The sequence below is a fragment of the Lepisosteus oculatus genome, chromosome 16 (genome assembly GCF_040954835.1).
Source record: "Lepisosteus oculatus isolate fLepOcu1 chromosome 16, fLepOcu1.hap2, whole genome shotgun sequence".
Taxonomy (NCBI): Eukaryota; Metazoa; Chordata; class Actinopteri; order Semionotiformes; family Lepisosteidae; genus Lepisosteus; species Lepisosteus oculatus.
Window position 1 is genome coordinate 14,863,199 of NC_090711.1, and position 144,179 is coordinate 15,007,377.

At 39.8% G+C, this 144,179-nt stretch overlaps 1 protein-coding gene across 1 annotated transcript; it reads right to left on the reverse strand.

Annotated features, from left to right (window-relative positions):
* Window positions 1-1,349: 1,349 nt before the first annotated feature.
* Window positions 1,350-70,768, reverse strand: ctnnbl1 (catenin, beta like 1). The gene is made up of 16 exons (XM_069179356.1): window positions 70,592-70,768; window positions 56,884-57,072; window positions 55,982-56,088; window positions 53,994-54,135; window positions 53,439-53,534; window positions 51,269-51,362; window positions 48,737-48,828; window positions 47,317-47,389; window positions 46,106-46,164; window positions 42,648-42,796; window positions 37,030-37,211; window positions 23,788-23,885; window positions 20,560-20,640; window positions 11,444-11,581; window positions 10,507-10,579; window positions 1,350-1,741 (listed from the first exon to the last, which is right to left on the reverse strand). Exons 1-16 carry the CDS (start codon window positions 70,619-70,621, stop codon window positions 1,653-1,655), a joined length of 1,692 nt encoding a protein of 563 aa, XP_069035457.1. The 5' UTR covers window positions 70,622-70,768; the 3' UTR covers window positions 1,350-1,652.
* Window positions 70,769-144,179: the final 73,411 nt, after the last annotated feature.

Consider the following 144,179-nt stretch of genomic DNA (forward strand, 5'->3'; position numbering starts at 1 on the left):
CTTGTTAGCAAGGAACTTGATCATTTCTACTCAGAGACTCGGTTAATGGGAAAGCTGAAACCAGTGCTTCAGTAAGCATTTGATATGAAGAGGCAAACCTGTGATAAGACTTAAAAGCAAGGCAGCGCAGTAAGTCATTTGTTGCATTTTAACTTCTCTAAGGCTCCCCGCCTGTTTAGGACATGCAGGAAAATCTAAATTTAGCAAGCCATTTTTACCTAGATTTAATATATAACATTTAATAAAAGTGTTTCCAACTGGCTGTTTTATTGCTAGTTATGATTTGGGACATAATGCACTAAAATCATACAAAGAACTAATACCTTAAGGCTATTTCTAGAGTTATTCCACTGTGCACAATCCATGCAAGAAACAGAGGACTTTTCATTTACAAGTTCAAAATGATCACTCTGTGAATAAAATAGTCTTTTTGCCATTGCAAATGCCATTACAAGAAGAAATTACTGATGAATACTGCTACAATTACAGTTAAGACAGAACCACATGAAGAAAGAAACACCTCAATTAAAAGGACTAGCAGGCAGTTATGCACAATTATAGCCTTAGTGTTCCACTGAAAAACACTGCTCTAAATGGAATGTAAGGAGACCAAACTGACTCATGTCTGCACTAACAGTTCCCAGAAACTGTCAAGGGTAGAAGAAAGGTCATGAATCTGAACCAAGGTGCACTTCCTTCTAACTTCATAGCTTTCAAATATGAGATGTACTGTAGTACATTCAGCTGTGAAAATGCCATTCATAAATACCATTAAATAAAATAAAACATTTCTTGGCATTTTAACATTGTTCCTATTTCTAGCTTGTTTTGCACACTGTCATTGCATTGATAATTTTTTTAAAAGATAAAAGCATGCAGGATACCCCACATTCTGCGAAGGTTTGTTTGTGAATTTAAAGGTAAACCCCCATGGGACAGGAACTCTGAACTGGGTTTTTGGTAGCATTTTTAAGTCTCTAAATCTGTTTAAGAATTCTTGGTGCCCAGACTGGCTGTTATGAACCTGGTCTTGTGCCGATTCCAGGGGTGCATCACTCCCTGCAGAACAAACAATGCTTTAAAGTTCATGCCGCTTCAGGAACTGCAAGAATGAAACTGCAAATTCTAAGACCTGAGCTTTGTGATTTGTGGTTTTATCAATTGATTGTCCAAAACACAAATATTCCATTATAAAAAATACTTGCTCTCTAAAAAAAAAAACATGAATGAGATTGACTCTTATCTTGCTACATATTCAGAGCTAGACCCACACTGAGATAAAAAAAAATACAACCGCTGATACAGTGGTTAAAGACAAGGACTAGTGGGAAGAACAACAACAAAAAAAGCGATTTTAAACATTTTTAATTTCACACATCACTGCTTTTTACCTGTACAGTGGAATAGTCTCCTGTCTGCTTATAAACATTTTTATTTAAAAAAATCATTTACATTCTAGGAAAAAAGTTCACTAAGTTTTTTAGAAGATGGGTTGCATTAAAAAAATGGCTGCCTGAAACAATTACACAAATTCCATTCTGAAATTCCTGGTTCAGCACTGTCCCTTGTCATGGTTTCAAATCATCACGGATCTGGTGACTCAGAGGGTGGAGAAGTCACGTGTGCTCCTGCAACAGATCAGTGGTGTGGGATCAAAAGTCTTCAAGAAGGTCGAGAATCCTCTTCTGTTCGTTCTCTTTAAATTCTGCACTTTTTCCATCTCCAAGGTTTTCCACATACTCTGCAAAACACAAGTTCTCTAGATTAGGGACTGAATGCCATGGCATCATTACCACTTTCATCTTAAGCACAGCCTGAATCTTTCTTTTATCCTGTAGTCAGAGGGACACAGCTCGCTACAAGCTTCCTCCTGAATTAAAATCCATTTCGAGCACTTCCGTCTCAATCCTTAGTTCCTTCTTTATGTGTAAAACATACCACGCCCTGGGGGAGAGGGGACAGGACTACATAATGACAAGCATGTTAGGAGAAATACACTGTCCTGTCTCTCACCTATCTTAACAACTAGCAGCTGAACAGGTATATGAACTTTTTCACATTCGCACTCTGCCTGTGGAGATTCTAATGAACAACCAAATGACAACAGGATGTGTTAAATCTCTGCTTTCTTTCTCACAAATTCACCGTCTTGGTCACCAGAGAGTTGTATCATATCACATGTGTGACCTGAAAAAAGAAATGCTATAAAAAGCAACTTCCTATTTAAAAAAATGTATAGTGTAGATTGTAGAAGCATTGTCTACTACCTTACTGGCTTTGTGTAATACAGTTTGCTGTGAATTTGGTAACATTAGATACAAAGGATCAAACAAGTTTGAAAACAGCTCTTTTACATTTTCAAGTTGATGTTTATTGTCCTGAAGAGTAAGCTATTCCCCAAGACAGCCAAGGCAGAACAAAAAGCAGAATACAGAATGCAGAACATATTATTTTTATTTCTTCAGTGATATTGTCTTCATAACCTGATTTACCATGTTGTAGTTAAAAGATTGGGAGATGTGTAAACGTGCTATAAGAAAAATACATGACTGCTTTGAAATGACAAATCTGAAAGCTTACTATGCAATTACACAACTGAGAGTCCTTAGCAATATAACAGTTTTAAAATAAAACATCCTGTTTAGGTAAATCTTGTTATCTTTAACCCGAAAATCATAATAAAATCCCTATGTGTAACAATTGTGTTTATAGATTTAATTGTTTTTTATTTATTTATGGAATAACAGAAGCATATACAAAGCAAAGTGCTTCCTCAAAATACCCCTGTCTATGTTAGAAAATCTAAGTATTATTCAGGCTCTTTAATACACCTTTTTCCACAGCTGCACTGTAGAACTGCATCCAATTAAACCTACAGGAACCTGCCTGCTACTCTGGGTGCTCATAAATATTAAAACCATAATGCTCCAAGCCTCAGAAAATGAAGCAACATGAGCTTTGCCTGTATGAGAAAAAAGCTCATCTATCTGAAAGCCTTGTGTTTATACAGTTCCAGTTCTGATGCATTTTTAAAGCCGTCATCAGTGGCCCCATACAGAAGGCTTTAATTTCAAACTTTCCCCCTCAGTGGCATCAGTCGTTTTGACTATGTAAACCACAGAGGTTTTAAGCCTGAAAGCTCGGGGGATTTGTGAAACACATGCAGGAAGGGCACTGCAGCTATGCCAAGGTAACAATCTCGAAGGATTACTCTTAACACCTTACACTCCAGCCTCCTCCACCTCACTGCTAGAAATAAAATGGCAAAAAAGTAAAGGAAGAAAAATAATTTGAAAAGAGCTGAAGTCTCTTCTATTCCTTAGAGCATCTAATTGCCTCATGTTTAGTACAGTAGCAGAGAGGTGGGACCTTGAGGAATTCAAATGAGAAAGCTATTTTTTAAAGCTACCGGAAGCTATTTTTCATGCGTCTTGGAATAAGACTGAGATAATCTCTCTGGAGTAATCCAAGAACAGAACTCTGTCATTCTTCCTTTGGCCTAAATCACTCAGCTAGTTGAAGTCTGAACCATCTTAAACCCTTCCTTGTCTTTGACGTTTTAGCAGCTCCACAAAACCTGTGGAAACAGAACCTTGCAGACGAGTGAACTAGAGCTCACTTGAGACTGACCAGGCTTCCCCTTTAACATCCAGCAGCCATATGACCCTGCAACTCACAACTGGCAACCCACTGAAGCTAAGCAGGTGTGAGCCTGGTCAGTACCTGGACGGAAGACCTCCTGGGAAAAACTAAGGTTGCTGCTGGAAGAGGCGTTAGTGGGGCCAGCAGGGGGCGCTAACCCTGCGGCTCATGTGGGTCCTAATGCCCCAGTGAAGTGACGGGGACACTATACTGTAAACAGGCGCCGTCCTTCGGATGAGATGTAAAACCGAGGTCCTGACTCTCTGTGGTCGTTAAAAATCCCAGGGTGTTTCTCGAAAAGAGTAGGGGTGTACCCCGGCGTCCTGGCCAAATTTCCCATTGGCCTTTATCAATCATGGCCTCCTAACAACCCCCCTTTATAAATTGGCTTAATTACTCTGCCCTCCTTCCTACTGATAGCTGATGTGTGGTGAGCGTTCTGGTGCACTATGGCTGCCGTCGCATCATCCAGGTGGATGCTGCACATTGGTGGTGGTGGAGGTGATCCCCATTACCTGTAAAGTGCTTTGAGTGGAGTGTCCAGAAAAGTGCTATATAAATGTAAGCAACTATTATTATTAACACAATGAAAATTATCTTTGTGACAAAGCACTATAATACTCTATGGGAGAAGCACAGGCTATTGTAACTTCTGAGGATATTTTGGCAAAAATACTTAAAAAGTTAATATATATAAAGGATCTGATCTTGGAAAAGTAGGTTGGTAACATGCTCTTTTTCACCTGGGAGGGACACCACACACATATTGATCACTGCCAACAACAAAATACAGCTCTGCTTACAGCACTAGTTTAAGACAATATTAGCAATGTTTTGTGTGAAGCATTTTCTAGGAGGGTTGTTGATAGAAAAGTGTTTCTTTCCAGCAATGGGCACTGCACTAGCTGTGTGGCAAGAAGTCTTACCAGGACCTCCTTCAGAAATGGCTAAATATCGGTATTCTCCTAATGTGTTTAATTCTCAGAGCAGCATGGCTAAACACAATCTTCTTTCCTAGAAGGAGAGATGCTCACTCTGTCACCTGCCTGACAGCTTCTAAGTAAATAATTACTAAAATGCAGTATGTCTGATGTCAATTCTGGATATGTATTTCTGTTTAATCTGTTTTTGAGAATATAGTAATAAATTAGGATTATCATCCCTTTTGGTCTGGAAACCACAGCACAGGTTTAAGGGAAATTATATCACCATCACTGTCAGGTCTTCACTCCTATATTAACTGAGAGGTCTGAAACTAAGAAGGTTTTCAGCTATGCTGAAATATGTTCCACCTATTTCTGAGTCGCCCCTAGGTGAAACATGTGTTGATATAAAGATGGGTACATTTTAATTTGCACTAGCACTGACATAAGAGTGCAAGACACTGGCATTTCACTACAGTTGACATGCACGTCTATGTTCCTCTAATTGGAATAATTAGACATTTTATTTTTGTTTTAAATTGAGGCCTTTCATATTTTTTATATTTAATTTGTCTAAACTGGCGTTTCTCCGTTTGTTATTAAAAGTGTCCCTGGCAAGAAATGACGTCAAGAGATTCAGGACAATGCCTTTCTCTGCGGATTATATTGGCTCCATGTCCTAGCATGGGGTGGATGACATGGTAACAAAAAATACTGAGCTACATTAGCATGAAAATCAGGACTTTATGTGCCCAGCATCGACTCAGCACTCACATCTTGAGCAATTTATTCTCCTCCCAGCAAGATTTCTGGATGGTGCTGTAGTGGGCAGGGGGTGATAAGAAAGCAAGCAGTGCTTAAAAAAGACAACTGTGTGAGCCCATTAATGCTGCTGGGACAGTACAATCTCCTTATGGATCTGCTGTTTGTTATTTAGCATTCTGGTATTGGCTTTAGCAGTGCACTGCTAATGGTGGTCAAAGAAAAGAGGTTTTTAATTTGCCATCTACTTTGTTAGTATGTTTCGTCTACCCTGCCCCGCCTGGCTGTTCACTTCTCAATGTACCATCTGTTGGGAGACGTGGCACTGAAACAATTAGCAGCCTCCCAAGCCACTTGCTCTCCACACTGCCTGCTATCTGTTTCAGAATGAAAAGATCTCAGAACACAAGAGGCTTTCTTGGCAAGCACACTTCCAGGTCTTTTTCTTTTTAAATACACCCCTAAATAACCTCTCCCCCCCGCCCCACTGTATGTGTTTCTATCTCACAGTGCAATACTAATTGAAGCCCAATTAAAACTTTTTTGGGGGACTGGAGGGAATTCTTTAATTGCAATTCAGAAAGCACTGAACACCCCAGTTAAATAAATAAATGATCAATATTGCAGTAATTATATTTCAAGCGTTAGATGTGCTAAACTAAGTGCAAGAGGCAAGCAAATCCTCTTTTTTTTTCTTGAGGCTTCGAGGCCAAGAGCTGCCAAACTACTGCATTCCTTCCGAGTTTTAATTTGCATCATGCCTGTTCTGTGGTCCTGCAGAACATTAAGGAAGCATAGCTACATTGAAGAGAAAATGATAATGATAGCAATTATGAAATTACAATGTGAATTGTTCTATGCAAATACACATACAAAGGTTTACAGAAGACAGCTCCTTGTTATGAATCCTTTGTAATTTAAGTATCGTTTGTTTTCAAAATTTAAAGGGCAAGATTTTAAAGGGCAAAATATTATTTATTCTTTATAATTTACAATTTGAGTTCCATCTATACTATATTCTTCTTTGGTTGAGGTTATTTCATCTGGTATGGTCAGCTAATGCCACAATTTAGAGAACTAACATACTGTGTGTCAGTCAGTCCCTGACATTATCAGGTCAAGGAAATGTTTGTAGTACCTATAAAAATATCTATCAACTATCTGTGTCACAGTAAAAAAAATAGGACTGTGGTAGAACTGGGGGGAAAAGCTTTATTGCTGATAACTGGAGGACAGCAATAAGAAACTAAACTCCTTAAGTATATAGTTGCACAAGCCAGGCACCTAATTCAAAGCATAGTATCAATAGTACAGAGAAAACATAATACATTATTGTTTATTTCTCTGTCTTGAACCAGCTGTTTTTGATTGATTGCTGAAGCATGGGCTGTAAGGTGAATTTGAAATAAAGATTGAACAAATGTTTCCTCCAGTGTAACACACAGAGAATTCCATATTGTATGTCTGCAGTCAGAGTACTGAAAGCAAACAGCTACCATGGTTGAGCTGGGGGGAGGACACATGTGGTTTGATTGTGGGGATTGGAATTGTATCCCATTTAAACTAGCTCAGCCATTATACCAGCAGTACACTGGGTGGCTCTTCTCCTGTTGGTCTCTCCAGAACTGATCAGCTCTAACCTGCACAGAACCTCTTCAGATAGCAGTAAATTCTACTGTGACAAAAAGCCGGTCTTCACAGGCAATCAGACAGTACTGCAATGCACATATACTGAGCGTCATAAAAACACTTGAATATTCAACATTCTCAAAGCTATAATTACCAAAATGAGAATCTTCTTCATCACAAGTGAACTGACATTTTATTGAATAGACATGACAGGTAAATTAATTATTCTGATTACCAACATTATCAACAGGCTGACTGATAACAAATATCATCAGACATTTAACAACAGGGTTGATCAATCAGGAGTCTGCTGTGATAGTCACAGTTAGCATCGTGTCTGGCCATCATTGGAGGCAATATGCACACACATGTTGAACCAGGCTGCAGTTTTACAAACAGCTGCCTGAGGACATGGATGGTCCTGTATAAATGCTCTTACATCAGGCTGGAAATAGTGATTCTGGGACCCTAGGATAAAAGTCAAGGATAAAGCCCCCACATCCTCTTTATTCCTACTTATCACAGTCTCAACAATGGGAAGGTTCCAGGTTCAAATTCCAGACGAAACACTGCTGATGTACCCTTGAGCAAGATACTTCACTTGAATTGCTCCAATAAAATGCCCAACTTCATGTGAGCCAAATAAATAAACGTCAATTTCATCTCATATTTTTATTTTTTCAAATTTTTTGGACCCATTTTATTTCATTGCTTCTGGCTATCTTTGCTAAGGAAGGCTATAACAAAACGTCAGGTAGATTGAGGATGTGTGTGCGTCATTGTTGGAAAGAGAATAATTGTAACCCAAAAATATTCCCTGTTCAAATGGGAGTCATTACAATAATACCACCTACGAGCATACAACAGGAAACAATCATTGGAATTTTCTTCTGGGGAGAAATTAGTATTTGCATCAATTTATATTTGTATAAAATTGACCATTGAAAAGGATGAAAACACGTATCAGTTATCACTTTATCATTCTTTACACTGGTTGATGTAATTGAGGAATACTTCAATAGGTCATATACTGTAGGATCACTGTTTCAGCCGCTCAGTGTGGGGCCCAGGGCATTACCCAGGCTGCCCCATAAGTAAGGCCACCCCTGCTGATACTGCATCTGGATGGGCACACAGGAAGGGCAGCAAGTAAGGTCCAAAATCCCCATTTTGCAAGAAAGCCTTTGTTAATTTCAGCAGCATGAGGCTGTGTGTTGTTCTGCAGCAATGTGGTCACAGAGTGAGCAGCACATGAATTCCTAGGATTGTGCAGTCAGGTTGGCATTGATCACTGCAAATGTACTTCTGTAGTGGTCCTGCACAGGTCATCACAATTGGACTCCCCCTCACTAACTGGTCTGCTTCACACAACCACTTACATTTTGTTCTACATGCTAATGTCACACCAGCCATGATGGTATTCAGAGTGGTCTATACAAACCCTCAATTCATTGCTTACAAGGAACTGCATTCTCTGCTAGCAGGTCCACCTGAGGTGACTAAGTCTAGCCTCCAACATACAGACGAAACAATTCACTTTTTATTTTCTTGATTTACACCAGGCTTGACATTAAATAGATTAAATCACCTTATCGCCTCCATCAAATCAGCTCTCACTAATGAGGTGATTTCGACCTTGTGCAACAGTCTGACACAGCTGCATTGCAGTTAGTCATGAATGATCAATTAAACAAAATCAATTAATCAAAATGGAAAGCAAAAATGTAATCAATATCTGAAATCCTTAAGCAAACTATAGAACATGTAGAGTCACAGATTATTCTTATGCTCAGCACAAATAAACAGACCATGCCACAAGGATTTTTACATTCCAAGAGACTACTTATAACAGAATTGGCTTTATAGAACTGGTAGACTTTGAACTTATACATAGTGCCCATTGCAGATTTAAAGTTGATTTTGGAAATGAAAATAATTCTACTCAGTCTTTGATCTGTCCCCTGCAACACAACACTCTGGCAAGACATAGTTTAGCAAGACCTATTGGTGTTTCCACAGAGAAGTAAAAATTATAGCGCGTATGTCTGATGGTCGACTGGGCAGGACTCATTCCACAGTGCTACCAAGGGCAGGTCTGTAGGCTGACAGTGAAGCTTCATGCAGCTGTTTTGAAACCGACTATAATACAATAAACAAAGTAAGCACAATAAAATAGGTTGTCGTATTTGTTTCAAAGTAGTTGAAATTAAAAGTATGTGCCTTTTAATTGTCTGAATATTTGATTTGGATCACTGCTCACTGTGGCTGCAGTGTAGCACCCTTGACAGGCTTCACATCAAACTGCCTCTGTAAGGCCACAAGAAAAATTCTGCCTGCTGTTTTGTGATCTGATACAGATCTGGTCAAGGCAGAAGAATGAATGAGAGTGTCTGTGGAGTCCCAAGTATTTGCTCTTGAATAATAGCAATAACACCATGTTTCTGTGAAGCAAAGTAAAATTTGGTGGCTCTTTCCACGGTCAAATTTTTCAGTGCACGTGCGGTCAGCATTGAGGTGCTGCAAGATAGTTTCTGACCACCAAAGAATACTGTTTCCCTTTATGAAAAATAATTAAGTAGAAAATTAAAAAAGGATAGTGTGTTATTGTCAGCCAACAAATATGCAACAGCTAAGTTGGCTATGCTTCAGTCTTTCAGCAGATGGGTTTTTATTACACTGTTTCATGTTCAACAGTGCCAACTCGCAGAATGAACTGGCACAGATCTGCTAGTTATATTAATGTGCCTTTTGAAAAACAAGTGGCTGGGTGAGATGCCAGGCTGTAAAACATTATCACACAGGCTGAGTGGGCGTGTGGGCATAGTCCTGCCTTCCAAAAGAAAAAAAATCAACAACCTAAAAAAAAAGAGATCACAAATGCTGAATTGTTATAGACTTATAACATTTCAAGATACTTTACAGCTTTATGATTTGAAAAAGAACAGAAGAGTCACACCTATGGTCCCCTACTTTGGATCATACATAACAAATGAATCCTCCTGTGCAACAGAGACAGTTTTACAAAGGACTGATAAAGCCGCCAGTCACAGAGCCTCAACTTCATTTCTTCCCACATTTCAAAAACTGAAAACGAACTCATGTAGCAGCAGGGCTGTGGTCCGGTCTAAAATTACTCTCACGCTTTGGAAACAAATCCAGGACCTGATCAACATCTCTAAACGTAGATGTTCTGGTATTGCAACACCCAAACAGGGCCACCATAATTAGATCCATCCTAACATTCACAAATCTGAGCCTCTCAATTCAAAGGTCCAAGAGGAAGACACATCTGGACTTGCCCCCTGACTAGATGTCAGCCATCACGAATCCTCTGCCAGGGCTGGAGTAATGTCACATGGGTTTGCCACTACACCTGGCGATGTCATAACCAAACACCATCAGCGGCACTGCAACTTAAAAACTGTTGCACCACACTGTGGGGTGCTCTCTGATATCCTGGCAGCTTGACAGCAAACACCACTTTCCATTCAAGCTGCTCCTATGAGGTCTGCGCTCCTCCAGGCAGCCTGAGGGGAGCATGAGGACTCACCTCTCATGATGTGGCGGACCACCTTGACAGAGCCTCCCCGCAGGTTCAGAATCTGATGGACCCTTTGTTGCAGCTGAAAGACAAAAACACCAGCTTTAGACATTTCAGAAGTACTAGATATAACTTTGGCTGTGGGCCTGTGCTGTAAGTGGTTTCACATGACATTAAGAACATAGAGGGACAATTCAGAATATCCAATCAAACACGGTACGCTTCAGTCTGTGGGCTGGTGAGGTGAAGAAAATCAGAGCATCTGAGAAAAACCCACACAATTCCCACACAGAGAGAAGCTCAAATTGAACCCACAACCCTGAAGCTGTGAAGCACAAGTACTAAACACCATACCACCGTGCCACCCCTTGAACAATTATGCAAAAAAATACAAGCAGTCAGTTAATCCATCATGAAGTTTGTTCAAGTTAGTTCACTGGGGACTCCAAACGTCTTCTCCAGGAGCAATGGGTCAGTCTGAGAAACGTATACTCACCGTGATAAACCCACCTACCTGCCTTAGGCCATTTACCACTGTGACACAATAAAACAATATGCAGAAGAGAATCCATTCAAAAGCCAAGGGAATCTTATCCCGGCAAAAATGCAATGTGTCAAATTCTATACTGTGTGACCTTACAGCAACCATGTTTTATAACCATACTAAAACAACATATTGTTCTTGCATTTTCTGCCTATCATTTTTCAATCAGTGTCAAACTGTTCTTGCTAGGACATTCTTCTGCATAGAATTCCGGGATGAAAAGCTCAATGCACCTGGTGTCACCTGTCTGTGACCAAGCTTAATGAAAACTAAGTAGCTGGTCCATAGCTTATTAATCACTATTGCTGTGTGCAGGGGAGTGACAGAGTGAGTGAGAAACGTGCACAGTTAGAACAGGCTCTCCAGACCCCCTGGGAGCGCCTGGCTGCTTTCTCTAATTACCTGGGGGATGCCAGCACTGCTAATCTCCACCATGATGTAGCAGAGCAACTGAAGGACAAAGAGCCCAGCATCCAAGCGACGCAAATAGAATTCATCTTCCATGGTGTCGTCGATAATCTCCCCGCGTCGCACCATGTCCTAGGAAAAGGACAGAAACCCAAGCGGTTAATTCTTGTTCTGCATCTTGTCAACCAATCTAGTTACCCAGCCATCCGTCGGGAGGACAATTTTTCTATTGATCCATCTATGAATCAATATTTTTACACGATTTAGTCATGCAGAGAGATCAACATCTGTATATTCTGTACATGCATCCCTCAAGCTTGAATATAGTATGTCCTTGACTGTCTAAATCCATGATCATTGCTAATCCATACATATATTGTACATATACCCGTTTATATAGATGGTTTTCAATGTTTTGTTTTAGATGCATTGTGTTCAAGTTTGAGGCTTAATACAGGTAAGTGTATATGAGGCTGTTTTAATGGCATGGCTTATAAACAATCCTTTATGGCTCCTCCACATCAGCTGCAACTTTTCCTCACGATGAGTTCAGTAAGCTTGATGCTGTGCATCAGCCCTTTTGTTCATCATAAATGTCAGATGTCACAGTGTTTCCAGTGATACTGCCAGCTTTTGGATCAATCTATGCAAATAATTTTTTAATAGCTTCTGCAAAGAAATGGTTACAAAACATGCATTAAATTTAATACTGGAGAAGAGCTGAAGGCTGATATTGACAGCAGCATGCATTTTCCTTTGAAAAAGGCTTATTAACTAAGTGTAAGTTAATTTATGTTTATTTCTTATCTGCCAAATTTCCAAAAGATGGGAAAATTTGGCTTAAGTGTCTAATGTCTTAGATTTTAGATATATTTGCGCATCTGTCCACATTCCCATTAATGTGAATGTCTTTTCAATCAGAGGAATCCTCATTTTCACAGGTAAACTTCCAGACCTATGGGAGTCCAGCTCTCAGCTGCAGGCTGATTCCCAGCTGCAGAACCTGGTTTTATGACACCTTGTCACTATCCAGTTATATTTTCCTTATTGCCTGATTTCACGGAGTGGGACAGCTCCTTTTAACGTCAAGCTGTCCCAGAAAGTACGTGACAGTTGACATTTTTGCAAGAAATAATTGATCCTGTAGAAACAGGTTTTTCCCCTTTGGGTTACAGCTTTCTGGCAGAAACTGGCAAGTCCATCAGACGAATGGATTTCTAGAAAATGCATCACTGACACGTCCAAACTGAGCTATAAAATACAGAGCCTGAAGACCATAAGAAAAAGGCAATTATAAAAAAACAGCCTTAATCTTAGCATTGTAAAAATAAACTAACAATATGTACAATATTGTGTTTGGTATTAATATTTTGTTTTCCTCAATTGTATCTGTCATTAGATTTAGGTTTAAGAATCGGTTTTGATTGGTACAGCCAAAATCACACTTCTACATAGAACCTGGAATCAGATAAATTATACTCTTCTTTTCCTTTTCATTTCACTTCAAAAGATTTTTCAGAAGCAGAATTTGTTTACAAAGCATCCATTAATAGTAGTCAATGTGTACAATCTGGTTAAAGTTTAAAAAAATGCTACACAAGAGTCATTCAGAGCTACACACAAGGCTGAAGTGACCAAGATCCTTTGGCTCCAGCAGTAAAGGCAACTGCTGAGCGAAGGTTGAGCTCTATGACTCAGCTGCCACCAGTCATGTTGCCAGATCAACCTGACCAGGATTCCCAAAGTGACACATCTGGCTGAGTGCTAACAGGGGTATTGCTAGGATTAGCCAGGCAGGGCAGCCTTTACTCCTGGCACAACAATGATATCTATGACTCTCCAGTTCTGTGGAGGATTAAGCTCTTCTGCACATAGCCTGCAATGTGTCTAAAGATGGACGATTCAGTGGAACAGGTGGGTCAAAGGAGCCTGTCTATACTTCCACATTGTTGCCGTTTGCACTCCAGGACTGTTGCTGTGAGCCGAGGCAAAGACAACTGATGCTTCCAATTGGCTGAGTTGATAAAGAATCATCAATTATTAATTTATATAAAAATGACTACACTTTCAAACTTCTTGCACTTTATGTACTTTTTTGTAGCCTGGCAGTCGTTGAAAGCTCAAAAAGTTTTCTAACCCCGTAACAACAAAATTTTTGTTTGAAGAGTTCTTTGTGAGTTTCTCTGGAGGAAACACGACCACAAGGACAAAAAACTAAATAAGAGTATAATGAATCCCTGAGTTGGAGATTTACATAATAAAAACAAGATGTAGGCTTGCTTACAGCCTCATCACAGTAAAGCAAAATCATTTCCACAGAGAATTATGCAACATGGTATTTTCTGCAGACTGGGGAAACAACTAGCTCTTTAAAAAATTCTGAAAAAAAAAGTCCCTTTAATTAGTAACTGTATCTAACCACCTCAGTAAGGACAAAACTGGTTATGCACTCTTGATTGGATTATGCCACGGAGACCAAGGAACTGCAGAGCTATCAGATGTGCTATCCTCATTAAACTCCAAATGCATGCAAACAAACATTTTCGAAGGAAATTCATGACAGAACAGAAGCATTTAATGCATATCAGCCCAATTAAGACACGTAAGGTAGCAATATTCAATATTGGAGAATGATGCCAGGGACCAATTTTAAGGCTCTTTACAACTTCATAGAAGCTCAGCAATGTGTATTAAATGGCTAGAAGCATAAGAATATGAGGCTGCGGGGTGTTTTCCTCTAGAGCGATGAAAGCTAGCTACATTCCTCTGACTGACTTTAGCAGAACCTTCTCCTGTGCTTAGCACTGTGTGTTTACAAGGCCTGTCACATCTGTTTATTTGTGAGGCTTCTGCATTTCCAGGAGATAAAAAAGGAAAAAATGTATTAAACCACAGCAGAAGACGTTTCTTCAGGTGCTATGAAACTGCTGAGATAGGCAGAGACTTTCATTTGTGTGGTTATGATTGGAACTATTAGCTGATTTATGAACACTGAACTGTGAGTAGAAAACATGAGGTTAATTCAAGGAATTTAAAACAGGCTGACTGATCTGACTGATCTGAATTTAAAAAAAAAAAACAGCATTACACCCCTTTTCTACTTTAATAACCACTATGAACTACAGACATTTTGCAAGACTGTGGAAAAAAAAGTGAAACAATGCAAATACAAATAAAAATTTTAAACATTTTCTACAAGCACTGGCAATTACTTTTTTATATACCCACCCGATACACCCAATTTGGAATGAGCAATTCCAATCCCATTTTCTTGTCCTGACTCACAGCGACGATTCCCGCTTCCACACACAAGCACAACGAGAAAGTGCAGGCAGACCCCTCCCTCCAGTCTTTGAATCACCTGGATATGTGATGAGTTACAGGCTACTCAGCTACACACAGGAGGGTCAGCGCTGACTGGAAGGGGGGCACGCCCCTCACTAGCAGCATCACAAGTACCTGGATTCACAGTTTTACTGGGAGCCAAAGGAGCCCTGGCTCACAGATCCCAGATGTCCCCTAAGCAGCACTTAGCCAGCTGTGCACCACTGCTTGGAGAATCCTGACAGAAGCTCGAACCCTCGACATCTGGATCATAGAGCTCAGCCTGCACTTGAGCAAGGTCCTTTTGCAGTTGAGTGACTTAGGACCCACCTAGCGCTCCCAACAATTCAAGAAAACAATCTTCCAACGCCCCCCTAAACTAATACATAGTGTTTTTTTTTTATTAAATTGCAGTGCAATCAATAAGGCAAATATTAAGTTACACCATGTCAGTCTTCCGTGGTTGGTAAACAAAAGTAGCTGGCTTCAATCCCCCTGTACACAAAGAGAAATGCTCAACTACACAGGAATTGTGATGATCAAGTTCCCAGTCACATCACAGAGTTAGTCATCAAGCTGCACCAAAAGCCATGGTGTCAGCTCAGTCCAATCTCAACCACACAGCTAATTAAACCCACAATTAGCACCACTACCCATAACAAAGGGCATGAGAGAATGACAAAGCTACGAAAAATGTAGTATTGTGATTTAGTGATTTTGATTTCAGGTTAAGTTTTTTAAGGGATGAACGTGAAATTAAGGGATAAACATGATGCATGTTTAACATTGCCTTAAAGGCAGTTCTGAAGAAATCATAGGTTTGTGGAATATTCATTTAAATGATAATGCACCAAAAAGAGATTTGCACAAAAATGCTTTCTTCAGTCTGCTCTAATTTCTGTTTGAATATCGACACCAAGTTTTCACATTTTAAAAAGCAATTTACACCCTTTTTTTTACTGCTGTGCCATAAAACCCCTGAGTTATAGATACCACTCTCAATGTTTGCATTCAAAATGTGCCAATACCCATAAAAATGCCAGAGCTATGACAACACTATTAGGAGTACAGATGTTCAAACTGCTGGTGGTACTTACTCAGAGCCCGCGGCCCTGCAGAAATCCTTATTAACTTGACAGTGCTGCGGCAGTAATTACTCGCCATTGGTGCTAATCAATTTCACACAACCTCAGCACTGTCCTTTTGCAGATATTGTCTGTGTTGTGAGACTCACTCAGTGATAGCTTCCATGTGGCTACAGCTCACACCACTGTGTAAGCACAAGGTTTGTGATGGCCCTAGGTTCAACCACTCTTTACAATACATACTGTAACACCTACAAACAGGAACAAGACTGCATAATGTGCAGACACATGCTGCTGTGCAAGTCTTAACATTTTGGTTTGTTGTACTGCTTCCACTAAGGGTTTTTCTTGCTTGCATAAATAATTCTATAGTGATCTGCTACTGGAACTGTTGCCTTTTTCTTTAAGGTACCAGCTAACCTGATTAAAAGAATACAGAATGTAGCACGTAGAACATAGAATGAGTTCCTTAGATTTAACTGGTAAATTAGATGGATTAAGAATAACTATATATGGATAAGAATAACTATAGCTGGGACAGGAGTGCAGTATAGGCGTTCCTGAATCTTCTCAGTCAAGCCAGGATTGTTGCTTCTGTGTGGAGAAAGGAACAGTGGACAGTGCAGGTGATGTGTGAGGGCATTTCTGGGACCAATTTTGTGTCTGTCCGGCTGACACAAGTGACTGGTACTCTTAAACCACTGGGTGTTTAATGGCAGCAGTGCCCGGCAATAAAGTCCAGATTCACAATGGAGATTCCTAGGCTACAAAGACTGCCTAGATCAGAAGATCAATTTCTTATTATCATCATACATCCAACTTGACAACCCCACTACTCTTCTAGAGGTCATCCAAGGTCACCTTTTGATCTACATGACTTATTTCACTTGCCCAGCACTTCCTTTGTTGAAAGTTTTGATTTTAATGAGATCAAAACCTTCTTGGAAATGATCTCTTTAACATTATATCTGAAAGCCGCTTTTATTATTTTCTGCTTTGATAGAAGCACCCTTCAATATTCTTAAGCTAACCAACTACTTACAAAATAAAATGTAAATATAAAGCTGAATAATAAAACATCACAACATTAAAAAAATTACTTAGAAAGTTTGATGTGTACCTGTGTACTCAGCATTAATTTTACACTAGTAAATCTTATTACTCATATTCTTTTCTTCATCTGGAATACAGAAATGTCTTCGAGAGATATGTGACTCTGTAAAAGGAATGCTCTTTAATTATTCATGTTAAGAGATGAGCCATGTGTCTTAAATATGAGTTTTCAAAATAGGCTGCCAGCATAACTGGCTTTTCATTTTAAGAAATACAGCTCTCCATCTCACCTCACACTGAAAGCTAGCTATTTACAAATCCTCATGAGCACTGAAATAACCTTAGTTTTAAGGAAATGGTTTTGAGAAAACATGAAAATGTAGAGGTCTATGTAAATGACAAAAAAGATGATGATTTCAATGGTCAAAGCTTGACTGTCCAAAACTGAGACAAGTAATCAATTTATGATATAGACTTCTAGTTATAAGCAGCCTTTCTTTCGAGCTACCACATCAGTAATGTTGTGAACTCATGAACACACACTCAAATGCTCAGAGCTGCTTCCATGTATAGACTTGTCATACATGTGCATTTAATGTCTCCACACACAATGGGTTAAGAAATAGGAGTTCAGATACAACTAATATAAAAAATAACAGTATGACAAAACATTATCACGTCTAATGTTAAGACTGCAGCCTGACACTGGAGTTACATGCTAAACTGATAAACTACCTTTAAAAAGCTTTTTTTAATACTAAAACAGCAATAGACTCATTACAGCTTTTTTATATTAATATCAAATATTATCATTCCTGTTATTATACTATCTTCAGAAAATGTCTAACTGTAGAGTGAAAAGTTGTTCTTGCTCACAGCCCTCTTAACCAGCTCCTAATGACTTTAAAAAAAAATGATAATGCTACACTCTGGCAGCTTGTGTTCTGTTATGCTTTCGATGACCTGCAGTTTCTCAAAATAAACAGCAGTAAGTGATGCAGTTTTGCCCCCATTAAACACCTGTTTGAATTAACATTCAGGAAAGTTTTTAGTTTTTCTCTTCGGATAAAATAGGAATACTTAATTAATACAACCTTCTCTTTTCCCTTGGCCAAGAAAAATACAATTGTATTTTTGTATTGTATATTTGTATTTGTATATGGCAGAACACAGAGCAAGGTAGCAAGATACATACACTTGCACCAGTCTCTGTCACAGGTCTCTGTGCAAAGTTCAGCGTTACAGCATCTTCCTAATGTAGTTTTAGCTTCAAATAAGACTTCTGACCCAGCAACGCTACCTCAGAAAACATGACCTGGTGAGATTCCTTCAAAAATGAATCTCATATCATTTAATGATCTTTTAAGCTACATGCCTCAACCAACTCTATTACCTTCTCCTTCTTTTTCTGCTGTGTAGACCCTTATCTCTATCCTTCCATCTGTCTGACTGTGCACTATCTGCACACCTATATTCAGGGCTTAAGACATTCTCGGCTACTACAGGCCACAATAAGCTCTTTAAATCCTCGTTTGCCTGGAAGCAATTTAATTACATGATTATTCTTTTTTGGCAGCGGGCAGGGGTTTCAAATCTTTTTGAAGAGTCTTCTGCAACAACTTGGCTACTGTCTAATAACAATTCTGAAGGTCAACAGACAGCTACATAAAAAGTCTTAAAACACCTCTGTGGCTGTAGAGCCTCTCGGAAAGAAAACAGCTTCCAGCAAAATCACCGCCTGAGGTTCGCTTCTAATTACTCCCATCAGCACGGAGCAACCCAGCTTCCCACAACCTGGTTTGACTTGGCCTTGAACTTGCCTGCCCAAAATACAATCCCTTTTTTCTACGTTTGTAGTCCTTTTTCTATGGTGTGCTTGCAACCTCTCTAATTTAATCTAAACGACAGTGTGGATGCAGACAGGCACAGAATTTGAAGAGACCATTAATTCAGAGATTGTGCCACAATGATTAATACCAGCTAAGCAAATAAATCAAACAGGGAAGAGTGAAACACACACTGTGCTTTTGTCGTGCTTCATTTTAGATGCCTACTTGTGGTTTCACAGTTCATCATTTATCACCACATTTTACTCAGCAAACTGAGGTATAAATATAAAACATTATAAGGGCTATAGGTATAAAAGTATGTCATCTTTTACCTTTTCTACATATAGTGGAAAACCTCATTTACTCAGCGAAAAACAGTTCTACTTACAATTATATATAAACAGTTCCTGTATAAAATCGTACAAGCCTTTTAGTTTGCCCAGGAATATCCACATAAAATACTGCAAATACGCAATAAAGAAGAACTACAGTATATATAAACATCATTTCAAAATAAGCTAATTTCAAATAAAAAAAACTTGTCAAATACTAGTTTAGCTACATGTTTCTTGGTTTGAAACACTGTGCATAACAGATCTTCATGGTTTAACTCAAAACGTAATACTCAAAACTTTCATACATAATTACCATATTTCCCAACTGTGAATTTCAGTATAAAACAGCATTCTGGGCTGACAAGGCAGGGGTGAGTAGGGAAGCTCGTCCGCCGATGCTGACCAAAGTAAGGCAGCCTTTTGATTAAACACCTTGGCTCGCAGAGACTGTGCATGCATGCTGTGCTTGCCAGCATCATTAAAGGGTCATGCATTTCATTTTTCAGGTCACCTTGATATAGGCCGCAGTCAGAGGACAAACCTGGACTAATGATTCTTCGATGTTTCTACAAGGCTTTTATGGATATCAGTAGGGCTGGGACAATAGCAGCTTCTAAACCATCCATGCACCATGTCTTATAGGTAACTTAAAGTTTGCATACATAATCTATGATCTATACATTGTTTTATGATGTAAGAAAGACAATGGACACGTCAATTAGGATTAGATCAACTCTTAATCTTAGCATTTTTCTAAATCAATCGTCTTAGGTCATATTTTTCATTAAGTATTAAATATAAACATTGTTTAACTAGTGTCTCGACAGCAGAATTTGGCAAAAGAATTATGCATATTATTATCATATATTATAATATTCTTCATCGGAACAGTGGAAAACACTGTCACATTAACAAATAAGATTCTCTTTATAATGAGTAAAATGATAAAATGAAGACATGGGTTGCAGTCCGAACTGAACACTTGAAGTGTTATTGTTGGCAGTTATTCTCAGTTTTCATCTTAATACCTAGCAAACTCAAAACGGGTAGGAAATGTTTTTGTTGAATATAACCAAATTCTGTGGGAGAGCGGTGCATATCAACTTTTATTTGACTGATTTAGAGTCACTAACTCTTTTTTTTAACTTCTCAGCTTCCCTACAACTGCACGCAAAGAGAGGAAGGGTAGGCATACAAGTCTAACCTGCCCACCCTCAAATCACATCACAGGCGTGTTGCACCAACTAGAGGAGAAGCTTATTTCTCTCTGAGAGAACCACATGCCCTCCTTTACCAATTGAGCCACTAGGGAGGCCCATGAGAACCTAGTTTGTGAAAAGAGCAAAATAGGTGTCCTGTTGATCCTAGACATAAAGACTGGGACTTTTAAAACCTATAGCTGTCTGAAATCAACCCGCTTAGTGACGAGGGGCTGGGTGCTGAAGGCTGAGCTCCAGCCTCCTGTAAGGGAGCCCAGATCTTACGTGCTTCTCTCCTTCGATCTTCTTGTCTGCCAACTGCACCGCTTCCAGGTACTTGAAATGCAGCTCCATGAGCCTGTCGACCTGTGAGTGAGAGAGAGTCGGGCACAGACATCAGAGACACACCACTGACGGGAGGCTTACAAGGACCCACTGCTGTTGAAACAGCAGGGGCAAAGACAGCCGTCCACAGCCCACGGCTCTTCACAGAGCAGAGGCTGGGGACGACAGGACAGGCTCACAACACAAGCACCTTTCTCACAGGGCAGAGGCTGCTGCAACTTTCACCAGGTTAAGTAAAGCAGCAGCCGCCGCAGGGTCCAGCGCTATCCACGGCTCCTCTTATTACTGCATACACGACAAATGAAGGATTGTTTAAGTTAAACACAAAAAAATATCTTTTTAATTATTCACATTCCCTGTGTGTATTAATTTATAAAGTCAACAGCAAAGCTGTAAAGTATCATCAATACTAATCAATCCTTCTCAGTAGTGATAATCTCCAATTCCTCATGTCTCCCTGAAGCCCACTTCTCATCCACTCTGGTCATCTTTTGTGAGGTGCTTATCTAGCCTCTTGAGCTACACCTTCTCCAATCAAAGGAGTTCCCTTTACTTCTCTGTCTTAGATTGCAGTGCATTTGCTTCAGCTAATGCACACTGTACATCCACAGAGTTTTTGAATAGTTTCTATATCTTAGTCTGGTTATTACATCAGGCTAAATTAAAAGATTTCTTTCTATTTCAATACACATTATGCATTTTACTCTTTATGTTTTTAGTTCACTGATTGTTTTGAATTTAGATTGTTTTCAATAGTGTAGTCAATAATCTAAACAATAATAATCTAATAATCTAAAACTATGATGTGTAAGTGTGCTTGCTCATTCAAACTTTCTGGTGCACTATGGGTGCCGCTGCATCATCCAGGTGAGGCTGCACACTGGTGGTGGTGGAGGATGCTTTGATAGGAGTGTCCAGAAAAGCACAATATAACTATAAGGAATTATCCTGAGCAGAGAAAGTTGTAAGGAATGTGTTTTAGGATTCTACACTGTTCTTGGCAAATGCAAGGGCTCTGGGAATCTGGGTAAACTACAGAGTCAAGTAGTTGAAGCCAAAACCCTGGTTTCATTGAAGAAACCGCTGGATGTGATCCCTGGATCAATTAGCTGCTAACTACTAAGCAGGCTATATGGGGCAAAAGGCCTATTCCCGTTTGTAACTTTTCTGATAATCTTATGTCCATATAGTCAAATAGAGTTGCACACTTCATTCTAAAAATGATGATGTAAGAAGCCCCTTTAAACCAGTGCAGAACAGCAGTGAGTCTTTCTGGCCATACGTCAACCACAGAGGAATTCCTCTCAGTGTTGCAAACAAGACTTACTCAAGGGATCAATGAGAAAGCTGTTATTCCTAACTGATCGCTGGACAATCAATACCTGCAGCACTTCACACTTCTGTCTGCTGTGCAGAGATTTCAATGCGCCCAGTCTGCACTAGGGAGCTTCAGGGGAACTCTACACAATAACCTGTCTGGACTTCACAGGCAGCCTGCAGAGACTGCAGACACAGCAGCTTCTAATCCACTCTTCTTGGGATTAAGATATGTTTCAGGACTCCACTTCCCTGAATTGCCTTTTTAAACCACACCTGTCAAAATGTCACTACAGGATGGACAAAAGCTTCCTCAGTTAATGAAACAATAATACAGATTAACCTGAAATTAGAAGGTTATTTAGACCATCCAAAATGGGATAGAAAGCACTTAGGTTTTAATCAACTAATTGATACGATACTGTAAAATGTTTTAATGAATGTCAGCTTTCTCAACATAAGAAAAAATGTGTATGAATTCCTTTTTTCAGACCTAAAAAAAGCACAGAAAAAAACAATGGCCTTGAATGGTAATCAAACAGGCTGCAGTAATTACCATTAAACAATGGAACTGCTGCTGCAATCCATTTTACTGGAGACCACTGATTTATTTTTCTTGAAGTTTCTTGAAGTTTTACTTTCTTATGTTTGAAAAGGGTGAACTGGCAGGGCCACACACAATATCCCCATTTAGGATGGGGGCGGAGTGGTGGCACTGTGACTAAGGAGCTGCGCCTGTGGCTGGAAGGTTGCTGGTTCAAATCCCCCAGCTGGCAGAGGAATCCTACTCTGTTGGGCTCCTGAGCAAGGCCCTTAACCCCAACTGCTCCAGGGGCGCTGTACAATGGCTGACTTTGCGCTCTGACCCCAAGCTTCTCTCCCTGTCTGTGTGTTTCATGGAGAGCAAGCTGGGGTATGTGAAAAGACAACTTCCTAATACAAGAAATTGTATATGGTTAATAAAGTGATCTTATCTTATCTTAGAATACAGCCACTTTAATGTTTTCCCCCAAAGTCTAGAATGAACAGTATATCTGTATGCTAAGGAGAAAGTGTCATGACCATAGGTTTGTTTTTTATTCAATTTTCTTAAATTTTATACATTGTTGTGAACCTGATAAATGTTACGTCCTCCTGTTCTTCTATAAATGTAAATGTGACCTGTGGCACACAGCATCTAATTCATCTGCAGACTTGGGCGGCACTGGAATTAAGAGAGCTGACATTCTCAGCATTGTAACCCTGCAGTATTGTGCTTTAAAGCTGCTGCCACTTTTAAATGAGAAAACACTTCAGCAAAATTAGCAAAAACAAAACATTTACATTTATAAATGATATGGTATGCAGAGGACATTATAATTTATGACAGAAAATATGAAGAGCTCCTTTCATTTTCTAAAAGAGGTTGCTAAACCAGTGGAGTAGTGCTTTTTATCAAACCCTCCATAGGGAGCCTCAACTTAAAAATTAAATCAATATGCAGTACAGGTTAGTCTACGCAATGCAACTCTTCATTATTTGTTATTTAAACAGAACATCTGGTTAGCAGTTTCACTAAGTGCTATGTACGCAGATCCCCTGTGTAAGAGGGAGATACTATATAATACTAATCTGAGGTGAAACATTTTCCTGTGTTTATCAGGAGCTCTCGAAAAACACTCAACCTTGGTTGTGAGCCACAATTCTCGATTACATTAAGGATCGGAAGTCAGGCCAAGATATCACCACTATGTCATTGAAACATTTAGTTTTAAGTTTGACGCGGGGTCCTTGACAAATATTCAGTCACAAAAAATAAGTGAAGGGCCAGGTTATAGGTGGTTAGCGGAGAGTCCGGCACTGAGTCCTTACCTTCTCACAGTCGTTCTCTGTGAATTTGCTGAGGAGCCGAGTTCGCTGCTGGCCCTTCAGGTTTCTTAGCATAGAGGCAATAATGGAGCACACATGCTCTGCAGAAAGTAACACATGACAGATGTTAGTGATGTAAACTGCAGAGTTTTACAATACAGGAAGTCAATTACCAGATCAACTATCAATTTTATGCAGATTTCACCTTTTCAACATATTGTCAGCTTGAAGTAGGAAAGGCCACCATCACTACTATAACTAATATGCTTTTCGTCTTGAAAAAAATAGTTGGGAAGGGAATTAAAGAGGCCAGCTTCATAAAATCATTTTAAAATCTTAATAGGCAGTTTACATTTCTTAAGAACAATGTTTGCTCTAATCAAGCCATAACAAAAAAAAAAATCAAAATCTTTAGCTTATCTTCAGTGTATCCAAGGTGCAGGTCTAGTCCCACATATCTTTTAGTCACGGCACAGCACAGCCATGATGAGCTACAACTCAATGCCATGAGTTGCCACTACAATGCCAGCACAAAGCACTACATGCCAGCACAAAGCACTACAGACTGCAAAAAAACTGTTATATTTTATAGAAAATTGGAGGAACAGGTATGACTGGTTGACATTAACAGAATTTCAGGTATTCCTTTTGCTCCTAAATTTAACATTTGCTAATACAATTTCACAAACCTTAGTAAATTGAAAGGACAACGATATTTAAGTCTAGAAGGACTTACACAGTTTTTGGGGAAAAAACACAAAAAATGTTTAGACCTTTAAACACCTGCTTTCAAATACAGAAAGACAATTTCCTTTGTCCAGGTTTTAACAGCATTGTGAGACCACAGTCATTACTCCAGACACTTACTTTATTAGGATTGGTGGCATACTGTATGACAAGCGAGAAACAAAAGCCATGTCAGTTTTCAATAAACCAAGGTGGTTAAAGTCAGCATTTATCTCTATCAGTTTGTCTTTGAATTATATCCTTCACAGTAGTAAAATGACACTTTATAGATGTGAACATGAAAATGAGAGCCAGTCTGTGGTAATGGATAATATTTGCGGCAACAATGAGCAGTAGATGAGTTTGCAATTATTTACCTAATGAATTAATTTCCTCACAGTGTGAAATTTAAACACACTTAATATAGCATGCCACTACACTTCCAGAAAATGGCTGGATTTACAAAGGAAAATGGAAGAATTTGTACATTTTGAGTTGATAAAATACAATATTCTGGCTCACAAAGGCTTATTCTCCACACATCAGGCTGCACATTTGACTCCAGAATTCAAGTAAATGGAAAATACAAAGGACTAGGATATGTGGATTGTTCTAATTCTATCCTTATCACCTTAAATCTCAAAATTACACTTCAAACAACTAGAAAGGACTGGACTGGAAAGAACTAAAGTTATAATTTTCTGACTTTTTTTTTAGGAATTTCATTTCACAAAAAGCACAAAATGCAGTTCTTGACCTTCCTCTGCATTCATTGCATGAACACTTAAAAAAACAGACTGGTAAACTGCCTCTCCCACGAAAACATTTTAGACTTCTTCTCACAAAGACAGTTTGCTAGTCAACACAACAGAAAAGCAACAGTCTACGGCACGTATGACACATGAGTGACGTGCACTCTGCAAGTGTAGGCAGCAAAGAAACAGAAAGAAAAACCATAAATTATGCTTGACTGCTCTGTCAATCTCTAAATCATGCTACCCTTTGTAAGCACTTTGGCATAGAAAGAAAAACAATTTAATTAGTTTATTTACTGCGTAACGTTTTGTGGTGCCATCTTGATTCACAGGAAGGCATAGGATGAATACCACTGAATATATTTTTACACAAGCAGAAAGTCATGATGGATGAAATGGCGGTTGCTAAGAAAGCAAAGTTAAATGATTACTCGTTTCAGCCCTCTTGGAGAGACAAAAACACTCCCCCCCCCCCCCCCCCAACATGAAAACCATGCTGTTCATGCTCTGTATTGAGGGTATTTTTGGTCATACATCAAGCAAAGACATTTGCAGACAAAGATGGAGAAACAACTTAAGGATGAGACAGACTGAGTCAATCAAATGGACCACAGTGAGGTAAAGAAAGCAAAGCAGTGACTTCACTCAAACAACTTAATTGCATCTGCTAGATCAGTGGAGTGACGCCTAATAGCACAAAACTTTAACAGGCACTAGACTGTGGTGTTAAATGGTGCAGTGGTATTTACTGATGTGTTTGAGGAGTGTATGAATCTAAATGATGTACTGAGGTTAGCAGTTCTTGCAAGATACTGTGACTTCGAAAAAATGTGAAGAGAGTTATGCTGTTTAAAACCCATGCATGGTAGAACAACAGGAGAAGACACAGCAAATATGTTTCTTAATCATTTTTAGTAAAGAGGGGTCACCGAAAATAATGATCCTATATGACATCATACATCTAAATGAACTCAACCCCCACCTTGGGTTAGGATGCTGTCAAAACTGTTATGCATCTTTTTGAAACATGGAGGGCATGTTGGAAACAGTGCCCAGTTATTGGTGGAATATCGACTCCTTAATTTCCAGAATCTTGAAAAATTATTAACCATCAGTGTTGCAAAGTTCATGCTTCAAATACTTGCTTCAGAACTTTGCTAGATTTCAGGAATTTCAACAATCTGGCCCAATGTTTTCTTTTCTGATCAAACCTGATACCTTTGATACCACCAACCTAGATTTGACAGCGTTTCAGTTGATGGATGTTGAGGATTTTGAAATGCAGCTCAACAAATTATAATTCTCAGACTTATGGGTCTCAGTGTGTTGGGAGGAAAAAGCAAGGGAACACAAGGGCAAGGAACACACTATACAGTTAGATCTGCACCTTAATCGACGAATTTATACATGTTCATATTACAATCTTTTAGTTACCAAGGAAGACTATTATTGATGATAAAATGCACCAAAGGCATGCAGAACTGCAAACAGAAAAGAATGCATTAACTCTTGGCACACCCTTCCAGAAAGGTTACTGGCTCCTGCAACAGCATGATTCTGACAACACTTCCTGTCCGCCAAGAAAGGCAATATCTAGAAAGACCATTAAAAAAATCAGATACTAAAGGGTAGCTTGTAAGAGGTGGTTTAAAAATATTAATTTATATATGCAGAGTCCCTACACGACTCCTTTTAGGGCTCAAAGCAGCTTAAAGCAGGGAACCATACAGCAGGTTCATTACGACAAAGGAACTGTGTCTCTGTATTCCAGGGGCTTTTCCGCATACTGACTGCCAGCCAGACAGGTTTGGAAACGAGGAGTCTATGCGTCTAAATTTAATCCACTGACACTTAATAGAAAGTCAGGGCAATGGAAACCTTTGCACCGATTTTTCTTCATTAGAACTAATAACTGGCACTGAGCTGCAAATAAGTTTCTTTACATGTGCTTGTACTGAATGGGCTGTGGACATTTTCTCTGGCTCTAGTCAATCAAGTGTGAGTCGGCATATACTGAATTCACAGCCGTTAGGGTGAAATGACTGTACAAGTTGTTTTATTGCACCAGAATAACTATGAAGGCACCAGAATTGCTATGTTGTTGGATGTTTTCCTTGACACGTGGGGTTATTCAGCCAGGGCTGTCTTGGTAAAACACAGTTACACCTGTAGGCCCATGAGGGACACCTCTTCCCCAGTCAGCACCTTGGGCTGTATAGGACTATCGGAGCTATCTGTACTATCTACAAAGCCATGTGCCTCAAAGGTGTGTGTGCCAGAACGGTCAGACAACACTTCCTCATTCTCCCCCTGAATAAGATCCCAGGGTTCGTAACCACGAGCCCACACGGAAAAACACAGAACCGGCAATCTGATATTGGGTGGGCATAGCAAAATATAATTGGTGAAAATAAACTTTTTAATAACAAAAAAATCTCTTACAAATCTTCACCTAATTTAGATGTGAAAAATCATGAAATTATACCTTACATGCTTAAGTATATTACATTGCATTTGCAGATGTATTCAAACCTTTTACAATATATCATGTTGCATTGGACAACTTTCTATACTAAGTAAAGGCAATGTTTTTACCGTCATGAGTGAGGTTTTTAAATGTAAAGTGAATATTTAAATAACTAAATATAATCAAACTTATTCTAAGTTCAAAATCTACACTTCTACAATAAACGTATGCATGACCAAAGAAAAAATTACATATTTACACATGAATGGTATCTTTAACGTTTACACATGACTTTCTGTGTATAAATATGTAGAGTACTTTATATAGCCATGGAAAAACACTTTTCTGCACTTCACTTCTGCCTCTTCTGTGTTGCAGTGAGAGTAAGAGTTAATGACAGAAAGGGCAAGCGGTCCATGCTGGCTTTTATCAGCACTTTGCAGTTAGTGAGTAACTGTGATCTCTGCCATACACAGATTGCTCCCTTCAGTGTCTCTAACTTGCTGTTAATCCATTCAGGCATGTTGCCTTCTTGGACATGACATTTACAGTGACAATTCTGTTTTTTATTTTTAATGTGATTTATGGAAAACATGACTCTTTCATTGCATAAAAAATCAATTTGGACAATTCTGCAAAGATTTAAAAAGGTGATGCTTCAAATCAAGAAGCTGTTCATATTGCACCTTGGAAATGTTGCTCTCTCTCTAAAGTTAAGTACAATTCAGTTATAAGAATCTTTATCAGATTTCCCAAGGCTTACCTTCAATAAATAAAAAGGGGAAGGCAAGCGATTACATTTAAAGACAGCAGCCTTCGACTTCCATATATAATCACTACTCCAAGTTCCAGAAAACATCTCTCAGCTCTGCTAGTATGTGCTTCACCTCTAGCAAGGTGCTAGAGCACACAGCAGAGCTGTACTGTACTAGGTGTAGGTCGTGAGTCTACTACTACCGCCCAGCTGCCATTTCTCTGCAGCAAACAACAATTAATCAATGCTCCACTGCAGATATTATCTGAACTTTACTTTTTATTACAAAATTAATTATATTAATTAAAATAATATTATTAAAGTAATAAAACAATGGAACATTTCCACTGACAAAAACATCCCTAGCACATGTATTAAGTGTTATGCAATAAAAGTCACATCTCTGCTCTGTATTTTAATTCTAGTTAGATGTGTGGCAGAAGTCTAAGCAAAGTCTCTTTGAAGATTTGCCTCATCAACTGACGCAGCTGCTGTTTTAGCGAGCTTGAAGTGGATGCAGCAATACAGACAAATATTTAAACTACAGATTAACTGTAATGTTACTTTCGTATTCATCCTTTGCAGCTTTTCTGGTTGGGATTGTAGATCTGCCATAGGAATAAATGTAAAGTTTGCATGTAGATCACTTGCCAACAAGGAGGTTTCTGAACAAAATGAAGTAGAGATACCATCCAAACTAATTCAGCACCTAAAAAAATTCAATGCAGCAGTGAAAGAAAGAAATGCAGGTTTTTGAAAGAAAGCATTTAAACTAGAAGGAATAACCACTAATTTGCTGTTACTGAATATTATAGGCTTGTTCTGAAAAGCATTCTGTTCATGCATTCTGAAAGCTGACATTGCACATACATTCATTATGAGTTATCAACTAACCTAAACAAATATTAGTGAAAAGTATTTTGGCTGTAATTAACTATAAAAGTAAATATTTATAAAAGTAATTTGTAAGGAATACTAAAGAAACTGGTCCACATCATACTGAGATTGAAATGAGAGTCCTTAAATGGAAAGTGATTTTCCAACAGTTAATGCACCACTGCTTGAATAATTATTCAAGCAGTGATGCATTAAAAATGAAATGTATTCTAAAAATATATTAAGTGATCATGCAACAAACTCTAACCATGTGTATACAGATATTTGTACAGTATCTTCGGGAGACACTGAATAACCTTTGTCCATTCTATAAATTACATAGACAAATATGTGTTTTAAGTAATTACATCTGGCAGAAGCAGATCATTAGTGTAATTATTGAATTCAGAATTTAAGAAGATTTTACTTTCCCAGCTTTAAATTCCAATTCCCTTGCTCATTTCTTGTTAAAGGACAAGATGAGAAGCAATCACTGTCCCCAGATTTTAAAAGGTGAGCCCTTTCTGTTTCAACGGGGCGCTGACAGATGTCACTAATTGCTCTTCGGAAACTCAAACCTTCCTCCTCCCCTCTAAGCTAATATGCATCTGGACAAACTTGACAAAAAAAGATCAATGTGGGCAAAGAGCTTCTGCTGATTTTCTTTCCAATTATGTTGAAGGAGGACTTCCTTCCCAGCTATGCAATCCATTTCATGAAATCTCATTTAATTTTGTGTAATGTCATCTGTATTTAAAATGGTATTATCTGTACTCTAAAAATTAAAAAAAAGAAATCAAATTTTTCTGTTGACCTAACACCTCTCTTGCAAAAGCTATTCAGGTTTTAAAGGTTGTCAAAAAAAAAGCTGTGTTGTATAAAAAAATGTTTAAAACATTTCAACAAGTGAATTATAAGTTGTATTTATTGGTATATGTTGACCCACGGTGGTGCAGTGATGGGGTTCTGTGTTCAATTCCAGACCTGGGGTACTATCTGTATGGAGTCCGTGTGTTCTCCCCATGTTCACGGGGGCATCCTCCTGGTGCTGCTGCTTCCTCCCACAGTCCAGAGACATGCTGGTGTGAGTGTGTGTGTCTGTGTTTGTGTGTCCCCCCGCAATGAACGGGCACCCTGTCCAGGGTGTACTCTGCCTTGCACCCGCTGATGCCAGGATAAGCTCCAGCTCCCCCGTAACTTTTTATTGGATAAAGTGGTCGGAAAATAGAAGGATGGATAAGAAACTCAATATCCACAATCTTTGCCAAAAAGTAGTTCATTCATAACTTCCACTTGCCAAGATACATTTGTATGCAATAAACCTGGAAGAATTATGATTATTAAAGATGTACAGTTAAACGCTCATGATATCTGATAAGCACATATTGTTTGAAAAGGAGATGAAGAGTGTTAACAGTGACTTCTAACTAATTATACTGAGGCAAAATAAGACTTCATAGTTCATCCTCACAAATATTACTGGTTCTCTTAATAAGATTTCATCATACTCCAGGGTTTCAATTTATATTTTGAGACCACCTCCACCAGGCTATTCATCTTGTCAGTCACTAAACAAACAGAAGGGGGGGGTGGGGGAAGCTTCTTTGTATTAGAAGCCCATGTCATCACTGCAGGATCTCACAGATAAATTAGAAACGAGTGCCTTCATTAGCTCTTGAATAAATGTGGTCTCTGATGCAGGACTTTGTCTCTGAGCATCTATCACACGCACAAGGACCAGTGCAGATAAGTGCATTATCTCTCAGCCTGACCTGTGTTGCTGCTCTGTCATCCCAGCCCCAGTAAGCCTGGTGAAATGACTAACTAATGCACCTGTCATCAGAGACCGCTCCAATGAAATAATGGGACCCATTAGATGGGACAACACTTATGATGTGACCTTCAAACACACAGTGATTCTCAAACATTGATAAAAGGAAGTAGATAGAGGAGAAAAATTGTCCAATCATTGTCCAAATCAATGATTTTTTTGTGTTTGTTTTATTATAATTAATGTCATATTTTCCAATAATATTTATATACAGGGATTTTATTTTTTCAATTTTATTGCGAATATACTGGCTGTCAGATCTTATGGTTTAATTGAATAAGTTCCTGTCTGATAAAGCATATCTTTAAAAAAAGCTTTTGGGGCTTCAGTTCCGGCTTTTTTATTCTCCTTTAAGTATGAATTACAAGACGGGGAATTCACAGATCTTGAACAACCCTAACAAGAGGAATAAGCTGCATAGTATTTATTTTAAATGCCTTGCATTAAAGCAGTTAGCCGGCTGCACGTGAACACCTTTACAGAACCCTCATTAAGGGATAGATAATTTATTGGATGACTGAAGTCACCATGTGTTGTAATACACCATGAAGAGGACAATTAAAATAAAGGAACTGAACAGCAGAAACTACTGTTAATAAATTATACACACCGCCTCTTCAGTATCTGCTTATTAAAAAAAGCAATGCTCTATTGTTCCGCTTCATCTCAATCATCAGTGCCCCCGATGGAAAAGAACTGTTTTTATGTAAATCTCAACTTAATGCAAACTCAGATTTAATTACAACTCTGTGCCCCGGGACAGAGTGCTGGTCTGAAATACAGTGTACCATTACACCCATTTATAGACTAAAATAATTTCATCTGACTAAACCACACAACACTTTCTTTCTATTTTACGTTATAGGGCCACAATGATATTGAATTCAGGAGCAGTAAAATGATCACACCTGAAACCCCTGCACAGTAGTGGATCTTGAAGAGCCTCATATATAAAGACATGTTTATAAATGTTATGAATACATTTGAAAAATTGGCAACTAAACAATTTGTTCTGTTCCAAAGTGCTACAACAAGGTATCTGGTTGACTGAAAACAGAAATGACATGCATAAAATAGAAAATTTCATTAAAAGTAAAGAGATTTGAAAAATGCATTTCATTTATCAACCTTCCAACAAGAAAAAAATAAGTTGAAGTAAAACTAAGTAAAATTTTAAAAAAATACAGAAGAATCAAACATTAAACCAGTGATTTAATAAAATAAAAACTGGTGGCTGGAAAGACGTTTTCCATGGAATGGACATTATGATTACTTTTCATTTATGTTGACTAGATAAACTTTTAACAAACCAATACTTTTACACACTGGTTAAATGGCTTATCAATTTCTCACATCTGGTTCAAAATTGGTGCCATAAATAGCCTGCATTCCTCACTTTCACTAATTAGCTAAATAGATTTATGTAGATTAATCAGAATTAATTTGTTCCAAATGCACTGCTTCGCTGTTTTCCCCGAGTTTACACAAAAAAAATTCTATGGCAGGTTTTCACAAGAGATGAATGAGGACAGATATAGAACAATGTGCTTAATGAGTGTAAATGACTCCATTATATTCCCGTTGCTGTTATTTTCCAGTCCTGTGGGAGATGAGCAGCAAACTGACACCCAAAACCACGAGCTTTCTAAAAATAAGTCTTTCACTGGGAAAAATAAAAACTCCTGAGCGAAAAAAGAAAGAAAAAAATCACTACACTGTGCAAGTCTGTTTGCTGTGGCTTAAATAATGCACATGATTTGGAAACATTTAACTCTGAAGGAAAAACTCTGCCCTGTGCTGTCTGTGGTTCTGCACCCTGATGAAAATGTCACCAACCACTGCCAGCACTTCAAAGGAAGCCATCTACCACCGATGTGTCTTATAGATATTTTATGTTCCTTATAATTAAGACAGAGCTCCACCATGCCATCTGATCAATACAGAGAGGCTTGAAAAAGAGTTTCAAAGAGTTTTTTACTTTTCTCCTGAATTGCAAGTGACAGGGATGCATGTGTAGTGTGTTTACGTGTGTATCTCTCTACAATCCAGCAGGAAACTAAGGACAAATTCTTTTGTAATTAGTACTGACGGACAGGCCTTCAAACAGGTCTCCACTCCAAGTTTAAGCCTCCTTAAAATAATAATTTCTTACACTTTTCAGGACATTCCACTCAAAAAGGTAATGGGGACTCCACTCCACCACCACCAGTGTGCAGCCCCACCTGGATGATGTGATGGCAGCCATAGTGCACCAGTACACTCCCCACACACTAGCTATCAGTGGGGAAGAAAACAGAGTGATAAAGCCAGTTCATAAATGGGGATTATTAGGAGGCCATTATTGTCAAAGGCCACCCAAGGTGAACAGACTGGCTTATATTAACAGCAAACACTGCCTGTGAGTTACTCCTCTTCTGTACATCCATTGATCGATTTTTTATACCCTTCTTCCAATACAGGGTCAAAGGGCAAGCAGATCCTATCCCGGAAAAAGAGGCACAAGGATGCAAGGCAAGAATTAACATTGGACGGGACGCCAGCTCATCACAGGGCCAAGAAGAAACGGGCATCTTTAGATTTACAATTATAACTTTCCCAGAAGCCAATTTACCTGCCTGCACCCAAAAGAAACCCAAGTGAACATGGGTTAACAGACAAACTCAACACAAACAAACACGCAGATAGCACCCCAGATCTGGAAATGAACCCAGAGTCCCAGCACTTCAGGGCAGCAATGCTGACCACCCTGTCCCCACTTTATTTATAATTATAGTGACTTACAGCAGCTTTTAACTGCTTTTTAAAAAATATTTTGTGTTGCATTTTGAAAATCATAATTAATGCTCATACGGGGGAAAAAATCGAGACTGGACACATTAAAAAGTTTGTAACTCACTGGAAAAATACAAAAAAACGGTTATCAAAGCTGCTTAAGAAGATACTGCACAGGTCCATAAATACTTTCAATTAAAGCAAAACTTTGTAAATCAATCAAAACTCAGTTTAACAATAAATAAATGTCTGACACTTTTATCAAAAGCAACACTTACATATGCACCCATTTTTACAACTGGGTATGTTACCGTGGGTGAATTACTCTTGTTAATGGCAAGATCTTTTAGCACTGGCAAAGTATCTTACTCAAAGGTACGGCAGCAGTGTCTTATCTGCTGTCTTATCTAATCTGGGATTAGAACCTGAAACCTTCCAGATATGAGCTCAGAACCTTAACCAGTCCTCCACAGCTGCATTACTAACAGTTTTCACAATTCAACACCACTCTAAACTGTTGAAATGCATACAAATGCAAATTGTTCCGCCTCGTAACAGAGTGCAGAGATCTCTGCTTTTCTTCAGATATCGCAAGAATAAAAGAGAAAGCACTGGACAGTTAATGATGAGGTAAGTCTTTTGTTCAGATAATTAAAAACCAGAATCCTCTGTCCACCCCAAGGGGGCTATTAGAAAGTAACACTACACACACAGCACTCATCAGAGGCACTTCCTTTAGACCTCAGCATCTTTAATGTCCTCATGCAAATTATCTCAAGGACTGCCTCTAAAGCAGCAAAGCAATTATCTTTTATAGTGTTGTGAAGTGCAGGGTGGCAGGGTCCTGACAGGTCTCCTCCAGAGAAGAAATTGAACAAGTGCCCTTCCAGCCCTAAGGGAAGCAGTCAAAACCCACCCAAAGGCAGCACACAGGAGGACGTGCAAATGGCAGTGGACAAAACTGCCAAATCCCATCCTGGAAAAGAGACTTGCACAGCAGCCCAATTTGATGATCCACGTCACAGTGTTCAGAGGGACTGAACCACAGCCACAGTGCCAGGCTTCATCTTGTATTCAGAGGAGAATTTCTCCCAGAACCCAATTAACCCTCTGCCTCTTGGAAGCCTTCAGAAAAAAGCAAGGAGGCTTTCTATGTTATAATGAAACCTTCTTGTACTACTGTTACGCATCGGCAAGTCAAGGCTTTCATTCCCCATCATCTGTATATATAGCATGTGTGGCATTAAACTCAATTTACCTCCTATTGAATTTAGAAGGACCTGAAAAATCTATGACCTTCTGGTCATGTAATGAAAGCTAGCACTCTATCTTATTTCTGATTCTATTTTTTTATCCAGACTGTAAGCATTTAACATATTTGAGAAAGGCATGCAGCAATCTCAGATACTGCACACATGATGTTATTAATAAGACATATAATGTTTTTTAATAACTTCACACTTTTGGTTTTATGACTCCACTTCCCCAGCTAATGCAGGGGATACGTTTACATGCATGCTGCATTTTTAATAAAACCTGGCTTAATTGGTTCATTTTGTATGCAAATGTAGTTTGACTATTCCCAGTCATTCCATTCTCTAAATTTCAGAAGGGATTTGGTGGAAATCAAACTCATTGTTTATAATCTATGAGAGTGGTTTGTTTCCTAATTATTTTAATACTCATTTGCAGCTGCTGATAATTAATTAATCCGTATGAGTACAATGTGTTTTCATAAGTACCACTTTTTCTCCCTTTTCAATTAATAGAGCACAGACAAAACAATGTACAGTAATATTTTTAAGCTGCATCTTCAGGAAATCTGTGCCAGAAATTAAGCCGGCCATTCATTTTTGTTCAAGAAATCACCCCTTGAACAATATAAGGTTCCCCATCAGGCTTTGGCATGATTTTAATTTGAAGGTAGTAAATGGCTTGCTGTATCCTTTTTTGACCTTCAGTAGATTCCCACAATTTTCACATTCAGGTCAAACCCCAACTGTGCCCTTTGCCAGTGGCAACTCCTGCCCGCCGGCAGCCACGCCCCTCAGTGCATCAATGGAAAACCACGGCATGGTGCTTTGAGGCCGCCAGCGTCGCGTCCAGTTCTGCTGTTTCTGCAGGTCTGAGGTTAATTAATTTTGTTGAAGAGATGAGAAGAGAGACAACAGGAGCCAATCTGTTCACCTTGGGTGGGCAAGAACATACAAAAACCATTAAGGTGGTGGACAGGAGGGAGGGGAGGGATATTTCTTCCTGACTTTAGTCTGCTGAGACAGGCAGTCTCACTTAACAGTCTTTTGAACTTATTATTGGAAAAGACGTTCATTGCAAAATAGTCTCTGCAGCTTTTCAAGAGCAAGGATAATACAGAAGAATAACTGTGACGGTCTGACAAAGCAGCATATAACCCGATCATATTTCCTTTATGAAATCGGATTTCCCTGTGGAGACGCATTTTAACGCATTTAGACACATAAGAATTCAGATTTGTGAAACCACACGTTGTGCAGAATACTAAAACCCCCTTTGCAATTACACTACATATTTAATTTAATATGTGTCAGATTTAGATGATAACCCCGTCTTCTTTAAAGCTAACAGAGAACGTAAAGAGACACTAGTGCTTCCAGAACCACAGGCACATTACAAACCTGCCTGCCTTCCAATTCTGAAAGAATATATTTCTTATGAACTGGAATCATCAGTACTTTAAGACTGAACTGATGTTTACAACCCTTGTACTGCACACCAAAAATGAAGACCTTACTGGCCCTCTTACCTGTAAAGCTTTGCTACTTTGACATGCTGCATTACAGGAGAGTTAGTGCTTAATGGAGGGGCAGTCCGCCTCCCACTGAGCTTACTGCACACTTGGAGCTAGGTGTTGTTGTTTCACCAAAAGCCAAGAGATTTCTAGCAAACTAATGCAGCACATTGCCATCTGCACGCCTACGCAATCCCAGTTACAGTCAGCTACTACCATTATGCAGGCTCCACCCTGTGAAAAATGTACATTGAAGAATCAAAGCCACAGCTGTGAAGTTCCCATAGCCTCGCTCACCTTCGTGCTCCTTGTCCGACAGACCAGCCTTCTTCATTCTCTTTGGGGTTTTCATGAACAAGGGAAAGATGGTCCTGAGCCCCAGGATGTCCACAAACTTGTGGCAGTTGTCAGAGCCCTCTGGGCCAATGACGGCGTGGTTGAGTACCTTCAGAGCACTCATCCGAGACATCTTCTTCTCCCTGTGTGGGGGAAACGGACCAGGAATGCAATGAAGTGCGGTCGGCTGGGCAGCTACTTCACCGGACACAGAAAGAGGGGCTGCAAAATTATCAAACCATGTAAACGATTCTTTAATGACAAGATCCCTTAGCACTGACAAAGAATCGGAACATTTTCCAAGTGCTTACAAAAACTATGGCAGATGAAAAAAGGAAAAGTGTGCTACTAATTCACAGAAAAACGACTATTCAATTATTACAGAAATGTATTTGGAAAATAAATATTAAATTCTTGTTGAATCCACTTTCACGAAAAACTGTAATCTAAGGCTTTCTTTTGATAATTAGAAAAATGCAAAATGAACACCTGGCATTATTAGATATTGCCCTGCACAGCTGTCAGGTCACATACAAGATAATTAGAGTAATGTAACTTCAAAGGTTACACCTGCTGGTGTTAAGGGAGGAAAAGCATTCAGTTGTGAAGAGTCAGATTTCATACAATCACCTATCTTACCTGATCACAAAATTACAGGGCAACATCCAGGATAAAAGAATATTTTAATTACAGGAGTAAAAGTACTTTCCAAATAGAAAAACTGGACTTTAAAGTTACAAATGTTTAAATGCTGTAATAACAATTTATTTTAAACAGATCACCCATGCAAGTTTAGATTCCCTGAATCTTAAAATTCCAGCAATCTCTTCAATGTCTAGGAGGACAAAATAACACATGCAAACCTTCTGCTCAAGGGACTTGTAATAAAGTGAATGAAAAAAAAAAACAGGTTAAAGGTCATCGCCCACATAAAAATAAAGAAGGACAACTACAAGGGAGCACTACAGAGACACAGGAGGTGTCATGCATATACAAGACAAACTATAAACTATGCATCTCAACTGCATGGAAATTATCTCAAAGTGTGACTAAGATTACATTGTAATTACCTTAATTACTGCAACACCAAACAGGTTTTAGTATAAATTAAAATCTGCTACTTGTGTGCTAACTAAAACTGCTCTACAGCCTTATGTAACTCCTATCCTATGCAGACTGTATTTTAAATAACACTGGCAACCTATCACATTTAGAGTGGAGTTTAAGGTTCGCCTGCCCACGTTAGGCTCTGGCTGTTCTTTCTCTAGAAACCTTAACAACTGAATGCACAGGTATAGTCCATCTTTTAATCTTTAACTATTCAGGTATTTTACACAACCAATGATAGAGCCTTTCCTAAATTTGTGCTACTAACTGCCCAAAATCATTAGAAACTATGACTATCTATATAGACTGTATATATTTTTATAACTTGCTTAAAGACCTTTTTGCCTTAAATGTATAATTTAGTCTTACCCTTAAAGGTGTGACAGTTTGAGCTGTACAGAAGACCATTATAAAAGAGACCAAAGAAAAGAGAAGGCCCTGCAGGTTACAGCTATCTCTTCGAAAAGAGAAAATGAAAGTAAAACTAGCCACCTACAGAAGGAGATACAAAATCCGTGCATGGCTAAGCAGCTTTTAAAATCAAACTGAAATACTGTCACAGAGCCAACACTTAAAAAGATGGAAATTCTGTCACAGCAACAGCATCTAAAAAGATGACATCCAGCCTTGTGGTTGAGAGGAGCAAGTGATGACTGTAAGAAATAAATGCTAGAATGAAACTTTAATTGTAAAAGAGACTCTTTTAATATAATATTCTTTTTTCCAAATGGAATGTCCTCATAGTACTAATTATAATGTTACACGTACACACAAAAATATACTACAGCTTATGCAGTTGTTCAAATAAAATAATTGCATTAGCTATTTTACATACCAAAAGACCATTAAGGCCATTTATTGGTACAGATTTTGTTGCAGAGAATGTTTCAAATCTACTACTAATTTATATATTAGTTTAATTAGGTAATCATAATACATACAATGCATTTCTGCCAATAATTTGGTTTTAGTTTAAGTTTGATGATTTAGTTTCTCAACGTTTTAAAATATTCATAAATTATAGTAGCACTATGCTCCTCTGAATTTAAATGAATTTATAAAAATGCATGTGTGAAATTAAGTAGCAATTCTCTTGTTATGGTTCTACACAGTAGTACATATGGCTGTACAAAACAACAAAAATACAACACTTTCAGATTTGTAAATCTTGTATTAAAAATAAAACGTATCTTCCGATTGGAACAGACAAAACAAATACCACAATAGTTTAAAAACTGCAACAAAGCTTTAGAACATGAAAAGCACATTTTAAAGGTCTTGGTTGCTACCTGCTCTTTTTTTCAAGGTTTTCACAATTGAAAATTGGTTTCCTTCTCATGCCCATTCAGTCTGGCATTGCTACCTGTTAAGCCAAACCCAATACTTATCCCAGTGCAAACCAGGATTCAACGCACTGCCTCAGACATTTCCCACATCACAAGCCAGACAACATGTAGGCAGGAGAAATAAATCGAGAAGTGCAGCTAAACTGTACCTACTAGACCTGTCAGTTCACCAGATCTTCACTGTCTGTCAAAAACCATGTGCCAAACATGATGATCTTTTACATGTGCAAAGACAGTAATCGCAGATACACTGTCAGATGTTTTGATTTTGTTTTTGTGCAAATCAGCTGAATGCAGTACATCTTTTCTCAGCTAGCTGGATGTAGGAATTGCCTAACACTTTTTACGTCTGTTGAAAAATGCACATATCTTGGGATGGATGAGTTTTCCTAGTGGAATATTAGCGCAGATCAATAACTGTCAAATCCTAAATAACAGCATACTAGCTAGCTTTCTTTTTCCTACTTTTTTTTATAGGACACTCCTAATTAATAGTGTCTGCTTCTGTATTTTGTGCACTTCAGAGATTTTCAAGATCAGTTTATTGTCATTTTTGAGTGTATGGATTATAAATTTCAGGTTTTGCAAAACCAAATTACATTCATTGTTGCACCATACTTATTCACTCCATGAATGTATTCTCAATGTTGCAGGATCAACATATGAATTAAGGAGCTGCTCTTGTCAAAATTAAGGACTGTAGTACACTGGAAGGGCCACAAATTGAGTAGCCCAGCAACAAAGAGCAAAGGTTACTAGCTTGCACTGTCAAGTGTTATTGTGCATGCTAAGGAAACCCTGAAAGTATGGAGATTTCTCAGAATTTCACAACTGCATTCAGTTGTACATTTGTTATTTCTGTATAAACGTTTTTACCCCACCCACTACATCATCCAGGTGCTGGCAAACAACTGCTGTAACAATCTAGTTTTTCTGCCTTCTTTAATTTGCTATGAATGAATGCCAAAATCCCCACACCGAAGAGATGAGGGCTAAAAACAAACTGTAGGACATAAACAGAACAGGATCTAGCTACGATAATGCCACTGCAGTCATTCTCCATGGAATAAGAAATCCCAAGTTATGCATTTGGCTTGGCATGATTTAATCCAACAAAAACTCACTTGACACATTAGGTCCTCCTCCTTTTCCTCATACAATTGTTTTAAAATACATTTGTATCCGAGGTACTGACAGTACAGAGCAGAGATGAAATGTGATTCAAACTGAGGAATCCTTGGTTGGCAATTAGGCGGGGGGACTCTGCTTATACAGAGGATTTAAAGAATGTTTAGCATTACTATAATTGTGTATTGATTTTAAGGTCCGGAGGCTTGCGTGGACTAAAATATTTAATAAAGAACATTTCAAAATATATAATAAGCACTATGGATTGATTCAACTGCAAGGAGGCTTCTTTAGTCTGTTTTTTACCCTGTTGTAAGGCCAAGTAACTGATTTCTGTCAGCCTCTACTTGATTAAACTGCCAGTTCTGTAATCCCTGTCTGAAAGCAGAGCTCTGTCCTTTGAATCAGGAAAAGAATTGGTTCTACAGAAAGTTCACCTCTCTTGGCTGCTACAGTGTAGGTACATAGGCTTTCTTATCATGAAGAGATTTCACTTTATTTTAACTATCATGTCAATGCATGATGAATACCACGGCCTGTCTCTCAACACTACAAATACATATTCTGATGCAAAATGAAAACATTGCTTTTACAAATGTATGAAAAACTCAAAGCAGGCACAAAATCCAAAGTCACACGATCAGAAACAGTAATTTCCACTGCCACTTATATTGCAGTGCGGTGTGTTTTAAAGCCCACAAGAAAAAGCCATGATTTTCAGTCATACAAAAATGAGGACAAGATGCCTCATTCGAGTGACAATGATTAATTGATTATTCCTGGCACAATAAAAAAGTCTCTTGTCTTTGCAAGAAGAAACTAACAGAGTAGGATGAGTGGCAACAACAATCTGCAAATTTGTTCAGAGAGCACAAGAAACGGGCTCTGCCCGAGACAAGCCTTGTTCAGGAAGGCAGAGTGTGACCACCTCTGACCAAGATCTAAATAACTCACATAAGTGTTAGAAATTCTCAGAAGAAACAATCTGAGAACCGGCAGAGCGATAGCGATTTGTCATCTATGCAAAACTTAATGTCATTCTTAGAGAGCATTTCAGGCCTTATGGATTACTTTATTCATGAATGAGTGTCATATTTTGCCCTTGTCAACATATTGGAAGACCTCATGTCTGCTGGTGTAATGGCAAGAGTCACCAGCTGTGTCCAAGCAAACTGTTTGGGTGATGAAAGCATAAAGTGTGGAGGTACCTTACTTCAAAGCCCTGCTACTTCTGGAAGCAACTGAGAACAGTCATAAAAGACCCGGTATATTGCTGTTTGTTTTCATACTGACAGCAAGTATACTTCCTGAGGGAATTACGGTGAATCAACCTGATAAAATTAAAAATGTCTAGTATTGCACTGCAATACATCAGTACATGAAACCAAGGAGAAACTGCTTCAGTAATTTGCATGACAGCTTCTGACAAGGACTGTATTACAGGGTTCTGGCCTTTTAATAAACAGACTTTGACTTTACACACACAAAAAGTAATTGATTAAAAAAGACTGGAATGTGCAGCAACAATTTGGTTTCCTTGCATGTTCCATTCTATACTTTTTGGAGATTATGCTGCAGCTAATGAGTAAAATATTCTGATATGCTGTGGTTTCTGACAAGGATGTATATTTCCACCTACCAAGCTACGTCCAGACTATCTTGTAAAGGTTGTACTCTGTGTGTGCTGTAATTAAATATGCACAATGCATTAAATATGTGGCGTCAATATGAACTTCTTACAATTATGGAGTGGATTGCTGATATGTGGCAACCAGTCTGGCAGCCAGTTCTGTAATCCCTGTCTGAAAGCAGAGCTCCGTCCTTTGAATCAGGAGAATCAATCAAGAATTGCTTCTACAGAAAGTTCACCTCTTACAATGTAAGTATACGGTATATGCTTTTTTATCATGGAGAGATTTCACCTTATTTTACCATCTCGTCAATGCACGGTGAACGGACACCACTGAAAGAAACTCGGCGCTCCACACGGACTCTGACCTTAGCATGAGGTTCATCAGCTGCAGCCCCTCCCCCTTGAGGAAGCGGTCCCGATTGGCTGCCAACATGAGGCAGGAGCACAGCGAGTCGAACAGATTCTCCATCATCTCCTGCTCCTCCGCAGTGCTGGGGTTGTGTCGCTTGAACACCTGCCAGACACAACAGTCAGGATTTACTGGAGTGTCCAGGGACCAGCTCTGTCCACAATGAGATCACCAACATATGGTTAAGTTAAAATGTTAAGACTAGTAGAGTAGTCAGTAGGAAGGCCAATTGTTCAATCATTTGTTAAAACAATGCAAAGCGCATTCCAAATATAATCCACTATTTTTATAAATCAGTAAACATTTGCAACATTTTTGCCAATGCAGAACCTACGAGTTGGATCAAAAGTAACACCCAAATAAGTAAACAGTAACTTAATCCAAACAGGATATCCTAACCACAGTAACTCTCAGCACAGATTGTTTTCACAGTGCACTAAACATTGTCAATGTAGCCCTTGCAATCACAGTTAAGACCAGCAATTCCCTTTTACTGATCATTTACTCAGCATCAAGCTCTTAGGAGTATTTCAATCAGCCCCCAAGCAAGATATAACATGATCATAACAATTTGAGATGGCTCATTATAGCTGAGAATACAATATTTAAGAAAAAGCGAAACTCTGAGGCTCTGAGATAGATCCTTATGCTCCAAGACATCCTTGGCATATTTAGCAATAAGCATTAGCTAAAAAAATAGCTATTGAAGACCTTACTAGATTCAAACAAAAATCCACTTTATCTTGTTTAAAGCTGACTCACTAATTTAATGTATTTGAATTTAATTTAAATTTCTGCTTTTACAAATGTTGCTTTTACTGCCAAAAAATTGGTATCTCTTGGCTGAACAGATCTTTTTCCTAACTAATGCTACTATATACATTTCTGACTGTTTCGAACTGACAAAATTGGGTTATCCCTTAATACAATTCATGTAATGCCACTATAACAAGACAAACATAAAAATAACATCAATACTATTTAAACCACAGCTATATGTACAATTAAATTTATAACAGTTTTGAAAAATGCATTAAATTTAGCAAAGAAAATACAAACAATAATGAAATACAAACTTCAGGCTTATAGTGCTAATGGGAGGTGTTTATTCCTTTAAACTATATTTAAACCTTTTAAAGATCTGCTTAGAACTTGCTCTATGTGATCAGAGATTAAGGAGCTGCACTATGCCATAAACAATATCATAACAATGGATTCTAAATAGTACAGAGTAAACAAAGGAAAAATAAGATAAGAGATACAGATCTGTCAGTACTTCTAATGCTCAAGCATTCAAACTTATTTTCACTGTGGGTGTTATAACGTCCCACTTATACACACAAGATTAAGATAATGATTTGGATCTCATCCCAGATATTCTTAAATATCTGCATTTAATATTTTAATTGAAATTACTGCTGAGTGCCTTTACATTTTTAACACATTCTAGAAATTGTAAGACTATTTAAAATAACTATTTTTGTAACTATATCGGGATCTTCCTTATCTCTTCCGGGTTTACTCCCAGTTGGTTTCTTTCTTCAAGCCGTGATCATTTAAGTAATTGAATCAATTGAATTGCCTTAATTAGTCAACATTAACTTGATCTTTAGCTACTGATTGAAATTGCCTATTAAATCTTGAAAGATCAGTTATCTGGACCGGTGTTTGTCTATTCACATGCCCACAACAAACCCAAAGAAGCAACAAACCCACTAGAGGCAAACAGCATTGGACCACTGCAAATGGCTGGATAAAGATCCTTCATGGCTGCTTACAAGAAAAGCTTCCACTGGAGAGCAACAAGATGGGGAAGTCTGTGCTCCAGCAACAGGAACACTGATTATGCAACTTTGTTCAAGGACTAGCAGAAGGTTCTCAGCTGGGTTTTATTACAGATTTTCACAGCATCAGTTTACCTGGATTCCACCTGCTTCTTTTAAAAAGCATCACAGAGATTAAAGCACAGGTTTGAAATATAATCCATTGGGATTAAAATGCACTAATATATACCAGATGTGGATTAAAGGTCCATCAGTATTGTGAAGGATAGTGGGATGCAGACAGATTGCATTAGTCCCTTAAGGAGAGATTAATATAATAATTCCTCTATTGAATAGGCCAAGGCAGAGCTGACCTGAAAGCGGTACAAAGATGTGATAAAATGTGTACGTATTTTATATCATAATGCACAATAATTCAAAATATGAAAAAATGAACAAACATAATAAAGGTAAAAGCTAACATCACTAAAAACCTGGTAGGTGGATTAATAAAAAAGCGACTCTGAGAAATGTGATCAAATACCAATGGAGTTCTCTACAGGAACCCTTGAGCCCTATCCAGTCTTCTAGACTGACAGACGTTTGCAGAGATGTTGCAGAAGCACACATGACCCCATGGCCCTGTCAGATCAGAATTCATGATCAGCAATCCCTTATCAACTGTGCTGGAGCTGCGGCACTTAATTTCCTTTTTTCTCTTTATTACACAGCACTTCCTTGCAGTGTTGGATCCTAGCAGGCCTCAAAGGGGCTTAAAATGGTGTTTGAAGCCTTATCCTTATTTCAGACTGGACAGCAAGGCAGAAGTAACATGCATAAAGGAAGCAATACACTTTAATTGAACTGGAAAGATGAGGTTCTGCATCTCATTTTAATTCAATTCCATTTATTTTTATATAGCACCTTTCACAACAAGGTTGCCCCCTGGCACTTAACAACGCAAGTGTCCGTACAGTTGTGAATACAGGTGCAATTTTAATTTCAATTGCATTTTGATTCTTGCCATCTTTCTCAGTACTTTAATCAAGCACACCAGTTCAATTTCAGCACTCTTGTGCTATATGCAAACTGTGAACCATTCACTCACAAAAACACATGGGATATTGCCAACTAATTCTACAGAAGATCAGAAATGCCAATGAAATATATCTGCATTAACACTTCATAGTAATTCATTGCAATCCTTCCAGGAAAGGCCTGAGGAGATTCAAGGATGACCAAAAAACAAATAAGCAAGATGAATCCCTACTCACTCACAAGAATATCGGTCTTTGAAGATGTTGAAAATAATCACAATAACCTGATTAAACCTAATTTAAAAAATCAAAGCTCTGTTTTTATTTTATTTGAATTCCAAATCGATCAATTGAGACATTTCTGAGAAAGACTTGTTTTTTACCATAATGCCATATAGGTTATAGTCTGTGAATAGCGCTCAGCTGGGGACAAAAAGACAATTATCATACAACCAAATCCTCACTGGTTTTGGTCCTGTTCTGACTAAAGAGAATCAAATTCAGCTTGTTGAGCGCACTTGAGAGCAGCGTGCTGAAAAGAGGCTAAAGGGTCAGACAATTATCAGAGAAAAAGATTAGTAATGGCAGAATGTGAGTAATCAAGAGGTTCTTACAGAGAGCTGCTGCAGTAACACATCGATCCCATCCAGCTCTCCCAGGAGCTCTCTGGTACCTGGAAAAAGAGAGATGGGGTGAGCACAGGTCCGTTGAATCAGCACACAAACTTCAACTCAAACACTGAACCCTCATGGCATCCACAACCATTTCTATATTAGCTCTTTGCAGGGAGATAAACAGCTGTTGTGTGACATTTCAGAATAATTAAACAGTGGGGATAGCTGTTGTTAAAAATACCATTCTGCGAAAATGTTTGTGTAGGTTCTAATGCATATGGATTATCACTCCTAAAAAACCATTCATGATAACATGAGTAACCGGGGCTGTACGTAGATTATAAAAACCCTCTGAGAATGGTTCAATGCAGAGTATTACACTTTGTGTGTGTGTTTCTGTGTGTTTTCTGGAAAATGGCATTTTTTGTAACAAATTAAAATTAATTTTAAACCTTCACTGAAGTATACTGTGATGTTTTGCATTCCCTACACAGTACTGGCAGCCCCTCTGGCTGATCAGTGTCCCCGGTTTGGAGAAGAAATCGAATGGAAAGCAGACAGAACATCAACACTGCACTATTGAAGCTTCAGGAAAAAACAAAGCACAGTGCCCGTACCTCCAAAACACATCTCAGACTGAGATAATTTCCTCCATCTGAGAATGTGTGTATTACCTACGGCTCTCCATCTGTAAACCTCTCCTTGGCAAGAACATTTTAAATTGGAAAAAGGTACTTGGATAGTCACTCTGACAATATTTATATTTGAAGGACATGTGTAAAGAAAGGTAGTTATTGAAATGAATAGCAGCCCAGGGACATTATTTAACCAACCGCAGCAGCAACTGTTTGATGAGAACATTAAACACAAAGACCAGGGCTCCAGCAGTATCCAGTAAGGTTGTTGTTCCTGATTAAAACCCTGGTCTGCATTTAATATCTTTAAAACAGGTATCTGTTGAGAATTTCAAGTCAACATCTTTATCATAAGAATGTTATGATAAAACTACCACATGAGGCCTGAGGTAAAGAAAAAACAGGCATGTTGTCTAACACTTGTTTAGTTAAGCACTTTATTCTTAACACAAAGAGTAAAGTACATTCCTACTCATTTAGAAAACTGAGTAAGTTCCTCTACGGTTTTGTTTTCAGTTAAACAACTTTAATTTATGTAGCATTTAAGATCTAGAAAAATGTCTCCCATCAACTTACTGTCATTGTTCTGGAGTAAGATGGCCAGAATTTCACTGCAGTACAACTTGTTGGCATCAAATGGCATCTTTGCCTATACAAAAGAAATAATCACAATTTTCATGGAAGGCAAAACTTGAAAAGAGTTAAAGGTACAATTTCATGAGAACTGCATGACTAGTTCTAGCAAATGACCCCTGTTGATTAAACAAAAAATAACAGGACCAAGTTAAAGAAAATAATTGATGATGAACTGCAACCGCAGGTTTAAAAGGATATTAGACCAAGAGAGACAAAGGAATATTGTTTTAGAACAATAAAGAACAAATAAGTTCTTTTAGTACTACAACAGTAAAAGAATCAATAAGAATGAAGCAAAATGTATCCAAGAAAACAAAGGTAAATTTCTAGATGATGAAAGGGAAATGGCAGACGTTCTAAAAAAGAATTTCACTGAGGCATTCACTAAGGATGAAACAGGCAACATGCCTCAGGCAGCAGAAGAAAGTCCTTTATTTAAAACAGTATTAGCCTTATAGGGGCGGAAGTGTTTCCGGGTACTGGAATGACTAAAGATCAATCTCCAGGGTATGGGTATGGTATTTTACCAATTGTACTGTAGGAAACAAGAAAAGCCATTCAGAAGCCATTGAGCTAAAACAACATGCCTAGGTAGCTTCTCCCATACTTCCAAACCCTTTGTGTAAAACAAGAGTCACTTGTGTTCCCTGGTTTGGGTTTCATTGTTTACTCTAAAGAACCCCATTAGGTTGAATGGTCAATGCTTTTGAGGATTTTTAATGCCAGAATCAGATACTTCAGATTGTCAGTGAATGACATTCCTGTAAGCCCCATATATATATGGTTGCTCTTCTCTGCACTGATTACAGTTATTATAACTGATAATAGGAAATATTTTCTTTTTCTTATATATTCTGTATGTATATCAATTGCTTAAAAACCTACACTTTCAAAATCTATGTTGACTATTCCCAAGAATATTTCCAGATAGCTGATGCTCTGGTTTAGTACTAATAATTGTTACCATTATCTTACATGTAACAGAAGCCAGACTTATTGGTCTTCAATTATTATTCTCTCACTGTATAAGCTAACCTAGTGGTGTGTGGTGTGTCAATAGTGTTGGTCAGATAAATTCTCAACAAAACCTCGAGTCACAACTGGACCTACAACCTTGAAGGCACAGGGTTTGTTTGTTTTTTAAGCTGTACTTCAGACATCACAGGAGTTTTCTATAATATATGGATTTGGAGAACAATACGAAATGTAAAAATAAAAAAGATCAATCCCACATTTAAAAAAAAAACAAGTAAGTGAGATGTCAAGTCCTACACTCAAGATGACAGATTACAACTGACCAAACAGACTTCTGTCAGGACTGGGTCATCTGTCAGAGTCACGTGAAACACCGACAGCGCACCTTTATTCTTTTCAGCAGCCACTGCATCAGCCCCTGCTGCGCGGCCTCTGTGCACAGCCCGGGCCTGAACTCTGCCATGTTCTCAGTTATTGCTGAAAAACAGACATCACAAATGAGAGAGATTTAATGTATCTAAAAGCGCAAGTGATGGTTTGTTTACAGAATACTGGGCTGTGAAAATAACTTAATGACTGACGAACTAACGTCCAAAATGCAGTCTACAGTTATCCTAAAGCTGCCCTTCAGTCCCTAGCCAGCCCAGTACAGTGGTCCAGAAAATGCCTGATCAGATATTCTGACCTCTTCATTGCAAAACAAATGTTACAATTTAGATTGTTGTGCATGAGATAAAATACAGAAGATTATGCTCACTCAGAAATACAGGTTTCAGGTATTAGTGGGTTTTGGCAGTGCTTTCAATATTAAATATCCATGAACAGGTACCAATTGGATCACACTGTACTGGCAATAAAGCATGAGGGAGAACTGATGACACTGTTGCACACAATAAACACTTCCCCATCAGCCACGGGTATTTTCCCACAGCCATTCCTCAAACAATGGAGCCCGCACGTTAAAACCTAATCCGTCACGCAGCGGGCCTGAGGCACCACTCAATCCAAACACAGGGTCGAGGCAAATATGAAACCCAAGTCAAGGCAATATGCAGCTGCAAAAACATTAAATAAAGTTTAATCAACCCTGGAGAGTGACCTCAATAAAGAACAAAACAGGTCGACAACAGTCTTTATTGGTTTTTAAAGCCTTGCTTCCCATAGCAAGCAGGATATTTTAAGTGCAGTGGAGGGCCAACAGCTACAGCTAAATCAGGCAAGCCTGCTGCTGCTTATACAATCGAGTCAGGCACATGAAGCTGTCAGCAACCTCCACTGTAGCTGTAGCCATGCGACAGCTCTGACAAAAAACATCACTCATGCAATATCTTTACAGAATATATTGTTCATTTTGGCTGTGCTTCACCAGGACTCCAGCTCAAAGGTTCGGAGAAGGACTGTCATTTAAATACTAAATTCAATCCTAAAGGATGGGCATTGTTTGCTGCATTTCCAATCAAGGGAAAAAGCCCAATTGAGTTAAATTAGAAACATACTGTACAAGCACAAAAGTAGAATGAGTGAGAGAGTGAGATGTGAAAGTACCTGTTTTGGTGAAGCAAGAGAAAGAAAAGCAGATACCAGGGTTTCAGTCACAGCTTTCTCGTCATTATCATTACAAAGCTGTCCCTGCCACTTGATATCTCAATCAGACAGAGGACATGAGGTAAGAGCCCTGAGGAGAGGCCTGCGAGCTGCCACACAGAAGAGTGAGCTTTTATCATTGACTGTAGCCGAGCAGAGACAGTCCTTCAGGGCTGCAGGTTCAAACAGCACAGGGAATATATCCATCCAGTCATCACTGGTCTTTTTGTGTACGGAAGGGTTCATGACTATCGGCATCATCATTACACACATGACAGAATGATTTGCAATGCAAAAATAACATTAAAAGTATAAAACCCATCACTTAGCACTTTGAAAGAATTATTTTATTTTTCAAGCATTTTTCCAGTTTTTAAAAGGAATACACATTCTAGGATGTCACTTTTTCCCTCAAGATACACATCAATCCACTGCAAATATTATTTAAATTGAGAACTGTGAATGCTTTTAGGAAGATTTGTTTTTCTGACCGATGGAAATCAGAGCCAGAACAACATCGCTTGAACTTCAGATAAAACTAAATCCCAAAGACACTCCCTCTCAATACCATGATTCCCAGACTGCTCCCCAGGAGCTGCTCAATTAATCCAAGTGTTCCCAAAGGAGATGACTGTAGGAGCAAATTTAAATTTTGTTGGTTTTTGGGGACTTTGAATAGCACAAGAGCACACTAAAGCCTTCATTGTTGCTCTAGATTGGGCTACAGCCATCCATCCTTATCTGTTATGTCCAGATTTAAACCTTTAATTCTTTAAGAATGTGGTCATGGTTTGAAGCCCGATTTGATTTATTCATGGCAAAATATGCCTTCAGTAGCTGTACCAGCCCTTAGCAATTGACTTCTACAACAAATTAAAAAGAAGACAGATGCCTTAAATTACAGTAAAAGCTTATGGTGATATGATGATATCAAAAAGCACCATAAGCCTGTGTATTTTCATAATAAAGTTATTCTTAACTGTAGAGATGCTGTTCCTACACTTCAGTATTGCTTGATTATGTTAGCCCGAGGCAAGTGCACTGTATCTACCACTCCCACTCCTCACTGATCTCCTGTGAATGAGGATCAAATAAAATCCTTGCTTTTGTGCATCAATGATTTCTTAAAGCAGAGAAGTCTAACGTTCATTCGGGCCTCATTTATCCAAGGATACTTAAGCATTTAAACTCTGAAACAAATCAGGAACTGTAACATAAGATTATAGCAGAAGAGTTTTTTTCTGGGCAAAAGAAAACAACAAAACTAGAACACTTTAACGCTGTCTTCAGAAGTTCAGATTTGCTCCATCTTCTGCCACTGTTTCTTCCTTACCAAGTGTGTTGTAGACTCCGTCTGCTTCTTCTTTCACCTGCTCATCCAGGCGCTCCATGTTCTGCACCAGCAGAGCTACCACTTGTCCCTCCAGCTAAAGCACAGAAACATAAAGCATTACAGTGCCCAGTGTCTAGCCCCGGCTGTGTTGTGCCACTGTCCAGAGTACTGACAGATTTACAGCTATCTGTGCTACAGGACAAATATGGAAGCATCTTTCAACTACTAATACAGCTGCTCTTAACTCGGACTGGCCGGAATCTTTCTTATATAATCAATAAACACTTTATATGGTTATTTTCCTAAGAAATTTCAATTTGTATTGTAGGGAAGATATAGCATCATCTTAATTGTTTTTAACTTGGTCTAAAACTATCCTTTTTAACCTATTTTAGATCAATAGATGTATTTGTAATTGGCTTGGCTTTACAGAATGGAAATACAGAAGAATAACCTGACGTGACCTGGAGAGAATTCTGAACTAAATTTTGCAAAGTGACAATACTTGAACATCTTTCAGATTCCAGACTATCTGACCAGTATTGCCTACAGCACTTTGGGTCAGCATAATTTATATTTCAAAACCAAGAACAGACACAAAGAAAAAAGACTTTAAAAAATAAATCCGCATTCCAGCACATGGGATAGAAAATATTTGCAATTTGCAACTGAGCAGTAGGAATAGCTGGAGCACAGAAAGAGTCATGACTGCAGACTCACACAAAATATAGAACATTGCAGGGGGTGGTGAATACTTTTGTAAGGCACTGCATATGTGCGTGTTCAGATTCAACATTTTTATATTTTTTTCTATGCTTCAAAATGTATTTGCCTCATAAATAAAACAACATATTTAATGTTCATAGGTCTTGAGACCAAATTAACCTTAACAGAAAAAACTAACTAAAATATCTGACCTTCATTAGCTACAAATACACATTCATTTTGATAAGGAACAAGCAAAGGTTAATTCCAGACTAAAAAGCATAAGAAGAAAGTGCGCTGTATTGCAGCTCTGGAGCCTCCTTCAGGTGTGTTAATTTTGATAAGCTACCTCAAATCATGGTGGTTTAAACCTTGCCATCTGTAGCTTTTTCTAAATGTCATCTGAATCAAAAAGCATTTACACTGAAGTCATTTTTTTCTTCCAATGAGTAGCGTCTTGTGCTGAGCGCGATGGCAGACGAAAGTCAGCCACAGAGGAGGAAAAAGTTCTGAAGCGTCTGAAAATAAAATGTTAAGGGCAATGCAGCTCCTGATGGCTTGAGAGCATCTGAACAGCAGCTCCATGCGATTCAAGCAAATTAAAATGCTGAGATCACTGAAGCGTCTGAAAAAGAAAATAGACCCTATATGCCGAGGTACGGGGAGAGGAAGGCTCCCAAAAGCAAAGACTAAGACAGCAGATGGATCCAAATATCAAAAAGAGAACTGGATAGAGCCATCTAACCCCACTGTCATGTGGCTGCCCACTGTGGGACAATTAAATATAACACTGATGCAGATTTAAAAAAAAATTCCACTGCTTAAGAAAGGGCATCTTAACTTACTGATTATTCTCTTAGTAACATAAAGAAAGCCTTTCCTTTTCTTATTTATACCATAAAAAATCAGTCTGCAGTGTCATGTGTGTCACTGCATATGATACAGAAATGCTTAAAAGCAGCAGTGATCTCCCATTCAGCGTGAGCAGCATGCAAATGTCCAATTCTACACGGGGACTCCAGATCACAGAGCGGAGAATCATTTGGAAAACAGATTTTCTGAATTCTGAACACTAAGCATTCATCTTTGTGGTGTTACAGTAGAGAAGAGGGCTGTTGTCTCTTGTGAAATTAAAAACAAGTACACGCATGATGAGATATACTTCCACGTATATTCATACCATATTTCTTCTTGTGTTCTCTATAAAGACAACAGAGCTCAGTTGCTACAATACAATATTCCAAAAGGGCACAGATACAACTGGTTTCTCTTTTTTTATTTAACAGCTTCTGAATGTACAGTCCTGCAGTATTTAAAGTCACTGGAGAAATCTACTGACATGCGTGTCTTGTCGGCAGCATTGCTTTATGTTTATGCAGCATCGCCAACTTGAAAATACTCTCAGTAATCAATCAGCAATAGTCTGATCTGCGCAGCGCAGATAAAAGATGGCAACAGAACTCACCAGGGCATCTATAAGCACTTCTGCACCTTCCTCGCTCTCATGAAGCGTGTCAATGTCTGTCAGCTCCTGTAACAGATCCACCACTGCTATGGCTACATTTACAACAGGCTAAGGAAAACCTGGAAGTGAAAGTGGGTGAATAAAGAAGACTACAGCGCCAGAATTTCAAAACGTTTCTAACTCACCTCTTATTTCATGCCTTGAAGCTGTATAGTTCAACTGTACAGACCATTCAATGATTTTATTGCATTATAGCAGCATTTCCTAAATAATCTTGCCCCCACTGATAATGCATTAACAATCGATTACAAATATTTAATTTGTTATTGACTGTCTCTAAACTCAAAGTTTAAAAATCCATTGAGATGTCCAATAAAATCTATTACAAGCTGCTCCCAAGTTCACATAAAATATAAACAGATGCCATAGTTGCATAAGATGACATATCCATGTGAAAAGCAGCTAACACCCTTTTATAATTATAGCATGTACTTGACCTCCCTGCAGCTTTTTATGTGGAAACTGTAAAAGCAGTTTTCAGATGACAGAAAGGATATCAGTGTTTTCATGGCTAAGCAGCCCAAGCAAGGAATGCACAGCATTCAGCTCCACGAGTAAGTGATAGAGGTCAGGCATGGTGGCTATTACATGCATCTCCTGAATAATGTCATTCAGGTCAAGCTCAGACTCCATGAATCTGAAAAGGAATAATAGAAACAATTATTGGAATAATAAATATTTACTGTGCAAGACAAGAAAGAACCACAGGTTTCAAAACCATGAACAAAACGTACACGTTTTAAAATATATCCTGAAAATCATCCTACTAACTTTACAAATAAGGAAGGATATAAAGAAAGACGCTATAAAGGCAGAGGCCGTTGGGAAATGGTCCCATGCCTAAACACCACTCAACCACTCGCCCAACAGTTGCGCTTCTAGTCCCCACATTACAATATTGAAACACATGTAAGGACTCACACACTTCCCTTATCAATCACATTCAAGAAGCAATTATCACTTACTCATTTTCAGCAAATCAACCTTAATTAACTCCAGAACAGATAAGGAAAGTTAAAACTTTTTTGCATTTCTCTTTCCAAGCTATTGGAGTCCACTGAACGCACCAAAGAATTAAACCATAGCGGTGCCATGCTGAGCGCTGAGGGTGTGCTCCAGAAAAAGGAGTGCTGTGGGATTCAGTAATAACAGAGGCAATTATAGTCTGGGTTCAGTGGGGATGCTATCCCAGAAGTGCTATTTCTTAGATACAAACAACTCATGAGGGCTTCATCGAGGTATTGGTAATGGCTCATCGAGTGATCACAAGTGGCTCTGGCTGTAGCACAAACACATGCATCATGCCACACTCTTTCACTGCCTGAGAGCTTGTGCAGATGGTTTTGATTACATAGTCGACGAATTCGTTTAGCTGCAGTCAGTTACAGACTTGGCATGAAACTGCTGGAAAAGCTAGTTGGGGATTCACTGTCATTACTTTTTTAACTTTGCATACCTTAGCAGATGGTCTGGAATAAATCTGAACACTTAATAATCCAGTATTACTGATTAAATACTGTTTAATTGAAAAATCCTACTTATTATTAGGGTCAAATCACAACATTGTAAGAAAAGAGGAAGAGGGATGCAGTTTCATCTACCATACAAAAAAGGTACTGTAACTGAAATCTGACACACATTTAGCCCAGAATATACCAGAAATCGGGAGATACAGATCTGAAATGCTCCAGATTCAGAGGGAAGTCTGGAAAAAAACAAGCTACACTGCAAATCTCAGCACATGATAGCCGTGAAATAAACAAGACATTGTCATTGTAATGTACAGAGCAACAAACTGTTGTAGAAGTCTAATATTGCAGGATCCACCTATTCTGCAATGTTATATTGTATTGCAATTTTTATAAGGTCCTAATAAGAGGTAGACTGCACCAGGTGCAATCAACTAGTAGCTTGAGAGAGCTTTTGAGCAAATATTCTAGCACTTCCAAAAATAAAACTTTTACACCCACTCTTTCTACCAACAAGCAAATGTACAGTGAAGTACGAAGAAAGACAAACCTGAATTCCTTGAAGATTTTGTTTACCATGGGTCTTTGGTTTTAACCAATTATAAACTCACAAACCCTCAGACTGCACAATTGCTAAATGCCTCTGCAAATCAAAATTTTACAGCCTTGTAGAAATGCTGTTGTTTTATTCACAAAGATCAATTGCAGTACTCACTGTTTTTTCATGAAAAGGTGTTCTAATACAATTTAAATAATGGGGAATTGGTACTGCACACAGATAACGGAAGACAAATCAGGCTAATAATTCAGATGCGACAATCGTGATTGTGAGACTTATTTTTTTGCTGTAAATCAAATTTCTAAATGGTTACTTATTTACTGATACATTCTCTAAAAAAAGGATGAACATTTTTGAAAAACTACCAACAATTACACATTAAACACAAATTTCCTACAGGTTGTTAAAAATGGAGAGGAGGGAGAAAACTCAAATCAGATGCCCCTTTCACTTACTTTTCAGGACTGTCAGGGAACTTAATCCGTAGCTCTTGATTTTTATAAGATCTTTTTTCAAACGTCAGGATCATCTTCTTCACTGAGCTCTCATCGAGAGGTTCGGCCTTTTAACATGTAAAAGCGACAATTGTTTTAGTGTATTTGCAATTACAGGCACTTTATTATAACACAAACACCTTTCTAAATGAACATTATACAGTGGCCTTGCCAAAAAAAAATCCATCAAAAACAACAATAGACAGGAAATTTACCAGCATGTGCTTTGAGTAGTTTTTATACTGCCTGATCATGCCCTGCACTGAATGGACAGCCCACTGCCGCAATTAAAATGAAAAGCAACTGATTTAATATTGTGTTGTTGGTGCTGCTCCCAATATCAGCTGCACAAAATCCCAAACAATGAAGAACGCTTATGTGATGAAGTGCTTCAATAATAACTGCTCCGCAAAAAACTGAAAAAAAACCATTAAGTATAACGCTTACCAAGAATCTCAAATCAAAGCTAAACCAGCTGTGATAATGTGAAATCAGTGGTTAGGTCTCTGAGCTTCCTGGTGTATTCTTTTGTGAGCAAAATAATGTTATTAGTATTTGTTTTTCAGAAAAAGAACAAAAACAGCCCCTCCTCTCCAACCACAATCTGTACTCTCGTTAACACTTGTAAAATCACAAATATGATATTAATGATGACAGCAAAACTCCTTTAATTCATAAGGAATTAGACAAAATGACACCTTATCAAAAACGAATTGCCGCTCTCCAAAAAACAGCGACGTTTCACATCCATCCTCACAATGCTACAAGGTAACGAAATTTGACAACATCATCCGTTAACGTATCCTGAGCCCCGAGCTGTGCTTCTCCGGTATTTCATCACAGAACTTATTTCTATTACCCACCTCCTGATCCTCCTGATCTTCATTCTCCATGAGCTCCTGGAGCTTCTTCTTGTCGTGAACCAGGTCCTCGCTTTTCGGGTCATCTGCCTCTGGGAATCGTCCGGCATCTCTGCCCACCTGCAGCCTCTGGCGCCCCCTGTGCTCCTCCTCTGGGTCATCGTCTCGCAGCCGCTTGGCGCCCTTGTCCGGCTAGGGAACCAGAGCCAGAGCTCGTTACCACCCCGCGAGATGAACAGGGGGATCTGCACTCTCACAAAGTAGCTTACTCTTCAGTGTGGGTTCTATACAGCATTACAAAACTGTACAGATATTTTACTGCTCAAACACTCACCCCCCCCACCAAAATCACAATTTGATCAATTACAAGCCACGCATTTTTTTTCAAACGAACTTGGTGAGTTGCATTTTAAACCACAACAAAAGTAACCTGTAAACCTCCAATTCACATCACAAATAGACAAAGTTTTTTAGATATGAACAGCGCCATCTTCTGCAATTCGGAATAAGGCAACAAAACTGTCGGTGAGGTGAACTAACCTTATTACATCCAGGTGGGGCTGCACATTGGTGGTGGTGGAGAGGAGTCCCCATTACCTGTAAAGCGCTTTGAGTGGAGTGTCTAGAAAAGCGCTATATAAGTGTAAGCAACTAACTAACTAAACAGAAACATTGACTTTGACTTTGTTTTGCCAACAAATACTACTAACTCTGCACACAGATCACATTGGAAACTTTCTGTGGTAAATATCTGGTGCACAACCTGTACTTGATTCGCTCTGCATCTCATTACATTAGTTATTACAGTGTCTAGCAAGCAGGAAAGGCCGCATCACATCACAATTTGTGGTGAGACTGTCCAGTACTTTCACAAAGTTCACAATTTTGTGCTTAAATCAGAATTTATCAAATTTTGCGACACCAATTAATTTGTTACCAAGATTCAGTCTGAGGAACTGAACTATTATGTGTGAAGGAGGCTGACTGTTGGCAAAACATACAAAGAACAAAGTGACATTTACCAACGACATATGCATGCAGTCCTATAGGTCACTGCTTGGTAGAAACACCGCTGACAGCAATTACTGCTGTCAGTGTTTTTGGACAAGTCTCTACCAGCTTTGCACAGTGGGACGGTGTCATTTTTTCCATTCTCCCTGGCAAAATTGCTCTTGTTCTGATAAGCTCATTGGGGATAGTTGTCAAGACTTACTGTAAAATTACAGTCAGGTTCAAGTCAGGAATTTGTATTAGAATTGTTTTTTCAACTGGGCTACTCCAAGACATTCACTCTCTTCTTATCAAACCACTTCACTGTGGATTTGTGATTCCGGTCACTGTCCACTGAAATGTGAATTTTTGACCAGGTTTCAGGTTCTTGGATAACTGAAGCAGGTTTTCATCTAGAATTCACCTGTACTTTGATTCATCAATTTTTTCTTCAGCCCAGGAAGCTTCTCATTAGTCCCTGCTAATTAGAAACTGCTCCAAACACAATGCTTGAAAGCTGGAATAGAGCTGACTGGCTTATGTGCTATGTTGAGTTTGTTTGCAGTAGTATATCTCACATGACATTTAAGACTAGCTCTTTTCAGTAAAATGTCTTTTTTACCTCTCACCCATATAGGCCAGCTTTCTGTAATAATAATTAACGCCTTACACTTATATAGCACTTTTCTAGACACGCCACTCAAAGCGCTGTACAGGTAATGGGGACTCCCCTCCACCATCACCAATCTGCAGCCCCACCTGGATGATGTGAAGGCAGCCATAGTGTGCCAGAACACTCACCACACACCAGGTCTCAGTGGGAAGGAAAACAGAGTGATAAAGCCATTGCATAGATGGGGATTATTAAGAGGCCATGATTGGTAAAGGCCAATGGGAAATTTGTCCAGGATGCCAGGGTAACACACCTACTCTTTTTAAGAAATGCCCTGGGATTTTTAATGACCACAGAGTCAGGACCTCGGTTTTACGTCTCATCTGAAGGACAGCGCCTTTTTACAGTATAGTGTCCCTCTACTGGGGCATTAGTACCCATACAGACCACAGGGTGAGCACCCCCTACTGGTCCCACTAACACCTCTTCCAGCATCAGTTTTAGCTTTCCCAGGAGATCTCCCATCCAGGTACTAACCAGGCTGACTTCAGTGGGATGCCAGTTGTGAGTTGTAGGGTGATATGATTGCTGGCAACAAATCTGATCTGTAGGGACCAGGATATTGTTGAATCAACAGTGATTTTGATCTGTGACATATAACATTGCTAATCTTTCAAAGTTACTGTTGGGTTCACAGTGGCATCTCTAACCTGTCTCCTGCTTACCCAGCTGCTTCCAGCTGTGAATGGGTGGCCTTTTCTAAGTTGTCAATGGACTTTACTATATTCAAAGGGACATGTAACCTTCTGCTGATCTGAGCCTCTCTAATACTTAATCCCTGACTTGTTTTAAAATCTCCTTGGTGTTCAATGTTGATTTGCCATATTTGTATATGGGTTGTGGCTTGAAATTCAATATCTATCTGGGGAAACAGAATGAGACAGGTGCATTTACTCTAAAGTAGAATCACTTTGATGACACATTTGATTACACTAGCATTGTGACTGTTTAAACTATTCTTTTGCACTTAAACTGATTTATAGTGTAGAAAAGTGATTGAACGCTTAAGCAAATGAGAATAGTTAAGTTTCTTTAAAAAACTATTTGCATACTAGTTGCCAGTATTTGACAATGTGTTTGGAGTAGATTTGTTTGGTGTAAATATAAAGTCCTATTTGAAATTGGTAAGATTGCACGTTCAAACAGCAACAAAAGAAACTGCAGGGGGTGAATAATTTTGCAAGGCACTTTAGTAGTTACTATTTAATATACTAGAATTATTCTGTAGCTTATCATGAAAATGTGCTTCACCAGCTAGTTTTGCTTCAAGTTAATAACAATGCGAATGTAAATTGAAATTATAACTACATTAAAATGAAACTGAACATCAAGAAGACAGAGTACCTGGAATGGGGTGATCAAACCGAAGGCACAATAAAAGCTGGTGGGGTCCAACTGAACGACCCAGTTCAAGTACATGGGGTCATGTGTCAACTCCGACTGCACTACCCTCCAAGACGCCAAGACGCGAGTCAGCGCCGCTTGGATGAAATGGTGGTAGGTCACTGGAGTACTGTGCGACAAGAAGATCCCTTTGCACCTAAAATCCAAAGTCTACCGCCCAGTGGTCGGACCAGTGGCCCTATATGGAACTGAATGCTGGCCAACGACAAAGAAACATGAACAGGCAGGTTTTGTCAAGCGATGGACCCTCGACTTGACAAGACTAGACCATGTCATGAATGAAGAGGTGCGAAAAACACTCAAAGTCGCCCCAATCACTGAGAAAATGAGGGAATCGCGCCTGCGATGGTATGGACACGTGCTCCGCAGCAATGACACATCAATGGCAAAGACCGTCCTCGAATTGAAGGTGGAAGGCCACCAGCCCCATGGACGACCATTTACGCGCTGGCTGGATCGGCTGAAAGACGACATGCGCCTCGCAAAAGTCACCTGCTGAGAGGATGCAGACTGTACCAAGTGGAAAAATCGGTGCAAACAAGCAGACCTCACATAAGTGGGAAAATTCGAAGAAGAAGAAAAGAAGAAATGCCATAAGGTGGCACTCTGCAGTGGTAAGCATTTGATGCCTCTGGGGCAATTCTGGAGCTGGGGTGGAATCTGCATGGATATCTGTGTGGAGTCTGTATGTTCTCCCAGTGCTTGTGTGGGTTTTCTCTGGGAGCTCTGGTTTCCTCCCACAGTCTATAGACATGCAGGTAAGTAAATTGCCTTCTGGGAAAACTGGCCCTGGTGTGAGTGTGTGACTGGTGCCCCTTCCAGGGTGTGCCCTGGGTTACACCCACTGCTTGTCAGGATAGGCTCCTGCTCCCTCATGACCCTGAACTGGAAATAACAGTTGAAACATGAATGGATGGATTAAATGCAATAACTACTTCACATGTCCAAAAAAAGCCTGACTTTAGCTTTTTTTCTGCATCTTAGGTTTAACTACCAGAGATTATGCACGACCTCCACAGGATAATTGGAAATTCTGGCAGTAAATTCAGTGATTTGGTAACCATTTACTGTTTGATTTGGCACAAAGATTACTTTGTAAATCCAAATTTTAAAGCCCTCTCACACACGGAGTGTTGAATTTCAAGCACTTTTCTACATTGCATGCAGCTGGAAATACAGAGGAAATCAGCACAAAGACAGTTGAGAAGGGCACGCTGTGCTGCCGACCATCGCACTGTTGTCTCTCAGAAAGCAACGATGCCCAATGAATGCCTTGCACAACACTAAGCAAATGCCAAACTCTTATCACAAAAAGAGAAAGCACAAGCAAAATAGGAAGCAAGCTTAAGTCACAAAGTTAGGAAGCAAGCAGCCAACTCATTAGAAAGCAATTTTACATTCAATTTTCATTTTAATATGTCTGCAAACAGTGCAATCAAGGTTTCATTTCCAAATGGTATTGCAGCTCAGACAAAGCCTGGAGGCCCAAGATAGCACACTCATGACTGCCGACATTATTTAGGAACCATTAATAACATGGTTACATTTGAAAGAAAATGGACTTTTAGAACAATATGTTCCAGTGAAGAATACAAATTTAAAACAGATGAAAAAAAGTAAATACTGCACATCTATAGACACTGCAGCCATTCTTAGTTCATACTTAATTTGCATATTTAAGAAATGTCACTTTATTGACTCTTTGTGTTTGAGGACTTTATTATAGAAAATGCCATTGTACAGTAGCTGTCCCCTTCCCTTATGTCCCCCACGTTTTTCATAAGTAGAGATGGACCGATGAGCGTTTTGTGAGGCCCATACCGATCGTCACTTTCTGTCAGGTGGTTGGTGTGTTACTATCCAGCCAAAGACACAAAAGATGGTAGAAACTTACATTGTTTTACTAACAAGTAAGACAATGATTGTTACAACCACCCACATGAAGTAACAAGCTGCAGTCTAACAGTTCTTTTATCCAATTAAGGCAAAAGGCCATAATCTGAAAAGTATTTCCAACCTAGATAGTATGGCTCTAGGTGAGATATCAAGCAGTAGAATCCTACATCTTCAATAACCGAAAATGGCTGGTTATCTAGCGCAATAAATTCCATTATTTTGGTCGTGATTCCTTTTGCTTTCGGGCCATTGCTGTTATACTTTTGCTGTTATCTCTCAAGTGTCGCCTGCACTGACGGTTGTCTTAACGTCGGTGTAGCTTTATCCGTTTTTGCTAGCTATGCTAGTTTCTGATACTCACTGTACTTGGGCAGGTGATGTGCTCTCAAGTGTTGTGTCAGGTTAGTTGTATTAAAATTCTTTGTGTTGCCCCTGCCACGAGAAAGGTTAGTTTTACAAACATATTGGCTTGACCTGGAATGAAAACTGCCAGACGGATGATATGTTTTCATTCCAAGGCACACGCCGGTCACATATTTAGAATGGAAATCTGCCGATTCCGATCTATAGCTAATCGATCCTTCGACCCCTGTTCATAAGCTTCCAAGATCTTTTATTTTAAGGCCTTAAACAAGTATAGTTTAGAACTATCAATGCTAACTTGATAAAACAGTCCATTAGCAATTATCAAACCACTTCACTGTGGATTTGTGATTCCGGTCACTGTCCACTGAAATGTGAATTTTTGACCAGGTTTCAGGTTCTTGGATAACTGAAGCAGGTTTTCATCTAGAATTCACCTGTACTTTGATTCATCAATTTTTTCTTCAGCCCAGGAAGCTTCTCATTAGTCCCTGCTAATTAGAAACTGCTCCAAACACAATGCTTGAAAGCTGGAATAGAGCTGACTGGCTTATGTGCTATGTTGAGTTTGTTTGCAGTAGTATATCTCACATGACATTTAAGACTAGCTCTTTTCAGTAAAATGTCTTTTTTACCTCTCACCCATATAGGCCAGCTTTCTGTAATAATAATTAACGCCTTACACTTATATAGCACTTTTCTAGACACGCCACTCAAAGCGCTGTACAGGTAATGGGGACTCCCCTCCACCATCACCAATCTGCAGCCCCACCTGGATGATGTGAAGGCAGCCATAGTGTGCCAGAACACTCACCACACACCAGGTCTCAGTGGGAAGGAAAACAGAGTGATAAAGCCATTGCATAGATGGGGATTATTAAGAGGCCATGATTGGTAAAGGCCAATGGGAAATTTGTCCAGGATGCCAGGGTAACACACCTACTCTTTTTAAGAAATGCCCTGGGATTTTTAATGACCACAGAGTCAGGACCTCGGTTTTACGTCTCATCTGAAGGACAGCGCCTTTTTACAGTATAGTGTCCCTCTACTGGGGCATTAGTACCCATACAGACCACAGGGTGAGCACCCCCTACTGGTCCCACTAACACCTCTTCCAGCATCAGTTTTAGCTTTCCCAGGAGATCTCCCATCCAGGTACTAACCAGGCTGACTTCAGTGGGATGCCAGTTGTGAGTTGTAGGGTGATATGATTGCTGGCAACAAATCTGATCTGTAGGGACCAGGATATTGTTGAATCAACAGTGATTTTGATCTGTGACATATAACATTGCTAATCTTTCAAAGTTACTGTTGGGTTCACAGTGGCATCTCTAACCTGTCTCCTGCTTACCCAGCTGCTTCCAGCTGTGAATGGGTGGCCTTTTCTAAGTTGTCAATGGACTTTACTATATTCAAAGGGACATGTAACCTTCTGCTGATCTGAGCCTCTCTAATACTTAATCCCTGACTTGTTTTAAAATCTCCTTGGTGTTCAATGTTGATTTGCCATATTTGTATATGGGTTGTGGCTTGAAATTCAATATCTATCTGGGGAAACAGAATGAGACAGGTGCATTTACTCTAAAGTAGAATCACTTTGATGACACATTTGATTACACTAGCATTGTGACTGTTTAAACTATTCTTTTGCACTTAAACTGATTTATAGTGTAGAAAAGTGATTGAACGCTTAAGCAAATGAGAATAGTTAAGTTTCTTTAAAAAACTATTTGCATACTAGTTGCCAGTATTTGACAATGTGTTTGGAGTAGATTTGTTTGGTGTAAATATAAAGTCCTATTTGAAATTGGTAAGATTGCACGTTCAAACAGCAACAAAAGAAACTGCAGGGGGTGAATAATTTTGCAAGGCACTTTAGTAGTTACTATTTAATATACTAGAATTATTCTGTAGCTTATCATGAAAATGTGCTTCACCAGCTAGTTTTGCTTCAAGTTAATAACAATGCGAATGTAAATTGAAATTATAACTACATTAAAATGAAACTGAACATCAAGAAGACAGAGTACCTGGAATGGGGTGATCAAACCGAAGGCACAATAAAAGCTGGTGGGGTCCAACTGAACGACCCAGTTCAAGTACATGGGGTCATGTGTCAACTCCGACTGCACTACCCTCCAAGACGCCAAGACGCGAGTCAGCGCCGCTTGGATGAAATGGTGGTAGGTCACTGGAGTACTGTGCGACAAGAAGATCCCTTTGCACCTAAAATCCAAAGTCTACCGCCCAGTGGTCGGACCAGTGGCCCTATATGGAACTGAATGCTGGCCAACGACAAAGAAACATGAACAGGCAGGTTTTGTCAAGCGATGGACCCTCGACTTGACAAGACTAGACCATGTCATGAATGAAGAGGTGCGAAAAACACTCAAAGTCGCCCCAATCACTGAGAAAATGAGGGAATCGCGCCTGCGATGGTATGGACACGTGCTCCGCAGCAATGACACATCAATGGCAAAGACCGTCCTCGAATTGAAGGTGGAAGGCCACCAGCCCCATGGACGACCATTTACGCGCTGGCTGGATCGGCTGAAAGACGACATGCGCCTCGCAAAAGTCACCTGCTGAGAGGATGCAGACTGTACCAAGTGGAAAAATCGGTGCAAACAAGCAGACCTCACATAAGTGGGAAAATTCGAAGAAGAAGAAAAGAAGAAATGCCATAAGGTGGCACTCTGCAGTGGTAAGCATTTGATGCCTCTGGGGCAATTCTGGAGCTGGGGTGGAATCTGCATGGATATCTGTGTGGAGTCTGTATGTTCTCCCAGTGCTTGTGTGGGTTTTCTCTGGGAGCTCTGGTTTCCTCCCACAGTCTATAGACATGCAGGTAAGTAAATTGCCTTCTGGGAAAACTGGCCCTGGTGTGAGTGTGTGACTGGTGCCCCTTCCAGGGTGTGCCCTGGGTTACACCCACTGCTTGTCAGGATAGGCTCCTGCTCCCTCATGACCCTGAACTGGAAATAACAGTTGAAACATGAATGGATGGATTAAATGCAATAACTACTTCACATGTCCAAAAAAAGCCTGACTTTAGCTTTTTTTCTGCATCTTAGGTTTAACTACCAGAGATTATGCACGACCTCCACAGGATAATTGGAAATTCTGGCAGTAAATTCAGTGATTTGGTAACCATTTACTGTTTGATTTGGCACAAAGATTACTTTGTAAATCCAAATTTTAAAGCCCTCTCACACACGGAGTGTTGAATTTCAAGCACTTTTCTACATTGCATGCAGCTGGAAATACAGAGGAAATCAGCACAAAGACAGTTGAGAAGGGCACGCTGTGCTGCCGACCATCGCACTGTTGTCTCTCAGAAAGCAACGATGCCCAATGAATGCCTTGCACAACACTAAGCAAATGCCAAACTCTTATCACAAAAAGAGAAAGCACAAGCAAAATAGGAAGCAAGCTTAAGTCACAAAGTTAGGAAGCAAGCAGCCAACTCATTAGAAAGCAATTTTACATTCAATTTTCATTTTAATATGTCTGCAAACAGTGCAATCAAGGTTTCATTTCCAAATGGTATTGCAGCTCAGACAAAGCCTGGAGGCCCAAGATAGCACACTCATGACTGCCGACATTATTTAGGAACCATTAATAACATGGTTACATTTGAAAGAAAATGGACTTTTAGAACAATATGTTCCAGTGAAGAATACAAATTTAAAACAGATGAAAAAAAGTAAATACTGCACATCTATAGACACTGCAGCCATTCTTAGTTCATACTTAATTTGCATATTTAAGAAATGTCACTTTATTGACTCTTTGTGTTTGAGGACTTTATTATAGAAAATGCCATTGTACAGTAGCTGTCCCCTTCCCTTATGTCCCCCACGTTTTTCATAAGTAGAGATGGACCGATGAGCGTTTTGTGAGGCCCATACCGATCGTCACTTTCTGTCAGGTGGTTGGTGTGTTACTATCCAGCCAAAGACACAAAAGATGGTAGAAACTTACATTGTTTTACTAACAAGTAAGACAATGATTGTTACAACCACCCACATGAAGTAACAAGCTGCAGTCTAACAGTTCTTTTATCCAATTAAGGCAAAAGGCCATAATCTGAAAAGTATTTCCAACCTAGATAGTATGGCTCTAGGTGAGATATCAAGCAGTAGAATCCTACATCTTCAATAACCGAAAATGGCTGGTTATCTAGCGCAATAAATTCCATTATTTTGGTCGTGATTCCTTTTGCTTTCGGGCCATTGCTGTTATACTTTTGCTGTTATCTCTCAAGTGTCGCCTGCACTGACGGTTGTCTTAACGTCGGTGTAGCTTTATCCGTTTTTGCTAGCTATGCTAGTTTCTGATACTCACTGTACTTGGGCAGGTGATGTGCTCTCAAGTGTTGTGTCAGGTTAGTTGTATTAAAATTCTTTGTGTTGCCCCTGCCACGAGAAAGGTTAGTTTTACAAACATATTGGCTTGACCTGGAATGAAAACTGCCAGACGGATGATATGTTTTCATTCCAAGGCACACGCCGGTCACATATTTAGAATGGAAATCTGCCGATTCCGATCTATAGCTAATCGATCCTTCGACCCCTGTTCATAAGCTTCCAAGATCTTTTATTTTAAGGCCTTAAACAAGTATAGTTTAGAACTATCAATGCTAACTTGATAAAACAGTCCATTAGCAATTAGGAACCTGAAATGAAAGTCTACAGAAAGAAAACCACTATTGTGCAACAATCAGTTAAAATACTTTGGTGAACGCATATAGAGATTACACAGAAAACCTAATCTTTCTTTTTGTTCAGTCTATCTATAGCCCAAATGATCCCAAAGCCTTATCAAGTATTTTATTGACAAATTCTAATGAGGCAACATGCACACAATACAACAGCAAATTCCAGCAGCCACAGCTCTTTGTAAATAGATTCATACTATATATTCTGAATCTAATCTAATTTCCACTCATTCCTCGGCTTTAGCAATGAGATTCATGTTTGGTGTCACTTTATCAAGTATTCAGAATATCATATCTTACTAATATTTTTCAGCACATGCTAAGATGACTGTAACTCTCTTCATCTTACCTTCTATTTCGATTACTTTTAATTTCAAGTATTTGTCTCTAGACCAGTGTATCTCAAACCATAGTCCGTGGATGCCAAACATCCTTGAGGCTACAAGGCTTCAAGTGGGGTCTACAAAATAAAGACAAAGTATAAAGAATCCCACCTTGTCAGAGTGGCCTAACAAAAGTGACTAAGCTGCTATTTCTGTTTACATGGTGGTGTAGATGGTCCGTAGTCCCCAACCATCAACATAATAAAATCTTACTGCTTTGTGGCACGAAACGAGCACTGAACTCGGATTTTGGCAGGGGAATACTGAAGAATTTTTTTACAGAAAGTGAGTCAATGGCATACAAAACGAACAGGTTTTTAAAACATCCCCAAACTAATGCATAAGCACAGAGCATAGAGTCTTCCCATGCACAGGACATCAATCCAGAACGTAGTCAACGAGAAAAAACAAAGACCACAATTCCAGAAAACGCTCTGAAAGCATCTATGAAAGCAAGTTCTCTGGGCTGCTAAAAGTTAAAAAAAAAATCCCACACCATTGGAGAAAAATACTCTTCCAGCTGCTGTGAAAATGTGTGAAGTAGTGGTAAGCAAAGTAAACTGAGGCTATAGCACTTTCTAACGACAGTAGGTAAGCAAACTGTCTGAGGAGCTGTCAAATGATGCAGAATGCCAGCTCACTAAAAGACAAACGTGAACAGTTTATACTTCAGTCTGATGAGGCAACGGATGGTGGTGATGCAGTGAAATGACTAGCTTATATTTGACTGGGGGGTAAAAAAGAAAATCCTCCAAGACTGTCAGATGTTACCAGAACAGACTGCTGAGGAAATGCTGAAATTGCTGGATGATGTTGTGAAAGCTGAATCACTGAAAGGGAGACATGCTGCTGTTTACACTGACAGTGCCACTGCTGTAACAAGTAATATATAGGAGTGGAGTTACAGGAGGAACAGCAGCCATCAGCCACTGGTGATGTAACTGTGTGAACACCTCCAGTCTCTTGCATGAAAGGAAAACATGTCCCAAATGACATGACATGACACATGAAAAGCTGCTGTCCATCTGGGACTCTCGGGGGTTCCTCTGGGGTAAAGTCGCCTGGCTAGCTTTTATCTGAAACCCACGATTTTGTCATGATCACTTTTGTAACCCTCATCCTCAGGTGATCAAGTCTCCTCCTTCTTCTCTTTCAGAAATTGACTCACGTTTTTAAAAAAATGGGCAATTTAAAATGCATCATGAAGACCCTATATTTAAAATCCTAATTGTAAAGCAACTCTTCACACTACCCATGAAACTGTTAAAATACAGCTAAGGTGGCTGCCATCAAATTTGGTCTGTCTGACACTGGGAGGGGTTGTTTTCTCATTTATTCTTCATTACACACATTTTACAAATATGTTCAATATCTATTAATGTGATCTACTACTTCACATTTATCGAAAGTTCCAGACTCTCTGCCACCATTATGTGTTCCTGTAATGCACCGATTCCTGCACTGATATGCAAAACAAGCTTATTTTCTTTTTGGTGCAGAACTGGAAATAGGTTACAAGCCAAATATGTCTCCAACATAAATCTTAAAATAACTATTGGAATTCAGCTTATCCTCATAACACATCTATGCACTATAATGGGTCTTTCGGCTCTTTATTAGACCTTCTCTAATGCTTCCTGATCTCCTTCCTAAAGTGGTGAACAGGACTGTATGCAGTAAAACAATGGGGACCTCACTAATGCATTGCAGAGTTTCTACATAACTGCTTTTGACTTGCTAGGTAGCCAAGCATTCTGTTTGCCTTTTGTTAAGAGCTTATGTGAAAAGATTAGACACAATAATTTTACAAATTTATGAGGTGTTTTTCTAATTCTGCACCTCTCATGGTAGAATGAAGTCATATACTCTTCTTACGTATACACAACACTCTATGCTGACTAATAATGAATTTAATTCTTTATTTTATTATCTGATGAGACATCTGCCTTCATCTGATTTTACACAGCGCTTCTTATTATCTCCTGATCATCTTTGTGAATGATATCATTGATTTCTAAGAACCCTTGGGTTTACACGATCTGGATTCATTCCATTATGATTTTTTACTAATACTTCAATTTCTAATACTTCCAATTTATATTATAAAGTTATGAATGTGTATATTGTGTTTTGTGATAATGATCATAACTGCAAAACCTTCTGAGCAAGGCCCTTAACCCAAATTACTGCAGGGGCTCTGACCCCAAGCTTCTCTCTCCCTGTCTGTGTCTGTATCTCATGGAGAGCTGGGGTATGTGAAAAGACAAATTCCTAATGCAAGAAATTGTATAGGACTAATAAAGTGATGTTATGTTAAACATTTCTTTTACTACTAACAACAGACCAAAAAAGCGTTTGGGTTTTGTTTTTGCTTGGATGAACTCATCCTTTCAAGTTGGCCATTCAGGTTCCTTTTTTTCAAGGCAGATGGCATTTTACAATATTTCTTTATTTATAATCTCCAAGCTGTTATTAATCACATTTAACAGATATGTCATTCATGTTGGGGATGCTTCAGTGATTTTGTTTATCTTTGAAATATTCTCTTACCACGTTATTATTAATAATAATTATTTTAAATCTGTCTTAATTGTCAAAGTAATTGGTATGTCCAATTTATGTCCTGAAGACCCTGTTTTATTTGGTCTTGGGTGTTCGATGGTTGTGGACAAATCATACCATTGAAGCACAAAGCAACTCTTCTTTACTTTATATCCTTACACTTTTACTCTCCCTCACTCCTGAAGGCTCCTCAATAACTGAAATGAGATTTCAAAGACTTCGACTGATTATAATTGATCATCTCTGACAATTCTTATAATGTATGTATACTACCAGAAGTAACTACCGGGGACGGTCAAGACCACGTACACCCAGTGTCAGTAAAAGAGAAATCAGGTAACACTCTCTCTGTGCTACCGTTCAGCCACATCAACATATTTTCCTTTGCTCAAGAGAAGAGAGACGGAAAAAAACAGTTAATTGAGAAAATATGCTAGACAGTGTCTGGAGCAAAGCACTTAAACGCAAACAAAACAGAACTAGTTTAAGCACCACATATAGCAATCACAATACCTTAATCTAAAAACAAAGACGCTGCACTTTTTTTCTAAACACACTGGAAATTGAACTTTTCTCAAAATACGTAAATACACACAAATTGTTCTTCCACAATGTATTTATTTACACTCAAGAAACGGTTCTACTCAGATACAAACCACGGCCTAGCGCTGTAAGTTCATTTCCGAACACGCGTAAACAAGTTATATATTATATATTTACCTGATAACTCAAAAGTTCACCTACATCCATGGTGAATACTTAAAAAACAACGAATAAGTCAACGTTCTTCTAAATAAACAAGTTTTAAATCCCACCGGCGAACTGAATCATCGATGCTCCAAGAAATTTTAAAAAGTACCACGCTGCCGTAAATCAAATTATCCCACTGACGCAAAATGCGTTTGTTGTGCGACAGACAGCGTTTGTGCCGTGAGTCAAAATGTACTGTACATTAGTTTTACTTGTACCGGTGAAAGGTTGATTTTTAACCTTTTATTTCCTAACGTTCTTGCGAAATTTTGGATTCTTATTTTTTGAAGAAAATTTCGGTAGTTTTTCGTACTTGTGCTCACTTAATAAATGCTTACACTATTAGCAATTTATAGGCAAATTAGGGTCCAGATTCACTAATCCTTTTGTACGCAGCAAATTGGCATCGTTATCATTTTTTCTTAATTGGTGCGATCTTATACCCAATTTAAACCTATTAGAGTAGCGATACGATCATTTTAAAAACATACAAAATGCCTTGATAAAAAGTGAGGGCATTAACATTTCTTCCTAAATTTGCTTAACCTGCTTTCGGACAATTAAATTATATGTCCTGCTCCAAAATACAATAATAAAAATGGAAGTAAAGCTGTCTTTTAATGCTGAAAAATAATTTATATTTTACAGCTACAAATGGGGTTCTATAAGTGATCATGCAATTTCTCACTCCGAATGAAACATTTCCCTTCATAATCATCTTGTATAACAGTCGGGTATACGCATCGGTACTCTGCCTGTCTTTCATGGATTTCATGGAGAAAAACATTACTAACATTAGTAACAGAACATTACTAACATGTCTAATCGTTCTCCATCCAGAAGGAGGTTTAAGTAAAAAAAAAATAGATGATTGTTTTAACTTTGTTTCCGTTTGAACTGGTTCTGAAAGACACCACGCAATCCTCCTGCTTATTTCTCTCTGCCTCACATTACCTAAATCTCATTTGTACTGCACCTTTTAAAGATGGTTCCAAAATCAGCACAATCTCTGGAAAGGGTGGATACAGAAGAAGCCGACATGATGTCCTCCCATCCAAAATAAACCACAGCACCCTTATACAGTAACTCATGCAGTAAAAATGAACAAGCTATTAGGACAAATGTTTTGGCCTGGGTGTCAGATCTATAGCAAGCAAATTCTATAGGTTTGTCCTCTAGTTTATTCTCTGTTTGTGGAATGTGCACTTTCTGCACATATTTCTGGTCATAGCAAATTCATGCCCTCATTTGAATGCGAAGTATTTTTATAAAAACCTTCAATTTTGTGAATAATACACAAAATAGATAGAACTTGAATGGAGAACTGTAAATATCACAGTGACTAACAACACTTGTATAAAACTCCTGAAACCCAGTAATACAGTATGTGCTTCAGACCAATATCTAAACTTAGTTTAATCCTCCATCTCATTTATATAATGAAGATATTCACAGGACTTAAAATGCAAGGAGCCTGGCTGTGCACTATGGAAACAAACTAGTTTTTTGTTTTCGATTCTTGTATCTCCTGCCTGTTGTCAGTGTAAGAACACTGTGCCAACACCGTGGCCTTACAGAAAGCACGAGAGGAAGGACGCGTCCTCTGGGGAACACAGATTCAAGGACACTCAGCAGTATGCTGTGAATTACAATAGCAATCTACTGGCTTATCACCTCGCGCAATTAAATTGTTTCTAGTTTTTTTCTCCTTTTTGTTTTTCTTTGAAAAGGGCTCTCCATTCACCACTCAATCCTGGACCCATGAAATGTATAGTCTCGCTCGGCGTTTCGAAAACACAGGCACATTGTTGACATGATGACTTTGAGATCTATAGAAATGCATAATGTGTATGAAAAAACTCCTCCATCAGCTTCCTTTCAGATGCCCCTTTCTGAAATATTGTTGTCGCATATTGTCAAGGACAGTGTATATTGATATTGGATTTCAATAGGTGTATTATTACAAATAATGTGTGATTGCACCCCACTAAAACTCATACATTCTCATAAATTCTGGTTTACAATATATCCAAGGGTATCAGTGAAGCTAATGACTAATCTCCCACTCAACCAAAACTAATATTACATTTTTGGTCATCATATTATATGAAAATGCCTGCTCCCTGGAAAACGTTTAAAGAAGGGAGACCACAAGTCTTGAATAAAGAAGATAGTATGGTGGATTGGACTCAGATATTTAAAATTAAGTAAAGGCTTTGATAAAATGTTAGTGACAATTGCTCTATGTCACAATCAAAACTGAAATGATAATGAGGGCTCAGTGTAAATTGATGACAGACAGACACATTTTTAACATGAAAGAGCAGAAGTGATCTACAGAAAACTATCACACTGACATGTTTTGTAACCAGCACTCAGAGAACTAGATAGCAATCATGCTATCTAGGCAAAGTACCCTATGCTTTTTAAATGCTTTATTTATGAGTAACAAAAAACATACAACAATAAGAAACATTAAATTAAATAAAGCATGCATACATGATACGAATTGACAGGGATAACCAATTACTTTCTAAAACTAATTTCACATAACTTTGGTTAACTTACTTATTTTAAATGTTCTGAATGGTTTTAATGTAAAATTCCATTTCTATTTTAAACAGATTAAAATTTGGAAAAGACTTTGTCAATTGCATTTTATGGCTATTGTATCCCCCCATAATCAGCATTAGCTTTCTTATTAATATACAATTTTGATCCATATGTGTGAGGGTAAAATAAAGCAGAGTGTAAGATTTTCTTTGTTTCTTTATTCATGTTAAAAAATAAATATTGATAATCTAATTTGAGTTTAAATATTGGATAATATTTGTTCAACAGGATAAATTCTAAGAATAATTTTAGATGACACTTCTTTAATTTCATTGGTAAGACAATACATACTTTCTGCTATTTTATATTATAATTTGAGATCCAATTAGTCTTTGCAGGTGGAATGTAATTGGTAAACATGTGTTCCTTATATAATTATTGTTACATTTCTTTTCTAAAATGTTAACACTACCCAACAAAACGCTAGGTGTTAATTTATTGGTTTAGTAATTATAGGTTCTGCAGTAGCCCCTAAAGAGAGTAATGATCCCCCTAAGGCTAGCATCAAATACTATTGTAAATTCTTTTGGCATAACTGAAATTTTAAAGATCCCCTGGCCATTTATCCATAAAAGTAATAATAATAATTGCTTACACTTATAAACCACTTTTCTGGACACACCACTCAAAGCCCTTTACAGATTATGGAGACTCCCCTCTACCACGACCAATGTGCAGCCCCACCTGGATATATACAGTGCCTTGCGAAAGTATTCGGCCCCCTTGAACTTTTCAACCTTTTGCCACATTTCAGGCTTCAAACATAAAGATATACATTTTTTATTTTATGTGAAGAATCACCAACAAGTGGGACACAATTGTGAAGTGGAACGAAATCTATTGGATTTTTGAAACTTTTTTAACTAATAAAAAAATGAAAAGTGGGGCGTGCAAAATTATTCGGCCCCTTTACTTTCAGTGCAGCAAACTCACTCCAGAAGTTCAGCGAGGATCTCTGAATGATCCAATGTTGTCCTAAATGACTGATGGTGATAAATAGAATCCACCTGTGTGTAATCAAGTCTCTGTATAAATGCACCTGCTCTGTGATAGTCTCAAGGTTCTGTTGAAAGCGCAGAGAGCATCATGAAGACCAAGGAACACACCAGGCAGGTCCGTAATACTGTTGTGGAGAAGTTTAAAGCCGGATTTGGATACAAAAAGATTTCCCAAGCTTCAAACATCCCAAGGAGCACTGTGCAAGCGATCATCTTGAAATGGAAGGAGTATCAGACCACTGCAAATCTACCAAGACCTGGCCGTCCCTCTAAACTTTCAGCTCAGACAAGGAGAAGACTGATCAGAGATGCAGCCAAGAGGCCCATGATCACTCTGGATGAACTGCAGAGAACTACAGCTGAGGTGGGAGAGTCTGTCCATAGGACAACAATCAGTCTTACACTGCACAAATCTGGCCTTTATGGAAGAGTGGCAAGAAGAAAGCCATTTCTCAAAGATATCCATTAAAAAGTCTCGTCTAAAGTTTGCCACAAGCCACCTGGGAGACACCCCAAACATGTGGAAGAAGGTGCTCTGGTCAGATGAAACCAAAATCGAACTTTTTGGCCACAATGCAAAACGATATGTTTGGCGTAAAAGCAACACAGCTCATCACCCTCAACACACCATCCCCACTGTCAAACATGGTGGTGGCAGCATCATGGTTTGGGCCTGCTTTTCTTCAGCAGGGACAGGGAAGATGGTTAAAATTGAGGGGAAGATGGATGCAGCCAAATACAGGACCATTCTGGATGAAAACCTGTTGGAGTCTGCAAAAGACCTGAAACTGGGACGGAGATTTATCTTCCAACAAGACAATGATCCCAAACATACAGCAAAATCTACAAAGGAATGGTTCACAAATAAACGTTTCCAGGTGTTTGAATGGCCAAGTCAAAGTCCAGACATGAATCCAATCGAGAATCTGTGGAAAGAGCTGAAAACTGCTGTTCACAAACGCTCTCCATCCAACCTCACTGAGCTCGAGCTGTTTTGCAAGGAAGAATGGGCAAGAATTTCAGTCTCTCGACGTGCAAAACTGATAGAGACATACCCCAAGCGACTTGCAGCTGTAATCGCAGCAAAAGGTGGCTCTACAAAGTATTAACGCAAGGGGGCTGAATAATTTTGCACGCCCCACTTTTCATTTTTTTTATTAGTTAAAGTTTCAAAAATCCAATAGATTTCGTTCCACTTCACAATTGTGTCCCACTTGTTGGTGATTCTTCACATAAAATAAAAAATGTATATCTTTATGTTTGAAGCCTGAAATGTGGCAAAAGGTTGAAAAGTTCAAGGGGGCCGAATACTTTCGCAAGGCACTGTAAGCCATATTGCACCAGTACACTCACCACACATCAGCTATCAGTGGGGAGAAGAGCAGAGTAATGAAGCCAATTCATAGATGGGGATTATAGGAGGCCATGACTGGTAAGGGCCAATGGAAAATTTGGCCAGGACACCGGGGTTACACCCCTACTCTTTTCAAGAAATGCCCTGGGATTTTTAATGACCACAGACCTCAGGATCTTGGTTTTACGTCTCATCCGAAGGACAGCGCCTGTTTACAGTATAGTGTCCTCGTCACTAAACTGGGGCATTAGGGCCCACACAGACCGTAGTGTGAGCGCCCCCTGCTGGCCCCAATAACACCTCTTCCAGCAGCAACCTTTCCCAGGAGGTCTTCCATCCAGGTACTGACCAGGCTTACACCTGCTGGGTCGCCAGTTGTGAGTTGCAGGGTGATGTAGCTGTTGGCATAGGGTAGAGTAGTAAGAGTAGGGAGCTATCCTGGTGTCCGGGCCAAATTCCCCCCCCCCTCCTTTTACCGTGGCCTCCAAATTGTCCCCATGTATGATTGGCTTGCTCTTGCCCTGTGATGGGCTGGCGTCCCATCCAGGGTGTACCCTGCCTTGCGCTCATTGCTTAGAGGGTAAGGCTCCGGCTTCCCACACCACCCTGTGGAATAAAGCGGTTTGGTAAATGACATGACATTGTCAAGGGGCCCGGGTCAGACTCCCATGGAGTCCCTATGCAGGACGGTATAATCCAGAAGGGTCTGGAGAAGGACATCAGGGAAAGATACAGCAGGGTTAGGACGGGTTTACAGACAGGGCGGAGGAGACCAAGTCCAGACAGGTCCAAAAAGGGGTTATCAGGGCGCCGTCCGTAATCCAAGGACCGGGAGATCCATCCAAGTTGAAGACACTTAAAATCCCTGGGAAGGGGAACCAAGACTGGGAACATAGAGACCTAAAAGCATAATGGGACCAGGCACTCTGAGCCCCGGACTCAGAAGGTCAAGGACATGGACTTGCATGCTTGCGAGACACACCAGAAAAATAATAGAACCTAATCATAACGGGAAAGGGTAGGAGCGCCCTCTAGGGGAGAGATGTGGAACGTAACGGAGATGACGACATGAAAAATTCTCATTTAGTAATTGTCCCACCAATATAATACAATTGTCATATCATCTTTGAAAAAAGATTTATTTTTAAAACATATATCCTTTTTATTCCAAATGCTAAATGTGTTTGGGGAGAAATTGTGCTCATAAGCCGATGTCCAAGATAAAAGTACTTGTTTATGATAATTTGATAACTTAATAGGGATCTTGTTAGCCTCAAAATTGCACTTTAACCCAAGTCTACCCACATTCTGAAATACAAATTTGGGGATTTCATTCCAAACACTGTCTGTATTTTTAGTTTTTTTTATCAGCAATTAAGTTTCCAATTGAGTTTAGAAATTATATGTGATGTTTTACAATCAAAAAATGTAGGTCTCCTTAATCCTGTTTATTATTAGGAATTGGTTTTAAATAATATATTTATTATATCAAATAACAATGTTTATTTTTCCAGATAAAATTATATAGGAGCTTATCAAGGTTATTTTTTACAAATGAGAGTATCTCTAATGCAATGCACTCTGTAGTAATCAAGATATTCCGTCTGCTTTTGAGAGAAGCACATGTCCTGTTAATGCTAGGCCATTAACCAAGCATGTTTTTTTTTATTTTCTTCCATATTGGGAGTAAAATGAATGTACTTATTTCTGTCTGATATTTACATATTTTAATTCCTAAATAAGTTACTATCTGCTTCACCGGAATGTCCCATACTGTTTCAAAATAACATTCTTTTAAAGGAAAAAGTTCACATTTATCAGTATTCAGAGCTAAACCTGATACAGACAAAAATATTAATACTTTCAATAGCTTTTTTAACCTCTTTCTAATTTCTGATGATTCTATCATCAGCTAATTGACAAATTTTAATTCCTGTTCCCAATAGATTTATACCTTGGGCATGGTCTGTACTGATACAAAGGGACATTATTTACATTACCAATAGAAATAATAGGGGTGTAACAGACAGCCTTTCCTAATACCTATTAATTTAAAATCTTAGTGATGTACCACTAGAGAGTTTGATTGAACTATTGTATCCGTTGTATAGCATCTGAACAATCCATTATGGCCAACAGCCATATCACACTGTAACTCACAACTGGCAACCCAATGAAGCCCAGCAGGTGTGATCTTGGCCAGTACCTGCATGGGAGACCTCCTGGGAAAAACTAAGGTTGCTGCTGGAAGAGGTGTTAGTGGGGCCAGCAGGGGGTGCTCACCCTGCAGTCTGTGTGGCTCCTAATGCCCCAGTATAGTGACGAGGACACTATACTGTAAAAAGGTGCTGTCCTTCGGATGAGACGTAAAACCGAGGTCCTGACTTTCTGTGTTTATTAAAAATCACAGGGCATTTCTCAAAAAGAGTAGGGGTGTAACCCAGTGTCCTGGCCAAATTTCCCATTGGCCCTTACCAATCATGGCCTCCTAATAATCCCCATCACTCTGTTCTCCTCTCTGGTAATAGCTGATGTGTGGTGAGCATACTGGTGCACTATTGCTGCAGTCGCATCATCCAGGTGGGGCTGCACACTGGTGGTGGTGGAGGGGAGTCTCCATTATCTGAAAAGTGTCCAGAAAAGCTATCTAAGTGTAAGGAATTATTATTATTAACAACATTCTGAAAGAGTCGACCAAAACCAAAAACTCGTAGTGCTTTACAGAGAAAGTTGTGTTCCAACTTTAAAAAAGCTTTCTAAACATTTTAAAATAATATCAAGCTGTCATCTTTAACAAAGTCATTGTAATATATCAGATCCAAATGAAAAAGAATATTATTACAAATATGTCTACCTTTCAATAAATCTGACTGTGATTCATTAATGATCTAAATGCCCTTTAAGTCTGTTAGCAAATATTATGGCAGGTACTTTTACATCATTATTAAATAAAGTTATGGTCCTTCAGTTTTTTCTAATACCAGAGTCCATATTAGGTTTGGGTATAAGTGATATTAGTCCTTGTTTCATTGAATGGGGCAATTATTTTGCTTCTACAGCTTCATTAAACAGAAGTAATAGAAATTTATCTCATCTTGAGAATATATATAGAATTCACTGTTCATCATTTTCAACGCATTTGTTGTCAGTTTATTAATCAGTTTTGACATCTGTTCTTGTTATTAAAAGTATCCCATGGTCTCTTCTTCTCTAAAGCTTCATGTAATTAAAACAGCAGCTACTCCATATGAGCAAGCCACACAACACCAGGATATTGTAATTGCTGATAATTACCTCTTTAGCCAAGGTACAACTTCAAAACGCATACAAAGAGCACTTATCTTTATCACCATGCAGAGCATGACGGTGCATATTTACCTCACAATTGTTGGTTTATAGAGTCTCCTGCTTTCCACTGAAGCTTTCCACTGAATGGGAGACCTCCTGGGAAAAACTAAGGCTGCTGCTGCTGAAAGAGGTGGCAGGGGACAGCAGGGGGCGCTCACCCTGCGGTCTGTGTGGGTCCTAATGTCCCAGTATAGTGATGGGGACACTATACTGTAAAAGGTGCCGTCCTTCGGATGAAACATAAAACTAAGGTCCTGACTCTCTGTGGTCATTAAAAATCCCTGGGCGTTTCTCGAAAAGAGTAGGGTTGTAATCCCAGTGTCCTGGCCAAATTTCCAGTTGGCCACCAGTCATGGTCTCCTAATAATCCCCATCTATAAAACTGGCTTCATCCCTCTGTTCTCCACCCCACTGATAGCTGATGTGTGGTGAGCATTCTGGTGCACTATGTCTGCCGTCGCATCATCCAGATGGGGCTGCACACTGGCGGTGGTGGACGGGAGTCTCCATTATCTGTAAAGCGCTTGGAGTGGAGTGTCCAGAAATGCGCTATATAAGTGTAAGCAATTATTATTCTTAATGAGTTTCCCGGACGCAATTTTCCTTAAACGCCATATTTGTTTTAGAAATAGTATTGTTAATATAGGTGCCATCGTGCCTTAGCATTACTTAGCATTATAGCCTCACCGTTCTTGGACCCTGAGTTCCATTCCTAGGGTGCACTCTTTGAGGAGTTTGTATGTTTTCTTGGTTATTTAATGTGGGTGAGTTGGTTATAATGTTTACTGTTTCTTCCTAGAAAAGGTAAAAATTAGTTTAGCGTACTGTATCATACTTGTACTTTATTATCCACCCTTTCATGTTTCTCATCAGGAAATAAAGGGGACTTGGTTAAAATGGTTAAAATATTGTAACGCTTACGGCCGACAAGCACCGTGTGTAAGAGCCGGCGTACCAGAGCGGGTGACGTCACCGCCCTTCCCTGTGATAGCAGGACCACAGCTACTGGGCTGTGGAGAGATCTCTCTTTAGCTCACGGGGCTAGGTCGCTGCAGAGAGACGCAGAAGTCCCGGGTGCGAGCCTCCAGTCGGGATGGGGCCGACCAGTTGCGGCAAGGGCGCCCGCCTGAGCCACCGTTGCGTTATAATATGTTTTGTCTGTTTTTTTTTTTATTTTTACATGTCGCCAATAGAATGTGGTTCATATTAACCAAACCTCAGCTAAACGACGGAGAATTAACACGCATAGTAAAAAAAGTGGTAACGGCAGTTTTTACTATTTTCATTCTTTAAACATGCAATGAAAATTCTTAGCACACTAAAAAACTAATAATAAATGAAATTATATTTTCTAACCGCTTTTTTCAAATTCAGTTCTTGTGGGATACGAAACCTATCGCGGCAAGCAACACTGAACTTTGATCGGGACGTCTGGGAGTTTACAATGAGTTACACAGGAGAAGCGATAGATCATCTTTAAAACCGCCTGTGGTCGTGCAGGGTGTGTCTAGCAGTAAAGAAGACAACAAATCACCCGTGTTCACATGTGCAATGTACACAGTTTCTTAGATACTACCTACTGTATCATTACTCCCTCTTTCAAAGTGAAAACCACCAGCCTCTGTACACTCCGGCTTCTTCTTAGAATCGTTCAGCAATGTCGCTGCAATGAAGGAGCCATCTGAAAGCATTCCGTAAAACAGAAAGCCATATGGAGATGTGAAAAAGTGACCGAAACGGGAAAGATGAGAGATGAAAGGAGAGGGAGCAAAGAAGTGATCTCTCCAACTGTTTCAGTGGCTTTGAAATACCAGCCCTAACGCGGGGCACAGGTGGCGTTTTCGTTTTTTAAAATAGACTTTAAAAATCTGACTTTTTACTCAAAGTCGGTCTCTTGTTTTTTTCCGAAATAAAAAAAAATAGTCGCATCGCCATAATTGAAATAACTAAAATTCAAATATTGTAAATTTAACATTCTATGGGTGCTGCAAATGGAGATTTGTGAATATTCTACATACTGTAGCAAACCAAAAACCCAGAGTGTTAATGGTTGGTTTGTTATTTACGAAACTATTAAATATTAATTCCATAGATTAGCTATTTCTCTTTTTTTTCTCAGACACACCTTGCTTCATCCTTTACTCTCCTCTGCTGTTGTACTACTGAACAATGGCCCAACAGCCATAACAATCCTAAACTTCACGTCTTAAATCCTCCTCCACTTACACCCCTCTCTTTTTGCACTGAAATACTGAAAATACTGCCAAGCTCATTTTGTGCACATTTTGTGCACATAGCTGCTACCCTGCTATCTAAATGCTGCTACCCTGTACTTGTCTCCAAGAATTGTGATGTCATTTGTCATATCATATTCTATGTTAATGTTAAGTCATCTTTTATGACTTTTGTTATGTCATTTATCATGTGATGAAAACATCTCATTGTACAGTACATATGACAATAAATTTGATCTGTGATATAGCACTGATTGGAATAGTCATTTCTCTCTCTTTTTGGTCTTTCTTACATTCCCCTTTCACTACTACTTGCAACATATTTGTTTCAGGCAAATACTGCAGTGGTTTGCTAAAAACAATTCAGAAACAAAATATTGCTTAATTCCCCATTCAGTACATTAGAAGAGCATCTTACGTTTGCCTCATTTGACACAGGCTTGTCTTCCTTCTTTGCGATGCATGAAATCCAAATAAGTTCATGTTCAAATTTCAGACCTCAGACATAGATAAATCATGTTAATAAAACATTTGTGAGCAACTATAATAAAATAAGACAATGTAAATCAGTGATTTATATTGACATTATTGACATTATGTCAATCATCTATTAATGATGCAGGGTCCTGCAGTTTGTAAAAATTATTTCAGAAATTGTTCTTTTCTAACTTTAAGCCACCAGAAGATCCCAGAAGATGCATACAGAAGCGTGGTTATTACTCAGAAGGGGGGGCAGAACAAAGAAAGAAACTGAGAAAAATGAGGATTCTGTGAGAAGAAAAAGATTGACAGTCCTAAAGAAAACAGAGCCCTTTCACAGTCAGCTGGGATCAGGGACAGAGCAGCGCTGGAACCTGAGATTGAGTGTAATGATTGTAAAGAGAGGCAAGCGAATGCATTATTAATGAGGATAAAGAGAAGGGACTTGAAAAGATCCACAGTTCCAATATGAGCCTGTTTCAGCCCGCAGTGGTAGGGGAGGAGAGAGAAAGAAACCTTTCCACACAGTGTGCCACAGATAATAAGCTTCAGGAAAGGTCAGAGAGCAAGCTCAGACATCTGCTTCAAAGACTGTTAAGTATAAATGGATCCTACTCCATTTTGTCATTTTCAATTACCAATTCAGAGGCACAGTGCAGAGATCAGAAATTTGAATGACATCTTTAATTTTTAAACATTTGATGAGAGTGGCTGAGATGATAGTCCAAATAAAATTATCCAAGGAGCAACAATATATGATACATAGCTCATAAACTAGTTTTTATTTAAAATATTATTACATATTGTGAGGGGATGGCAGGTTCAAACATGATGGAAGCTCTGGTCTGGCCTACATTCAGCTGGGACAAGACATTCAGCCAGGTGATAATTTAAATAACTAGGAAGCTGAGGCTTCTATTTCATTACAAGTTTGGAACAGATGTCTACTCAGTAGCTCAAAGAGTAGCTTAAGTTTATGTATTGTTGTGGCTTTTCTTATCACTATAATTATCGAGCACTGCATTTATATCTAATGGCTGTGCTTGGATGTCTTTTTATCTACAACTGCCTATTAAAAGATTGCTTCTATAGCACATCACCCTGGGAGTGTCATAACGTGGAGGTTGTGGTCAAAGATTGTACTCTTGGGAGCTCTGTGGCCATTTAATGGAAGTGAGTCTTTTTAGTTTTTAGAAGTTATTTTTTCTGGGAAGGAAAAAGCACTACAACAAAATGATAGATTTAGAATGGATGAAGCATCCCAGAACTCCATTATTGTCACATCCTCCACATCTAGAGGGCGCTCCTGCTCTGTCCTGTTCCTAGTTTCCCTGTGCTTTACTTGTTCTTCCGGTGTGTCTTGTTGTTTGGGGCTTTTTTATTTCCGGGTCTCCCTATCCTCCTCGCTCAGCATTGGGATCAGTTGTCGAGAGGCTCGCCTCACCAGGTCGCCCCATGTCTTCTACCAGAGGGCTTATGTCTCATTCCGACTCCTCCCGATACCTTGAGCCTGGACCGAACCCTCTTGTTTTCTCTGTTCCTACCACTACACATAGGGTCCTCCCATCTCGCCGGTCTCTCTCCACGGCTAGCCCCCGGCTTCTGTGACAATTATGGCTGAAGATGGAAGCACTTTTTTTCTGCCTGGATCATGTTAAGATGATCCTGGAGCTTTTGGAGGCAGATAAGAGTTTTCAGAGGGAACCTGTACAGTGACAGTCTCTGTACTTCGTGAAAGCCTTCAATGCGATGACAGATATAGTATGCACACAAAGACCCAGGAGAAAGGACAGATACCGCTTCCACTAGAGTGTGCTCCACTGTGTTTGCATTGTAATGAGTATGGCCACTGTGCTCCCAACTGCTCTCTTAAAGAAGAAAAGAAGAAAGTCAAGGAGATACTAGATGAGGCCCCAAAAGGTGCGAAATGGGGAAGATGAAATGCCCTCAGGCAGGAAGCCTGAGGAGAAGGAAAAGATTTGCCAGGAACAGGAGAGCTGCAGCACATGAACATGAAACAGGTAGTGATGCCTGAGGCTCTTGAATCCTTTGCCAAACTGAAAAGGGAAAATAAGTCATACAGCACCAAAGTCTGAAGAGGAAAAGAATTTCCCCTCTGGTTTACTGTGCGAGTGGGGAGGAGAAAACAAATCCCTTTCCCATCAAACTGTGAAAGAGGGGAAAAGGGAGATCCTCCCCAGACCTACCAGAATGGGAGGAGCAGAAGACCTGCTGTACTCCAAGCTGGCGCTGCTAGAGGGGAGAGGTTGAGGAGGTCTGCTGGTAATTGATTGGGATACCAGCCAGAGTGAGAGCAAGCAGAATGCTGATTCGAAGAAACTGCTTCAGGAGTGCACTAATTGGCCTAATGTGCTTAAGGAGAAGAGTAAGTTTCTGCTGACTGAACAGCTGCAACAGAAAAGCCTGGAAACTAAGATGTCCAGCTGACTATGTAAAGCACAGAATAGCCAGTCTAAGAGTGAATGAACACTACAAATGAGCAAAACAAATGAAGTTAGTGAAGAGCTAAATAAGTCCCTGACCAATCATGGCTGCCTCCGGACTGAGCTGGAAAAGGCCAAGCAAGAGATGATGTCCTGTGTTGAGCTCTAGTGCAGAGTGCCCTGTACAGGAGCGCACAGGTGGCAAGTCTGCTTAGCCGGGACTTGGTGAGAATAAACAATAAACAACAGCAGGACAGGATTTTCTCTGTAGATGCCATGCTGGAGGCCAGCCTGAAGGCCAGGGAAGGAAAAAAGTGGCAACCAGATTGTAACACTGGAGAAAGAGATTATCCAACTAAAAGTAGATTTTGAACAACAAAAGGCTGAAAAATTTTTTGTGTGAAAAACTGGAACGCTCTTGAAGAACTGGGGTCTACTAAAGAAATGCGCAAAGAGAAATTGAGTTCAACTCAAATGTCTAAGGAAGCTGCAAAGCAGCAGCTAAGATGGTGGCAGACAGAGATGAGGGAGACTTCAAATACGTTTCCCACACATCCCCATAGATACAGAACAAAACAAATGATTGCAGAAATTCAAGCTTAAAGTAAAGCAGACACATTAAACCTAACAGTGAAACTAAAAGGGAACTACGGGAACTATATAACAGATCTAGCCGAATAAAAAGAAATGGTTAAGGGCCCTCAGACAAGTGTGAAGCTAATATGGAAAGCCAGAACAGCTGTCTGAAAAAGAGGCAAACCTAAACCTTTGCTCAGGCACCAGCTGATCAAAGCAAAGGAGACACAGGATACATAAGGATGTATAAGCAGCTGAGACTTGGAGAGGGACACAGTTCAACCAGTTACAGTATCAGCTGAATTAAAACTGTAAAAGACCTGAAGGACAGGAGGAGCCGGTCACAGGGAAGGAAATAGGCAAGGAGCTGCAGAAGCAGTTCCAGAAAATAAATAAAACATAGTCAAGAACAATCTTTTTTGAAATGATGCAGGTCAAAAGAGAAAGTGGGAGATGCTAAAGCTGCTTGCAGACCAAAAATTCCCAGAGGTGAGGAAGGTGTTGTTACCTATGGATTTGAGGAAGAAGAAACACCAGAGGCAGATAACAACATGCTCTGACCTGACCGTCTGAACACTATGGTTGGCCATTGCTGCCTAGGCCTGGACCTTCAGCAGGGGAGGAGGATGAATTCCCTGTGCTGTCATGGCCTGAGCATGAGGAAGAAGTCCTCAGACCAGAGAAGGGGTCCCTGGGGACTAGGGGAGAAGGAGGACTAGATAGTCTAGTTACAGGGAAACTCGGGGAGAGTGAACTACCACCATGGCCCAAAATTGAGAAAGATGGCTATGTATCTAAAGAGGATGGAGGAAAGGAAAGTGATCACTACCAGCTTGGATAGAGCCTGGACTCTGCATGCAAGTTAAGAAAGGAAAGGTGGACATACCACATCTTCCTAAAACAGACAAAAGTGAGAATAAGGGTGAAGCCATAGCTTCTGGTAAGATCTGGAAATACAATGGCTGCATGATGCGGAGGGGAATATATTTGGTAGTTTTGTCCCACTTACCCCTGTCCCTGTTTTCTGTTAACAAATCCAGAAGGAAAGGTAACCATCGAATTGACAGTCTTTGGTCGGCCGATGGCTCCTTGAGGAAGGTAGGATGTGTGAGGGGACAGCAAGTTGAGACAGGAAACCTTGGTCTGAACTACATTCCATAGTAAACTATAGGAAGTGCCCCAGTGTCCTCAGTCACCTGACCAGATTGGAGAAGACAGTTGGTTAGGAGACAAAAAACAGGAAGCTGAGAATTCTACATTGTTCTACATCGGCCTCGTGGAGCCAGAGGACACCTGTAACATGCTGCATCATAGCATCTGGAAAAGACAAAAAGACAAGTAAATGACCAGTGGGAAGGAACCCAGTGAAGTGTGAGGTTTGAGTTATGAGTTTTTGGGAGAGTCTGAGATACTGCAGTTTATCTGCCCAGTCTGTGTAGTGAGATTACAGAGGACGTATCTCAAAGAAGAGCTTAGGTTGTTGTTTTGTTGCTACTTTTTGTATCTGTTTATCTAGACCACCTATTAAGAATTCTTGCTACAGCTCACCACTCTTGGGTGTGTCAGCTTTAATTTTAGGAGTTTCTCAAGAGTCAGATTGTTTTACCCAAATACAACAGATGTCTCACAATGAAAACATGGTGCTAAAGTGCACATGAAATGAAGTAAGTTAATCTACAGAAGGTCATTTATCAAGAGGTCCTCAAGAGATACTATTTTCAGTGTAAGGCAACATGAAATTGCCTATATGACTGTTAAGAACTGGCACTTATTATCCATATACAGAATACAGAAGGAGAAGAGAAGATTCCATTAACAATCAGATTTCTTTTATTTTTGTAATATTCTAGCCTCTTCTCTCACAAGAATTCAAACACCTGCTTGTCTTTGCGTATTCTGCTATAAAAGGCCTTTACTGACAGGAAAACTGAGCTGTATCATCTCTAGGGAGGGCTTTTCTTATTTTTATGCCTTTTTTTAACAGAAATACCGTTTCAAAGCTCCAAGCCAGTAGCTAGAAATATTCAGGAAGAATGTGCCTGGCAGTTTAATTATGTGTCGATGAAAACTCCTCCACTGAGGAGATATAACTGACAAAGCACTGATGTATTAATCCGAGACAGCCCCTTCCCCTTATACACAGATCTACAGAGTATAACAGAGTACTATTACAGAGTTTGAATGTTCAGTTAATAGGGAACTGTGGTCATCATACTGTGTGTTTTGTACCACACAGAGACAGACAGAGTTTGACAGAGTGTGTACACTTTCAGGAAAGCAGACTTTGAAGTAATGATAACTTAAGAGTTAGTAGAATGGGAAGAATAGGTATGGAAATAATGAAGAATGGTTGACAACAATTTAAAAAGAGTCAGCTTGTAGAGCAGAGCAAATTTATTCCAGGAACAAGGAAATCAGAGAAATCAGTGACACAAATGGTTTAATAAATTAATTGGGAAAATACATAGAGAAAATGATTTTATTATAAAGGTTTACAAATAACAGAATATAATTATATTAAAGGAGTATTAATTGCAAGCTCAAGTAAAAATAGAAATGATAGAGAGTCTCATAGAGATTGAAAAGGAATATTGCTGTGCAAGCTTAAATTAATACTTAAAGCTTCCTTCTGTGTTAGAACAGTAAAAAAGATATAAAATATATCCAGTATGATAAAAGGAAATTTTCTAGGCCATGAAAAGGAAATTGCAGATGTATTAAATGAAAATTACAGTCAGATGTTCACAAAGGAAAGATTCGACAACATGCCTCAGGCTGTAGAAGGACTAACTTAATCATTAGTTTTATCATGGAATAGAAATGTGGTACTAGGAGCAGTTAGCATGAACAAATCACCAGGCCCTGATCATACTCTACCACTTTTACTTAGGAAAATAAGACATAATAAAGACCAAATAAGACAGTTTGATAACACATCTCTTCCAACAATTGCTCAAGACAGAGGTAATACCCATTAACTAAAATATGACTAATGTAATAACCTTTTATAAAATTAATGGTACTGTATAACTGATAATATGGACATTACTGTAGACCAATAAGACTTACTATTACATATACAGTAAGCTTATGGAAGCAAAAATTAAGTTAAAAGCAAATGTCATTATGTCAGCAATTTTGGTCTTGGGCTAACATCATTAGAATTAAACTAGAGGATCATCGGTATGGAAACAAGATCCTAAGGGATAGGAAATAAGATCCTGGGATTTCAGAAGATATTGGTCTTGCTTAACTAATGCTTAGTGGCAGTCTGGGTTTTTTTGGGCAACCAGAATGTTAGGCCCCTGAAATGCCTTGTTTGTAAATACTGTACATGCTGTGTATTGTATGTTTTGTTGTGTGTAGTGTAGGTTGTGTCTTGTCATTGTAATAAACATAATAAACAAAGCTGTGGCAGAGAACAAAGAATTTTTATGCATTTAATTATACCAACTACTAGGGTATATTCTGGAAAGGTCATTTACAAGTTGGGTAAATGACAAGTTTCAAAATTTCCATAACCCCCATTTGTAACTCTTTATTCCCCAGGCTTAAATGAATGTCTCACACTGACTAAAAGACTGTTTATGTCTTGAGCAGGAAAGATTACAAGGCTACCTGATTCAAGTATTATAATTCATCAAAGGCACTTAAACAGTTAATCCTGTGATTTTACTCAGAATTTGCAGTGAAACACAGAACACAAGTGGAAACTACTTGTGCATTTAAACTTTGAACAAAAGCACTACCTTACATAAGAACGTAAAAATGGTTAAAAATGAGAGGAGGACATTTGGCCCATCTCGGCTGTTTACGTTTTAGTGCTTAATTGTTCAGAAGATAAAAGCCATTGTGTCAGTTTCAACAATATTGCTGGGTTTCATATATGTCTGATATCATGGTTCAGCCGGGTTTGACAAAGTACATCCTTTGATCTACACATCTTCACATTTTGTGGTAGTGGGTGTCATTTCACAGTACTTGAAAGACTCAACCTTCATCTACCTTCTTCACACAGCAAGAGCTCATGAATATGCATACCCCACACTTATAGACCCCCATGCTCTTACAAAGATAACACAACCCTGAAAATTGTTCCTATTTAGTTCATTATACTGAAAGCTGATCCATACTTTTTAGATCAATTGCCTGGGGCAATCATCATTTCCCTGGACCCAAAAACAGATCTAAATAAGACACATGATATAGCATCAAGACATTATAGTTAATGAAATTAGTTAATTAATAGGTTAACTTTATTTTGCTATTTACATTATTATTTTTGAAAATATCAATGTTACTTTCTTTCAAGAAGTCTTATTTTACAAATACTGTATAATAAAGCCATGCCTGACGAATGACATTGTCTCAATATCTCTCATGCCAGCTCCCATAATTATTGCTATGTGTCACAATGCAATTGAAGTTTCCCATTAGCCACAGTTATTATTGTTCAGCGTCTCGGCCACTAATGGTGAACAATGCTGTAATTTCACATGCTGTTAACAAGGCTTAGTACCATTAGTGGAAATGTAAGGCTTAAAAGTGAACTGAGAATGGAAAATGGGTAATTCTTCCTTAACGATTTTATTAAGAGCAAATATTGCAGTTTTAATCCTTATGGCTATTATTTTTGATTTGGCCATGATCAGGGTATTGAGCACAAGAGACAGACGAAGATAGATCCTTGATTTAAAAAAAGCATAATAGGAACATGCAATGCATAAGAATACAAGGAGAGTTTCTGTACAAAGAGGGGAGACTATTAGGCTTATCTGGCTGACTAGGTTGCTAACAGTGTATTGATCCAGGGATCTCACTCACATGCTTTTGAAAGAATGCTGGATACTAGCATCAAAATCATGGATAGGTAGCTTTTTCCAGACTCCCTCCACCATCTGTGTGAAGAAGTGCCTTAACTGCACTTCCCCTGAGTTTCCACTTGTGTCCTTCGGTTCATTTCACTGTTGATCTCCTCTAAGGCTTGGAGTTGTATGGTCCTCCATTTCCATGCTGTCTAGCGGGGAATTGTACCAGTAGTTCTCTGACAAGACTCCTGTGTGAATGTATATTAAACAGCCTCCAGCCTGCCATGTCAGACAAGCAGAAAATCTGTTTTAAACTGTATCGTTTTGAATTTATGAGCTTTGTCATCGAGCTGCAGTGGTCCTGTCACAGTCTGCGAAGCCATCACTGTGCAACAACGCTGCAGCCCATAACATCCAAACAGGATGCTATTGTAAAGCAGTCAGGCTTGAAGCCACTCGAGTATGAGGCTATAGAGAAAAAAGGAGAAAACTCAAAAGCCAGGATGTAAAAAAGAAATAAATCAGTCATGATACAGATAAACCAGAGCAATTTCAGGCAGCAAAGGCAAACAAGGCTGAATATAGGAAGCTGTTGAACACGGAGAGCTCCGCAGCACAATTGCCAGATTGGATGCGATGAAGTCAAAAGGTGAAACAACACGAGATCCATTCCCCTTGATGTAAATGACCTTCCCTGAGGTGAGCTCACTGCTATAGACAGAGGATCCACACAAGATGCAGGAGGTGAAGGGCAAATTAAATTACATCATCTAAATATTATTTGTACTTGGATGTATCAGGGCTTAACATTAGCAGAGGAAGAAAACCAGAATGGAACATTCTAGTGCAATCAACAGAAATAACACTCTATCTTGTATACCAGTATTTAAGTATGCTTTTATATTGTAGCTATTATATTGTTTCACTGTTATACTTTGTATACCACTATTAGTCTCCTCACAGAAACACTGTTTTACTGCAGATTTGGAGTGAGTTAAACATTCCCATATACTACGCAAAATAACACCTCATTTCAAATGGATGAGATTCAGATATGTCTAGGAAGACATTTGTCACTCTCTGGCTAGATGAATTGGCAGATAGATTGAAAGATCAAAAGGTTAGGTCATAAAAATTTGATCTTCTTAGGTTGTCATACAGCAAGACCTAATATTCTTACCCATAATTCATAGTGATTCTGTGCTCTTAAAACAACTACCATAATCCATAAATAAAGCACAGGGAGTTGCTTAAAAGATAGAAAGATGTACAAAAAGAGTTTTAGTTACTGTGCCAGAACAAACTGGAAATAGGGGAGAAGAATATGTAGAAATTAAAGGGGAAAATTGTGAATCAACTGAGAATGTCTAAGATTCTCATTTTCTTCATAATTTACAAATAATAATTTATAATTTAAAGTCCTGATGCCACCTTTCAAAAGTCATGTTCTGCACCTTCTATATCACCTATATATGAAGCTATATAGTTTCGTGAGAACAGCAGCCACTGGGTTTCAGAAATTAAAAAGTAAAATCTAACCTGTCACCTGGAAATGTAGGAAAATTAATAGAAATATAAACATGTATACAAAGTAGGAAAGTAGCTTCAGATGTTATAGAATTATTTTTAAACTTCAGATCAGTCGCAGTTTGGGCGTTCTAAATCCATGATGAATGTGTGCAAAAATTATACTCTTCTAAACAGCATTATTTAATCATTATATATTAGATTAATCCAGATCATTTTTGGCATGGAGTAAGGTACCAGAAATTACAGCATACCATTTTCACTTTACATTACCGAACTGTCAGTGATAAAGATTTCTGCCTTTCTAGATTAGATTTGGCTTTACTGCTAGAAATTTAGAGAGTGGTTGGTACAATAGACAATAAATGACCCATAAATGACATATTATCAAGGGCTGTGTTTACCCTTTGAAGGAGAATATGAATGACTAAATCACTTTAAGTGAAAAACAATTTACAGTTCAGTTCTGCAAAGAAGAGTTATAACTTAGGCTTGTCAGATTGCTGCAGTACACAGGGGATTCTGTATTCCATGAAGCTCCATGAAAGTGAGCAGTTTTACTTCAACATTAATTAGCACGCCTGTGAAAACCCAAAACATTCTACATAAATTCTGTTAGATGTGCAAGTCATATAAATTAGATAAATTAGAATAAATTTGAACAAAAACCCAGAATACATGCAGATGTTTGGTGTCATCTGATCAAGCTGAGACTGAAGTGGAAACACCTATTGCACCAGAGGGCTGCTGTGATACCAAAATCAAGTGAAAGCAAAACATATCTGTATAATTATGAAAGTGAGATACAGCTGTGCTTGAAACTCTAACCTGTTTGAATAATGCATCACTTGCCAGTAACCAAAATCATCCACAAGCTGTTCATGAAGTACACTTGAAATATTCTACCATAATATTATGGCAACAAGGCTTGTGCAGTAAATAAAACTGCAACCAACTCAAATATGTTATTTCAAGTGTGTACACAACAACAAGCCCTGTTATTGTTTTTTTATTTTAAACGGTATTGTGACGCCACTGGGGTAGTGTCTGCCCTTCTCCTGCCTGCTGGGGAACTTTTTAGCTTTTATTTTCTCATGACACGCACTCTCCTCTAAGAGTGGTGATGTGTGTGGCCCCCTCATTGGGGCAACCTCTCCAGCCCGCTCACACCAGTCTGCTGTAGTTCTTCGCTTGCAGTTACCCGAGCTCAATGAGCTTCACTGGATGACACTCGTAGGCTAGAAGCCCTCCACTCCCTAGCCCTGCTCTGGAGCCTCCTGCTCTCCAATGATGCACACATAATCATCAGACTTTCAAGGTCATTGATGTCCTAATCAGAGGCCACCAGGCTGGGCTTCACACTCCCTACACACTCGTCTCTATATAGCACTCCACCTCATGCTGAGACTCAACCCATTTTCCCTGATTCGAATCCATAGACATACAACCTCTCTGGTGCCTCACTCATGTCCCTGTGTCCAGTCACCACTATGTCATTATTCATGCTCACCACCAGATGTCTGCAACCAGACTGACCCCACTCTCTCCCCAATTCCCTTTATCACCTGGGGGAGGGTTCCTCTGCTGTCTCTCACACTCTCGCACACACTAACACACTAGACTAACTCTGATTAACTATAACTCTCACATTCATGTAGCGGACTCACTGTACTAATATCAAAACAGACTGCTGTCCCTTTAAATCTCTAATTTCTACTAAGGTTCCAACTGTACAATCCCCTCCGAGATCATTTCTCTTCCAAGGCCATTCCAAGTTCCACTATACCCATCTTTTCCCACAGCCTCCACTGAGGCTGTTGCTCTCAATTCACCCTCTTTTGGGGGGTCAGTTGCAGCTGCTAGTCTGCTTTCTTCCTCCTAAGGCAGACGCTCACCTAAAGCGCTCATCAGCAGGGCTGTCGTGCTTCAGCCCCACTCTCTTGCTGCCGTGCCTCCGCACGTGGGAGATCTCATCTTGCTTCTTCATTTGTCTGTAGCTAGCACGCGACGGAGATTGTGGCTTGGTCTCCGCTTGGGGAAGAATTCGGCCTGCTCTTAAGGCCCTCCCATTGCTGAGGGTCATTAGCGCTCGCTCCTCTCAGCTTCGGTTGCCAAGGCAACGCCTCGCTCTCTAGACAGAGCTCCACCTCCTGCGTAATACCACGATATCTTTAAAAAGTCTGAAATTCACATCCACCTTGACTTTGTCAGTGCTTTTCAGGGGTAAGAGCACCTGAATCTAGTCTCCCCCTTGTCTTCTTCATTTGAAAATAAAGAGATTCAGTTCTCTTAAACTGTCAGTGAAGGATAAAAGTAAGCGTTGTAACTGGTCGCTTTCCTTTGGAGCTTTTCCATGGTAGCCATATCTTTTTGCAGAAAGTGCCGTCATGTGCCTGTTGCACTACTGCTTTGCAGTAACATCACAGAACAGCAATGCACTCAGTGTCATAGGGGACACATGCAGTACAGGAGCATAGATCCAATAAATAGTTCAATAGTGAGCAAACGTGAGTTTTAAGCCCCATTCTGAGTGGATCACATTTTAGGAGGAACTAGAAAGTAAGAAACTTCAGTGCATTCTCTTTCCTGAGCAACAGTGTTACATTTTAAAAGTCTTGTTGACTTCATCAAACTACCGCTTCCACAAATTACATCAAACACACCATTACATGCGCACCTCACTGGGGTTCAGTTGCAATGAACAGAGAAAAGAACAAAGAAAAGCGGGAAGAAGGAACACCAGCTCTTGCCCTAACTCATCAAGTCAGAATAGCCACACTGAAATGTGAAGAAACTACACCCACTTGCTCTCATTCAAATGGACTAAGCTCCAAAATGGATTGACACCCACCAGCTGCAGTGTGGGCAGAGAGCCGGGTGATCATACATTAATGGCACAAAAAAAATGGGACCAGCAATGAGGCACAACACACTGCCGCTTCATTAAAGCACATCTTCCAGAGAATCACCCTTAACACTAAAACGACCTGGCAGTCGCTGGCCAGTTGCTGCCAACTTGGCATGTGATTCTGAGCTTCTGTTCACCTGCCAAATTCGAAAATTAGATTTTTTCTCTCTCCGAACAAACGCTCCATCTCTCAGCAGCAGCGCAATAATGGGGATATGTTAATTTATTGCACACAATTATGCAAATGGGAAATGCTAAAAAAACATGAAGAAAACAAGAAAGTATAACTTCATACGTGTTTTGCTGAACTTTAATAGAAACTCATTGTATGAATATCGTGTGGACTAATGAGAGGACTGGTCCTAATGAGATTTTTTCTTTTTTTCCTAGAACAAAAAACTAATTAATATGCATGATAAATGAGGTTTCTGGCATTTTTTATTATGAACACCAAAGAAGCAGTCCACCTCTTTGTGAAACTTTGTGGCTACATTTTCTGATTTTTAAGTGAATGTCTGAGGAATATTGTAAAATTGGGACAGTTCTCTCCTACCTCTGGTACATCTTTTTTTCACAGACATCTCTCCTGAAAGGAAAACAGCCCTTAACATGGAACTATTGTAAGCGTAGAATCATCACAGCTGAAAAGTATCATCTTAATGCTTTTGAAAGGGTACAGCTACAAAAAGGATGATGTCAGAGGTCAGAAGGGATTCAGACAAAACTAAGCCATACAGCACCACTCACTGTAAGGTGAGTTCTGAAAAGAATTTGCTAGACAACAACATGTAAAATAATGTAAATGTGAATATTAATAATCAACAATGACAATAATAGGTTTCTGTTCCTATTATGCTCACAATAAAAGAAAACATGCAACCAGCATAGTCTTACATTTCCAGCTTGAGATTTACATGAAATCAACACTGAAACCACAGATGGAACCTGCTGTCCTTCACTGTAAGAGATGTTGCTTGTTCTGGACTTGGTCATAAAGTCTGTAAGAATTAAACTGGGTTAGATATCAGCGATAACCTCCTCCAACACAGACAAACACACTTAGAGTGGGAAGCACAGTGGATGTTTCAGTTTATTCATTGTGGTGCTGCAGGACTCTGCATAAATATGACCAGGTTTTCTTCTTGTCACCTGCTGTTTCTGCAATCCCAAATGGGTTGTTACCATAGCAGCATATTAAAAATAACATATGGGGATATTGTAGATCAGAATACAACTTGGAAATCTAAATAGTAGGTCACTTATTTTCTCTTTGTCTTTCTGAATCTGAAAATTGAGCAGTAACATACCTACTGTTTCAATTTATTTAGACATTCAGGATCCATAAGTAAAAAAATTGATTACAATGAAACAGCCCAGATTACTTCACCGTATTCCAGTGCAAAAAAATCAACCACACATCATCTGTGCTATCCAAGAAATGAACGCCTTGCAAGTCAGTAGAGCATTCAGTATCTTGGGATTATGTTGTAAAAGAGCAAGATATTATTTTTGGTTCTTTGGGGCTTTTGAGGAACAGATGCGCTGGAATGGGAAAGAGCACAAGAAAACATTCATCCTTCATTCAATAATGTTGAAAACAGCATACAATGAAAAATCAAAGTCTGTCACTCCTCTCATGCAAAGAATATACTGGAACAGAAGAAACCTAAGAATGCATGGACACACTGTGTAAACTACTGTAAATCAAATTGCAGAGAGTCAAATTCAGCATGGTGTGGCCTGTGAAAGATTATGACTGTGCAAAACTAGAAAGAATTGTTTTGAAACTTGTATAGGACTACCTTAGTCCTTACCACTGATAGACAATCTCAGTATAATGGCAGGTTTCCCACTTCAGCACAGAATATGTTGGTAACACAACAAAGGCAGGTGTCTTGCTGAAACTTCTGTGCTGTAATCCTCTCTATTGTACTCATTAAATAATTATTTTGATATAAGAAGCTTCTTTTAATGAATTTCACTTTATTAAACATCCTGAGTAAAATAGGTTTCTTGTCAGTTTTAGAAGACATTTAGAGTACACTACAAGACAGTGTTGGTTGTAGCATTCAAGCATTCTGATTTTAAAAGTACTTCTACCTGCAACACAAAACCACTCAGTACACTATGATAAGGAAAACGTTTTTACATGACTTTACTGCAAAGTGAAAAATTACACTGTAGCACCTAGGTATTTATTCTCACCTTCCACAGGGGAGCACGTTACAAGGTTTTTGCTACTAATCGAAATTTGCAACCCGTTTCCCAGAAAGTGACCATGAAACTCGATGCCACAGGAGACAATTTAAGATAAACTGACGATCGTGCTTAGGGATTGTTAGGGATTGCAAAAGCACTAGCCAGTGTTTCTTTGCCTGAGCACTCTTCCTTCTCCCCAGTGAAATCTTGCCACCTGGTGGTGGGCTTGGAACAGAATTTGATTAGCAGTGGGATTTCCACTTCTTTGTACCTTGAATCATACACATGGAAAATTAGGTAGGATGTATTGAGAGCTGGACAACATGGTGTCAGTTTTGCCTGGTAGAGAAAAACTTTGCTAGTCAAGTCTTTCTAGCATAGCCAGAATGTTAAACACTATTAAACTAAAATGTTGCACTAACGTAACACCCATTGTTATCAGCTATCACTATACAGCTGTACGTGTATTGGTTCTGTTGATTTTTCCATCTGGATTTTAACTTCCCTTTTTTCCCATGTAAATCTGTGGAGAGACACTAAAGAAGCGTCCTGAACAGTAAGGATTTGGAAACCAAGTGCTCTACATATCTTTCCATGGAAAAAAACAGGACATATGGAGTTATCTGGGCCTTGAGGGGAGTTTTGATGGCTATTTGTATTCTTCACAATGGGGGTATGTTCAGCAAGTACATCAAGAATCAAGATGAAAGTCTGGAATGCAGCATAACTCTACTGGGTGTGCTTGATTTTGCAGTGGGGGTAATTTTTCAAAATAACCTCACTACCCCAAGTGATTAACTGCAACACTGATTGAACCAAAATGAAATTAGATGGAAGATTTTTCTATTAGCCTTTAGTCCATATGAATATGAATGAGCATGAATGTAAATAGCATCTCCTGGGTGCTCAGTTTTAGAGCTGTACGCAAAGGAGACTACTCTGCTTAATGAATCGACACAACAACACAGGGCTAATCTGCATCACCCCTGCTTTCCCTACAAAGGGGCTTTAAACAACTGCTTTTCAAAACAGAATTACACAGACTAACACAGCACCACAGTACTCCTGGAAATGACCACACTGACCCCATCAGTCTATCTGCAAATATTAGTCTGTCTGATTAGTAAATAATTGATCACTTCAGAGTCTTTATCAACGAAGTGGAAATTACAGTAAGTATTTTAGAAAATGTTTTGGCTGTATTGTAATTTAATGTTGATGAAAGAGCAGGGCAGCTCAATGTCTTATCTTTAGAATCCCAAACATATATATCCATCAATCCATTTTTTTAATAGCTTAATCCAATCCAGGGTCACGGTGGAGCTGGAAACTATCCTGGAAAGCAGGATACACATTGGATGGGACACCAGTCCATCGCAGGGCACAGACGCAGACACATACACTCAAACCAGGGCTAGTTTACACTGAAACCAATTAATCTGCCAGTATGTCTTTGGGCTGTAGGGGGAAACTAAAGCACCTAGAGGAAACCCATGTGAACACAGGGAAAACATACAAACTCCACACAGACAGCAGCCTAGGTCCGTCTGAAAATGGGGCCCCAGCTCTGTGGGGATGCAATGTTAACCACTGCACCATCCTGCCACCCCAAACATTTTCATTGATTTGAAAAAGTAATCTCCGCTTTCAGATGATGTCTTATTTTATTGAATTGGAATTGACGTATACACATTTATTTTAAAATGCAACAAACCAAACTGAATTAACAGCAGGAGCACAGAATTGCTTTGAGATGATACACAGTTAGTTGAATGGCCTCGGGTCTGTGTTCATGTGATTGCAGAATAAATACACCTGTGCCCGTAAGGTCCCTCCTTAAGGTAGTGAAGTTTAATCACAAATTCAACCTTGAAGACCAAGGCAGCTACAGAAAAGCTCAGGAATAAACTTTCAACGACAATATCCCTTTGAGCAAGGTGAAGTCCATCATTAAGAAGTGGAAGGGGGATTGCACCACACAGACATGACCTAGATTAGTCTGTTCCTCCAAATAGAGCATCTGGGTGAGAAACAAAATCACCATGTCTTGAGAAACCCCCATGAGACCAATGGTAGCTTTGAAAGATAGAGTTTGATGACCGAGAAGAGGCAGAATATACCTGTTCTACAATATAGTGACCACTTCACAAAGCTGGCTTGTATGTCAGAGTGAAAAAAACATCTCAAATCCCACATGGAGTTTGTCCTTGAGAAACCCAGTCAAAGTCCTGACTTCATTCTGATAGAAAACCTGCAGTAATACCTGAAAGTTGTTATCTGTCAATCCCCTTCAAACCTGACAGATCCTGAGCAAGATTGCAAAGAAGTATGGGCAAACTGAATCTCCTTGGTCTGCAGTTTTGGTAGTGTCTTTTACAAAAAGGCTTGCAGCTGTAATTTCATCAAAGTTTGAGTGTGGAGGGTGAATATCAAAACACAACATTATGTTTTCATTGCAGTTTTGGTGCCAATATTTAACATATTTTACCCATACAAGTGTTTGGTCTGAACACACAAGTTTTATTTCAAAATATTCACTTAAAAGTAACATGCATTCAATGAAATGGGACATCTCTGGAAGGGCGAATACTTCTTTAAGGCATCGTATATAACACCCTGTTTTCAGTATTACAAAACAGTGTATATAGTGGATGTTTGTTGCTCTTTCCCACTAAGTGCTTGCAGAGTATTTTAAAAAATAAAAACAGCTGTTACAGTTCGTTAGTAGAGAAAATGTATTAAGAGGGAAATAAGGAGAAATGCAGAGATGCAGAAAACTGGGTTTCAGTATCAGACAAGAATCAAAGCAACAGAGATAAACTTTATATGAAACATTCTGTCTCTGTTCTTCATTCAAGCTGACATTTAATTACACAGGCCAGTCTAAACCTTATTTCCATATACATTTTATTTATTTTCTAAACTTGATCCCACTTTTTTTAAAGTGCACTTTACCCCAAATCTCCTCAAACCCAGTCCCCCTCCCTTTAAAGTTTAGACTTCCTCATTATTTCTGTTATACACACCTAGAGTGGAATCAACATTTGTGCATTTTTCAGGTCTTGGCTCTCTGCGACAAACTTTGCAACCACAGATGGTAGATATAGGAGGAGTGTACTTCTCATTTTGACATCTTGGGCAGTTCAGTAGCGATTGTGGGGTATGTTTAAAGCAGTTAGTTTTTGGAACTATTTTATTAAAGTTATAAAAAGCCTTCTGCAAAACAATGGTAGGACACCCTGACAGAAGGGTGTCATAAAAGATAGCATAAGCTGCTTTTTGAGCTGCCAACGGACATTTTCATAGTCTTTAACCATCGCTGCTGTTTACTTAAGCTGCTTACCAGCCTCAGAACATAACCAGGGCTTTCTATAAGACTCTCACATTCCTCAGTTCCCTTTACTTGGTCAGTCAGTGGCTTTTCTCCCTTGCCCCTTGCCCCTTGCACTTTGCCCTCTCAACCCGTCAACCCTTTGCCCCTGTACCCAGATAGTGATAGCCAATTTGAGCCTCAGCTTCTTGCTTTTTCAATTATCACCTGACCAATTGTTATGTGCCCACCAGTCATGTAACTGAGGACAGCTGCTAATTCCCCACAGCATTCTAGGGAATGTGGTCTAGACTAGAATATCCATTTTGTCTGGTGTCTTTCCAGACACCACTAATGGAAATAGCTTAATGAAGCTGAAGCATGCTACTTCAGTGCAGATTCAGTATAAAGCTTCAGATTTGACAGGTCTGTCCAATATCCCATTATCTATTCTTGCTCACAATGCAGTGCTTGGTAATTCATTTTAATAGATGTATTTTACAAGGTTTTTCAATTGTAGGAAGGCAAGTAATTATTAACCAATTAGCAAATGACAGAACTCCCTTTTTAAAGGAAAACCACAAGAGCCCGTAGCTTTTAGAGATTCTTTTGGAGACTTCTAGCTTTAAATCTTAGAAATTGTGAACCATTACCAATAAAAGACTAATGATTTTGAAATGATTACTCAATTTGTAATACCACACCCCTTTTAAACAACACTGAAGTGTCTTCATTTGTATTTAATAATGCAATTGAGGCATTATTGAGGCAACAAATGTTTGGGTTGCAGGCTGAGAGAGTTGTTGGCTATTCACAAACTGCATTAAGTACTCTGTATTGAACACTATCAGTTCCTATCCCAGGGATGACAATACCACTTTGAATTGATCTACCCTGAAGATGACTCAAGGGCATGCTTGAACTTCTTTGCACTAAGCACACAGATTTTTAAAGGCTTGCTGAATTTTGCCATTCTACTTTACCCAAGATCTCCAAGGGAGATTGTTTTGTGGGCCATTAAAAGTTAATGGCTTGCAAATGTCAACTATAAGCAACTTCTTGTTTCCCCAAACAGAAAAGAAAGTAAATGTTGTCAAGGTTGACCCTGCCTCCCCATAAATCTCTCTGTTTAACAGAATTATTAACTTGTACAGCAATCCCTAAAGGTGATTATACTAGCAAAGCCTATTTTTATTTAATGACATCCTTTCCCCAATTGTATTTGGCTGCGTGCAAAATCATTTTAATTTAATTCTGCAGCTTTCCTTTCAAATGGAACAATATAATTTCACACGAGCCCAGAGAGCTGATTACACTAATCCACAAAGGCCGCCAGTGATTAGATCAAACTGGAGCGCAGTGATGTCTGCACCAGGCTACAGCGCTCTGCATCTCTGTCTGCAGCACTTTATTACACATTTCAGGAGAATGACAGCAGACTGAGGCGCAGTGTGTTTATGGAAAGTGTCCTGAAAGCCCAGGAGTCACGTTAGCTACTAGCCCACTGCTCTCTTTGAACTGGTAAGGTATGCCACAACTAAATACACACAGACATCTTCTATGAAAATTATGCTTGTAAAAATGTGTGGCCTTACTCTTCCATTTTAAAAGTTTCTGTTCATTGCTGAACATGATAACTGCCTCAAATGGAAAATTATAGCAATCAAATGCTTCAACACCTTTTACAGTGTGTGATCTGTGAATAATGTTGCTTATGGCACCTAGCATGTAGAATGCCCTCCTCTGAAAATTTTCAATACCACAGTATTGTGTGACCGTGTGTAAATTTCTCCCTTTTATGCAAATGCCTTTCCACTCATCACTACGAAGAGAACACACATCCTTATTTTCTACCTTGGGCTATCTTTCCAATCCACAATAAAATCAGTTTGAGAGGCAGTGTGCCCATAGCGGAATACAGAAAACATGCATCATGTTAACCAATTCTGGAGCTACTATACAGTGTAGGTGATGGTGATGATAATAATGACCAGAAATGCTCTCCATAGGGTTGTCACGATTGTAATCCCTCCCCCTTAAGGGCACTCTGGCTCATTCACTTTTTAGTTGATTTTGTGCACCTGCTCCCTATTCCAGCCCACCATTAATAGCCAGACGCTCACTCTGTTTGAGGCTCTGCATTGAAACACGAATGCCCGGAAGCTTGCCTACCACCGAGTCACCCTTTGTCCGCGGCTTGGGTGGCATTTGTCTCCTAGGTGTCCTGAACCAGCTGAACCCGGGACCTAGAGTGCCTGGTTCCGTTTCCCCTTTTTCCCCCCGACCCTTCGCCGGATCCCGCTCCAGTTTTTAACTTTGTCATGTCTGTCGACAACCTCTTGCCGGATTCCACTCTGGCTTTTAACTTTGTTTTGTTCGTCTTGGATTGATCACCCGGCTCTGGACCTTTGCCTGCACTGGACTTCCCTTTGGACTCCCTTTTGTACTGTTCGCCTGGACCACGCCCTCCGGACCACCTTCGTCACGCCCCCCCCGGTTCCTCTACCAGCCCAGTTCCTCGTCTCCTCCCTGTGTGTGCCCATTCCCTTCGATTCTGTCGTCTGCATAGGGCACTGAAAGACACTTAACAAGGGTGACCATATACAGGAACATCATAGCAGCACCAGGCTCCTTAAGCTGCCAGTAAGTTGCCCCTCTAAAAAGAAATAATTGTATCCTGTAAAGACATGCTCGTGAGATGGCTTGAGAATGGGTACTCAGGGTGATTCGTTCACAAAATGACCCTGCACTTTTGATAATGGCCCTTTCTTTATAATAATAAAAGAAAAATGCTTCTGAAATCTGTCCAGCTGTACACTTTTGTTAATATTAAAAACATTGCAGAAAAATCAATTCAGCTCATAATGTGCTGTCATTATGTGTCGCCATATGGCTCTAATGCATACAAATGAACCATCATAAGTCATGTTCTTGTATCAGTAGTAAAAAGGAGAAGCACCAGAACTTTCAGCACAGAGGCAGCTGTTAGTGAACAATCACTGTGCCAGTGAGTTCCATTATTTCTCACTGAATGAGAAGGAACAACCAGGGATCGCAGAAATATATATATGGATCGAAATGTAGAACTTCACCCTTGACGCCTTGCGGGTTTGTGTTCCTAATGGCTTGTGTCTTTCTGATGTGTCTTCATTACTCTCATTGCGACCCCGCGCAGCTTTTTAACTGCAGGGTTTCCGTGTTTAACAAAACCGAGGAGCATGGGGAGGGGGTGTGGGGGTTGAGAGAGCGAGAGAGAAAGTGTGCCTGAGAGCTGGAGCCGAGGAATGCTAATGACTTTGACTCGCATTATGTTTCTTGTCTCTGCGGCAGCAGCTGGGGGGTGAGGCTTGCTCGATGGCTGCAGCAGCAGGTGCAGGGCTAGCGGCAGTCCCGGGCGACACCCTGCAGGTCGGGGGGACGGGCCTGCTGTTGGTGAATTTCCACAGCCGGGGCCAAGTGAGCGCATCGCCCTCGGCCTCAATGTGAACACTATCAAACCTGCGACGGCTGTTTTCTGATCTACTTGCTCCTCATTCATTCTAAACGTCTTTTACTTTAATTTAATAGCAACCTTCAATTTCATTGCTTATTTATTTGCAGGTCTCAGAGGCAGAAATGGTTATGTTCAGGCTTTCTCCTTATTCAATATTGCCTGAAGCTTTTATTACAATTTTCAACCATTTTTCTGTTTTATTAAAAAAAAAGTTATTTTCCTTTCCTAAAAAAATATGAAAAGTGTAAATTATCACAGCTGGTCCTCTACCGGATGAAAGATAACAATGTTCTTGTTAATGTAATCTGTCTTTGGAATGTCTTGGGTCTTTGACAGAGCTCATCCAAGCACATGTTTTTAAAAAGATTACAGATTTTACTTCTACTGAATTTCATAGGTTCGTCCTTTCCCTTGTAATGAAAAATTAAGCATTTCCTGACGCTTTCTGTACTGTGGTATCCACTGCACAGCTGACCAATTGAGCAGGGTTTGGCAGTCAGCAGTGTGTGACTTAGTAGGGGAGCAGTTTTTCATTTCCTTTGTTGTGTGCAGCCAATGCATTGCTTCCACTGAGGCACTGATCTGTATCATTTTGCTTACTTATATATTAAAGATGGTGATAAAGACAGAATATAAACCAGGAAACACCAGATGAGTTAATTATTCCTCCAATTATGAAACAAAATTGTCTTTTTTTTCTCTAGCCAAAATGTAAAGCATCCTGACCCACCTGCCTTGATGGCAGGTTGTCCTGGAAAGCACAAGGGAACTTACAAAAGCACCATACCCAGACCCTATGGAAAACAGAATCGGAGGAATCTGGACACACCTCTCCCCCACCACAACCTCAATGGGCTGCAATCCTGCTGGAGGAACAGGACAGGACCAAACATCAACTACCTCAGAGCTAAAGGGAGCACATCTTGCTTAAACAACTCTTGCAGCTCACAGAGGCCCCAACACGTTGTATGGGGAGGATTCCTAATGTTTTGGCCAGTGCTCATATCTTCCATGTCATGTCACTGTGTGTGCAAAGATGTGCCTGCTCCAGTCTGCTCTGCTGAACCTGTAGAAACAGAAGTCCTCCCCACCGCCTGAGCTGGACCTGCCCTCAGTGAATTTCAACCCCCTCCAGCAATTTCCTCATAGTGGCACTTCAATCAGTGAACGAGCCAGGGCAAACTAGATGTGATAAAACTCATACATTTTAACGAGCTCTTGACAACCCCCGTCTCCCACCACCTGCACCAGACACAGATCCTCCCCATCCAGCTCCATCAAATAAAGGCCAGCAGATGCAGGAGGGCTGATCAGAGCAGATAATAGAAGCTGTAGGGATGACACTGAGGTAGATTACCAGGGGAAGGAAGCACCAGGGAGCACGCAGAGCAGCCGTCATAAATAATTTACATCACTAGGCCTGGGAGCTTCTCTGTATTCCCAAACTGAAGCAAAACACAACACTAGCACAAGGGGAGTGGAGAGCAGCTCATGAGGCAGTAAATTCTCAATGCACTTATGAAATTAGTTGGCCCATTTCAGAAACAATATCATCACAACTGTTCATTGTGGAACTATGACACTTGGTAAACACATACTCCTATGGGCAGTACTCACCAGTGGATGAATGCTTGCAATTGTATTCCTTATGAGTGCACATTCTCTGATGGACACTGATGACCTTAGTGCACTCTGGGGTGGACCCATTTTTATGTGCAGTAATTTTCAAAAATCTGCAAAACACATAGAGGGAGTATGGTATATGCTGAGTGTTAAGACACCTCTACTTCTCTAATCAAACTCACTGAGGTTTGGACTCCTCCCAACGTAACATGGGCTGAGACTATATTTTCCAGAAGGCAACTGGAAGAAAAGTTGGGTCCCCTACTATAAGGCACCAACTTTGTTTTTTACTTCAGGTCAGAATGAAAGGATGTTCACGGACTATGACATTATAAAAACCTTTGAGCCTTTTTGTGATGCGTCAGTTTAGTACTTTTTGACATACAAAAGTTTGGCATGCAGGGGCATGAGTTCTGGGTGGAAAAAGCACTTGTCAAAAGCTTAAGAAAATTTAATAAAAGGTGAAGACTGTTTAAGAGGTTTGCATGGTGTCTTTATGTTCTCCTTGTGTAAGTATGGGTTTTCACCAGGTGCTCCAGTTTCCTCCCACAGTCCGAATATATATTTTTAATAAAATAAACTTTATTTCACAATAAACAACTTACAATGAGTACACACTCTAACATGTCATGCAATCTCTACTATATTACAAAAGTTCTTAAAATCAGAGCAAATGGATGTTGGGGCTGGATTTGCACAATGGAGGAGTCCCTCCAAACCCTACCACTTGCAGTTCTCCAAGCCTTTCTCCCTGTCCCGACTCTGAAACTGTGGTCATCCAGTTCTCCGCAACAGCTCAGAGTATCATGGATTTCCTCCTTAGTCCCTTCCAGCACTCCTTTGCCATTGAGAAGCCCCATTTGGCGACGCCACGCTTCATCCTTCCTCTGAGGTTTGCAAAGATTCTCTCCTCCAGTTCCCTCGCTGCCCACTCTGTGCTGTGCTGGAAGAGAGTGTTCCTCACATTCCACGGTACTTGTTTTATTTGGGACACCAGCAGCCAAAGCAAGTACTGTCTCCCTTTATCCAGTATGGTCGGTGCTAGCCCCAGCAGAATACTGTCACGATCATCATCCCTCCTCTTAAAGGTACTTTTTAGTTGATTACGTGCACCTGCCCTCCATTAAGTCTGCCAATATTTAAGACAGGCACTCCCACTATTCCTGGCTCAGCCTTGGGAGATGGATGCCTGGAACCACACCTACCACATGGTCCAGGAGAGACCCGACAGCATAGGCTTCATCACAGCGTCCTGACCATCTGAGTCCGGGGCTCAGAGCGCCTGGCCTCGTTACCCTGGTTTTATTCCCTGTTCCAGTTCCTGATCCCGTTCCAGATTTTAATCTTGTTTTTCTCATCTTGGATGGGTCCCCTGGTTCCTGGACTCTGGACTGCGCCCCGGATTTCCCCTTTGGACTGTGGACTGTTTGGACTCATTTGCCTTTGCCACACCCCCTGAGCACTGGATCACCATCGTCACACGTCCCTGTCTGTCAACCTGTCCTGATCCTCTACGTCTCTTTCCTCTTGTCCTTCTCCATTTACTTCTGGATTATACTGTCTGCAGAGGGTCCTTAACAATGCTTTACAGATACACAGATAACTGAGCATCTCTCCTGCTCCCAAGAGTTGCACAGTGTTGGTGTCTCTTCACATTGGTGAAGGGACAGCTCTGGCAGGTTACGTGCTTACTGGGAAAACTGGCCAGTGTGAGTGTGTGTATTTGTATCTCTGTGTGCCCTGTGATGGACTGGCATCCCACCCTGGGTGTATCTTGCCTTGCTTGGTGGGACAGGCTTCCTCATGAGCCTGAATTGGATAAAGCAGTTAGGAGATGGATGGATATATAAGAGGAGCTGGTCTGAAATTAATGGTTGGTAAATGGTTTGGACACCCAACCATTTAGATGGACCCAAGGTGCGAAATTTTAGTCAAGGCTCCAGAAAATTATGTTTGTTTTTTTCCAGCTTAGCAACAGTCTTAAACTTTGTGAAATATGTTTGGATGGAGAGCAATCTTTTTAAAATGAAGCATCACATCACATAAAAGAAACTGACTATTGCTTAAGTCCTTATTTTAGAGGACTAGGCTAAAAGATCCCAGCTGTGACCTGGCACTCAAAATTGGCACACTTGATGAAACTCTTGAAAAGCTCCTCATGCCTGTTAAGCTCATACAACAACCTTAAGATAAGCATGCAAATGAACAAGTAATAGGTTTATTCCATGCTGAAAAAAAGAAGAAAGAGAACACAACATTTCGGCCGTGGAGCCTTCTCCAGGTGTGACAGGGCAGTAGGCAAAGGTAAAGTACTAATCAAGCTCCCAAGGCACTCTGTATACCCAGTAAACACAGGTCTAACCTCACCCAAGGAGAAAATCAGGCGCTCCAGTCTCTCTGCAACAGGGATGATATTGTTATCAAACCAGCGGACAAAGGAGGCGCTTCTGCCTACCTCCCTCTTTTATGATTGCCCTATCATCTCATATCACCGACCACCTAATCTGCATAACTTCCTTGTTCACAGCTCCCTTAACTGCCCACAACAACCATCCACACCAGGGACTTTCCCTTGCAACAGAGCTCACTGTATCACCTGCAAGTACACATCCACCACCACACTCATTCAAGGCCCCTCAGAACAATTCCGGATCACCCAGACAGCATCTTGTACCTCCAGCAACCTTATTTACTGTACCTCTTGCAAATGCCCAGCCATCTACATTGGAGAAACAGGAAGGAGACTCGGAGACCGCTTCAGAGAACACGTCAGGGCTGTGAAGATTAAAGATCTCTCCAAGACCATTATTTCTCATTTCATCTCATTGGAAGTTTCATTTCACACCTCTCTGCACCTCTGCACCCATGCAGACATGTGGGGAGGAGAATAGGATAGTTAGGTCAGAACAGGTGTATCTACCTGAAAGGCCAACAGTAAGACACAATGGCATGTACAGCAGCACCAGCAGTCATACTGTAGTTGCAACGAGCTACGATGTAAGGTGTGAGTAGGCTAGGCTGAAGTAATACTGTAGGTTTTCAGTCTAGATTTAAATCCTGAGATTAACTTGGCATCCCATACGTAGGCTGGCAGACTATTCCATAAACTAGGGGCCCTGTAGCTAAAGGTTTACCGCCAGCATTTTTTTTTCTTAATAGGTGGAATAAGAAGAAGACCTGTGTTCTGTGATCTAAGTGGGTGACTTGGATTGTATACTGTACATTAATCAGTTCTGTTAAATAGAAAGGTGCCTGACCTCTGAGAGCCTTGTAAGTAAGTAAAATAATTTTGAAGTCTGCTCTGTGTTTAACAGGAAGTCAATGGAGAGAGCTAAGTGTAGGTGTTATGTGGTCATACTTTCTACTTCTGGTAACAATTCTAGCTGTCACGTTTTGAATTCACTGTAAGGTGTTGAAGGTGTGATAGGTGCTCCCTGATAGTAGGGCATTACAGTAATCTAATCTGCTGTATACAAAAGCGTATATTAGTTTATCTGTGTCTTGAGTGGAAAGAAAATACCTTAGTTTTGCAATTTTTCTTAATTGTAGGAAGCACACCTTCGGTTCAGCATTAACATAAGACTTAAATGAGAGTCTTGTGTCTAAGATGATGCCTAAGTTACGTGCCAAATCTTTGAGGCAAACTTTTAAGCCTTCGGAGTTGGGTGCTGAGGTTATAGCAGTCCTATCCACACTGTTGCCTCCAAACAACAGAACCCAAGTTTTATCATAGTTGAGTGACAAAGGTTTCACACCCAAGACTTTACTTCATTAATGCAATTAACTAAAGTGACAATTGACGAGTTTGTTGCTAGGTGTAAAGGCAATGTATATTTGAGTGTCATCAGCATTGGAATTAAAGTTAATATTATGCTTTCGTATTATCCTACCTAGTGGCAACATGTACAGAGAGAACAATACTGGTCTGTGCACTGATCCCTGTGGTACCCCAAATTTGACTGGTGACAGTGATGAAGCAGTACAAATATTAGATGTTTGAACATAGTGAAAATGTTTAGTGAAATAGGTGGTAAGCCACTTAAGAACAGTTCCACATAGGCCAACCTCAGACTCAAGCCCGTGTAAATTTCAACTATGTCAAAGACAGCACTAAGATCTAGAAGCACAAACACAGTTGCATTCCCTGCATCAGTTGCTAACAGAATATCATTTACAACTCTTGTTAATGCAGTTTCAGTGCTGTAACATGCATTAACATGCAGTATTAAAGCATGTTGAGCACTCCTTACTGGTCCCATTAACACATCTTCCAGCAGAAACATTAGTCTTTCCAGGAGGTCTACCATCCAGGTACTGGCTAGTTGTGAGTTTCAAAGTAATATCATACTATATGATAGTTGAGAGCAGACACTAAACTAATACTTTTCATAAGCATTTTTTCTAAACCTATTTTAATTCTTTCAGGGATAAAATAAAGTGCTAACAAATGCAAAGGTCACACAAAGATCTGGCTTTTGCTAGTGGTGAGTAGGATGTTAAATGAACTGCCTGTGGAGGCGATAAGGCCCACAGAAAATTCAATTAAAATGCAAAGTGCTGTTGACAGACCCAAATTAAAAAGATCCCCCTGTACCTGTATCTGTCAGGAGAGAATGAGATGTGGATGTGCTCCTTCGACATAAATGACTCCAAAGGCATTCTTCACTTGACACGTTGAATGCTGTACAACTGTCTGATGAGATGGTGCCAGTTGGAGGAGTAGTGTCTCACTGGTCCTTTTATACTGGAGGAGCCTGGGATAACTAATCGTCAACCTGCCCTTACAGTCTTCATCTGATTCTGTGCTGCTGCTGAAGGAGTCCAGGTCACAGTTGGCTAGTGATTTCTGGACCTGAGGGCTCAACCTGCACTCTGTAGTGGAAGTAACTTGTAATGGTTAAAACAATCAGAAGCCACTACTATTATTTAACATAAAGAATATTAGCTCATTTCTGATTAATGTAAATCTAGAGTGGACGTCTCCATACTGGAGGGCCACACAGCCATCAGGTTTTCATTCCACCTAAACTTTTGTGTATTTACTTCTTTATTGGGACAATTACATTTATATATTAAAAACCTAAATTTACTAGTCTTGCAAATATATTAGTGATCCCTGTTACAGTTGGAATTACATATGCCATTCCACTATAATACAAGGGGGCAAATCTCGTGTTTAAATGGGAAAGACATCTCAGAGCTGCTGTTAGGAAAAGTGAACTGTCATTTTAATCTTTCTCTGCAAATAACACAAGATATTACTGTCTTTTGTGGTCAAACAAAAGCTCAGATGGACATGTATTTAATTACTAGCAGGAGCGTGGTGGCAGAGAGATATAGTGTTAATTACATAAAAAGCTAACAGACTGCCACTTTTACACTCTAAGGATGGAGAGTGTGGAGAAGTATAATGTTACAGATCTCCTGATAATAATTAGATTTAAAAGAAATTAAATAAAATGTTTTGAAACAGCACTGAAGTCAGTAGTTAAACCTTTTTTGTAATTTGCTGTTCTCGTCACATATTGCATAGATTTGGAATTAAAGTTATTGTGGAAGGCAGGACCCTTGACTGTGCTATTTCAATTCAGCTATGACCGTTATAATTAATGAGCCACACACCCATTGACTGGACAGGGGGCAACCACGGGGCTTGGAACCCTCAGAGGTTTGTTTTCCCACTGAGAGTTTTGGTTTCTTCCTCTCCATGCACTCCATTGTTAACTGCAATAGAAATCTGTAAAATATTCTGTAGCAAAGTGTTGTGAAAAGTGCTATTCCTGATAAAATGAAATGCATGCTTGTTTGCCTGCTTGCTTGATTGATTGAAGCAACTTATTTGGACATGCAAATTAATTCTAATTGTTCTAAGTTCTAAGAGGTGCTGTGCTTTGGATGAGATGTTAAACTAAAATCTTAATAACCTTTACATTAATGAGCTCATGGAATTGTTCTAAAAGTAGGGATATTAACCCTGGTGTCCTGTCTAAATTCCACTATGCAAGCCCAACATTTTCAAGATTCCCCTTAATTCAAATAGTGAAGTCATTTCTTATTCCTCCACCAGATCTGTTAAATAGTGTGACTGCTGGTGCAAAATTATTATATTTTAGACACTTTGTGATCCTGCAAGAATCCTGCAAGAATTTTGTAATGTCATAGAATGGTGACCCCTAAATTCAGGAACTACGTGTGGTTTGTGTATGACTAAATTACCTTTCAAGGGTGCTAGGACTCATTTGGGTTTTCATTCACTCTCTGAAGTTTTCCTTCTACCACAGGTTCTTTTCCCTCCCCAGAACCACCACTGCATCCACAGACCAGACAAGACAGTTATCATAAATAATATCCCACTTATTTACAGCAATCAATCTTCCTGTCACATAAAGGTATCCCCCCCGTAACACAGTATTCCTCTGACAACTCACCTAATACACAGAACATATGACAAGACTTATTCATAGATCAGTCCCAGAACCTGATGCAGCTACCTACTTGAACTCATGTAATTGTATTTTTCACGTTATATTAAATTATTTTAAAATATTATCATGATACACGTTTGAAGTCGATGTAAAGAACTACAGAAGTTGTGAAAGCTCAAACAGAATCTGTGAGAAGGGAAAGGGTAAATAGTGAAATGGTACAGCCTCCAGTACTCTTTGGAAAGTGAAAAGCAAACATGTAAATGCACCTAGTCTCCCTTTGGGAATTTCTAAATATTCTGTTCTATTTTCTCTTTTCTTATAATTTGCATACGACCATGATTAAGAGCAGAGGGACTTAGTCCCAAGCCCTTATCCGTTTCATCTTGGCTGGAGTGGGCAGGTTAAATTGACTTTCCAAGCAAAATACAGAAATAATGGTAGGCCTTTCTGGCTGCAGAAGGGTCTCCATGGCAACCCATGTAATGAAGCCCTCACTGGACATGGAGGAAGGCCTGTGCTCACATACCACCCTGTCTCCTGGAGCGATTTAAAGAAAGTACAACCAGCAGAATAAACTAAAGTACAGACAAGCCATTCATTAAAAATAATTAGACCATGTTTCCATAAAAATAAGTCAGGGGTTTTTATCTTCCAGTGTAAAATTGCATATTATGAATTAATCTGGAACAGAAAAAGTAGTGAAGGACAATGGAAAGGTGAAGCTGTTTACAGAAACACCAACAACAGCAGCATCTGGTGTATCTCAATTAATTATTCAAATTGCACTTAATTATGAAGCTGGATAGTAAACGGTAGTGGGACAGGCATGAAATGTTGACAGCTTTGCGATAAGATGGCACGCTAATTGGAAGACACCCCACATGTTTTTTTACTTACAGGGCTTAATAATTTATTTCCTAATGGCAACCACATCTCACAGTTTATATCCTATGCTCTAAAGTAGTTTAATAAAAAATTACTAGTAATGATGCACAGTTGCAACTAATAGAAACTATACTACTGTACAACCTACATAATTCACATCCAATGTATACATAATTATGATAAACTTCATTATTTTGTTGTGTGGCATACATTCTTCATTCTATTGTTGTGTATATACAGAGAATTTGCAAGTATACTTATTAAAAACAATATTTCTGGTGGTTATTCTCATTTTTGATAACCTAAAATAATCTAGTAGCATTTGTAAGTATAACATATGAAGGGAAATGGATAGATTGAAATACAAACTCAACCTAAGCCATAAACTGACAACTAACTTTAATCACAGTTCTTAACTCCTAACTAAATCCTTAATCGTAACTAAACCCAGTTCTACCCAAATGGAAAATTCAGCCCAAACCTAACCTTAAATAAACCCATTACTTTACTATTTTGATCTTAATTTAACCTTAATTCTAACTTTAAATACCAACTTTAATGCTCACGTTAGCCTTACACTGAACTCAAACCTTAACTTTAGCACAACATTAATACTTAAATATGTCCAGGTAAGTAGTGAGGGTTGCAGTGTTCTAACCTACTAAATGTGTAATGCTGTTTCAAAGTCATTACAGAAAACTAATAAAATGAAACAGAACACAAACGGAATAGTACTTCAAAGACAAGGTCCTGGGTGCAGTTTTGTTCTCGTTGATATTCATATTCTATATGCAATGGGAATAAATAAATAAATTTCAAAGACAGTGTCTGGAATGCCTAGAAATATAAAACTGGCTGAGCCCCTCTGCCACCACTCTGCCCCCAGACTGTCTTTAAGATCTTCACAACTTCAATTTCTAATGAGGACGGCAGGATTTCTTTAAAAAAACAAAAACAAATCAAGCTTTATTTCTAGGAATACATTTCACATCTTTCCATACAGTGAAGTTTAAAGACATCACAACAGGGTGTTTTGTCCAGCCTGTAGTTCACTGGGTCATTTGTGGTTTCCTGAGCTCTGCAGGGGGCAGTTAGACACAGACCTCAGGTTCTGCACATGTCATTTTTAAAGGAAGACCAGAATATTAAAGAGCACACTTTCCTTATTAAAATTAGTTTTGGAAGATATACATAATGGGCTCCTATTTATGTATGTAGACAGGCTTTAAGTAATTATCCACACATGAACGTATAAGTGCGTCCAAGCATTTACTGAGACAGCTCAATGTCAATTCATGCGGTCCCAAAGGTAACAGCATGCTCCTCGTTAGTGTAGAGCAAGAGAAAACAGCTTATTCTCGTTAATCACCTCTCCGTTTCTCTTTTATCGAGCATGGGGTTTCTTTTTTCTGATACTATATTGTTATGAAGAATGGCTATAATATTTAATGCAGTGTACTTTTCCAATGAAACTTCTTTAGGCTTGAGGCAATAGGTACTGTATATATATATACTGTGCATTCACACATTTTGAGTATCATTTCATATTGCTATCAAATGTATTCTACAGCATTTATTCCTGTCCAGAAATGGCTATGTAAATGCTACTGATTCGGGTTAAATGTGTCTCTTTATAAATCCAGTACTTCTGATCTGAATCTGATGCTCCAGAACATTTGACCCTGATCAGAGAAGGTAGTGTAAATGTAATGTGTGATGATTCAATTATGGCCTACATTCAACCAAACAACAGCCTACTTGCCAACTGTAAAATTAGAACCCCAGTAGTTGATATTTTTCTGCCAGTGACTTCATTAATTTAATTCAGAAATGTTTATTTGCTTACTGATGGATGTATAGCACAGAAATGTGCTGTGTGCACTGTATGGTTGATATGGCAATAAACCACAGTGAATGTTTTCATATAGAATTCACTCCACACAGTTTTAAATTTTGCACACAACCTATGGTATCGGAACAAAGGCCCTTTTGTAACCCTTCAAAAAGTGTATTGCAGCATACCATCATTAAAATAAAGCACAGCCTAAAGAAGCTGTAATTAAAGCAGAGTAAATTGTCTAGATATCAGGATTAAACTTGGTATGATGTTTTGGCATGGTAAAAATTATATGGACAAACAACCGTAAATACTTGATATAACTGAAGCAGAACATTGAATCTTCCCTTTCCAAGGATTAGTCTTCAGAGTAAAATGATCCAGTTGGGTAAGTTTCCCTCCAAGGCTTAAACAATTCATTTTCAATTTGGCATCTCCACTGGAAGCAGAGCTCAGCAGCTCAGTCTACCATTGTAATCGATGGATAAGCCAAGGCAGTTGTTCGTCCATTAGAAACACTTAAACTGCTCAAGTGCTACTCCTTTAAACAGACAAAGCAGCTCAGCAATATCTATCCTTCAAATGCCACTGACCAGCTTACTGATAAGATCTTATGTGATGTTTTCATATTTTTTCCCTCACCACCAGGACCTTTCCTTGGGCTGTGTAATGCTGTTAGTAATGTTTACCATGCTACACGTGTACTGTACTGCACATTTGCTGATGTCTACTGGTTTCACTGCATGAATAGACATTCTTAAATTTGGAGGCTGTTCAAGGGAAGTATTTCCTTCCTAAAAAACCTTAGGGGAATAAATATACTTGTCTATATAAAAATAAATGTACATAGTACACCCTACCAACATTGCCTAATAGAAATATAAGAACCTGTGTTGTAATGTTGCCTGTGTAGCATGTAGGAAGCATGCTTCAGCAGGTGTTTCATACTGGAAATTTATTTTTATTGTATTAATTCTGGAAATGTGGAGGTACATCTCTCTGTGTGCCTCTAGCAGACTTTCTCTGGTCTCTCTTCAATCTAGTCTTCTTCTAACACCTGAACCTGGTAGTATTATCAATATCTCTGTATTGTCTCTAATTTTCTTGTTTTCTCCTTTTCTTGTTTTAGGAATTCTGATTGGTGCTCAGCTACAGGCAGGACATGGGTGATGTCTTGAAAGTGAGGTATGCTGAGATCAGTTTCATAGCTCTTCTACCTGGGTTTTGTGTATTTGGAGACTGACAGTGTATTACTTTTATCTGTTTCTTTAAATAAAAGACATTACCAAAATCCACGTTTACTACTGTAGGTTTTGGCTGTGGTTAAAATGCACTATTGTTTTGCATTTTAAGATTGACCCTTTGATTCATGCTACAGATCATATGCAGTTCAGGTGTCAGAGCTAGGAGAGTAATTGTATGTATTGAGCAAAAGAAACATAACTGCAACAGATTTTTTATGCAATAACAACCTTTTTTATGTGGGTAGCTGTGTCGGCATGCGTATGCTGCAAAGGAACAAGTAATGTTTTTTTCCATTCTGAAAAGAAAAGAAACACAACATCTTGGCTGTGGAGCCTTCTTTGGGTGTGAAGCTTCTTCACACCTGAAGAAGGCTCTGTAGCCAAATCTTTTTTATAGCAAGTATACCAGGTGTACAGGTATTTTATTGAACATACATGAAATAGGTAATTTCATTTTGCTGATGAATGCGGTCAATCAGTAGAGGGTCTACAAAGACAGTGGCATGTCTGGCTACCACTGGAAGTACTGCCAGCTGTACACCTTGATGAATGATTTGCACCTAATTGCAAAGGTTATCTTATGAGATTCTGTCCTATTTCTCACTTACAGGCTCGTCAGGTATGTACTTATTCTCTGGTCTCCTGGGTGCCAAACATCATCATACAGTAGCTTAATGCACAAAGGTTTACTGTGGCTCACATTTGGCAAGTTGGCTCACATTTATCCACAATATAACCATTACATTCTCATCTCAACTTGAAGGAAAGCCATTGCGCACCATGAGGAGTTATGTTAAATGCTGGAATGTCATCACATCAGGACAAGCCAATGGCAAGACCAGAAAATAAGGTCCCAAGACTTGGTCAATAAAGTACTGAGCAGTCAGGTTGCCATCAATTACTACAAGTAGAGTTCTCTTCTTCCCTAACTATCTCACAGGAACATGTCAACTTCCAGGTGATGGGCTATGTTTGGCTGTAACATCTTGCCAAGTTAGAAATTGTGTGCTGTGGACACCCCAGACAAATGACAGTGCACTAAGTCCAGTGTTCAAGAGAACATGAAGATGTTCTTCAAGTGAATAATGGTCATGACTACCATCTATATCCAAAAGCTATACTTGTTATTTTTCTAAAAACATATATGTATGAATACAGTGATAGGCTTCTACAAGGGGACAAGTGAAAGAGACATGGATGAGAATTACATTTGTATAGACTTTGAGAATGAATTCACTTTTAAAATACTGGAATAATTATATATGTAATTAGGAGGAAAAAGTTCTAAATATACCTCTTAGATGATTGATTTTATTTTGACACAGTTGATAATGTAGAGAAGGTTGCAGATTGCTTGTTAATGTTTTCTTTGTTTTCTTGTTAATGTTTCTGAGTCTTCAGTGACAAAATCTTTATCAAATCTGAAGCCAGAAATCCAATATGTCCAACCTGATTGTAGTCAATATTCCTTATTTTTTTATTTTACCTGCTACTGTATGTCAATTAAGAACACATTTTCATGTAAAATTATTATATGAACTTGGAGCTCTCAGGTTTGGAGTCAAAGTCCTAATCACAACTCCATGCTACTCATCGGTTGATATTGTAACGCCCTCGCCTGGTGGTGAGGAGGAAGCGCCCCTAGGCGCTCATAGTACCGCTGGGCATGCTGGGAGTGGTAGCCGGGGAGAGTCTGAGGGTCAGCACGATGACCAGCGGCTGACCCTACCTGTGTAAATAATGTCCTAGTAATTCTAGTGCCCTGTGTAGTCCTGTAAAAGTATAGTGTGTTGTTAGGTAATTACCACCCTAAATATGTGTACGTGTCAGTCTCCTCATGTGTGTGTAGATCCTGTGTTTGGTTTTGTGTGGTTGTTAACAAATAAAGCTAGTGCTTGGTTGGTTAATCGCGTCTCCACTGTTCTTTAGTTCTGAAAAGAACCTGCAAATGCAACAATATAATAGAATGTCTTATTAAGACAGGTGCTGCAAACTGCTTGTATTGGTGGCCTTTTTATTTTTTCTGGTTGCTACCTTACACTGTGGTACAGATGACATGGCATCAGACGCAGTAACCATGGGGCTGTCACTGACCTAGCCACAGAGACTACACATCACATCTAAATAGCTCCAGCTGATGATGAATGAGTGCTCATTAAGTGCAGTGTAAATTCCTCAAGCAGGTTAGGGGTATTTAGGATTTTGTTAACAAGGCAAAGAGAGCTGGAGGTAGTCTGAATCTAACCCTCCAAGAAGTGTAACATCAACAAACTCAGTTTGAATGACAAGGGTTTACAGTAGCTCATAAACGTTAGTGAATGTAACACTCATAGAAAACAGTAGAGGGCAATGGTATCTGACCTCATTCTACTAATGTTTTGATTCCAGAGTAATAGAAGAACAGTACAAACACATACATTGTTTGTTTGTATTTGAGCCACTGACAATAAAGTCAGAAAGTTCCTGGACCTCCAATTTGTGTCAGGATGTGGAGCAGTTTATATGTGAAGGTACCTTGAACCAAGCTACCAGTAGCCCAGATATTTCTCAGTGGCCACACTGTGGTTTTAATAATTTCAGAAATGTAGATCAAGGAGTAAAACAACAAACAAAATTATAGCAGTAAATCAGTGCTGAAATTAAAATAAAACTACTGGGACAGATTTGCATTGATCACGTTATAGATGAGGGTGCACAAATCTGACATTTAAAACACACTTAGACAATGAAAAGAAACAGAATTATTCTGAAACCGCATAGATCAAGCATGTCAAATTCAGATCCTCAAGGACCCAGTTTCTGGTTTCGTTGCAACCCGAGTCACCTACTAAATATTTAATCGAATTATTTTCTTAGAAAAATGTAGGGTTTTTCCTGAGGTCCTTTGCAGTTGATGGCTCAAAACATTCAATTAAGGTACCGTTGCTCAAAAAACTCCTCAGTACCTGATTGGAAGCAGATAATTTCAAAATTAGACAAACTGCATAACTGAAAGCACAGGTGGAACAAAAACCAGAAGACACTAGCCCCTGTAGGGATCCAGTTTAAGACCCCTGTCACAGATGCAACAGCTATGTTCTGTACATTAACATAAGAACAGTGAGCTGTTCATTACACATCAATGTTAATTGTATATATTCAGTCATAACCGTGATACTATTATAGTTCTAATGTGTTAATGATTGATTATATCACTAAAAGTGTATCAATTAATTATATTCCAAATTATAACATCCTTCCTCGGAGATACAGTTTTAAGGAGATGGATGTGAAGCCAGCCCTTATATGCCAGCTTGTGTGTTTCTTCTTTTTTTTTACTGTATGTATTTATATTTATTTTTTAAAATAAATATTGCATAATTATGTTTAATTTTGTAAGCAGTACTGAGTGACAATGACTTGGTTAGAAAATGGAGTGAGATCAGAAAGAAAAAGACTGCCTTTCTTGAGCTCCCTGGGACGCTGAGCTGCCCACTGACTCTGTCTATCCAGCTGGGCACCACAGGGTGTCATGGTCTTGTATGAGAAACAGAATTTGTGATTTTCTCATTAACAATGAAATGTTGTTGAAGGAATATATAGTTTTTTTATCAGTTACAGAGTGATAGTTGAAAGGTCAGGAATTTAACCTTCCTTCTAACATCCTAATGATAATGTAGTCTTCTTTTGCAAATACCAGCATGTGTAAAAATGCTAACTTTTTAATTGGACCTTTTTTGATGGCTCACATTTTTAAAATCCATTCTTTCCGGTTGATGGATATGATGAGGAATTTACAAGCTCCAGCTTGAGGAATCGATGCTCTTTCATGGGAAATACTGTAAGTGGGATTCTCTTTTAATTAATAAGTTCAAAAGTCAAGCTGTACCAGTCTTTAGTATGTTGTACAATTGCACTTGTCGACAGTGAGTATAATGAGCAAAGTGACCTTTGCAATAACGGAACTTTAGAATGTGTGAGAAAGGCTGTCCTGGATGAGTGTCCGAACTAATGCAGACTCCACATAAATAAGGGAAAGCTGACAGGTGTGATATTCTTAATAACCACGAGTGACTTCATATCATCAGACCAGTCGAGCGTGTAAAACTAAATGTTTACAAAGAGATTGGAGAATTCATTAACATGAAGGGATTGAAGGGCTTAGCCATCGATACAGTTGTCGCTCGCTGCTGCTATTTGCAGAGCATGGTTTTAATCTAAATCAGTTTGCATCTAATTACCCTTCTGAATGCATAATAAGTCTAAGCTGACGATTCAGAATTTAGAGCGGAGGGAAGTTAATGAGCTCCCATGGAATGATTCCCTTCTGTGTATTTTTTCTCAGATGTTATCTGAAATCAAGGGGCACACGAAAAAGTTTTTTTTCTCATTTGCATAACAATCTTATTTCCTGCTGGCAACACTAAGAAATAAGTTTTGTTTTCCATCATTGATTCTTCATCATACACTTATATAATGTAATATTCTATGTGAATTGTTTACTCAAACAACAGGGTGAAATAGTTTTTATCAGTAAACAATATTATGACATTAAACTGCAATAGTATTTCCTCATACGATGTAGTGAGATTATTTAACTGTTGTCTTTAAAGCTCCTGGATCACCTCTCCCCTAAACTGAAGGGTAAAGAGGAACTTTGGTCAATAAGAACACACAATCCCCAATTAGCTGCAATTATATTTCACTTTTGATTCCTTAAGAACACTGAGGACAAAATTAATCCTAATATTAGATAAAATGAATTCTGAGACTCTATTTCCGGTCTATCTAGACGCTTTGACTGACAACACAACCCAATTTAAAGAGATCTGAATTGAAAAGAAAATGAGCAACTGCTCCAACTCTCTGAAAGCCTCACCCCAGTCTCCCATGTGCTGTGGAAATTCATTTGGATGTTTTCTAAACAGCAGTTACAGCAGCCTACAGCCATGCTAAAGCTGATCGGCGCAGAATAGATGGGGTGGAACTGGTCACAGGCAGAGGGAGCGAATGGCAACATCACATTACCAGCTGACCTCTGCAATGCTGCAATGAGAGCTCCTTTCTTTGGCATAATGAGTAATTGTGCCTGTATGTGAACCCCAGTTCCACCCTCCTCCCCTTCTGTGCCCTTTAGCTTCAAAGATCCTGTTTGTTTGCGGATACGCAGACTGAAATAAGTATCTTGCTGATGAAGTGAACAGATAGATTAGAAAATGTAAGGTTAATGAGATTTTTATAAAGCGTCAGTCTTGCAGTTTAAACAGCAATGAAATTAAGGCTCCTGATAATTAAAATGAATTGACCTGTGAAATGAAAGTGTCCTTCCACGAGTTCAGGATTGATATGCAGAGAGAGTGGGAGAGATAGACAAATGGTGAGAGAGATAAAGACATAGAGAAGGTTAGAGAGAATGAGGGAGAAAGATGTGGAGACAAAATAATGGAGAAAAAATAAAAGCCATCTATGACTGAGTTACATTGCAGAAATGATAAATAGCTGAGAGCAGAACAATAGAATAAACAGAAGTTTTATGTTAACTCATGCTTAGCTTCCTCTATGCTCCCCTATACATTTTCAGATTAGAATAATAAATCCTGAAGCCAGGCGGACTGTGTCTAAAGGTGACCCATTTTAATGACGGTTATAATAATAATAATAGTGTTTCTTTATTAGCCCTATACAATTTCTTGCATTAGGAATTCATCTTTTCTCCATGGAGACACAGACAGGGAGAGAAGCTTGGGGTCAGAGCACAGGGTCTGCCATTGTATGGTGCCCCTGGAGCAGTTGGGGTTAAGGGCCTTGCTTAGGGGCCCAACATTTTTGGACTTCATGGAATTCCTGAATAATATAAACTGCTCTGTGTATTTGTTTTAATTGACTCTTGATAAGACTCTTACATTACATTTTTAAAGAATAGAATGGTGTGGAACCTTTACTTAACTGTTGAAGTTGATACCTTAACAGATTATCATTAATAAACTTCCTTGTTGTCTTAATAGAACAATAGTACAATATTTGTAATGGCATTTTACTTGTGGAAATTAAAAGCTGTATTAGAAGAATCGACAGTAAAACAGAGAATGCAGCCTTTGGCTGTGAGCCATCAGTAGGAATCATTATAATAATAATAATAATAATTGCTTCAGGTGGGTAGCTGCGTCAGCATGCGTAGGCTGCAAAGGAACAAGTAATAGGTTTATTCCATGCTGAAAAAAAGAAGAAAGAGAACACAACGTTTCGGCCGTGGAGCCTTTTTCAGGTGTGGACCTATTACTTGTTCCTTTGCATAATAATTGCTTAGACTTATATAGCGCTTTTCTGGACACAAAGCGCTTTACAGGTAATGGGGACTCCTTTCCACCACCACCAATGTGCAGCATCCACCTGGATGATGCGACGGCAGCCATAGTGCGTCAGAACGCTCACCACACATCAGCTATCAGTGGGGAGGAGAGTGGAGTAATGAAGCCAATTCGTAGTGGGGGATTATTAGGAGGCCATGATTGGTAAAGGCCAATGGGAAATTTTGGCCAGGACACCGGGGTTACACCCCTACTCTTTTCGAAAAACGCCCTGGGATTTTTAATCAGGTCAGGACCTTGGTTTTACGTCTCATCCGAAAGACGGCGCATGTTTACAATATAGTGTCCCCGTCACTATACTGAGGCATTAAGACCCACATGGACCGCAAGGTGAGCACCCCCTGCTGGCCCCACTAACACCTCTTCCATTAAATGTTTTACAACTACCTAACCGCTTGTGCGATATTTTATGAAAGAATCACTTTGCTAGAAATATGTTTCTCGAGAAACTATGTCAGATGTGCAATAAGCTAGCGATGCCACCTGAGCAGAATGACTTACCAGATTGCCCTTTGGGAAGCAGGAAATTGTAAATAAACTAGTAAATATTGATCTTCAGCATGTTATTAAGTAAAACAGAGGAATTGAACTGAGATACACTCATGGAAATTTGCATGCAGTAAAGATTTTCAGATTTCTTCAGTTTGGTAGTTGAACCTCAGGTTAGCATTGCTGTCTCTACCAATCTGCTCCCATTTATTAAAATTCTGCCTCATCCTCATTGAGGATGAAACTCAAGTCAAGGTGAAGGAACCATGGTGAAGGGGCATGGGTGGGAAAGAAAAGGCAGGAAAAGGTGGATTAATACTGCCCAGTAATTTAAATGGTAGGTGGTAATTTTGCCTCTTCACATGTCAGCCTAAGGCATTGGTGACTATTAAGAAATATCCAACTAGTGAGGATAAGAAAGACTAAGAAGATGAGTTCTCAGCCTGATTTAAAAGTTGCAACAAATGGAGCATCTTTAACATTGTGAGGTAGCTCATTCCACAGTTTTTGGTCCCTGTGACTGAAAGATTTGGCATATGCATATTGTTGTTATTATAGTAGCAGTCCTATAACACTGTAAAGAAGCAGGCTTGTGAATACATCTCTTTTAATCCAATAGAAATATTGCTTTCGATTTTGAGTTAGTTTTGTCAACAAATACTGCTTGTTAACTCAGCATGCAGATCATGTTGAAACATTTCTGCAGTGAAATATCTGCTGCACGACCTGTACTTATTTGCTCATACATCATATTACATTAGTCATTACAATGACTAGTGAGCAGTATCTCATATCGAAATTCACACAAACCACCGATCATACCGTACTTCAGGATTTTGTTTTTTATTCAGAATTTGTAACATTTAATGATACCATCAATTAATTTATTTTGTTACAAAGCTTTTCTGAGAAATTGGAACTGCAGTTCTCCTTTAAGATATTGGATCTAAGTAGAAGAACATTGACATCTACTCAATATCAAATAGGAAGCCAGTGGAGTGCTGAAAGGACTGGGGTCATGTGATTTTACTGTATTGCCTTATTCTAGTTAAAACACTTACAGCAGTATGAGCTGAAGGGTAGACAAAGTGATCTGGGCAATCTGATAAAACTGCATTACTGCAGTTGAGCCTCGATGCTGTAAAGGTATGTTATCCTGCGTATTAGATAGATAATACTTTATTAATCCTGTAAGGAAATTGATGAAATGGTGCACGAAGACAGGCAGCAGTGGGATTTGAACACAGGACCTCCTGTTCACTAGGCAGACACTTTAACCACCTAAGCCATGGCACCAGACATGGCACATGTGTCCTTTATTAAAATCTTAACTAAAGAAAGCATCTTGACTAAAAAAACAAAACAAATAAACTCTAGACTCTAAGTGTAAAGAAAAATGTTAAGAAATAAAGTTAAGGTCAGGGTTGAAAATTTCTCCTGGATAACACACTAGTTAGGGCCTTGGACCCTTTGCATGAGGGTTGTAGGTTCAAGACCCCAGTAAGGACATTGTGATTATATCCTAGAGTAAGACACTTAACTCTAATTTCTTAAACCTGTAGCGGCGAGGCTTAATAATAATGCAGAATTAAGTGTTTCTGAGCTTCCCAAATGAGGCCCCATTTCTCTGTTCATCTCTGTGGTGCAGCCACAGAGAAACCATTCATGCAAGATGTTTTCTTTTGATAAGGACAGCTCCCAAAGGGGGATGCACTTAGCTAAGCCTGGCTATCATGATCAATGGTCATCCATTGGCGCCTATCTGTCTAGGGAGTGCGAGTTGGACATCTGGATTGCATTCCTAAGTGTCAGGACTAAGTGACTCATATCTCACCTTGATCAACCAATCAGGGACTGGTTGGGCCGAGTAACCCACGTGGGACTCTGATGCCCATGGAACTTTTAGCCAATCAATGAGCTAAAGTTCCTCCAGGTAAAAACAGGCAACACAGAGAGCCTGGGAGATTGAGATTCAGAAAGGGAGATTCAGATTCAGATTCAGATTCAACAAGATTCTGTGAGAATTCCAGGGCAGGACGGCCCAGGAGCAGAAGGCTCCCAAGGGCAGGACATTCTCGCAGCGCGCCTCCTGACCATCCTGAGACTCAGCCCGGACAACCACGGAACGGCCAGTGTGTCCGAGTGCCAGAACTTTCCTTTGTTCTAAGAGTCTAGAGTTGAGGTTGCCAGAGAGTAACCAGCAGCAGGCCTCGTGAACAGGTCGGAACTGTGGACAGCTGAATTACTATTCAGAACTAGCTCTTCATCAGGAACGAACCGGTCCTCTTCCTGACTTGCTGGGACCCACAGTCATCTTTTCTCCTGTGGACAAACTTTGCTAGTTAAAGCCAACAATGAGCATCAGCAGCGCACCGTCGCAAGCCGCAAACCAGTTGATATCAATTTAATTCCTAAGAGTTATGTACTTGTTTGAGTATCTAATGTAGAAGTTATAACCAAGTTCATTTATGAAACGGTCTTAATGAATGATATACTGAACGTATGTCCTCTTGATATGTATAACTCTTTGTAACTGACCGAATATACCTTTTGTATTCTGATAACCCTCTAGATAAGATCTGTTAGGTTTATATGCATATTCTATGTATTAATAAATGTATCCTTGTGTATTAGTACCTGTGTGTGCGCGTTGTTTGAGTTATGTCGCATGGTTGGATTCTAAAGCCACCAAAAGAATCAACTTTGTGATTTACTACTACAATTAATAATTGTCTCAGTAAATGCCCAAACCCTACAGAACTGGTGCCTTCAGAGAGCCACTATGATTACATATTTGGCGTCCCTGAACCGGTTTTCCCTACATTATTTGGCGTCCCTGGGCCGGCTTAATCTACAAACCTCTCTGCTTTAGTATTGGCCAAAATTATTGGTGGGAGGTGAAACTGCAGTAGCCTGGCAGGCCATCCAGCAAGCACTGCAGAAGCCTGTATCTCTCTGTGACGCTGTGAGATGTTTAGTTTCATTAAGGTTTTTAACCTTTGGTAGAAGCCATTGATTTTCCTTGTATAACAGAGTGCTTTCTAATCTCATTTCAAGGCTGTAACTGCTGAAAAAAAGCGATCTCCAAAATGAACAGTTCAATTATTTCAGATTGATTCTGTTTGTTGATTGTTCAATCCGCCTGAGTCAATAACTGCATGTTAGGATCAAAATGACAAGAGCCTCAGTGTCCATACGGTATCTCTATACAGGCAACAATTTGTTCTTGCTTACTGCTCTTCTTGCAAGCGTCCCGGGTGGCTAAACAGCAGAAATGATGAACCAGAGCCTATATGTCCTACATGTAATGCAGTTAGAAATAAACCACCTCAAATAGGTTCTCACGCTGGGTTTTAAAATATCAGTTTCACTGGCATTTCTTGAGTCAGGTTGCTAAGAAATGAGGATGGAACAATTGAATGCATGTGGAGCAGAAAGGGATATTTCAAACTAAAGATTTGCGTTTCTGGATTTTAATGACAGATACTACACATTAACCCAAAGCTATTCACCGAGCATGTGGAAAATGCAAACACAAGTTCACTTTTTGATCTTGTGCACATGAGAGTAGAAAAGTCTATTGACTGTTTTCATGTGGGCCACTGAAGCTGTAGCAGGCACTCTGCTAAGTGAATCAAGGATCAAATTGTTTTCGATGAAATAAAACCCGGCAGCAGGCAGGCGGCAGCAAGTATTAAAAGCAACCTTGTTATTGCAGCCCAAAGGAAATGGATTTTTCTCCCTCTCCCTTTAGTTACTGTGCTTTTTGCTCATTTGTGAAGGAACATTTTGTGTGTAATGGATGAAGAAGACAGCAGCATCTCAGACAAATGGGAGCTGACAGCTCATTCAGTGCCTGCTGTATTTGTTTATTCCGGACTGCGCTCCCATCATTCCTCTGGGAAGGTGATGCTGTAGGAGTGGGGGCTGCGAGTCGAACGATCCCAGTGAAATGTGCAGGTGTGTGTTCTGCAAGGCAACCTGGTGTGAAATGAGATCCAGGGAAGGAAACGGATACAATCGCGGCCATTTCCTCAGTACCGAGAGGACCGAGAATGCAGAGCACAGGAAGGACACTTAATAAGAAAATAGTGGAAGACACTCACTCCCTCTCCACATCCACATCTGCACACCTTTCACAGACTAAAGCTAACAGAATACATACAACCTCTCCCAACATGGCTCACACACATAGTATACCGTCACTCTAGTATTGCCTCTCTTCACATAGCTAGTGCCTGGACCCCCAGAGATTTATTATAGTATTGCCTCTCTACACATAGCTAGTGCCGGGCCCCCAGAGTAGGGGTGTAACCCCGGTGTCCTGGCCAAATTTCCCATTGGCCTTTACCAATCATGGCCTCCTAATAATCCCCCACTACGAATTGGCTTCATTACTCCACTCTCCTCCCCACTGATAGCTGATGTAGATTACTAAGTTATAGAGACACACTCTATAAGTGTTGTAATACAGTTTCTCTCTCCATAAGTTCTTGGGTTTGGAAAAGTGCTTTAAGAAAATAAGTTAATATTTACCAATATTTTACATCCCAATATAATAATTGTATGGTAATTGTATTGTACTAACCTATTTTAACAGTCTGTGTAAATAGCTATAAAGGTGTTTTGCAAAAATATAATTCAACTGTTACTGTTCTATTTAAGACTGCTACAGAACAGACATGTCAAACTGAAATCTAGACATTACCTGAATTTTTCATTGTATCACATTGAAAGTGTTTCCCCAAACCTTGGCTGACAGCTTCAGCTATGTTTGTTCATTTTTTTCTGAGACCAAGTTGAGGGTTGAAGTGAAAGGTGAACATTTTATTAGAGACCATACAAAAAACATTTAAAGAATTAATTCTGAAAATAGTCTGCATTTTATAGTCACTATAATAATGACAATAGTCACTATGGATTTTATACAAACAAATAGGGATCAAACAAATCTTTTTTGGAACAAACTCATTGATTTTGTGGTCATAATCCACAACCCCTTAAAAGGAGGAAATGAAAACATTTAAGCCTAGGTGAATATCTGAAAAAAATGAAGGAGGGCATACATTAATTATAGATGTGCCCAGTTTTCGGCTAGGCTTTACTGCCACTTGAAATGCAATAAAATGTTTTATAATACAGATGTAATATTGCTCAGAGAAATTCCCAGGACACAGTCATATCTTAAAGCATGTCATTTTTTTACTGGAAGGTCTAACTGCAGCAAAAAATCAATTTTCAGGACTGGATGGAGGGTACGCTTGGTTGTATTCATCTACAGAAATTGTTCTTATACCAATGAGTTCAGCCAGGTTGCACTGTACTAATGGCCTAGACCTGCCCGTATCTGTTTCCAGAATCTGTATAATTAGTGTCTTCTTTTTTTCCTTCTTTCCCCATTACCCCCTGTGTCCACAGCATTTATGGTATAGATTTGTATTTTGTTTCTTTTTTGTAGTCTGTATTTCCTCTCATAAGGTTTTAAAGAAATGGATGCTCTGTGCCACTGATCAGACAGCACTATCTGCATTGTCATTTAGTTCACAGAAAGAATGAAAGCAATATAGACAGCAGTAAAGCTGTGTACTCAAATTTGCTGGAAGTGATAACTGTATTGTATTGCTACTGTAAAAAAAAAGCAGAAACTGATTTGAATGCACCAGGCAAAAACTGCAATTTAGGAACTTTTTATTTTTAAGAAAGATCAATTTTAAAGTACCTAAGTGAGATGACTTGCCATGATGAAAAAAATGAAAGGAAGGAGAAAATCTACTTTTCAAGTAGAGACAGGATCAATCGGGAAAGACTGGGAAAGATTCTAAGCATTTTGTTTTAAGATTCCAGCTATGCCTGGCACTCCATGTGTTCCCTTACCAGACAATGCATCTCGACCCTAAACATGCCCTTTTTCGGCCTGGAGGCAGTAAATAGTAGTGTGCGAACTGAAGCCTCCCAGAGGGCCTCCTTAGGTGCCTGAACCTCCTTAACTGGCTCTGCTTGATCTGGAGGAACAAAGTCTCTCCTCTGAGCTTCTCCTTGAGCCTCAATCCTCAATCTAACCGAGCTTCTTATTCTGTCACAAAGAGTATATCATGGCCATATGGGAAGGTGGGTGGGGGTAGTAGATTGAATTGTAGTAGTAAAATTCAGCTCCCACAGCACCATCGGCAGTGTAGCACCTGCACCATTGCCAGCGCTGTACAGGTGTGCTGACTGGCCTCACACTCCCTCTTGCCATGTCCTGGGAGCAAAGACCCCACATTTTTCAGGAGAGAGCCGTGGCCTCAGATTTGGAGGGGCTAATTCTCATCCTGGTCATTTCACTCTAGGCAAGGAAATGTCCATGTTGCATAGTGGGGAACATAGCCAGACAAGGCAAGAAGGACAACATAATATGGAAAGAGCAGGGGTGGCATCTCCATGCACCCAAATCAGATATCCTCCATTCCTCAGTTGATTCCCTCAGCTGTACATGGACAGATATTCTCAGCCAGAGTGGAGGTGGTCACTCAGAGTGGCTGCTGCTCCTCAGACCAGTTGTCTGTTGTCAATTCTAGGTTCTAGAAGGCCATCATCTTTGGCCACCTCCCTGCTGGCCTTCACATTGGAGTGGAGAGGTGGTTGTTCAGTATAAAATTCTGCCCTCTCATCCTCAGGTGGACACTCTACACAACAACTAAGATTTTATCATTTTTATGTTATAGTGCTTTAAATCCAGACCCTCGAAGAAGCACTCCATGGCATCGACACTGACATGTGTGGACTTTTGAAGGCCATTACTGGTGTCTGCTAATCTACTCTGAAGAAAGCACCACTTCCAGGCCAACTGTTCTGGTGCAGCAGCCACTGCACTTTCTCCCCAGATCACTGAATCCTTTACTTTCACTTTGTGAGGGAACAAGACCTTTGTTTTGTTTCCCTTCATTGGTGCACCAGTATGGAGACCTTGGCCTCCTGTTACTGCTTACCTTACACTTCAGCCTGCAGTGTCATCAAACCAAATGTTTTTTGGCATCTCAGGATGAGCTAGGCTATGAGTGCTAGCAGTATCTCACAAATCAGAAACAAGAAAACAAGGAGAGAGTATTGAACATGCACTAGTTGTCACGACCACTAACCTGCCCAGACCAGCCCCCAAGAGGACTAATCAGTTCCAGCAGCAGGGTGATAATTACAAACGCCGCCGCACGTGTTAATTTCACATCAGATGCCTTACCGTGTGGCAGGCTGCATTATTTAAGCCCCTCTTACCCGCATATCACTGCTCGATATTGAGTTCACTTCTTGTTACTCTACCTAGCGTTTCTTTACCTTTTGCCTTACTGGATTTCTGACTATACCTTTTGCCTTCGGACTTCGGATCTCGTCTCGCCCCTTGGATCGTTTGCTGCCTGTGTCTATTTTTTCGGATTTGACCCTGCCGCTGTCTTTTCGACCATGAATCTGTCTTATGTTCTGGATTGTTCGCCACCAGTGCCTTTACCGGATCTCGACCTACCATACGCCTTCGGACTACGACTCAGCTCCTGGTTTTGCTCTGTTCGCTTACTTACCTCTCAACGAATCCTGCATCTGCATCGGATCCTTTTCACCTCTACCAAGCCTCGTTACACTAGTGATGCAGATCCACAACCCTGCCTATGGACGTTTTGGGTAAATGACGTGAGCAAGGGATGCCTTCGCTTCTATAAAGAAGCACCTCTTCTGCCATCCTGCACAGGTCAAACTCTAAAAACACAACCATCTTCACATGGAATGCATTAACAGCTGCTTTTAAGCATTGTAAGGCATTGTAATTGAGCCACTTATATGACTCCAAATGCTGAAACCTGCATTTGTATTTTAAAATATGCAAAGGCTAACATTTGATAATTTGACCATCTGATACAAAAGCAGGAAAATGTTTGATATTTAATGGAGTTTTTAATGAAAGGGAGGAATGAAAACAGCCAAGCTCAAACGACACAGCTGCTGCAATTCTCACTAATCCTAACGTAAGCAACCGGTTTCCATATATATCAAATGTCACCCTCTCCTCTTCCTCGTTCGTTTTCTGCATGGTTCGTTTTCGCCTAGCTCGAAGCCGTGCTCCCTTCTCATGGATCTGCAAATTTGCTGCTCTGATGAAGACCTTTTTTGCAGCGCAGGAGACTCTCCTACCCCTCTCGTCCACTCCTTCCCCCCCCCACTCCCCTCACCTCTGTCTCATTGCCTCCTTCACTCGCCGTGCCACATCAGCGCCGCTCATCTCCCAGCCAGTCGTCACGAGATCCAAGTCCTCGCCGAAGACTGCGTTCCACCGTCGTAGTCCCTCTCTCATCACAAACCCAGCCTTCCCGTCCCTCCACGGCAAAGTCTCCAAATAACCTCTGCTTCTCTCGAGGATGTCCCAGCCACCGCGCTTCACGCACATAGACTCCCCCTTCTCCTGGATCATCTCTCGCAATTTCCAACTGGACCGTAGCAATCCTCCAGAGGATACTTCTAAAACATGGCATCCGTTTAAAAAAAAACGCTTCCAAAAAGCTCTGTTTTCCCTGTACTTAACCGTAGTCTATACAAAGGAAACATCAGCTACACAGCTTCTCCTGGCACACTCTGATGACAACACCCGTGCCGCTGTCACTCATCCCAACATGAGGACCCCGAGGCCGTCCGCGCCTCTGCCTGTCACGTCTTCTGTTTTGTCTTGATATATCCTTGTCTGTGTCTCTTCCCCAACCAATCCATTCCTTTGCTGAACAACTGCACCTTGCCTCTTCCACCCAGACTCCTTCCCTAAACTCCTTGCTGCCGAGTCTAAGGCCCCAGGCTCATGCCCTTGAGCTTCAGGCCCCAGATCCGTCTAACCCCTCCTACCTCAATCAGCTTTCAGCTCTTCTTCCCTCCTCATCTTCTCCCATCCCCGGTGTCCAACACGGCATCAGTCATCCCATGCCTTCAGCCCTGGATTCCTATCTCCCCTTTACTAAGGACTTTTCTCCCCGAACAGCCATTCCTCTCCCAGCTCCTCCTTAGTCCTCCTCCCATTCCCTTTTTACTGCGGCAGCAAATTCTACGAGGTGCGGACGTCAATCTAGCTCACCTTCTCTCTTCCTCCACTTACAACTGATTCCAGAACAGTCGACCTCGGCTCGATTTCCGTTTCTCTCAAATCTTCTGACCCTCACTCTGATTCAGTCCTTCGAATTTCCGACTTCTGCTTGGCTTCAGCATTTTTCGTGACACCATGTGCTCCGCCTTTCTCGAACGTCGTCAGGAACTCGACGATTACATGCACATCATCCTCGATCTATCTGTCCGTTTCGAGGGCTCCCTGTTCTACGATTACCACAAGCAGTTCTCAGCGAAGGCCGCTGCCCACCTACTCCAATGGAACCAGCTGGGGAGCCCTCGACATCAAGCTTTACTGCTGCACTTTAGCCGGCGTCAGAGCTCTTTCCTGTGACTTCTGTTTCTCTTGGACACATTCATCAAATCTTTGCCCAAATACCGTCCGCAAGCTCAACCCTGACTCCGCCCCTTCTCCCCCACGGTATCAATTCTCCCGCCAGATCTTCTTCGAACCTTCCCAGTCAAGAGACGTTCGCGGTCGCCCCATCATGATGATCAGAGGCCAACAAATTTGCAACAACTTCAATTCCTCGACATGTACCTCTTCCCTTTATCGCTTCCTTCACATTTGCAGCTTCTGTGGTGAAGCTCACGCTCGCTCTGCCTGCCTCTGCCTGTCCTTCCATGCTCACTTCACCTTCAGGGTTCCCAAATGACTACTGGCTTTTCTGTCTACCCCAATCGATATCCCCGCTCTTGCTTCCAAACTGCTCCGTCACCCCGACCCCTCTTCCACCCACATCTTACTCGACGGCCTTTCCTTCAGATTCTCGCCAGGCCTGTGCACACTTCCTTCTTCCTCCGTCTTTTGCAAAAATTTGCAATCTGCCACTGCCGATCCCCAGTCCGTTGATTCCTTGTTAGCATCTGAAGTCGAGAACGGTTTCATGATCGGCCCACTTGACTTTCCCCCATTCCCTGCATACCGCATCAATCCCATCGGTATAGTGGTCCGTAAGTATTCCGGCAAAAAACGCCTTATAATCGACTTGTCAGCCCCCCATAACTCCCGCGTGCCAAGTCTCAGTAGCCTTATTCCCAGTTCAGACTTCTCCCTCCACTATGCCACAATTGACCATGCCATGTCTCTCATCAAAATTGCAGGTCTGGGTGCCTGGCTCGCTAAGGCTGACATCTCCAGTGCCTTTAAAGTCATGCCTCTTGACCCAGACTTCTGGCACCTCTTCGGAGTTCATTGGTGGAACAAGTTCTTCTTCACAGTCCGCCTTACTTTCGGATGTAGGAGTAGCCCAAAAATTTTCGATACCTTAGCTGAAGCTCTCTGCTGAATCCTCTTGAATAACTACAGGCTTCCTTTTCTTGTCCACCTTCTTGATGATTTCCTTACCAAATTTTCCCCACGCCAAACCTGCAAGAGCCTCCTCCACACTTATTTCAGTTTTTTAGGAAACTAGGGGTACCTCTCGCCACGGACAAAACAACCGGCTCCTCTCATATAATCCAATTCCTCGGGATTACCCTCAATTCCATCAATTTCTCCACCTCCCTGCCTCGTGACATGATCGACAGGATCCAGACGTAAATCTCTAAACTGCTTAAAGCCTTTCAGTGGCTTGAAAAACCTCTTCCGAACCGAAGCGCACCACTTACCTCGGACATCCTCGAATCCTGCATCTACATTCTCAGGTCGGGTTACCACTCACCCTGGGTCAACCGAACTCTTGAATCTTTATTCTTGTTAGCCTTCTTCGGCTTCCTGAGATGCTCTGAAATTACCACTGCTTCCACATCCTTCGATCCTTCTTCTCAACCCTGCTTATCCGACATCTCCATCTTATCTTCTGATACACTGACCTTCTTTCTCAAGAAAAGCAAAATCGACCAACTCGGGTCCGGCACTCTCATCTATTATTTCAAACTCTGTTCATACATGAGCCCATACGAGCTTCTATCCCATCACGCATATCTTCTCACCTCTGCCGGAGCTTTGCCTACTGACCCTCTGTTCGTAAACGAGAAGGGCCGTATCATGACCCGCGATTGGTTCCTCTCTCACCTCCACAACGTCCTTCTAACCACCTGATACCCCCCTGAACAATTCTCCGGGCACTCCTTTAGATCAGGCGCATCCTCCGCCGCTCGCCAAGGCATACCCGAGTATCTCATCAAGCAACTCAGCCGTTGGTCCTCCGAGGCTTATCATGCCTACATTAAAACTAACCCAGGTATCCTCAAGCAGGCACTTTCTCTCCTCGGCTGAATTAGTTTAATAATCATTTGGTATTTGTTTTTTGTTTTTTATTTTTTCTGCACTGGTGACTGGGGGTCCCGCTTGGTTCATTTGGGGGTCCTATCCTCCCCGTCCAACGGCAGGGAGGTTGGCCCTCAGCCAAGCAGGTTATGCCAAATCTCCACATCTCAATAAACGATTCTAATTTCTCCCAAGCTTTCGGCTGCTGTCATTCCTCGTGAAATGGAGTTTTTAATGAAAGTTCGGGAGGAATGAAAGCAGCCGAGCTCATTAGACACAGCTGCTGCAATTCTCACTAATCCTGACATAAGCAACCGGTTTCCATATATATCAAACGTCACCCTCTCCTCTTCCTCATTCGTTTTCTGCATCCCTCCTCCACCCCCTCTCCACCTTTGCAGCTACCCAATTGGTCGCATGGGGGTCCTATCCTCCCCGTCCAACGGCCAGGAGGTTGGCCCTCAGCCAAGCGGGTTACGCCAAATCTCCACATCTCAATAAACGATTCTAATTTCTCCCAAGCTTTCGGCTGCCCTCATTCCTCGTGAACATATGTTTGGAAATAAATTACAAACTTTCCCACTTTGTGTAGACAAGTAGCAAAATCAGTTGGAAGGTACCAACCTTTAAGAAGCTACTCATGGAATGATATAAGTGTTTGTTTAGGCACATCATTCTTCTGATTTAAACAATTTGAGGGAGAAATACAAATGGCTAACAAAATGCTTAGATATGTAGTTAAATGTTTTTTTAATTTTAAATACTACTCAAAATTTAATTTTGTAGGCCGGATGGTAAAAAAAAACCCCAAACATTATTTTTTCCCCCTGTTTGTTTTCATCCATTTTTCTAAGCTCAAAGAAAGCTTGGCTCCTGATATGTGTTCTGAGGAGCAGCCAGTCACCAATCTCTATTACCTCTTCAGAGGGTTAATTTAAGAAGTTGAGGAATTATTCCTGGTTCCTAACACAATTCCGGCCAGACACAAGCTGCCATCCCCCGAGGGAGAGAGGAGCAATTATTTCTGTTTCACTGTAGACCTCCGTGGGAGATGAATCAGGGGCTGTCCTGGCTCTCTGCTGGAGGACAATGACAGATGATCCGTCCTGAAGAAGAACAAATGAACATGTCAGGTGTGAGGGAGCTGCGGCACATTTTCAGCTCAGGAGAAGCAGCATAACAGTAGCTGTTTTGGTGTAATGTATTACCAGGCATGCAGCTTCCTCAGTTTTGGCAATGATATCCTCCTGCTTACAGAAATTCAGACCTGATCTATCCTTTCTCAGGGAGCTTTCAATCATTCCCTGCTCGGAGAGAAGCATTTGCAGTTAGTTTGCTCCAAGCAAAGGTGACGCCTGCTTGACAGGAAAGAGAAAGGAGTGTTTAGTAATACAAACGACTTTGTCTGATCAGCACAACTGCTTACTTTTCCTTGAGCTTCCAAGAGCAGAGGAATTTCAGCTGGGAAGATTTTTTAAAAGAGGTATTAAAAACCTTGGTGCGTACAGAATTAAAGACATTCTCTTCAGTAGATGCCAGTTGCATTACATATTAAGATTGTTTATTTAAACAATCTTATTTATGCTCAACATGCAGTAATTTCAATAAGAATAGAATAACAGAAAAAATAAAATATGTACACTGTATATATTGCAACACTTCAGGGTTCAGGCAGGCACCCTCGCCTTCTGCCTACACAGGTCAGCCCCACACTGTGGGGGACAGAAATCCAGGCCTCGGGTATCACTCAACAGGGACCCAGATTGTTGAGCTAAAGAGAAAACTCTCTACAGCCCACTGGCTGTAGTCCTGCTATTACAGGGAAGTGCGGTGATGTCACCGCTCTGGTAAGCCGGCTCTTACACACCACTGACAGCCATATGCATTACACTCTCCCCCGCTTAACTCGCCGTCCCACCCCGCTCTGACCACAATGTAACGCTTCGGGGTTCTGGCGGGCGCCCTTCCCTGTAATAATAGGACTACAGCCACTGGGCTATGGAGTGGTCTCTCTTTAGCTCAACAAGCTGGGTCCCTGTTGAGTGATGCCAGAGGCCTGGGTTTGTGTCCCCCATGGTGTGGGGCTGACCTGTGTAGGCAGATGGCAAGGGTGCCTGCCAGAACCCTGAAGTGTTACAAGATATTTTTTTTTAATTTAATTTTATATAGGTCAAAAAACAAGACTTTTCAGGTCACAAACTGGAAGCACCCAACTTAAGGGTTTATTTGATGTTTTAAGACTGCCCTGTTTAAACAAATTTTCAGAACCTATAACCACTGAGGTTTCTTTTTTATGTCAAATTATCCTCGGCTTTTTCAACTGAGTTTATCATTTTAAATCTGTATGTTTTTTATTTATTTAAAGTTAGTAATCACATAATAAATAAATAATATTTTTGCTGACATGTTGGACCAATACATCATAACATTGGAAATATGCATATTTTATTGCATTACAACATTTTCACAAAGCATTACACATGCTTCATTACAAATGATCTCCAATATGCTCTAAATCCAACCATCAAATGTGTCTTCACAGTAGCAAAACTATTTTTTAAAAACAAATTTATGACCCAGTGCTGAATAAAGAAAGATAAACTTGCCAAAGCACAGAACCACAGACTATATATCATATGAAACAAGACAGTCTCTCCTTCAAAATAGTGTGCTTCAAAATCAAATCCAGCAACACATTTTTTTATAAGACTACATCACATAGAAAAGAGACACTCTTTATTAAAGCTCCAAACCTGCTTATTTGCCATTTTTACCTTTAAATATAATACACTGTGGCATAAGCAAAAGTTTGAAAAATAATTTAAAATACTGTGAAGCAAAGGTTTCATGTCAGTATCCTAAGCAATATCCGCAGAAAAATATGTGTGCGTCATTTCAAATAAATTTGAAAGGAGTGCTTCTTTCTTTAAGTTCTCTGATAAGCATAAATAGTTGTCACCCATTGAAATCTGACCATTTAGAGATTTTGGTGGAGGTTTATAGGTGGTCAGAGCAAGGCCAGAGTTTTTTCTATCGGTTTCTGCTAATTTGTTTTCCCGTCATTCGAGTTATGATCCAACAAGCTATTTGTTGTAGTAGGTTCCCACAGCCTAAAAAAGTTTGTTTGTACATTCTTAACAGTCTGTACAGCATTGAATAATAGTAATAATACCAGAAACCAAGAACTTGAAAAAATGACTTGTTTGTTGTTTCTGTTTTGGATATTTTTTTCTTGAGTGTAAACTGAATAAGTCATATAACCTGCTGACTTGGATTTGATGCCCAATGGGCTACCTTGAATTCAAGCCCTGAATCAGGCCTGTACTATCTATACTTTCTAAGACAATCCCAGATGTTCAAGGGAACATCTATCCAGGTGGAAATAGCCTTTGGAGGGCTATAGGGTTTTAAATAGAGGATAGGTTAATGGCCTTGCAAAGATCAAGCATTAAAAAAATACCAGTGTTTTTAAGTTTTTGTTTTTTAAAGAGTTGTTCTGCAGCTAGTTATTTACCTTGTTGAAAGTAATTTGTGGGCTATAAGGATTTTTATTCAGGACTGAACAATCACACAGCATGGATAACTGCATTTGTCATTTACATCTAGTTATTATGCAGATCAGTTTCTTTTTAAGTCTGTGACATTTCAGAAATTGAAGAAACTGCATGGAAATATTATTAATATGTAAATAACTGTTGTAAAAAAAGGTCTTACGTTCAGAGGCTGTGTCACTGTGATGCATTTTAGAGATTTTTTAAAACCATGAAATTATTACCATATTTTCAGGCCAATATTGGCATGGAATAAACTTTGTAAAAATTGATTGTTTTCCAAGTCATTGGGGCAAAAGCAATGAATACAAATGCATTAATTACTAATCGTGTCTGCCAGTCTCTGATTTTGACAAAAATCCATGAACAAGAATTTTAAACTTAACTTTTATAACTTAGTTTGCCAATTATCGCAGGTTGTTTAATGAAGCTTCTTTTTTTTCAACAGTCTGTTTCTAGCGATTGGTTAACAAAACACGTTTCCTGCCCAAATGCTTCAGAAGCAATGTGCTCAATCAAACACTTCATACAAAGTGGATGTTTACAAATGATGCCCTAAACAGATAAACCAATATATTGTAACGCTTACGGCCGCTGACAGGTACTGTGTAAGAGCCGGCGTACCAGAGCAGGTGACGTCACCGTCCTTCCCTGTGATAGCAGGACTACAGCTACTGGGCTGTGGAGAGATCTCTCTTTGGCTCATCGGGCTGGGTCCCTGCTGAGTAACACAGGAGTCCCAGGTTTGAGTCCCCGATGGTGGGGGACCAACCTAATGCGGCAAGGGTGCCCGCCAGAGCCCCCATTGTGTTACAATATTATTTATTCATCCAGTAAAGATAGGAATTTGGCACTATCATGTACTGATCCACGGCATTTGTTACCAAAAAGTCTTCTTATTAGTATGCAACGAAACAAGTAAAGGTTTATTCCATGCTTAAAAGAGAAGAAAAAAAACACAACTTTCGGCTGTGTAGCCTTTACACCCGAAGAAGACTCCACAGCCGAAACATTGTTTCTTTTCTTCTCTTTTCAGCTTGGAATAAACCTTTACTTGTTTCGTTGCATACTGTTACACATTCCACTCGCATCTCTGTCCCTTCTTGCATTCCCACGCACACACTCTAACAAACGCTCACACCGCAAGTAATACGCCAATCATCGTTCACTCCCATCCCTATTTTAGTTCTGCCTTTTCCTTACTTCACCGCTCACTATTGAGGATACTCTTAGAGCTCCCAAGTGCGTGTTATACTCTTCTACTCTCTTGGTATTGATCTTCTAGCCTGCTCTCCATTTTTGACCTAGCCTTACGTTTTGAATTGTTGCCCTCTCGTTGTCTCTCCCGTGATCTGACCCACTTGCTTGTTTCCTGGTTTCGTTATTTGCCTTGTGATTTGGATTGTCTCTCCCCCTGTACAGACCTACTCGCTCACTTCCTGGTATTCGTTTTTGTTTAGTGATTCGGCTTGGTGTTTCTCTTTCCCGAGTCTTGCACAGGATCCATTTACCCTACCTGCCTGTCCTGACACATACTACTTACTTGAACTGCTTCTCATTAGAATTATTTAGAACACTTAGTAAGCTAATGGAGGGCGGCACACAGCCTCAGCTCTCTGGCCCTGGGTCCAATTCCTGGGCTTGTACCTGCAAGGAGTTTGTATGTTCCCCCAATGTAGGTTTCCTCCAAATGCTCTGGTTCCCTGTCACAGTCCAAAGACATCCCAATAGGATAATTGGCTTCTGGGAAAACTGGCCCTTGTGAGAGTGTGTTATTGTTTCTGTATGTATCCTGTGACGGACAAGTTGTCCTTCTAGGGTGCATCCTGGTTTGCACCCATTGCTTGCCCGGGTTAAGCTCCAGCTCCCCTGCAACCCTGTATTGGATAAATAAATGGATAGAAAATAAAAGGATGGAAGCTCAGAGATACTAGGGTTATCCCCGTAATATTCACTCAAAATTCATATGTCTTTGCACACCGTCTCTTATACCAGTTCCTACAGTAAATCTGTTTTTTGTAGTTATCTTACCTTGCCTGTATTATGTATTTATTGTGCTGTGTTCTCTGTGGTTTTTGTTCTGCTTCACATTTTTTCTGCCCTTCACTGTGTTTTTACCAGGATCTCACTGTGTTTTAATCATCTTTACTCTGCCTTTTCTACAGCATTAAGAGCAGTTGGAAGCAAGTCCTGTTAGGACTGTAGTTTTTTTATATATTCAGTTGTGCCTGGTTACAAAAACCCAATGAGCCAAAGTGATATTTTTCAACAAGTAGAAGTACCCTTTCACACCAACAAGAAGTATTCAAGCATATATTTGCCCCAGAGCGTTTTGCTACTGGGTTATTGATGGGCTCCATTCATCATCCCCTGTTCTGCTGTGCAAGGTCAGTGGTGTGCTGCCGAATGCGGGACAATAGAAGGGAAAGACAGCAAAAACAAGCCCATGAATGGAGAGACTGTTCTTTTCCTCTTGTGTCCTACCCCATTATCTACTACTCAGCCCTCCTCTACTCTTCCTGTTATGTGTCACTACATAGCACAACCTGTGTGATATTGCATATGCAAGATGAGTGGAAGCTTTTAATGGGATGCGTGTGTGTTTGACTGAGAGAGTTCATGGGGGGATCTTTTATTTTCATATTTTCTTGTTTCCCCCCCAGTGTTCCAATTTAATAGAGGCAATCATTTATCCCTGATGGGTTCACCCTTGCTATTGCACCGCCGCCTTTGGGAATGATTCTGCTGCTGACACTTTTGTAGATGGCGCAATGAAATTATTTTCTACTCCAGCGGTTTTCAATTTAGATTAAGAAAAATTTGTGTTCTTTTTAACGGCCGATGAGTAAATCACACGGCAACGGCTGAGGCCCTGGCACTCGTTCCTTATCGGGCTGATGGCTTTTTAATCGAGACAAGGTCAGCCAGGGCAACGGTGCAGGGGTGAGGGAGGCAAGTGGTGCCACAGTAGATGAGCCCGAGGATTTTGCAGAAACCAACGGCACCCTTTGTGGAAGCTCCCTCACAACTGCAGAGACCTCCGCCTCCCTGGTTAACACATTACTGTTGAGGGATGTGTTAACTGTGTCTCAGGTTAACTCTATAGGCCCTAAACCAAATCCACTATCATAGGATCACTGTTTTACTTAAATGCTACAGGGCATTCCCTGAAGCTCTTGCAGAAAGTGGAATCATGAAGCATCAATGAGAAAAGAAAACATTTAACTTACATTTTAGAATTGAAATCAAAGGCTGAGGGCAGCATGATGGAGCCATGGTTAGCATGGCTTGTAGCAGCGGGGTCTTGGGTTCAATTCCTGGGATGAACTATTTGCAAAGAGTTTTATGTTCTCCACGTGCTTATATCCCAGGTGCTCTGATTTTCTCCCACAGTCCTGTTTCTTTGTATGAGCTAGGATGGACTGGTATCCCATGCAGGGTGTATTCTGCCTTGCACCTGCTGCTTGTAGGGGTAGATTCTGGCTTTCCTTGTGACCCTGTACCAGATGAGCGGATTAGAAAATGCATGGCTAAAATCATAGGCTTATATGCTAAAATTGTACAATGCACTAGTAAAGATCTCATTTAAAATATTAAGAATATTGTTTATAATATCAGTCACCCTGTTACAAGATGATACTGTTGCTCTAGAATTAGTCCAGACTGGAGTACCTAAGATATATTACTAGGCTTATCCTGACCTAGACTGACAGGCTATCAGGACTGCTCCTTTTCAGACTTCAACAGACAACTAAGATGGGACCAGATTCAAGTATTTTACAAACATTGTAAAAGTCAAATCTGTGGAATTCAGAATCAGCAGTGAAGCACTAACAAAAGGACGCTAATGCAAACAAAAGGGAAACTATATTAAAATCAAGGAGGCATCATTTCTTCCTGGCTTCTTTCAAAACTATTGGATAAGATCCACACATCTCACCTCAAATTTGTTATCTTGCTTTTGTTCTTAGATTCTCATTCTTGAGCAGAAAACAGAAAGGATCATCATCACAAGGGATTTTAACATCAAGATCCCAGAAGACTATTTCAGAATCAAAAAAGAAACCCATAAACAAGAAAAAAAAAAGGAGGCAGTTTTTACAACAAGTATTGTGTAAGTCTGATATAATATTACTTGGCTATGTTATCACAATTCAGTTCCTACTCTTCAACATTCTAGAATGGGTACTCAAGATGTATTTCTGGAAGCAGTAATGTTATTCAATGAAAGGCTTTGATAATTACCCTCCATTGTACTCCACTGAGAGACTCAGAAAGGGTTTTCTTGTTCACATTAGCTAATTAGCAGGTATCCTTTTGAAATCTGCAGTGTTTGTAAAACAGGCAGTTCTGAGGAAATACTCAATTTGATATAAGTATTTTAAATCCTAATTATTTTGGAATTCTTCATCCTTAATGCTAATTGGGACTTCATTAAGAAAACAAAAAAAGTATCTTGTTAGACTGTACAAGCTGACATGCCACTGCATTTCTTATCGGCAGGATTGTGCAAGATGTAGAGCTTCACACAAGGCCTGAAGCAGTCCATAGGGACAGCAGAAGATGATCACACAAAATAGAATTGGTTACAGATCATTGATGTTTCATTTTGGCTTTTCTGCTTTTATCCAAACTTTCCAATTTCAAATAAATCATCTGTAATAAAAGTCATGCTGTATCATTTGGGTTAAATACACCAGCCTTTCTGCTCTTGCACACTCGGAAAGAGGATTAACGACAAGTGAAGGAATGCTATATGAACCTCTGCATTGCAGCATGGCTGTGAATGAGAAGCAGGTCTGCCGGAGTCTCCTCAGCTCACATTCGCAGCAAACTGGAGGGGAGACACTGAATGGACAGGAGGTCTCCTGGTCCCCGTTCTGCAAAAACTGTCATAGAACAAAGGATCTGTAAGATACAGTTTTTCCAATAAATTAGTACCTATTAAAATGACTGAATTGTTTTTTTTCTCAGAATGCTGATTTTGTAAACTATTGTAAATCAGTCCATCCTTAGGGAGCTCATTGATTTCTATTCACGCCAACTGAGTTACATGTCCCTGCATTGACCCTAGAGAAGCCAATACACATTCATACATATATGCATCTTAAGAGTCACATGCTACCTTGTTGAATTAAGCTATTTGCTCAGACACAAATCAAGGTTTTTGCAACATCTGGAGAGACAGAGCCAACTCTCGCTCATAGTATTGAGCCCAGTGAGGGCCAAGACAAATCTTTGTGATTCACAGACCTGCTGTTCTTCCAGTACTTTAACCTTAGAATGAATCATAGACAATTGACAAAATAATTAGTTTATTCAAGAAACTGAAACTATAGTTGAGGTAAGAAGCAGAAGCACCGGAAATATTTAAAGAAATAACAATCCTTACACTTACTGTATATACAGCAGTTATGCACTTTTCTAGATATTCCACTTAAACTGCTTCACAGATAATGGGGACTCCCCATATGCTCACCACACACCAGCTATCAGTGAGTAAAAGAACATAGTTATGATGCCAATTCATAGATTAAATTATCAGTTCGTGATTGTTAAAGGCCAGGGGGAATTTTGGCCAGGACACCAGGGTAACACCCCTTGTATTTTTGTGAAACATCCTTGAGACCACAGAGTCAGGACCTTGGTTTCACATCTCATCTGAAGGATGACGTTCTTTTTAGAGTACAGTGTGATATTGAAATATCTGATGACTGTCTCAAGTAATGGATTCACTGGCAGCAACACATAGAATTTAGGATTACTTTATCTACTGGTAGTTTTTACTGTAATAATGTCAGACCGAAGGCGAAACCCTCCTGCTCTGAGCATCTCATTGGCCAGTACCACTCTAACACATTCAACCCTGTCCAATCCTAGCAGCCACTAAGGACTTCTAATCATGGTTTGTGATGCGCAGCCTCAAGTACACCACCTCCAGGATGAGCCCATTCTGTACTTCAGACTCTTTCCAGCTGAGGCTAGAAGTGGGCGCTGTGAAGGAAAGCTATTACGGAGAACTGAGCAAAAATCTGAATCATTTTTCCACCAGAAATACAGTGCCTATAAAAAGTATTCACCCCCTTTGGGCTTTTCCATATTTAATTGTGTTACAGCATGGAAGCATAGATTGATAGAAACAGGACTGTGGGAGGAAATCAGAGCACCTGGGATGTAAGCACGTGGAGAACATAAAACTCTTTGCAAATAGTTCATCCCAGGAATTGAACCCAAGACCCCGCTGCTACAAGCCATGCTAACCATGGCTCCATCGTGCTGCCCTCAGCCTTTGATTTCAATTCTAAAATGTAAGTTAAATGTTTTCTTTTCTCATTGATGCTTCATGATTCCACTTTCTGCAAGAGCTTCAGGGAATGCAACAGCAGCTTAACACAGACAACACAGCCACAGCGTAACGAATGATACAATAATACTAATAATAATAATACAATACATACAATATAATCAGTACAGTGAGGGGTGCACTAAAAGAGTTACTCACAGTCCGGACACACAAAGAACAAACTAGAACAGAACAGTACACAGAAAAATCATATTGCACATATGAATATATAGATGTAAATATAGATATAAATATAAATATAAATGTATTGCAGGAGTCCTTGGCATATATTGCACAAAAAACGATTGTAAATGGGAAAAGTAGATGTGTAGATGTGTTCAGTCCAGAAACAGGTCATTGTCAATGTTGCCTCTGCCCAGATGCAAGGTGGATGCGTTGTACAGTCTTATGGCAGAAGGCAAGAATAACCTCTTGTAGCGCTCCCTGTCTCACCGTGGATGAATCATTCTATTGCAGAATGTGCTCTTCATTTCTACAAGCCTGTCATAGAGGGGATGGGAGATGTTGTCCATGATGGCCTCTAGTTTGGACATCATTCTCCTCTCAGCCACTACCTCCAAAGGGTCCAGGTCAGACCCAATGACAGAGCTTGCTCTCCTGATGAGTTTGTTCAGCCTTTTAGAATCCACTGCTATAATCCCAGGGCCCCAGCATACCACTGCGTAAAAAATGGCGCTCGCTACCACTGACTGATAGAACATATGTAGCATCTTATTACATACATTGAAGGACCTGAGCCTCCTCAAGAAGTAAAGTCGGCTCTGTCCCTTCTTATAGATGGCCTCGATGTTCTTAGACCATTCCAGTTTATCGTCGATGTGCACTCCCAGGTACTTGTACGAGTTCACCATCTCCACGCCACTCCCATGGTTGTAGACAGGAGCAGGTTTGACCTTTTTCCTCCTGAAATCTACCACCAGTTCCTTTGTCTTTGTTACATTCAGTTCCAAGTGCTTCTCCCCACACCACTCCACAAAGCTGCTGACCAGTCTTCTGTACTCCTCCTCCGTCCCACCCTTGATGCATCCCACAATTGCAGAGTCATCTGAGAACTTCTGCAGGTGGCATGACTTTGAGTTGTACTTTAAGTCCGAAGTATAGAGGGTGAAGAGGAATGGAGAAAGAAACATCCCCTGAGGAGCCCCTGTGTTACGCACTACCCGTTCAGACAC

Coding starts and splice junctions, on each gene's coding strand:
- ctnnbl1 (XM_069179356.1), bottom strand. CDS start 70,621: ATGGATGTAGGTGAACTTTTGAGTTATCAG. Junction 53,535..53,993: donor TTAGCCATGAAAACACTGAT/ATCCTTTCTGTC, acceptor CCTGTTGTAAAT/GTAGCCATAGCAGTGGTGGA. Junction 37,212..42,647: donor CTGATGAACCTCATGCTAAG/GTCAGAGTCCGT, acceptor TCCCCCACACAG/GGAGAAGAAGATGTCTCGGA.